The sequence below is a fragment of the Mytilus trossulus genome, chromosome 9 (genome assembly GCF_036588685.1).
Source record: "Mytilus trossulus isolate FHL-02 chromosome 9, PNRI_Mtr1.1.1.hap1, whole genome shotgun sequence".
NCBI classification, from domain to species: Eukaryota; Metazoa; Mollusca; class Bivalvia; order Mytilida; family Mytilidae; genus Mytilus; species Mytilus trossulus.
The window spans coordinates 477,358-621,536 of NC_086381.1; the positions used below are offsets into that span (position 1 = coordinate 477,358).

Here is a 144,179-nt window from a genome sequence, read left to right on the forward strand (position 1 = left end):
ATACCAATATAGGACCGCAAACGCAAATTTTTTTGCGGTCGTATAAAAGAGGGACAAAAGATACCAAAGGACAGTCAAACTCATAAATCTAAAATAAACTAAAATAAACTAACAACGCCAAGGCTTAAAATGAAAAGACGTACAAACCAACAATAGTACACATGACACAACGTAGAAAACTAAAGAATTAACAACACGAACCCCACCAAAACAAGGGATATCTCAGGTACTCCGGAAGGGTAAGCAGATCCTGCTCCAGGAGTTGTTTTGAAGACCTCCTCCAGGTGCATGGTTTTATGACGACCCATTGGTGGTGTTTGGCTCTTTTCTGCATTTTGTTGGGTTGTTGTCTCTTTGACACATTCCCCATTTCCATTGTCAATTACATTTGTGAAGTTTTGTCAAATAACTAAAATGATTATACGCAGCTTTGTATCTCACCCAAAGTAGAGAATTAAGAAAGTTCAGGCTCCAAATATGCATGCTTTTAACTCGATTGGTATGCTTGGTTCAGAGAGTGTACAGAATTGTTGTGAGAAGAACATACGTTTTGTTTGTCCTTAATGTCCGCGTCACACTGTCCCGATTTTTACGCCGATTGCAACACGATTATGGAAATTTTCAAAATCGGGACTGATCGTATCCATATCGGGCTATTCGTAGTGCTATCTTTAATCATCGGCCACTTTTTCAACCCTTGGGGACAACTTCGGGAAGGGTTCTAAAATTTTTAACATGTTAAAAAATCCCCGAAGGTGCGTCCGATGTTGAGGGTTCGTATTGAGTTCGTATCACCATCCTCACGATCGTAATGTCACCGGGAATGCATCTTTCAACATCGTATTGCATTCGTGTTTCCATCGTTTCCATCGGGCTTATTTTGACATTACGATGTCTACACGAATGAATCACGACGCTACCCGAAGGTCTTACGATGGCAACACGACTACGTGAAGACCTCGTAATCCCGTCGTGTTGCCATCGAATAAAAGTACGAAGGCGACAAGATGGAATTACGACGGCAATAAATCCAGCTATATGTAAGTTAATTTTCGCGCTAAAATACAATCTAATACGTCAGTTAAGAAAGACGTTCACAAAACATGGACCTCATATCATATAATTCTATGAGATCAAGAAAGGCGACAGCGTTGTTTCTATTAATTCAAATGGAACAAGAAGAGCAGCTATTACAGGCTCAGGATTTCTTTAACAAGTCAAATATTATTTTTTGTCAATTTTTCATATCAAGTAACATAATGAAAATCATAAACGCGCCTCGTACACCAACAATGCAGGTATAGGGAAATCAACTTTTTCTTCATTATTCTGAATTTTGTATGTATCGTCTGAGTTGTCACACCATAACCATTTTGTTTTCCATACGTCATATTTTGCCGCATTTATTGCTTTCTCCACATCCTTTCTTTTGTCTATATTATTATGATATTCTCCTGGAAAGAGCTCTTTTTTAATAAAAGGGATCAACGAACCCATTAACTTATCTTTAAGATAGATCAGTAAACATGGGCATAATTATGGGTGATTATTCAGACTAGTCCACACATTTTACAGTTCAAACAAGGCAATGCTGAGCATGGCATCTCCTCGTATGTAACATAGATTGGGGACAAATATGGACACTATATGTGTATATGAGACATGCAGAAAATGGTAAATTGAATATGCATATTTAATACATAAATTATTTTTTTTAGAAATCAACCAAAACATTCAGTAACTGGAAAAACATTTAATATTGTCTTTCGAACCAGCAGGTAAAAAATTGAGCAACTTATTTCCTGTGTATTATGCTATTACAAGGAGAAAAACAAGTCCATCTGCATGACCTTGACCTTTGGTCTTGAACGTAAAAAATGTCAGATCATTACAAGGAGGAACAATATACCAAATGTGGTTAAATTTTTTTGAAGCATATTGGTTTTAGAGTGTCCACAAGGGTGATATTGCCTTGTATTGCAACTGCCACTGTGACTTTGACCTTTGAACTTTAAAATCAATAGCGCGTAAGATATTCTTAACGAGTAACACCATACAAAGTTTTGAGCATTGTGGTTCTAGAGTGTCCATAACAAATTACACACAACTTACATGTAGTAGGAGAGGGGATAATAAACTAAGTTTTATAAGAATTAGACAAAAAGATCGATTTCCCGCCATACATGGCAGACTTATACAGAAACGATATGTTGTCGAAATTCTGTTCGTATCATAAAAAAGTTCAAAACAGGAAGAACGCATTTTAGACATCGTATTGCCATCGCGCTATCATCGTAATCCATCGTGTAGCCTTCGTGATCCAACTTGTAGGCTTCGGCTGATATATGAAGCTTAAATACCCGTCTTCGGTTAACCTTCGTATGTCCATCTTTTGCTATCGTATATAATTTCGGCACCATCGTATAAACTTCGTTATTCATCGTACTTGCTTCGGTCACTTTTTTGTATTTTAACGAGATCGGGACCAACTTCGTACAAACTTACAATTTTCGCATTCGGGTGTCCATCGTATATAAAAATCGGGACAGTGTGACGCGGGCATTAGCAACTGTGTTTGTACTTAATTGAATAGTGAATTATTTCAAGTTAACACATTCAACTCTTAAGATAGTGGGAAAACTGGTAAACCAAATAGAACTTTGTAAAGTTTGGCGCGTTCTCCGTAAGGAATCTGTTTGAGTGTACGAGTTCACAACAACAGCAAATGTGCTTGTAAATAGAAACAATGAATACAGGTACATTCTTGTGACAGTGTCAATGTCAAGAGAAGTCGGACTGGTTGCTAGAGTTATTTTCATGGCGCCTGATTGCTTGAATCCTACCCAAAAGTTGTGTTAAAGAGATGAAAAACACAAATGAAAATACTTTAATACAGAAACAAAGATTGTTGTATCATGAATGTGAAATTACAAATATAATCGCTGATTTAAATAGAACAAATACATGGCTATTTTTAAATGATTGGTAGTTATTTGTTTGTATTATGTCCAGTGGCAAATGTTTCATGACTTTATTAAGGCGGAAACTTCGATGAAAATGGATGTACCACCAGAATGATATCGAACTTAGAATTTTCGAATTCATTCTAACATCACAATTTGTCCATCATTATCGAAGTTTTAAACTTACAAAAGTCTTTTTTACATAGAAAAATTATCACCGATTGAACAATTTTACTTTATATATCGATAATATAAACTTAACTCGACAATTTTCGAGTTTATTTTAAGAATTGAATGCTTCTTTTTTGTAACTTCATTGTGTGTACAGTTTTGATTGTATCCGAAACCTCAATACTTGAACATTATTCTTTATGATGAGAGACTGCCCTGCTGTTGACATTTTCTCTTTAGTATAAAATGATTCTGTAAATATACTCAACAGAAAGAGTAGTTCAAGTAACTCGTCAACGATACTACAAATGAGTGTCTGAATTAGGGCAGGAGGGAAGGAGGTATATTTGCATCCATTTTCCCTACTCTTAGTACTTTTTGTCCATTACTCCCTCCATAATATTTCTATTTTAGCACCTCATTTTTTGGCCCTTTTTTCTATTCTTTATATTTTTGCCAGTATTCTCTTGTTCTGTAAACCTCCATTCACACCCTGCTGAAGTCGGACTACTGGATTGTCAGACCAAAGGGTAATGGGGTGTCGGACCAATCGGGGTGACCCCTTTCTGTTAAGCAACTGGATAAAAAGTTGCTCTCTGGCCTCTCAAAGCCCTCAGTGTCACTTAAGGTTACCTACGGTAAACTGAACCTGCCTACAATACTAGTTAGGTCAGATTACTACTAGCGGAACTGTATAATTTTCCACTAAAACGAATTTGTTGTTTCCTTTCCTGTCAGCCAATAGTTCGAAGACTTTAATACATCCATTGCATACAATTTTTAAGGTTTAAAATGTCCTTCAAAAATGAAGATTATTTGGCCCTATCCCCTTAATCATGTCTACTGACTTTGAAACTTTTGCTTATTTTACATGTTTAAGCTTGTGATTAGTTCAGTTAAGGGGGAACCATTCGGCAGAGGACATTTTAGCGAGAGAAAAAATTGACATTTTAGCGCCAAAGTAAAACACAATTTGGGCCAGATTTTAAATCCATTCAAGAGGAAATTAAAATTGTCAATGCCCATTTTAAAGAAACATTTGGAACCCATTCTTACAAATAATATTTAAACAAGAATGTGTCCCCAGTACATGGATGCCACATCCGCACTCTCATTTTCTATGTTCAGTAGACTTCAGTGGACCGTGAAAATGGGATAAAATCTCAAATTTGGCATTAAAAGTAGAAGGATAATATCATAGGGAACATGTTTCCTAAGTTTCAAGTGGATTGGACTTCAACTTAATCAAAAACTACCTCGACCAAAAACTTTAACCTGAAGCGGGACTAACGGACACACAGACCAGAAAATATAATGCCCATAAATGGGGCATAAAATAAAAAAAAGGTTTAATAAACTCAAGACAGCACAATATAAAACATATCATGTTTATTAAAAAATACAGCACTAAAAGATTAAATCAAATGTTAAAAGTCCGTTCTAGTCGAATTTATATCCCAGATAAAATACAGCACAAAAAGTCTAATATTAGAAAATGATTTTTTAATAATAAAAAATGATTTTCGAATATTAGAAAATAGCTCTTTTTGTCAACTTTGGCTTGCCATATAAATATAAGTAACCGTAGACTTATAAACCTTAAATTATGCATTCTTATAGTTGTCGACAAAGGTTTAAGTAAATAAACTCGTCATAGATACCAGGACTAAATTTAATATATACGCCAGACGCGCGTTTCGTCTACAAATGACTCATCAGTACCGTAGACTTCAAACCGTGGTCTGTTCTTTTAATAGTTGAACCTTAATTGAACCATGCAGGGTTTTTCAATATCATTTCATTACATAAATCAAGAATCTATTTAGTTTGAGAGGTGTATGGTGATAAAAGGTTATTTAAAAATCATGAAAAGAATATAACTTGTTAAATTTTTTTTTTTACATCTTTGTAATAATTGGCCTTTAGGATTTGGCACCAGTTGAAAGCATCATGAGGGTCCTGCGAAATTCAGCCTCTTAATGAAAAAACAAACAGTTGCAGTCAGAATTTATTTAAATTATTACATCAATTTTATAATCTGAAATCGTGTCTGTTCTTTTCCCAAACAAATACTCTGCACTTGATAAATCACCTTCCAACTGCTGTCACATTTCCACACTCTACTGACTCGTCGCTGATTTTGACAACTCTCTCATAACATCCTTCTTTTATAATTTTGCAATCAGCTGGGTGACTTGTGATATACCCTCCAATTCTAAAATAGGACATACCTTTCTATCACTTATTCGTCAACAAGAAATCAGTAGACCTTGAAAACATTTGATGTACAGGTTATTGTACAAAAGGTAAAAAGCCATGTTTGAATGATCAGGTACCATATAATGCATACAGTCAAATGACAATTCAAAAACAATTAACAGAACACGCAAACTGGAAAAATAAAACATAATGACTATCATTAACTGTTTATATAATGCATACTAGATTCAATTTACTTTAGACTCGCAAATATCAAAGCCCAACCTCTTCATACCAGTGATTGACTAATGCAATACTGGTATTTGTACGTACATGACTTAGATGCACATTATGTTTTTAAAGAGTGAACAACTAGATGCAGCGAATAATGATTTCCTCGTTAAATTGTACTAATTAACAACATCAGCTTCATCGTCTTATTTTAAAATGTCCTCTTTCATGGCAGCACAATGATAGATATAAGAAAACTATTATCCACTTTTCTGCTTATTGAAAAAAACGTCGAGAGGTTGAATGCATATATTCTCCTTTTACTAAAAATGCGTTTGAATTACTTAGAACATTTCTTGTCATAAAAGATGTGGCACAATTTAACATGTTTTTTTTTGATTGCATACAAAAGGTCAATAAAATTCGAAATGCCGATTAATTGCAAATACATTTTAGGGAGGGGTATTTGTTGTGTTTAAGTGCGCATTTATGCTATCGGATCTTACACTTAATGTTCTGTCCATAAGGATTGTCATGCATGGAATATATCAGGCGAATTTGAAGTTCATTTGTGTCTGAATATTTTTATGAGAATCCAAAACACTTACGAACAACAACTTCCATTGAGTCTTCCACATTGACAAATGTGACATCCAAATGTCCCTGTTTGTCCAGCAAAAAGGTAACGTCCACCAATATAGCAGCCAAACATTCTCCGGTCGGCTAAACAAATAGAAATATATTTGCATATTTACCAAAAGTTAATATTCCAGCTGAATATGGGAAGACGCTACTTAGTTAAATTTGAATGCACGATTGCTCTGCAGAAAAGTACATGTACGCTACTAAAAGGTATGCAATTTACGTATCTATTTTGTGTAGAAGGATTTTAGCCTAACTGTCAAGTATGTAAAATTCATTGTTAAATTGTACTTGATTATAACTATACTAGAACACACCCGCGAAATCGCGGGCATATACAGCTTGTAAACTGTTGTAGGATGAATTTTTGTAGAAGATATTATGTCTGGAGAATTTCATATAAGCGTATCAAAAGCCCTCTCCCTTTTTTCTAAAGTCCGTTATTTGTTTCCTTTCTGTTAAATTCAATTATTTTCGTGTTTCTGGCCACAATTATTCTTCCCCATTGCAACAATGCATTTTTTGGTAATTTTAAGTCAAATTAAATTAAAATCACACCGCTTCAAACATGAAATAGATGAAACTGCTTATTGAAATTTTAATTTTATCTTCATTATATGTTTATGTGTTAAGAATCAGAATGTATTGTTGTCATTATGTCCCGACAGGGGCCCTTAATTGGAAAATAAAGAAATTGAACTTTATAGACCATAATTATGCTAATAAAATATGCTTTTAGGACAATCCACCAGTGCCAATGGTAGGATTTTATCTTGTATAAGGCTAATTTGAGGGATGGTCGGAGGGGGCCCTGATCCCGAAATCCCGGGCTTAAAAACATGTAATCTTTAGGTGCGTATTTTAACGAAATTCATATCCCGACATCCAGAAATTCGAAAACAAATATTCCCACATCCCGTAAAGATCAATTCCGAAATACCCAGCTAAAAAACACCCGATCCCAAAGTCCCGAAAAAGTCCTACCTCCCTCTAATCTCTACCCTACTTCATTTTGGCCAAATCACTGCTTTAACTTTTTTAACATTAATGGGCATTATGTTTTCTATTCTGTGCGTCCGTTCGTTCGCTCGTTCATCCGTCTGTCCCGCTTTAGGATAAAGGTTTTGTCGAGGTAGTTTTTGATGAAGTAGAAGTCCAATCAACTCGAAACTTAGTAAATATGTTTCCTATGATATGATTTTTCTAATTTTAATGCCAAATTAGAGATTTACCCCCATTTCACGGTCCACTGAACATAGAAAATGATAGTGCCGATGTGGCATCCGTAAACTATGGACACATTCTTGTGTCCACATGTTTTACTTAATTATTTCAATATATATGCAACTGGTATGACCCCTTAGATGGTAAATATTTCAAAGAAAAAAGTAGACAGAATACAGAGTCTCTATATATTATAGTAGTATGATAGTAGTTTACATGTGGATAAACGCGAAAAATAATTGTCTCTAAGGAGGTATAATAGTTGTGGTTCTTGCGATCTAAACTCCATGATATGGAGAACGCTCTGATTGTCTTATTTCTTTTTCATTTTTGTAATCTATCATACGATTGGTTTTTCTTGTGCATATTTAAAACCGGAAGTCTTTTCAATGACTAAAAGTCAGTCGGATGACGGAAACATTATCCGGACACCTATTTTTTCGTTTTTCTCCCAAAATAACTCAATCTGAATAATCATAAGAATGGATGACAAATGCGTCTATGCATGTTACCTATAGAACACAGAGGCATGATGATTAATTTATTGTAGAAGGAAGAGAGGCGACACACAAAATGAGGTCTTCTCGTTTAATAGTATAGATATTTTTTGTATGGTCATATATGATGAGAGACTACTATCAATCAAATATTATACATCAATTGTTTTTTTATCTTATTAAACCCACTCTGTTAAGTCCCAAAATGATTATTATAATCCTGAAGAAAAAAATATGGACTCTTCATAGATACAAAAAGTGTTAACTTAACTTTTAACAAGAAGTACAGAATAAATTTTACTTAAATATAAATTTCGAATTCACTCTCCACTCTTATGCAAATTTGCAAATGAAAACCTATATAAAATGTGATTATAATTCAAAGGAGTTAGTCGAATACTACTGTTTAAAAATACATACGTTGAATAAGATAAACACATACTTACAAGTTGTGGAAAAAAAACAATACGCCACACAGTAATATATGGTTACAAAATACACCAAACAGGATAGCTTTATAAAATTTCCCATAATAATATTTGTGTTTATTAGAAGTCGTTATAACTATACTTTTAACTTCAATCTATGGTGTCTTATAACTTTATCAAGTACTCTACTTTATGACTTAATTACATTTCGTAACATGGAAAACTTTTCAAATTAGTTTACCGGATGCAATTACAAAAATGAATTAATGCATAAGCACCATTTGTTTATCAACTATGAATATATTGATATTTTTTAGTAAATGTGACGAGCATCGAAGACCAAAAATTATCAACTGTAATAGTTCAGCATGATATACAATGATATACAAACTTCAAACATCAGTATAAAAGAACCTACACTCATCATCATTTGCGAACAAAAACACAAACTTACTACATTTTTATAAGAGAACGAATCAATTTGTAAATTAATAAACTTGACATTATAAAACAATATTCAATATTATGTTTTGATAGTATAAAATGTTACAAAGACCAGCAAACACTTCGCCAATCCGGGCAAAAGGGATTAATTGCGATAATGAATTATATGCTATATCATATCCCATCTTATTTTTTTAATTCTTTAAAAATATCACTGTGAAAAATCTATATAGCAGCATCCATTGCAGTACCATTTGCAGTGTTCTATTTACATGCAAGTGTCTGAAAGAGTTTTAGACCAATCGACATGACGTCCAATATGGGGATACCTCACAAATATGTTGATGATTTTGTTGTTGACAAAGATAAGTATTTACTGGAAGTTTTCCAAGCAGGTTCTGTGTTATCGTATGTGTCAATGCTATTTAACATTGTCGTATTTCTTATACTTTTCCGCAAACGTTTGTTATCGCCTGCCACAATACTTATGCAGAGTTTAGCTGCAGCTGACTTTTTAACGGCGTTTTCATGCTATGGGCTTGAACCAATTTTTCAGTCGCAATATCATTGCGAGTTAGCGTTTAACAATACTTTTTTGGAACTGTGCTACCTACCATACCCATATTGCTCAATGGCCCATCATCTAATGATATTAGCATTTACGTACCACAGCGTGTCATGCATAATCACAGCGTGTCTCGGATTACAGAAAGTCATAGCCTTTGTCTTTCCTATTTGGACAAAATATCAACTTACGAAGAAGAAAGTCGTAGTTTGTTGCATAATTATCTTCCTTTTCTCCATTGCGATCAGCATTCCACGACACTTTTCCATTTGGTCAGAGCATGACGATTACCCTGGACTGTGTTATTTCTATGCCAAAGGTGGGGCGTTATCCGAATACTCATCTGTATATTACCTGATGATTCAAACTGTTCTCGTAACATTTAGTTGTCTAATAATGTTGATTTCCACCGTTTTCATCATCTACAAATTGATCAATAACAATTTAAGATATCGGATGACTAAGCAAAGGCTCAAGGAAAGAAGATCGGTTATTATGGTAGTGTTAGTTCTTGTGTTATTCCTCATCACAGAAATTCCTAAAGTCATTCTGTATCAGTACTGGTGTTACAGTACCATCGGTAATAAAATGATATATATTGGTTTGCGAAAAAATGAGTTTTCGTCGTGGCTGTTACAAAGGTATGGAGATGCAATGGCATGGCTACTGACATTTCCTTCAAATAGGATTGTTGATCATTTTGACAACAGATACATCTTCTTTATTTTCCTGCTGGAAGGTATTCAACTATTTGCAATTGTAGGATGTATGTCAAACTTCATCATATATATCGTAATGTCAACCAGATTGAGGAATGAAGCCATTTTGATCGTCAAGAAAATGTGTAACTGCTGTGTACATAAAGGGGAAACGAACAAGAATGACATTACCGAATACGTTCATATAACAGAAAAAGAAAGATGCCAGACAAAAACTACGGAATCCCAAAGGAAATATGAGAAAGATACGAATCACACACAAAAATACGGATACAGCAATAACAAAAAGATGGACATACATCCGGTCACAGGAACCGTAAATAACTTAACATATAAAAAAGAAGGAAATAAGATACAAGGAACCAGAAAACGTCATAAACATGAGATTGCAATGATGCAACAACTAGAAAAATACCGCCATTGCAAAGATAGAGAAATAAATCCGATAGAAGTAACAGGAGAAATCCATATAACTCAAGTAGAAATGAATCCAATAGAAATAACAGGACGCAACAATAAAAATAAGATGCAAATTATTCAGAAAGAAGGAATAGGAGACGATGGTAAAAGGGATATAGAATTTGATCCAATCGAGGAAACAGAAAACCCCTTTGCAAATGAGATAAAAATAAGTTCGATTAATGAAATGGGCCATCATTATGAAGTTGAGATAGAAATGAATCCGATAAATGAAACAGTATGCCACCGTAGAAATGAAATAGAAATGACTGCGAGTGAAGGAGCTGGAGATCACTGTACGAACGAAATCGAAAGGAATGTGATACATGGAAATAGCCGAATAGAGGAAGTTAATGATTAACAATATACACAAAATAATACGGAGCAAACAAAGAATATCTCAAACTATATCGCATGACTGAAACAGGAACTGTTATCACTTTCATTGTAAATTTAATCTTAAACATGCGTTAACCGATTGGAAATCGTTATGTTCAAATCTGGGTCTTCAAAGACTTTTTTTATGCATGGACATTTTCTAACAAGAACTTTGGAAAAAATATAGCGCAATTGACAAACAGTCAAATACAGTTATATTTATTTAAGAATTGAATGCTTCTTTTTGTAAATTTATTGGGGTGTAAAAGCGTTGACCGAAGTACATTTTGTATGAAGCGCGGAAGCGCTTCATACTCAAAATGTGCGCACGGTCAACGCTTTTACAACCCTTTAAAGTTACAAAAAGAAGCATTCAATACTTATAATTACATTTTTTTAGCTATGATCATGAAAACACGAATTTTATAAATTTTGTATGTTATTCACCTGTGCACTTTATTGTGGGACCACGTGCTATCATGAAAGAAAAGTTTTATTGAGTGATGCAATTGCTTACGGAATAACACGTGATGTGCAGTTAGCCAATCAAAATAAAGTATTATGATGAAATATACATCTAATGTAATTATTTCGTTATGTAAATATTGTGAATTTTCAGTAAAATAATATAGGTCTTTTTTTTAACTGTTAAACATATAAATTACATTTGAAACATCTATGAATCTTTTATGAAGGAAAGCAAACCAATAAGACAAATAGTATAAATATGTGTATTCCAATATATGAATATAAATATTGTCATAACTAACTGATGTATTATGATTTTTGTATATTAACAGATTAAATGAAACATTTTAAAAATTTGAAAGTTACAACACTATGCCATTCCTTAGCTAATGCGCCTCATTACATCAAATACTGCTTCATTATATGAAGTAATTTACAAAAAAAAATGAATGCTCAGATTAAATACCGTTTAAATAAAATTCAAAAATTAATTTAAACTCCTGTTTTTATGGCATAACACTTTTTAGTAATATTTATTCTTGCCAATGGTGGTAACTGATTTGTGGTAGCGTATTAGCTACCTAATGAATTTAAATCTAGTTAATTCGACCTGTTGATACTGTTTATAATGCTTTTTTGTCATTTTTTATTTATACGGATCTTGGCTGTATACCAGCTTTGATTATTTGTAATATCTTCAATTTTTCACTTATTCTTACAACATTTGTATAAACTTCAAGATTATAAAAAACCGGTTTTTTTCTAAAGTGAACATTGATTGGTTAAATATTTCTCAGTGTGTTTGAATTTATTTGATAGCCTTTTGGTCATGACTGTTTGTCTCTAATATTTAATTAACTGTGCATTTGTATTCAGATATCGCAGATCAAATTTATTCGTTCTTTGTGTAATCATACGTTTTTTGATTGAGTTAAGTCTGCTAATTGATATTTTATCGTATGTTTTTATATGTTGTGATGTTATGCTATTGTTTCAGAAAAAGGGAGAAGGTTTGGGCCCATTAAAACGTTTAATCCCGCTGCAAATGTTTGCACCTGTCCTAAGTCAGGAATCTGATGTACAGTAGTTGTCGTTTGTTTATGTAATATATACGTGTTTCTCGTTTCTCGTTTTGTTTATATAGATTAGACCGTTGGTTTTCCCGTTTGAATGGTTTTACACTAGTAATTTTGGGGCCCTTTATAGCTTGTTGTTCGGTGTGAGCCAAGGCTCCGTGTTGAAGGCCGTACTTTAACCTATAATGGTTTAATTTTTAAATTGTTATTTGGATGGAGAGTTGTCTCATTGGCACTCACACCACATCTTCCTATATCTAATGACATTATTTAGTCGTTCTGTTTTTTGAATAACGTTTAATTTTTGTAGTGGTTCAGATGTTATCAATATTCACATATTCCATCAATGATATCAATTCTACTGCAAAAGTTAACTTGAACTCATTTTGATTTGTTTGCTTGCTTGAAGATTCAATTTTAAGCAGTGCCAATAATAAATCATGTCAAGCTGAATTATGGGCTTCTAGGCGGTTGTTACTTAGTTATAGAAATACATTGTTTTAAACAGTTAGTAAGCAATACGAGAATAAGTTTAGGTTATAATTTCGATATATAAATTGAGACCTTCTGTTTTACATATTTACGGAAAGTGTAATCATTTGAAAGATTCCTCAAAGTTATTTGAATTGATGTGTGTCATTTTTAGCAAGTTCAATGAATGCAAGAACAATTCAAAGGACACATATTATGTATTGGTTGAATATCCGTTAACTTTGCTGCATAGGAAAGAGTAAATAATTTAATTATACGACGGGCTTTAACTGAAAAATACAATCATCTTGCATAAAATGTACACATAACAGAGAAATGTTTTGCTTTCAGTATTGAACTGTTCGCAGACTAATAATGTCTTAATTAGATAAAAATATGCAATTTTCAAAGGTAAACCAGAGACAATTGAACATTTATTTCGGAGTTGTCATGTGAAATAGTTTTTAAGTGAAAACGTATTTAACTTCCTACAAATATTTAAATTTGTTCATTTGGTTTTGTTGGAAGTATTATTATGAACGTAACAAAGCAAGTTTGTTTTTCTTTTTTCAGTAATAGTATTTTATTTGAATTTTACATTTGTTACAGATACAAAAAGTACCGGTACCTTATCCCGGCCTCGTTAACATTAGTATTTATCATATCAGTGGTGAGGTTAGTACTTGCAAGTGAACAGTATATATAATAATATTTGGGTTTATGATATATATGCAATTGAATAAAAATAATATAACATAATATATTATAAATTCTAGTTCAAGAAGATAATTTAATTTTTGCTGCAACCAGATTATTGAAGTTTCTATAATTGCCTTCTATATTTTTCAATATTTCATGATATTTAGGAAATTCCTGTTTTGTCAAATTTTGAACACATTAATTATGGCACCCTCAACGGAGTTGGGTGACATATTGTTATTCTACGTTTCTTTTTTTTCTTATTATGGCACCCTCAACGGAGTTGGGGTGACATATTGTTATTCTACGTTTCTTTTTTTTATGGCACCCTCAACGGAGTTGGGGTGACATATTGTTATTCTACGTTTCTTTTTTTTCTTTTTTTTCTTTTTCTTCTTCCACACATTTTGTCCGTCGTGTTTCTCGGAATCCAATGGACCAATGTTGATGGAACTTTACTATAAGGAGGACCCCCATGTAAAGTTGTGCACCTTGGTATGGAATGGTAAAAGATGGCCGCCGTTTCCATGGAAACATCATAAATGCAAAAAAAATCAAAGTGTTCCAAACTGGAAGAAACTCCACAGGAATGTTGACTGGCATGTGCTGATTTCCAGTTTGACTTTGGAATTTTCAAAATGGCTGCCGTTACCATGGAAACAGCTTAAATATCAAAAATTCTAACTCTTTCGTTACAAGATCCAACTGGATGAAACTTTATGAAAATGTTCTCCAGTATGCCAAGATGTCAAGACAATATTTGGATAGTTCAAAATGGCCGCCGTTGTCATGGAAACTGGGGCCAAGTTTTGCATTGACCCTACGGAAAAAGGCATAAAATCAGCATTTTCTCAGAGAGTATTGCACCAAAGTAAATGAAACTGTATTGATATATAACATGACATGTGGCAATGAGATGTACGCTTTTAGAATTTTGGAATTATCTACTGTAACCATGGTTGCAGCACAAATGTTCAAAATTTCCAAAAAAAATGAAAATGCTGCAAACTGGATGAAACTTTACAGGAATGGTAATCGACATGTGCAGAGTTGTATTTTGAAGTTGGAATTTCCAAAATGGCCGCTGTTACCATGGAAACACCAAAAATCTCAAAAATCTCAAAATACTCCAAAGTTAATAAAACTTTACAAAAATGACAATTTACATGTGTAGATATATTCTTTGACTTTGGAATTTTCAAAATGGCTGCCGGTCGCCTGGCAATTGGAAGCCGAGGGTGCCATCCGTTATTGCTAGCAATTACAAATCTAGTTCTTATTATTTTTCTTCTTGCAACAAATTTTGTCCAGGTGATTTCTCGGAATCCAATGGACCAATGTTGATGGAACTCTACTATAGTAAGGACCTCCATGTGCAGAGTTGCAGTAAGCATGGAATGGTTCAAGATGGCTACCGTTTCCATGGAAACAGAACAAATGTGAAAAAATCCTGTGTTTTGTTTTGGTGAACTCGCTCGCCTGGCAATGGGGGAAGGGTGCCATCCGTTATTGCTAGCAATTACAAATCTAGTTATGTCACCCGATCGACAATGTCGGGTGACATATTGCTTTTCTTATGTTTCTTTGTTATTATGTCACCCGATCGACAATGTCGGGTGACATATTGCTTTTCTTATGTTTCTTTGTTATTATTATTATTCTTCCACCTTTTTTTGTCCGTCAGCTTTTTTGGAGTAAAATGGAACCAATCTTAATGATAGTTCACCATAGGGAGGAACTAAAAATTTCGGGTTGCAGGTGGGTCTAAGACCGTAAAAAATGGCTGCCGTTTCCATGGAAACAGAACAATTGTGAAAAATTCCAGTTTTTGGTTTTTGTGAATAATTTGAAGATGCTTGAACTCAGAATCATCATATTTTAATACAATGTAGGTGCCAGCCATACACTGGTTTTGGATGATTTTGGCAATCATTGGAACTACTATGTTGCCATGGAAACTACACCAAAAATTTCAAAAATATGAAAATGCTCCAATTTTTTGGAAACTTTAACATAACGATGAGCAACTTTGGTAGATGTGGAATTTGGCGTTGGAATTTCCAAAATGTCTGCTGTTTCCATGGAAACAATGCAAAAACGTCAAAATGCTCCAAAAACACTCCGGTTTGGTAAATAACTTTCGTATGCTTGAACTTAAAATCATCAAATTTCCATGCAATATAGTTGTCCACTATATACAGGTTTTGTATGATTTGGACAATCATTGGAACTACTATGTTACCATGGATACAGGATCAAATATTTCAAAAATTTCAAAATGCTTCAAAATTGATGAAACTTGATATGATTGGTGACTGGCAAGTCTGAATGATACTTTTGAAGTTGAAATTTCCAAAATGGCCACGGTTGCCATGGAAACTGCAAAAATGTTAAAAATTCTCAAAATGCATTGAACTTGATGAAACTTGATATTATTGTTGACTGGCAAGTAAAGATGAGACTTTTGACTTTGGAATTTTCAAAATGGCTGCCGTTGCCATGGAAACAGCAGAAAAATGATTTTTTTTAAAATTTCAAAATGGCTGCTGTTGCCATGGAAACAGAAGAAATGTGAAACTTTTGACATTGCTCAAAATGAACTGAACAGTTACAGAAAGATATATTGTAATGCGTTGATCTGCATTCACTGTTTTATTATTTTGAAATGGCTACCGCTTAGTGGCAATAGGGGAAGGGTGACATCCGCTATTGCTTGCAATGGCAATTCTAGTTTTTCTTATTTTTCTTCCACACATTTTTGTCCAGGCGATTTCTCGAAATCCAATGGACCAATGTTGATGGAACTCTACTATAGTGAGGACCCCCAGATCAAGTTGTGCACGAAGCATGGAATGGTTCAAGATGGCTACCGTTTCCATGGAAACAGAACAAATGTAAAAAAATCCAGTTTTTTGTTTTGGTGAACTGTTTGGATATGCTTGAACTCGGAATCATTATATTTTAATACAATGTAGGTGCCCACTATACACAGGTGTTGGATGATTTTGGCACTCATTGGAACTACTATGTTGCCATGGGAACAACACCAAAAATTTCAAAATTCTCAAAATGCTCCAAACTTCAGGAAACTTCACAGTAATGATGAGCAACATTGGAAGATGTGGAATTTGGCGTTGGAATTTCCAAAATATCTCTTGTTACCATGGAAACAATGCAAAAAGGTCAAAACTTTGAATTTTCACAGAACATTCCAGAACATCAATGTTAAATTTATTCTAGAGACATAAAATGGTATATGATTGTGGAGGGAAACAATTGCAGCGGGGGTTTGACTTTGGAATATTCAAAATGGCCGCCGTTACCATGGAAACAGCAAAAATATGAAAAACTTCAAAATGCTTTAAATTTAATAAAACTTATAACAAATGTTGCCTAGCTTATGTAGAATTGACTTTTGAGTTTGGAATTTTCAAAATGGCCGCCGTTACCATGGAAACAGCAAAAATATCACAAATTTCAAAATGCTTCAAACTTAATGAAACTTTGCAAAAATGTCACTAGACATCTGTAGATGCAGTATTTGACTTTGGAATTTTCAAACTGGCTGCCGCTCACCTGGCAATCGGGGAAGGGTGCCATCCGTTATTGCTAGCAATTACAAATCTAGTTATTTTTCTTCTTGCAACAAATTTTGTCCAGGTGATTTCTCGGAATCCAATGGACCAATGTTGATGGAACTCTACTATAGTAAGGACCCCCATGTTCAGAGTTGCAGTAAGCATGGAATGGTTCAAGATGGCTACCGTTTCCATGGAAACAGAACAAATGTGAAAAAATCCTGTGTTTTGTTTTGGTGAACTGTTTGGATACTATTTATCTCAGAATCATAATATTTTAATACAATGTAGGTGCCCACTATATACAGGTGTTGGATGATTTTCGCACTCATTGGAACTACTATGTTGCCATGGGAACTACACCAAAAATTTTAAAATTCTCAAAATGCTCCAAACTTCAGGAAACTTCACAGTAATGATGAGCAACATTGGAAGATGTGGAATTTGGCGTTGGAATTTCCAAAATCGCTGTTGTTACCATGGAAACAATGCAAAAAGGTCAAAACTTTGAATTTTTCACAGAACATTCCAGAACATCAATGTTAAATTTATTCTAGAGACATTAAATGGTATATGATTATGGAGGGAACAAATGCAGCGGGGGTTTGACTTTGGATTTGACTTTGGAATATTCAAAATGGCCGCCGTTACCATGGAAACAGCAAAAATATGAAAAACTTCAAAATGCTTTAAATTTAATGAAACTTATAACAAATGTTGCTCAGCTTATGTAGACTTGACTTTAGAGTTTGGAATTTTCAAAATGGCCGCCGTTACCATGGAAACAGCAAAATTATCAAAAATTTCAAAATGCTTCAAACTTAATGAAACTTTGCAAAAATGTCACTAGACATCTGTAGATGCAGTATTTGACTTTGGAATTTTCAAACTGGCTGCCGCTCACCTGGCAATCGGGGAAGGGTGCCATCCGTTATTGCTAGCAATTACAAATCTAGTTATTTTTCTTCTTGCAACAAATTTTGTCCAGGTGATTTCTCGGAATCCAATGGACCAATGTTGATGGAACTCTACTATAGTAAGGACCCCCATGTTCAGAGTTGCAGTAAGCATGGAATGGTTCAAGATGGCTACCGTTTCCATGGAAACAGAACAAATGTGAAAAAATCCTGTGTTTTGTTTTGGTGAACTGTTTGGATACTATTTATCTCAGAATCATAATATTTTAATACAATGTAGGTGCCCACTATATACAGGTGTTGGATGATTTTCGCACTCATTGGAACTACTATGTTGCCATGGGAACTACACCAAAAATTTTAAAATTCTCAAAATGCTCCAAACTTCAGGAAACTTCACAGTAATGATGAGCAACATTGGAAGATGTGGAATTTGGCGTTGGAATTTCCAAAATCGCTGTTGTTACCATGGAAACAATGCAAAAAGGTCAAAACTTTGAATTTTTCACAGAACATTCCAGAACATCAATGTTAAATTTATTCTAGAGACATTAAATGGTATATGATTATGGAGGGAACAAATGCAGCGGGGGTTTGACTTTGGATTTGACTTTGGAATATTCAAAATGGCCGCCGTTACCATGGAAACAGCAAAAATATGAAAAACTTCAAAATGCTTTAAATTTAATGAAACTTATAACAAATGTTGCTCAGCTTATGTAGACTTGACTTTAGAGTTTGGAATTTTCAAAATGGCCGCCGTTACCATGGAAACAGCAAAATTATCAAAAATTTCAAAATGCTTCAAACTTAATGAAACTTTGCAAAAATGTTATTACACATCTGTAGATGCACTATTTGACTTTGGAATTTTCAAAATGGCTGCCGCTCGCCTGGCAATGGGGGAAGGGTGCCATCCGTTATTGCTAGCAATTACAAATCTAGTTTGTTTTGTTTTTTGCTCGGATACATAATATCCTTTCTATACAGTAAAAAGTATAATTGTTAATAAATCATTAATACTGTAATAACTTGTATCGTATATTTTGTATCCATACAAAAGTGATCTAATAGATATTACGTGATGTCCTAATTTTTGTTTATCAAGTAATAACTTTATTTGATCCCAAAATGATTTCAGAAATTTGTATTTCAAACAATAATGTTCATAATCTTCAATGACATTACAAACTTTATAGCGGAGTTTTAGTTATTTTCTAAGAGAAAATTAATTGTTTGGTTGGTAAAATGTAATGCAGAAATTTCCATCTTAACATTTTGAATTTATTATCTTGCATATAAAGTAAAATATATAGTTAAGCATTTGTTGTCTTTTAGTTGTGTTGTTTCTAAAATATTTGTGTATGTGTTACATATTTGATTTTCGTTTATTTTTTTATATAAATAAGGCCGTTAGTTTTCTCGTTTGAATTGTTTTACATTGTCATTTCGGAGCCTTTTATAGCTGACTATGCGGTATGGGCTTTGCTCATTGTTGAAGGCCGTATGGTGACCTATAGTTGTAAATTTCTGTTTAATTTTGGTCTCACGTGGACGGTTGTCTCATTGGAAATCATACCACATCTTCTTTTTTTATATTTGGTCAAGTGTGCTAGGTATTCTTTATCAATTTCGGTGAAATAAGTGATATTCGGTAAGATTAATGATTTAACAAGAGTTATCTGACCTAACATAGTTATATTTCTTTTATTCCAGTCTTTAATTATTTTTTCAGATTTTTCATATTTTCGTTGGAAGTTTAATGTTTTACAATCATTTTTATTAAGTCCAAAGTATATTCCCAAAACTTTTATCGGTTCTTGTGTAAATAGTTATCAAAGGTACAAGGATTATAAACTTAATGTTTTCAACTTTATTTTTTGCAGGACTTTAAATTGCCGAGCCAAATTCCCTCTGTTTTATTTCGGTTAAGCTTTAGGCCTGAAAGTGATCCAAAAAATTTCTATAATATTCAAAGTTAATGAAACGCCCTGTTTTGAATTAAAAAATAAAGTGATGCCATCTGCAAGCTGGCTTAATTTTAAAGTATGGGTTTTTTTGTCTAGTTTAGTTTGAAAACCTTAATTTTTTTTTATTTTGTCTTAATCTACTTTAAAATTTCAACAGCAATATCGAAAATTATAGAACTCGCGGGATACCCTTGACGGATCCCGCGCTCAATGCTGAAGGGTGTTGAAATCCAGCCATTATTTAATATGCAACCCTTTATATTTGTACATAAAGTATTTATCCACCTCAAAAGAGATTTCTGAAAGCCAAATTTCTTTAAAGAACAATACATAAGTTCCCATTCTAGCGAGTCAAATGCTTTTGTGAAGTCTGAAAAAGGATTGCTCCATCTACATTGATTTTTTCCGAATAATATATAATATCTTGGATTTGTCTTATGTTAAATCCAATATATCTGTTTTTTACATAACCGTTTGGATCACTATGAATAATTAAATTATGAGAGTCTTTCTAATATTTTGCATTGATCTTCGGTTTATTTTTGAATTAAAATTACTTTATTAACAGAACAATGTTACGTATTGTCTATTGCACATACGTTAAACAACTACTACGGAATTCGGTATTTTTTTTACTTTTTTTTATCAGTTCCATGACCTTGTTGATAAATATTCCGTATCAACTTCACAACTAATACAAGATGGTCTTAAAGTATAGACTTTAGGTACTTGTCCTGTGTATCGTCTTAATAACGTGTTATAGTATTCTTTTATATTGCCTGTGTGAATATTACTTTACTATTTAGTCTTCTTTTGTTTTTGGTACTATCCATTGGACGTGGGTCGTTAATTATACATCCCGTCATTGTATTATTGTGCTACGGCAAATTTTTGTATTCTTGTTTTTCATTTTTGCTGATGTACTTTGTCTATATGCCTTTTTGTGACATATTTGTTTGTTTTTATAATGATTTAGATTATAACACGATGTTGACTGCTGAACCCCTTTTTTGACATTTTTACCTATCATGTCTGTATGTTTTGTTCATACATCGTTGTCAATATAATAGAGTTTTATAAGACTGTCATACAAGTAAAAGGTTCAGCTAGCTATAAATCCAGGTTTAATCCACCATTTTCAATATATGAAAATGCCTGTTTCAAATTGAAGTCAGTTATATGACAGTTTTTATCATTTCGTTTGATGCGTTTAAGCTTTTGATTTTGCCATTTGATTGGGGACTTTCCGTTTTGACACTTCCTCGGAGTTCGGTATTTTTGTTAATTTACTTTTCAATACAAAAGAAAATTTGTACATTTACTTAGTTAATTTCATATTAAATTAAAGAGTACTATATAGCTTCTTTTAAATAGCTAAGTTCAAATAAATGAATTAACAAAGCTGTATTTGTAAAACAAAAGCTGTCGTAAAAATTAATGATTTCGTACAAATACATCAATGAAAAACAATTTATCCTGGGAAGATGCATAAAAACAATCTACCTCAAAACTGAAGTATGATTTTTTTAGGAAGAAAGAGCGTTATATTGTAGATGATATTAAGAATAATGAATCAATTCTGTAAAAGCAAAAAATGTATATTTATTTCAAAGTTTTTAACAAATATCGTAAACTCAGCTGCTTTTCATTTATACAGAGTTTATAAAAGACCTTTGTTAGTCACTATCAGGTACCACTGCTTGTTTGACGTCTATATTAGTTCAAAGATTGTCATATAACCTTAGTAAGTATTCATACTTTTAAGTCAGAAAAATGAGACTTTCGCTTGGTTTTGGCCAAACTTTTGAAACTTACAGATAACAAGTAAACAATATGGGTATGCATATTATTTTAATTGAATAATTGCGCATCTGGTGCATATCATATGACACAACCCAAAATTAAAACAAATGTTCGAGGTTTATAATGAGGTATTCACTTCGTCTCGGTCTCATTTTTTCATTACAGTGTTTGGATTGAAGCTTTGAGTTTTGATCTGAATTTTAAAAATATATACGACAAATTGAAATACTGTTTGAACATGAAAATACAATACAAACATTGTCAAACAGTCTTTATGTGACCTTGACCTGAGTATTATTTTTCTTCCAAGAAAGGTGACTTACAAATTGAGCATGCCACTTATTGAAGCGCTACAACTCTTATCAACTAATACTTTGATCAAACTCATTGTAATTTTTTTCATTAACTTATTTATTAGTGATTTGGTTCTTTCATCTGCACATTAATAGCTTTATGAGTGAAAATCTGTAGAGCAAATGAACGATTTGTATGAGTAGTAAATACATTTTTGTTTTTGTGCATTTTGAAATTCGGTTTACAGTTATTCATGTAATCAAGCAATGTTGTCATTTTAAATTTGCTTTTCTATGTATGATTTTAATAAAAAAGATAAGCACAATGCAAGTGTTGTATTATATACTAAATGTGATCTCATAACAATGTATAACACTTGAACAAGCCTATGAATTGCTTTGAAATAAACGCGTTGAAGTTCAAGCTAGTAAATACAATCGTAGTCATCATACCTTAAACATTGTTAAACCAGGAGTATCAAGATAAACTGAATACTGAAATTACTTAATTTGATTATTTTATGTTGTGATTTCTCAGTAGATGAAAATGCAACACCCATAGAAAATGTTAACCGTAGTGATTTTTGCTGTTTAGATCTTAATGCAGAAACTGTATTAATGCGTTACCCGGATTTGTTATCACTTTTGATTTCTTGTCTAGCTGATGAATTTAATTAAAGAAACACATAGCCGCGAATAGAAATCAATAAATTGTGAATTGTTCGCTTTTAAGAATAACCAGACAGATGTACTAAATACAACGTTCAGTTTCTCTTGGAATATATATTGCATAGCGTCAATTGTTGGGAAAAGAAAGAATTAGAAACAGACGTAGAAACACAACATTTAGAAGAAAGACTAGAAAGAAATTGAATAAAAGAGTTTTATACATTTAAAAACTAAAACAATGCAACAACACAACACAGGTAACTATAAAAATATATCTTATTTTGGGCGACATGCAGTCACCAACGATAGACAATAAACAATTCGCGAAACACTTAAGATTAGCACAGACTATCAGCGAATTTTCAAAAAAACAAACTTCACTTTTAATACCTCATTCCACTCACTTTTTCGATGCAATTACAACTAAAAATAGCCATTACATTTATCGCTTGACGACAAAATGGTTATTTTTTCAAAACTAAAATAATACATGAGACTGAAAAAGTTGGTTGTCTATGCTTATCGGTACGATCTTATTTGTCGTTTAAGTTGGTTGTCTATGCTTATCAGTACGATCTTATTTGTCGTTTAAGTTGGTTTTCTATGCTTATCAGTACGATCTTATTTGTCGTTTAAGTTGGTTGTCTATGCTTATCAGTACGATCTTATTTGTCGTTTAAGTTGGTTGTCTATGCTTATCAGTACGATCTTATTTGTCGTTTAAGTTGGTTGTCTATGCTTATCAGTACGATCTTATTTGTCGTTTAAGTTGGTTGTCTATGCTTATCAGTACGATCTTATTTGTCGTTTACGTTGGTTGTCTATGCTTATCAGTACGATCTTATTTGTCGTTTAAGTTGGTTGTCTATGCTTATCAGTACGATCTTATTTGTCGTTTAAGTTGGTTGTCTATGCTTATCAGTACGATCTTATTTGTCGTTTAAGTTGGTTGTCTATGCTTATCAGTACGATCTTATTTGTCGTTTAAGTTGGTTGTCTATGCTTATCAGTACGATCTTATTTGTCGTTTAAGTTGGTTGTCTATGCTTATCAGTACGATCTTATTTGTCGTTTAAGTTGGTTGTCTATGCTTATCAGTACGATCTTATTTGTCGTTTAAGTTGGTTGTCTATGCTTATCAGTACGATCTTATTTGTCGTTTAAGTTGGTTGTCTATGCTTATCAGTACGATCTTATTTGTCGTTTTTTGGTGTAATTTACAGAAGATAACCTGATGGTTTCAAAGTGCCAGTAAAGTTAACCTGACATTTTTGTATTTTTGTAATACACTGATACTATTAAACAATAACTTTCCATATATATTGACGCAAAATGGGAACAAATAGACATTAGAGAGCAAAAAAAAATAATAAGAGGTCAACAGGCGATAAAGGTGATTTCAATTTATTTAGATAAGTTCTCACTTCCTTCTTATGATTTTGTTACAAAAGGAATAAGTCACAAACAATGGTATCGTAATTATTTAAAGCTATGTTAACTTATTTGTAGATCATGCACTGCTGTATATTTGCGTTGTAATCGTTTTGTGTTTTTTTTTGTCTACGAGAACACGGTTTGTTTACTGATTTTGGACTTCAAATAATTTTCAGTAAACCGGGCGATTACTCTTTAATCAGTAATTGTGGCTCGTGTCTGTTTGTTATATTTAAGTGCATTTTCATGAGTTCAGTCTTTCCATTTAATTTGAACAGTATGTTATTTAATAGAGTTGTTACACAACTGTCTTATTCAGGGATGGGATTAGTGCTGCAAGTCATAATAATGGGGTTCTGCGCCTACCGTAATATTTAACGCCGTCACATTCGTGTCTGCACCAGGAACAAACTTATGATCTAGCAGCTGTTGTTGTTTAGTATCAATCATATGTGTGTTTCGTTCATTATTCTAAAAGAAACCAAACCGTTTTGATCCGTGTCTACCTTGTCTCATATTGCCATACATCATTATATTCGTCCAATATTCTGACGGCATAACAGTGATCTATAATTATGCACAAGTAATTTTGAAATTTTGCAAAGTTGCTTCACGGGACAATCATGCTATATCTCCTTATTGTTTATAGAAACAAATGTGTCATATGGCTAAATGATCACATAAAGCCAATACGTTGTTGTTCTGAAATGTGTAAGAATGACATCCGATAATTAGTTATAAAATTTTTCCTACAATTTAAATGGAAAACTATGCATGGTAGTTAGTTTTCTAGTTTGAATTGTTTTACATTGTCTTATCAGGGCCTTTAATAACTGACTATGCGGTGTGGGCTTTGCTCATTGTTAAAGGCCGTACGGTGACCTATAGTTGTTAATGTCTGTATATTTGGTCTTTTGTGGACAGTGGTCTCATTGGCAATCATACCACATCTTCTTTTTTATATTATGGATACATAAGCTTAACTTAGGATATTAATTAAAGTCATGTATTTTCAGATTTCTTCAAATTTGTCACCTTCTAAGCAAGAACCGAAGCTCGTCAGCTCGGCAATAGATCGTTAAATGCAGGACTTTGTGAAAAATTGGAGAGCCGAAGATCTTGTTTGGGCACTAGCAAAATTTATCTTAACTTATGGAAGTAGAAATTTACTTATCTTACATCAAATTAAAGGGCATCAATGAAGTGAAAATGTTGTACTTCATGGTGGCAAATCCAGAATGGAGATAAATATTGATTTCTCATTTACATATACATAATCAGTATTCCGTTTTATTAGAAATCTAACAGTTGAATTTATGCCATTGAGACATTATTGAATTATTAGCATATGCAATCTCAACATATGTCTTGACAAATTTAGGGGGTAAATGTATAAAAAGTATATAACAAAAATGTATATGTAATCTTAAAGAGGGCTTACTAGAGGCGCAAGTAAGCCACAACAGTTCACCTGGCATTTTTGCACAACACTGATACAACTAAACAAGAATTTTGCAAATCCATTTGGACACAAACGCAAACATGGGTAAAATATAATCTTTGAGAGGCAATAGCTTTTATAGGAGGTCAACTTGGGATAAAGGTTGCATCGACTTTCTAAGATATCTTACTTTTAAGATCATATTTGTTACATACATTTTTTTCTTACGTTAAAATAATCAAGCAATGGTAGACATTTATTCTAAAAAGCAAAAACCCCAATCATTAGACGACAAATAATTATTTATTCTATAAACACAAGTAGATTTAGCATGATTGCCCGTGAGACATCTTTTCATTAAGATCAAATGACAAAGACTTGCACAATTGTAGGTCAGTGTTAGGCGTCAGCATTGAGTAAATCTAATTCCGTATGGCAAGATGAGTCAATGAAGGAAAAGAAACCTCAACGGATTGGTTTCTTTTAAAACAATGAACGACAAACAAAACATGACAGATACTAACCAACAACAGCTGCTGGATTACAGGTTAGTTGCTGGCGCGCACAAGAACATGACTGCGTTAAATATTACTGTTAGTGATCACTCCCTTGACATGTTTGCGAATCATAAACCCATTCCTACAAAAACAGTGACGGAGGTAACAACTCTACAAAAAAACTAACTGTTCAAACACATATGAAAGCCTGGATGCATGAAGTTGAAACTTTGCACTTAACACATAGCGCAACAATATTAGCCACAATGTACTGACAAAAGAGTAACCGCCTTTGCTGTAAGCTAAATGTAAGTCCAATATCAATAAACAAACCAAGTTCTCTTAGACAAAACACAAAACAAAAATGTACAGCAGGGCATCGTCTACAAAAACGTTAACATAGAAAACGCTAAATTCTATATTTTTATATATACATAATAACCCTAACCCTATGCATACTAAACTCCAAATTGTACACAAGAAACTAAAATTAAAAATAATACAAGACTAACAAAGGCCAGACAGGCGCAAAAATGCCGCGGCGTTAAACATATTTATGAAATCTCAACCCTCCCCTTATTTAAACTTATTTTAGCGGCAATTTACTTCGTTTAAATTTGAATTGAAGCGTATGAATAAAGTGGAAAAGGTGTGTTTTGTTGTGGCTAACAATGCGAAGAGATAATTTAAAAAAATATTGATTTATAACAAACATTTCCTTTATCTATTTTTGAGAACTTATCTGATAAATAATTAATTCTCTTTGTATAAATCTTCCAACGAGGGAATATCTGCCAAAATGCTATTTATTTGTTGTTTGCATAAGTTCAACACGTCTCTTACAAATGTTTAGGGAAATTAAATTAAGGATAAACATCATTTATGGGACATTTAGCATAAATTGATATGCATGTAATTACTCTTGAAAATTGTGCATAAAACATCGTACATATGTTAAAACAGTTTTATCGTCAAGTGTCTTCATACTCAGCTTGACTTCCTTTTTTTGCGATTATCTTTAATCAACACAACAAATGTAAAGTTGTAGTAGATTTTGATAATGCTACAAGTTTTATTCAAAGATTTTTCGTGTAAACTAGATTTACTTTATTTAAAATTTATTAAGATATAAAAGGTAATGACAATGATTTTAATCATATTACTTTTCTGTAGAAAATTGTATAATATTATGCAATAAGTTTCGAGATGTGATATCATGTACGTTTTTTGAAATATTTAATCATTTACATGTTTCTTTACTTCTATTTTTGTATACCGGTAACGAGAACGATTAAAGCGTATAAATTGCATACCTCAAATTGAAAACGTTGCAAACTTTATATTTTAACGACCCTTAAAGACTTAATAATCTCCTCTAACACATTATTAAAAATACCATGTGGTTAAACATTTTTAACAGTGGAAGACTGCTCTGCAGTAACAACTTTCCGAATTTTGTACCATTCGGATAACGTTTGACAAAAATTGTCGATCTCTTCTGTTAAATTCGAAAGTATAAAGACATGTATTTAAGCGACCCCTAAAACAATGTTAAGCTTTGTGGGACGCTAGCTGACCACATTATCAACAAATTAATAACACAAAAGTTGTGCTTTGTTGTAAAAATGTTCGACATTTAGCAAAGTCTAAGAATTTGTGTCAAACTCTCTGACGTAAGCGGGACGTGTTGTTGTGTTAACTTGACTCAAGCTAGCGAACAACTATTCAGCGAACAATTAGGACGTATAACTAAAAACAAAAATTCCAGTTTAGACAATCACGTTTTTTTTAATCTAGCGAACAGTTACAGAGGCCTAACGAACAATAAACAGTTTTACCTATTACCGACTTTTGACCCCGGGTTCTTCAATTAAAAAACTGAAATTGACAAAATGAGATTAAGGGGTAGGCCAATTTCAGTTAATTTTGGACCAATTTATAGAGATTTTGACGGGCACCGACTACAGATGTTGTTGAGGAGATATTGGCGCATCGTTTAAGAAAATCTCCAGAGTGGTTTATGTTAGAAAATCTAAAGTTACGGTTAAAAAATGAAATTGTGAAAATGACAAAAAGAAATTAGGGGGGTTAACCAATTTAAGATTATTTTAGACCAATTGAAAGAGATTGTGACGGGCAACGACTATATAAATGTTTTCGAATAATTGGCATACATAACAGTTATCAAAAGTACCAGGATTCTAATTTAGTACGCCAGACGCGCGTTTCGTCACTGCCGCTCATATCAAAAACGTTATAAAGCCAAACAAGTACAAAGTTGAAGAGCATTGAGGATAAAAAATTCCAAAAAGTTGTGCCAAATACGGCTAAGGTAATCTATTCCTGGGACAAGAAAATCCTTAGTTTTTCGAAAACTTCATAAGATTGACTGACGCTGCGACTAAAATATTGTTTGAATTTTAGAATTATATCACGTGTTAAGTTACATTTAGAAATATGAATTCATTTACATTTCTTTAACGTCTATTTGATTTGCGCAAACAGTAATATTTAAAGCAATCACGTTCTTGTCCACTCCAGCAAGTCACCTGTAATCCAGTAGCTGTTGTTGGTTAGTATCTACAATTATTTTACAAAATAATTCAAACCGTTGGTGTTTTTCCTTCTTGGACTCATTTTGCTATACGGAATTAGATTGCTCAATGCTGATGGCCCAACTGTGACCTATATACAATTGTGTAAATCTTCGTCATGTTGAATTAATGAAAAGATGTTTGTTCGGGCAGTCATGCTACATCTCCTTATTTTTATAGAACACAATGGGATATGGCTTAATGCCAACAGAAGACTAATGCGTTGGATTTTTTTTTTTTCATTTATAAGAAGGACATCCGACATTCAGTTATTTGACTTTTACTGGAAAAACTACACGAACGTAATCAATGCATCACTGGTAAATTGTTGTGTCAGGGATTTCGATACCATAAATTACTTAAAACTTTTACTAAATTCTTTCATAGATACAAAGATTTGATTAGTAAATTTGGCTATACCTGTAGAAAGCTTATTAAAAATGGTATTTCTCATCCTAAATTTTATGGTAATATTGTACTTAAAGCGAGGAAATCACTATGTGATCCTTGTAAACTCATCGAACCTTTAAACAAACTTATAAGTAAGGGTTATCGTACCAATATTGTAATTAGATCTCTGAATATAGTTCACATTGGCACTAATATTGATTTTGTCATTAGCAAATTAAAACATAACTAAATTTCATTATCTTTTGAGGCGAGATGTATAGGGGACACAGCCACGTTAACTTTTATTTCTATAGAAGTCGCTCTTCACTATACTACTACCTGTCGATACATTTATTTTTGGCATTGCACAAGTCATGTCTTCTCTGACTATTAATGACGTTAAAATACTAAATCCCTGTGATGTGTTTTAGTCGATTTTAGTCTCTGATGCATGATTTTTTACTATTAATTGGTTTTGGCTTTTAACTAGCTGTCAGTAACTGCGAGTACTCTCAAATCGTATTTTCTTGTTAATTCGACCAGTTGATACTGTTTATAATGCTTTTTTGTCATTTTTTATTTATATGGATCTTGGCTGTATACCAGCTTTGATTATTTGTAATATCTTCAATTTTTCACTTATTCTTACAACATTTGTATAAACTTCAAGATTATAAAAAACCGGTTTTTTTCTAAAGTGAACATTGATTGGTTAAATATTTCTCAGTGTGTTTGAATTTGTTTGATAGCCTTTTGGTCATGACTGTTTGTCTCTAATATTTAATTAACTGTGCATTTGTATTCAGATATCGCAGATCAAATTTATTCGTTCTTTGTGTAATAATACGTTTTTTGATTGAGTTAAGTCTGCTAATTGATATTTTATCGTATGTTTTTATATGTTGTGATGTTATGCTATTGTTTCGGAAAAAGGGAGAAGGTTTGGGCCCATTAAAACGTTTAATCCCGCTGCAAATGTTTGCACCTGTCCTAAGTCAGGAATCTGATGTACAGTAGTTGTCGTTTGTTTATGTAATATTTACGTGTTTCTCGTTTCTCGTTTTGTTTATATAGATTAGACCGTTGGTTTTCCCGTTTGAATGGTTTTACACTAGTAATTTTGGGGCCCTTTATAGCTTGTTGTTCGGTGTGAGCCAAGGCTCCGTGTTGAAGGCCGTACTTTAACCTATAATGGTTTAATTTTTAAATTGTTATTTGGATGGAGAGTTGTATCATTTCAAAATGTCATTTTTTAAATATTTTGGGAAACTTAGGGATAAATAGATATAGGAAGATGTGGTATGAGTGCCAATGAGACAACTTTCCATCCAAATAACAATTTATAATAGTAAAACATTATATGTCAGGGTACGGCATTCGACACATAATTTATGTGACATCAAACAGAATATAAATCATCTAGAAAAATGTGCATAGATTGTAATCGTATTTGTCAAATCAGTTTTTATTGTCCATATTCGGCTTATCATCTTCCTTCTGTGATCATCATTATGTTGTGTCATGTGTACTATAGTTTTTCTGTCTGTCTTTTTCATTTTTAGCCATGGCGTTGTCGGTTTATTTTCGATTTATGAGTTTGACTGTCCCTTTGGTATCTTTTGTCCCTCTTTTTAAATCCATACTTTAAATGGATGGGGAGTTGTCTCATTGGCACTCACACCACATCTAGATATAGGAAGATGTGGTGTGAGTGCCAATGAGACAACTCTCCATCCAAACAACAATTCAAAAATTAAACCATTATAGGTTAAAGTACGGCCTTCAACACGGAGCCTTGGCTCACACCGAACAACAAGCAATAAAGGGCCCCAAAATAACTAGTGTAAAACCATTCAAACGGGAAAACCAACGGTCTAATCTATATAAACAAAACGAGAAACGAGAAACACGTATATATTACATAAACAAACGACAACTACTGTACATCAGATTCCTGTCTTAGGACAGGTGCAAACATTTGCAGCGGGATTAAACGTTTTAATGGGCCCAAACCTTCCCCCTTTTTCTGAAACAATAGCATAACATCACAACATATAAAAACATACGATAAAATATCAATTGGCAGACTTAACTCAATCAAAAAACGTATGATTACACAATGAACGAATAAATTTGATCTGCGATATCTGAATACAAATGCACAGTTAATTAAATATTAGAGACAAACATTCATGACCAAAAGGCTAACAAACAAATTCAAACACACTGAGAAATATTTAACCAATCAATGTTCACTTTAGAAAAAAAACGTTTTTTTATAATCTTGAAGTTTATACAAATGTTGTAAGAATAAGTGAAAAATTGAAGATATTACAAATAATAAAAGCTGGTATACAGCAAAGATCCATATAAATTAAAAATGACAAAAAAGCATTATAAACAGTATCAACAGGTCGAATTAACAAGAAAATACGATTTGAGAGTACTCGCAGTTACTGACAGCTAGTTAAAAGCCAAAACCAATTAATAGTAAAAAATCATGCATCAGAGACTAAAATCGACTAAAACACATCACAGGGATTTAGTATTTTAACGTCATTAATAGTCAAAGAAGACATGACTTGTGCAATGCCAAAAATAAATGTATCGACAGGTAGTAGTATAGTGAAGAGCGACTTCTATAGAAATAAAAGTAAACGTGGCTGTGTCCCCTATACATCTCGCCTCAAAAGATAATGAAATTTAGTTATGTTTTAATTTGCTAATGACAAAATCAATATTAGTGCCAATGTGAACTATATTCAGAGATCTAATTACAATATTGGTTCGATAACCCTTACTTATAAGTTTGTTTAAAGGTTCGATGAGTTAACAAGGATCACATAGTGATTTCCTCGCTTTAAGTACAATATTACCATAAAATTTAGGATGAGAAATACCATTTTTAATAAGCTTTCTACAGGTATAGCCAAATTTACTAATCAAATCTTTGTATCTATGAAAGAATTTAGTAAAAGTTTTAAGTAATTTATGGTATCGAAATCCCTGACACAACAATTTACCAGTGATGCATTGATTACGTTCGTTAAAATCTATGACATTAGAACACACACGAGCAAACCGAACGAGTTTCGATATATAAACACCTTATGATGGAGCCAAAGGCACATCGACGTCTAAAAAAGGAAAATTAACAATAGGAAATGAAAAATCGTCTCTTTTGTCGTAAATTTTAGTGTGAAGTTTCCCGTTTGAAATTGAAATGTCTAAATCTAGAAAAGGACAACTGCTGCTGTTTATGTTAGATTTAGTTAAAGTAAGTTCGTTTGGGTAAATTTCTGAAGTATATTTAGAGAACTCTGGATTATTCAACGAAAAAATATCATCCAGATAACGGTAGGTATTTTTGAATGTATCAACCAAATGTAACAATGATGGGTCTTTACTGAGTTTGGTCATAAACTGAGATTCATAGCAATATAGAAATAAATCTGCTATTAAAGGGGCACAGTTGGTGCCCATAGGAATACCTACTACCTGACGATACACTTTATCGCCGAAACGTACATAAATGTTATCAAGCAGAAAGTTTAAAGCTTCAATCATATCCTCACATTTCCAGTAAGTGTATCTAGCATACTTTCCTTTTTCGTTACAGAAAAAGGCCTTAAACGAGTTACAGCAAATGAAATTACAATGAGATTTTTCGAAAGACTATTTTATCAAATACAAAAACTTTTTCTTTATAAGATTGTGTGGAAGTGTAGTGTACAGAGTAGAAAAAACATAACTGTCAACAGAATTGTAAGGACCATTGAGAGCATGCATTTTATCTAAAACCTCTAAAGAATTTTTAACACTCCAAAAATAATTAATACCATTATTTTCATAAGCTTTATTACAAAAGTTAATAACCAGTTCTTTGATAGTAGTAAGGGAGGTGGTTAGAAGCACTGATAGATTAGTAGTAGAACACTTACTCGAAGCGGAGATGAAACGGAATTTAAATGTTTTTTTGTGTAATTTCGGTAACCAGTACATGGTAGGGACTTTCAAATGTTCGGAAGATGCTTTAAGCTGGGCAGTGGCAGTGGTATGCTTGTTAACGATTTGACTCTCTGTGGTGCGCACTGACCTGAATGTAGAGGAATTGATAATTTCGTTTTGAAGAACTTTCGTGTAGTATATGCGTCACACCACCACTACATTATTTGCTGCCTTGTCTGCCGGTACGAACACAAACCGCTCTGCGAGTACCTTGAGTTTGTTTTTTATTCTAGAAATGGGTATATCATGGTTCCTATTATTAATTTCAGAATTGTTTTCTAAATGAGATATTCGAATATCAACAGTATTCATAATTTTATTCAAATAACTGTCTAAAGATTTTTTATCGGATTTTTCACGTTTGCACCAATTTTTACAATAGGCAGACAGAGCGTCTTTAATGACCTGACGACACTGTTTCCAATCAATTGTAGATGGAGGACGGTATTTCGGTCCTTTCTTTAGCATATCTATTTAAAGATACAAAACAGAAAAAGTCCAAAAAATGTACCAAGGTGTGAGTATGAAGATAATTCAAGCTGAGTTCAACAGTTCAATGACTTGAAGAAGCAAAGATGCCTTCACTGCAGTTTTAAAGACAATAATCAAAGGCAACTTGAGTGATATCGCGGGTCCCGTGTCGAACTGGAACTTATCAATTATTGGTAATTTTAATAATTTGGAAAACAAAAGGTCCTGGAATGGAGTATTTTTGAATCAACAGCATTGTCCTATATTAGTTATAAATAAAGTTGAATTCTTTGATTCGCTGTTTTACGTCATGCCCGCTAACAAATTGAAAACTGTACCTATGCGCCTTATTTTTAGTCCAGATTTTTAGTATTCGTATTGTTATCTTAGAAAGTCTTACTTATTAAAATGCTACAATAGGTAACAATTTGACAATTTAGTAGTGTCAACCCTGTTATAATCATGATTATGACCCGTGTATATTGCATATTAATCCTGAATACACCGTTTGTTGGTGCGCCTGTCAGATGCGGAACGTACAGATAAGGTAATAGGTAACAGGTGAATATACTATTGGTATCGGTATCGGACTCGACCCGGAACTTTTTAATTATTGGCAATATTAATTACGTGGAAAACAAAAGGGCCTGAAGTGGTGTAATTTTTAATCTACACCTTTGTACTATATTAGTTATATATAAAGTTGAATTCTTTGATTCGTCGTTTTTACGTGATGACGGCTGACAAATTGGACCTCGTAATTTTAGTATTATAGATTAGATACAGTGACCCAGTTCTATAATACTGACAATCTTGACGTTTCTAACTACATATTTTTCGTTTGGGCTTGTATTATATTTTCCTTCGGGTTTATATGATCCGTTCATCCTATTTCGACACTTTAAAATTCAAAGAGTCCGCACTAAATTGAGGTAAATGATATGGTCTTCCAAATACCGTTTCGATCCCTAGCTAACATCACTGAAAAGTACTGCAAGTACCACGGAAGGTATATATTTACAAAAAGGGCAACATGAACGGAATAAATAAACAGCTATATAAAGAGCTGAATATTTTATACAAAAAAGCAAATACAAGTACCATACAAGAATGCTGGAATGATTTTAAAGATATATTGTCACTCACTGGCTATAATATCAAATATCCCAACTAAAATACTGTCAACCAGATGCAGTGTACCTTGGATCAATCGAGAGATCAAAACAATGATCAGAAAAAAACAAAGGTTTTACATCAAGGCAAAACGTAACAATAATGAAAAACACTGGGAAAAATTTAATTTCCTGAGAAAAACAGTAAAAAGTAAATTAGAAGAAGCACATCAAAACTACATATCACAACTATTGAAAGTAGACGAAGAGGGTGAGAGAAAAAACCTTATGTTGGAAAAAAGTTTTGGCAATAAAATGATGTTAAATCAAATAAAAGTTACCTCTGAGGAGTAACATCACTTATTTCAAATGGAAAAATAATGGAAGACAGCAAAGGGAAAGCAGAAGCACTTAACCTTCAATTTGTATCTGTTTTTACTGATGAAATACATCAAGTCAACCAAAATTAAATGGCAACCCAACGCCTGATATAGACCCATCGATAGAAGGAGTAAGAAAGCTACTTAGTAATGACAATCAGAAAAAAGTCCTAAAGGTAGGTGCTACAAGTATCTCACCATATACACAACAATATTATTCAAGAAAACATATAATGAAGGGGCTGTCCCAAACTATTGGCCATGGATTACAGCTATCATCACAGCACTTTTTAAAAAGGGAGACAAAGCTTGCCAGTAAATTATAGACCTGTTTCATTGACGTCAGTAACATGCAAACTCATGGAACACATCATTTTCAAACACATTATGCGACATCTTGAAAAATATGAAATATTAGTCGATTACTAACATGGCTTCACACAGAAAAGATCATGCGAATCTCAATTAGTAACAACAATTGAAGATATCGCAAAACATCTAGATAAAAAAGAGCAAGTGGATATGCTTATATTAGATTTCAGCAAAGCATTTGATGTAGTGCCTCACATACGGCTTCTGCGGAAACTAGAGCACTAAGGAATAAATGGCAAAATAATAGATTGGATAAAGGCCTGGCTCACACAACGACAGCAGTGTGTAGCAGTTGAAGGCGAAACATCTACAAATGCCTTTGTAAAATCAGGAGTACAGTACCCCAAGATACAGTTTTAGGTCTATTTATGTTTCTTTTGTACATCAATGATATTGGGGATGACATCAAGTCAAAGTTGCGTCTCTTTGCAGATAATAGCCTAGTATACCTAGCAATAGACTGCAAAGATGGCTGTAACCAACTAAAGAAATATCTGGAAAAATTGATTGACAGGGTATCTAATTATTCTAAATGGCAGATGAAATTTAATGCCTCAAAATGTTATGTTCTAAGAATAACCAACAGGAAAAAACCTATACGGCATCTTTATCTTATCTTCACGGAGCGAATAATCCTTGCACGGATAAGTCAGTTTTATTTTAGGTCTGTCGTCCTAGACGAGATTCGCCACGTTATTTTGTAATTCAATATGTCAGCGCCCATCAGTTTGACACTTGACAAATGAAGAATATTTGTTTTTTTCTAGTGCCAGTGAAGTATATTTAAAACGTCAACATGAAGACCGTTCTGATGGTTGCTGAGAAACCGTCTCTAGCCCAGTCGATTGCTAAGCTTTTATCCAATGGGCAGATGAACAGTAGAAAAGGCTCAAATGGAGCGTGTTCTGTCCACGAATACAGAGGGGTTTTTCCTCCAACGGGAGAAAATGTGTTCTTCAAAATGACGTCTGTTTGTGGTCATGTATATGGTCTTGATTTTGTTGGAAAGTACAATAGCTGGGATAAGGTTGACCCGGTAAATTATTCAGGTTTCAGATGCATTATAAATAAGCTTTATTTAGAGTCGGCAAGGTATAAACATAGACACTCTAATGAGCGGTCTCACTAATTAGGGACAAGAAGCGACAACAAGAATTATTTTAGCGACATGAAGTGACAAGAAACTATTTAGAGACAAGAAAACTTATTTTTTTTAATTAAAATTGATTATTGCAATAAATATTAAAAGAATATGCAAAAGAAAAGAAAATTAGCGACAAGAAAGTTAAAATTGATAGAAAAAAATGAAACATTATTTACATAATATTTTATCATCTATTATGTATAACAGCCAGTATTACGTTTAATTATTGTATTATGAGATTACTTTTCCTTGTGTTTTAGAACATATTATTCATCTTATAATTTGTTTTTTAAAACCCTTTTCGTGCAATATATATTAAGCTCACAAAATGAATTATTTGTGCATCATTGATTATCATTGTCCTGAAAATATTGACACAAATTGTGAAATACAAAGAACTGAAATCAAACAAGAGGAAAAGAAAATTGAAATGTGAATGTTTTCATCTTTTTATTTGTTTATTGCCTCATTCATTGTCATTAAACGATATTTATCATGTTTATGCATACTGATTGAAGATGAAAGGAAATTGATGACAATCTTGAGTTTTCAACAGGTGTTCACTATTTACCATTCGTTTATTCATACTTTGACTTTGATGAAAACAGATACATACATTATCTTATACATATTCTTCATATTTAAAAATAAAAAAAAAGAAGCTCAATCTCTTTCTTCTTCACAAATGTTTAATTTCTTCATCTACCAATAGTATATACTAATATAAACATCACAATCTCTTTTTTCCTCACAAATGTTTCATTTCTTCTATCTATATAATAAAACATTTTAATTAGACATATATATCTGCTCGTATATTTAAAAAAAAACATTAAATACAAATTTCTTTATATCTAATAAAAAAAAATGTTTTCTTGTCGCTAAATAGTCTTCTTGTCGCTTATTGTCGCTAAAATAATTCTTGTTGTCGCTTCTTGGCGCTTGTTGTCACTTATTAGTGAGACCCTTAATGAGCTTTAAACCAACTTTCATGATTTAGCCTTAGGCTTAGCTAACAGGGTTGTAGAAATCCTATGCCCTACTCGCCCAACTCATACATTTTAGCACTCAGACAAATATTATTTTTTTCTGGGTTGCTTCAAATTATGTGGACAAGTAAAAAATTACACCTGTCATTGTGTACATATCCATTGATTATTGGGACGATAAATGGCTGACCCGTGTTAAGAGAGAGCCATATCTCTTGCACGTTAAAGACACCCTTGTAGATTTCGAAAAAGAGTAGGCTAATGCCGCTACAAGGCAGTACTCGCACCCGCAAAGTGGAAAGGGATTAATATAAGTTGTAAAAACTTGTTTCCCAATCCACTATAAACAAATATGTTTAAAATTTTAAAAATTATTGTTCTATGTGCATTGATTGTTATATGAGTTATTCATTTAAATGTGTGAAGGCCTTGTGTGAGATTAACAATTGCATGAATTGTATGTTAAATGAGTTACCTTCGTAAAAAAAAGAATTTATTATTAATATTATTATTATGCTTGACAAAGTTACAAATCAAACAATAATAAAGAGTTATTGCCAAAACTTGTACATGTTATAACAAAGTTTAATTTTATATCGCAGTGATCATGGTGATATGCAGGTAAAAGACCATAGCCCCACCGGATGCAATTAAGACGGGACACAATATTAAACAATTTCAAATGTTTGCCTTCTGAAATCATATTTATTTATGATTATCAGATAATAAAAACTCTATTAAAATTCTCTTATTTTCATGATTAAATAATTCATGTGCTCTTTGTAATGTTGATAAATGTTGATGACAATGTTAAAAAGAGAAATGGAAATACCATAATGTTTCCAATTTTGGTTCTGTTGTTAGGGATTTTAGTTGTGACGTTATTCAAGTTTGTCGTCATATTCAATGTAAACAAAGAAACGCTGAGTGTCATCAGGTAATGGTTTTTTTTTATAACAAACAATTTTTAAAAATGAATTAGTATTAAGTTCCTTTCTTAGACTGATAAATTTACAATTTATTCAAAGTCTCAGGCAAACAAGACCAGAAATTAAACAGAAGTAGATTTCTGCACAGATCCCGAAATTCAAAAATGCGACCAAAAAATATTTTGAATGATTTTAAGTTCATTATAGTACGCTGAAAAATTCAGGAAATTTTCATGTTTTTTTTTTGTCAAGTCTGCAACTTTTGTTGCAGAAAGCTCGACATAGGGATAGTAATCTGGCGGCAGCTACAGCAGCAGCGGCGTTAGCTAACTTCTTAAAAGCTTTATATTTTAGAAGGTGGAAGACCTGGATGCTTCATACTTTGTATATAGATGCCTCATGTTACAAAGTTTCCGTCAGTCACAGGTCCAATGTCCTTGACCTCATTTTCATGGTTCAGTGACCACTTGAAAAAAAAGTTCAGATTTTTTGTAATGTTGTATATTCTCTTATAAGTAATAGGATAATTATATTTGGTGTGTGCATACTTTGCAAGGTCCTCATGCCCGTCAGACAGTTTTCACTTGACCTCGACCTCATTTCATGGATCAGTGAACAAGGTTAAGTTTTGATGGTCAAGTCCATATCTCAGATACTATAAGCAATAGGGCTAGTATATTCGGTGTATGGAAGGACTGTAAGGTGTACATGTCCAACTGGCAGGTGTCATCTGACCGTGACCTCATTTTCATGATTCAGTGATTATAGTTCAGTTTTTGTGTTTTGGTCTGTTTTTCTCATACTTTATGCAATAGGTCTACTATATTTGTTGTATGGAATGGTTGTAAGGTGTACATGTCTAGCGGGCAGATGTCATCTGACCTTGACCTCATTTTCATTGTTCAATGGTTAAAGTTAAGTTTTTGAGTTTTGGTCTCTTTATCTAATACTATAAGCCATAGATCAACTATATTTGGTGTAAAGAAATCTTTTATGATCTCTATGTCAGTGGTGCAGGTTTTATTTGACCTTGACCTCATTTTTACGGCTCATTGATCAGTGTTAAGTTTTTGTGTTTTGGTCTATTTTTCTTAAACTATAAGTAATAGGTCAACTATAATTGTTGTATGGAAGCATTGTTAGCTGTACATGTCTGCCTGGCATATTTCATCTGACCTTGACCTCATTTTCATGGTTCATTGGTCTTTGTTTAGCTATCTTGATTAATGTTAAGTTTATGTGGCAGTTGTAATAAAGCTTGATACTTAGGACTATCAACATGATATCAATGCTTAGTAAAGAAGGCGAGACTTTTCAGTGTGTGCACTCTTGATTTTATATTATTGAATTTTTTACTGTAATAGGGGACTTCATCCCTATAATATATAGAAAGAAAAAACATCTACTGATTCTGTTCACATGCATGATCACAGGAGTTTGAAATCAATAACAGGGTAAAAATATACCAAACTTGACTATCACAGTATAGCTTCTCTCAAACTTTATTGAAAAGTCCAGAGAACTCCTAAAATAATGTTGACCTATATAAAAATTCATAGATGAATGATAGGTCCACCACCGAAATGGAGAAACTTGAATTTAGTGCTCCTTTAAAGGAGAAACTTGCATAAAAACAAAAACAATTCCAAAATCTTTCCTTTTCACATGACAGACATTTCATCTGCAACCATTGCTGAAGTAATTGAAGTAAAATATAAAATTATGCGAATATAAATATTTGTGATATGTTGCAACACATAAAAGATCTTAAATCATATTATCATATTGTGACGGTTGTTTCTAGTTAACTTAATGACTTACTGTAAACGTGAATATGAATCTTATTCCCATAATTTTTCAACGCGAAATTCGGCAAAATAATCATTCCCAAACATTAGATGGTTTTACATTATCAGGAAATGAACTTTTAAATATGTTAAATGTTTAATGTATATTTCAGAGTGAGTTGTTTACTGGACCAACACACAAAAAAGAAGCAACAGAAAAGTTAAGAATGCCGACTTTTCTATCAAAAGAGGTAAGGATATCAGTGTAGAAATGTAACTTGTAACCAGTAAGGCAATCAGTGTAGAAATGTAACTTGTAACCAGTAAGGCAATCAAATTGAATGTAGAAATAAATTACATTCAATCTTTTATCCTCCTTCCCTTTGACTATATAACCAAGTTCAACCACTCTGATATTTTACTATTGTGTATTGATTATTTTACATTGGATACCAATTTTCATGGCTACGTGGTTACCTGGAAATTTTTTCTATTGTAATTTATGAAGAATTTGGCGATACAACAAAATCAAATATCAATCCAAAAAAATTGGTACCCACAAAAATAAATGAATTAAGAAATAATTCATGGAAGCCATAGATTGTTGGAAATTTACACATGGCCCGGGCTGTGATATTCAAATTTTATCCTGAGCGCAAGTGATTGTATCATTTCTATCTAAAAGAAGTAAAGCAATCATTGTATAAATAAATTACATTGTATCATTTTATCTAAAGATGTAGGTAAAGATGACACCATAAGGATTAAAATTCTTTACATGGCAGAGGCGTAGATTTTCTAGTGTTACGGTTAGATTGTGACAAGGAAGAACTTTATTTCTTTACAGGGCAGAGGTGTAGATTTCCTAGTGTTACGGTTAGATTGTGACAAGGAAGAACTTTATTTCTTTACAGGGCAGAGGTGTAGATTTCCTAGTGTTATGGTTAGATTGTGACAAGGAAGAACTTTATTTCTTTACAGGGCAGAGGTGTAGATTTCCTAGTGTTAGGGTTAGATTGTGACAAGGAAGAACTTTATTTCTTTACAGGGCAGAGGTGTAGATTTCCTAGTGTTATGGTTAGATTGTGACAAGGAAGAACTTTATTTCTTTACAGGGCAGAGGCGTAGATTTCCTAGTGTTATGGTTAGATTGTGACAAGGAAGGAGAAAACATTTGTTTTGAAGTTATGGAATGTGTAGAGCAAAGTATGAACCGGGGAATTGGACAGGTCAGTATCTAATTCTACAAAATATGAACCAGGGAATTGGACAGGTCAGTATCTAATTCTACAAAATATGAACCAGGGAATTGGACAGGTAAGTATCTTATTCTACAAAATATGAACCAGGGAATTGGACTGGTCAGTATCTAATTCTACAAAGTATGAACCGAGGAATTGGACAGGTCAGTATCTAATTCTACAAAGTATGAACCAGGGAATTGGACTAGTCAGTATCTAATTCTACAAAGTATGAATCGGGGAATTGGACAGATCAGTATCTAATTCTACAAAGTATGAACTGGGGAATGGGACTGGTCAGTATCTTATTCTACAAAGTATGAACCGGGGAATTGGACTGGTCAGTATCTAATTCTACAAAGTATGAACTGAGGTTGGACTGGTCAGTATCTAATTCTACAAAGTATGAACCGGGGAATTGGACAGATCAGTATCTAATTCTACTAAGTATGAACAGGGGAATTGGACTGGTCAGTATCTAATTCTACAAAATATGAACCAGGGAATTGGACTGGTCAGTATCTAATTCTACAAAGTATGAACTGGGGAATGGGACTGGTCAGTATCTAATTCTACAAAGTATGAACTGGGGAATTGGACTGGTCAGTATCTAATTCTACAAAGTATGAACCGGGGAATTGGACAGATCAGTATCTAATTCTACTAAGTATGAACAGGGGAATTGGACTGGTCAGTATCTAATTCTACAAAATATGAACCAGGGAATTGGACTGGTCAGTATCTAATTCTACAAAGTATGAACCGGGGAATTGGACAGGTCAGTATCTAATTCTACAAAATATGAACCAGGGAATTGGACTGGTCAGTATCTAATTCTACAAAGTATGAACCAGGGAATTGGACAGGTCAGTTTCTAATTCTACAAAGTATGAACCAGGGAATTGGACTGGTCAGTATCTAATTCTACAAAGTATGAACCGGGGAATTGGACAGATCAGTATCTAATTCTACAAAATATGAACCGGGGAATGGGACTGGTCAGTATCTAATTCTACAAAGTATGAACCGGGGAATTGGACAGATCAGTATCTAATTCTACTAAGTATGAACCGGGGAATTGGACTGGTCAGTATCTAATTCTACAAAGTATGAACCGGGGAATTGGACAGATCAGTATCCAATTCTACTAAGTATGAACTGGGAAATTGGACTGGTCAGTATCTAATTCTACAAAGTTTGAACCGGGGAATTGGACAGGTCAGTATCTTATTCTACAAAATATGAACTTGGGAATTGGACAGATCAGTATCTAATTCTACTAAGTATGAACTGGGAAATTGGACTGGTCAGTATCTAATTCTACAAAGTTTGAACCGGGGAATTGGACAGGTCAGTATCTTATTCTACAAAATATGAACTTGGGAATTGGACTGGTCAGTATCTAATTCTACTAAGTATGAACCGGGGAATTGGACAGATCAGTATCTAATTCTACAAAGTATGAACCAGGGAATTGGACTGGTCAGTATCTAATTCTACTAAGTATGAACCGGGGAATTGGACAGGTCAGTATCTAATTCTACAAAGTATGAACCGGGGAATTGGACAGATCAGTATCTAATTCTACTAAGTATGAACCGGGGAATTGGACTGGTCAGTATCTAATTCTACAAAGTATGAACCGGGGAATTGGACAGGTCAGTATCTAATTCTACAAAGTATGAACTGGGAAATTGGACTGGTCAGTATCTAATTCTACAAAGTATGAACTGGGAAATTGGACAGATCAGTATCTAATTCTACAAAGTATGAACCGGGGAATTGGACTGGTCAGTATCTAATTCTACTAAGTATGAACTGGGGAATTGGACTGGTCAGTATCTAATTCTACAAAGTATGAACCGGGGAATTGGACAGGTCAGTATCTAATTCTACAAAGTATGAACTGGGAAATTGGACTGGTCAGTATCTAATTCTACAAAGTTTGAACCGGGGAATTGGACAGATCAGTATCTAATTCTACAAAGTATGAACCAGGGAATTGGACTGGTCAGTATCTAATTCTACTAAGTATGAACCGGGGAATTGGACAGGTCAGTATCTAATTCTACAAAGTATGAACCGGGGAATTGGACAGATCAGTATCTAATTCTACTAAGTATGAACCGGGGAATTGGACTGGTCAGTATCTAATTCTACAAAGTATGAACCGGGGAATTGAACAGGTCAGTATCTAATTCTACAAAGTATGAACTGGGAAATTGGACTGGTCAGTATCTAATTCTACAAAGTATGAACTGGGAAATTGGACAGATCAGTATCTAATTCTACAAAGTATGAACCGGGGAATTGGACTGGTCAGTATCTAATTCTACAAAGTATGAACCGGGGAATTGGACAGGTCAGTATCTAATTCTACAAAGTATGAACTGGGAAATTGGACTGGTCAGTATCTAATTCTACAAAGTATGAACTGGGAAATTGGACAGGTCAGTATCTAATTCTACAAAGTATGAACTGGGAAATTGGACTGGTCAGTATCTAATTCTACAAAGTATGAACTGGGAAATTGGACAGGTCAGTATCTAATTCTACAAAGTATGAACTGGGAAATTGGACTGGTCAGTATCTAATTCTACCAAGTATGAACCGGGGAATCGGACAGGTCAGTATCTAATTCTTCAAAGTATGAACCTGGGTATTGGACTGGTCAGTATCTAATTCTACAAAGTATGAACCTGGGAATTGGACAGGTCAGTATCTAATTTTACAAAGTATGAACCAGGGAATTGGACTGGTCAGTATCTAATTCTACAAAGTATGAATTGGGGAATTGGACTGGTCAGTATCTAATTCTACAAAGTATGAACCAGGGAATTGGACAGGTCAGTATCTAATTCTACAAAGTATGAACCGGGGAATTGGACAGATCAGTATCTAATTCTACTAAGTATGAACCGGGGAATTGGACTGGTCAGTATCTAATTCTACAAAGTATGAACCGGGGAATTGAACAGGTCAGTATCTAATTCTACAAAGTATGAACTGGGAAATTGGACTGGTCAGTATCTAATTCTACAAAGTATGAACTGGGAAATTGGACAGATCAGTATCTAATTCTACAAAGTATGAACCGGGGAATTGGACTGGTCAGTATCTAATTCTACAAAGTATGAACCGGGGAATTGGACAGGTCAGTATCTAATTCTACAAAGTATGAACTGGGAAATTGGACTGGTCAGTATCTAATTCTACAAAGTATGAACTGGGAAATTGGACAGGTCAGTATCTAATTCTACAAAGTATGAACTGGGAAATTGGACTGGTCAGTATCTAATTCTACAAAGTATGAACTGGGAAATTGGACAGGTCAGTATCTAATTCTACAAAGTATGAACTGGGAAATTGGACTGGTCAGTATCTAATTCTACCAAGTATGAACCGGGGAATCGGACAGGTCAGTATCTAATTCTTCAAAGTATGAACCTGGGTATTGGACTGGTCAGTATCTAATTCTACAAAGTATGAACCGGGGAATTGGACAGGTCAGTATCTAATTTTACAAAGTATGAACCAGGGAATTGGACTGGTCAGTATCTAATTCTACAAAGTATGAATTGGGGAATTGGACTGGTCAGTATCTAATTCTACAAAGTATGAACCAGGGAATTGGACAGGTCAGTATCTAATTCTACAAAGTATGAACTGGGGAATGGGACTAATTCTACAAAGTATGAACTTGGGAATTGGACAGGTCAGTATCTAATTCTAGGAAGTATGAACCAGGGAATTGGAAAGGTCAGTATCTAATTCTAAGACATGCAGTTCTAACTTTGTATCTTTTCTTATGAATTTCTAGGTTATTGTTTTGCCTTCAAGTAGTACTTACATAAAACAATGACCATGATGAAATAAATTGAGACTTTGTAATGCAGTATAGATATCTGGGTGATTGTTTATTTAATGTACTTATTGTATATATATGTTAATAGTTTAGTTACTTTTGCAGTTGTAACTATCAAACAGCAGTGTATTGTAGGAAACTTAATTATTGGCAACTTTCCAATAATATATTGATGTTTGCAATATTGACATTGGAAAGAACAAGGCATCAACTATTTATGAATCAGCTGAAAATGCATATAGCACGAAATGAAAAACTTTTTTCCCTTGTTGAATAGTATTCTCATGATTCTGCAGTTAGTTGTTTTAAATTTACATAGTGGAATTGTATCCTTAGTTTAAAATATCAAGATATCTCCAATGTCTGTTTTCTTTTAAGAAGTATAGTATACTAGAACTTTTAATGAATTATTTTAAAATTTTTAAACCAATCTGTTTATTTTCAGACAGTTTACAGGGCAAAGTTCAGTGCTATTACAGACAAAGATATAAAAGGTGCCATGAATCGACTTGGTGAACCAAATAAAAATGAAGCTTTATCAGTTGATGCCAGACAGGAACTAGATTTGAGAATTGGTTGTGCCTTTACCAGATATCAAACTAAATTCTTTCAGGTAAAGTACAAACAATGTTCCAATATGATGTGCATGATGTAGTCAATAGTTATATTTTGTGTGAGGATATTGTATTGTTCTCCCATCTGTTTAATCCATAATGAGATTTAAAGAGTAGACATCTCATGAAAGTATCCGTAATAACACATGCAGGTTATTTTCTGTAATAACCCTATAGAGTTATATCCCTGACTGTCTGTTTAATCCATAATGAGATTTAAAGAGTAGACATCTCATGAAAGTATCTGTAATAACACATGCAGGTTATTTTCTGTAATAACCCTATAGAGTTATATCGCTGACTGTACTGTCCATAATCCATAATGAGATTTAAAGAGTAGACAACTCATGAAAGTATCTGTAATAACACATGCAGGTTATTTTCTGTAATAACCCTATAGAGTTATATCCCTGACTGTCTGTTTAATCCATAATGAGATTTAAAGAGTAGACATCTCATGAAAGTATCTGTAATAACACATTCAGGTTATTTTCTGTAATAACCCTATAGAGTTATATCCCTGACTGTCTGTTTAATCCATAATGAGATTTAAAGAGTAGACATCTCATGAAAGTATCCGTAATAACACATGCAGGTTATTTTCTGTAATAACCCTATAGAGTTATATCGCTGACTGTACTGTCCATAATCCATAATGAGATTTAAAGAGTAGACAACTCATGAAAGTATCTGTAATAACACATGCAGGTTATTTTCTGTAATAACCCTATAGAGTTATATCCCTGACTGTCTGTTTAATCCATAATGAGATTTAAGGCCACTTTTTTTTTATTAGTTGGTTTACGGATCCGCCGACCCTGTTTTTCACGATATTGAAATAAAAATAAAAACGATTTTGGAGATTTTTTTTAATTCCGCCGACCTTTTTCTGTTTGAAGGAGTACAAATAAAAATAAAAACATGATTAAAAAAGATCGGTCTTTCTTCTTCCAGTCGGAATACCCTCGGAAATCCCGTGCGGTTCCCTGTTCAGTGAACGTTTCATGATGGTCTAATGTGGTGAAAAGGAACCAGTTGAAAGGCGATTCCCTGTTCAGTGAACGTTTCATCATGATTTAATGCGGTGAAAAGGAACCAGTTGAAAATGGAGGCAACAACTCGGCAATCAATGTTACACGCAGGACTTCGGGAAAGTTCGGAGAGCCGACAACCTTGCTTCAGAAGTTGAAATGGTGGACCAGATACGATTTTAATATTGTTGCCTTGGAGATTTTCGGTGTAAATCTTAACGGTTGAACAAAATAAACATCGCAGTCATGAATAATAAAAATGAAAATTATTTTTGAGATGGTTTGGGAAGTTTGGTTTAAAAGGTCGAACAACCGCTAATTTGAAACCCTGTTTTAGACTGTCAGTAAGGTTGACGGCGGGTCAACTTTGGTTTAAGTGTTGATCAGAAAGTCTGAAACCCGTCGAAAGGGGTTGTTTTAGTTTCTTGAGGATTGAGCTGCATTTGTCATTACATATATGAGGTACAAATAATTATGACGTCTGGCAAGGCTTTCTGGCATCCAAGATTTGTTTTAAATAGCCTTGCCAGACGTCACTTAAGGCAGGAACATATATATTAACTGTTAGATATACTGTTCCCAGCTTAAGGGAAGAATCTTTTAACTTGCTGCCAGGGATGGGTGTCTGATTAATTGGCCTTATTATATAAATACCTAAATACCATCCCACCGTACCCATTAAGATTTAATGGAACAGAGATGGGAAATGGTGGACAAGATCCCAACACAATGTCAAAATCAGAACATGTATTACTGTAATAGAAAGCCTGACAATTAAAATCACTTCAACATTTATAAAAAGGGACAATCCCAGAACACTTCGAGATATAAGCTTATACTTTATTAATAGCAGTGTAAAATAGCATAAAAAGCCTAAGAAGGACATGTTTTCATGTACCACATATGAAGGTATATGACATGCAGAGCGCATATGGTATTTCCTCAATAAGATTGTATTTTGTTATGAGGAATTTTGTCACTCCCTGATCTAAATTTGATAAATAAATACACAGAACAAAGAGAAATGCAATTGGTAAAGACACTTCCCTTTTATCAGGGACATGGTTTCATCAATCTACATTGACATTGGACTCCTTGTAACACATTAAATTTAAATTGAAACAGCAAGAATCAATACCAAATTATGAAACGATCTGCATACATGTTAAGTACAAAATGCATAATACTATCATATCTATCTATCTATCTTCCCGTCAAGGAGTGGACTCATTTTTGAGTGTATATACTCCAGCGATTATATTACTGTTATATAGAGTAATGTCATTGTTTGTTTCTCTCCATTTTTGGTTAAAAAAAAACAGTATTAATTCCAATTTTTATTTTTCGACCTCCTACCCAACATTTTTTCATTATTTTTATTTTTATTTCGACCTCCTACCCTTCCTTTTTTAAGAAGAATCCCGTAAACCAACTAATAAAAAAAAAGTGGCCTAAAGAGTAGACATCTCATGAAAGTATCTGTAATAACACATTCAGGTTATTTTCTGTAATAACCCTATAGAGTTATATCCCTGACTGTCTGTTTAATCCATAATGAGATTTAAAGAGTAGACAACTCATGAAAGTATCTGTAATAATACATGCAGGTTATTTTCTGTAATAACCCTATAGAGTTATATCGCTGACTGTACTGTCCATAATCCATAATGAGAGTACCATTGCAGATTTTATGAAGTTATTAGTTATTATCAATATGTGTCAAATATATCTTAAACAAACAGGATTGCCAACTATAAAGACCAAAAAACAACCACTCTTTACACTAGAAAACGACAGGCAGTCAACATATTATAAAATTGAGAATGGAAATGGGGAATGTGCCAGAGACAACAACCTGACCATAGAGCAAACAACAGCCGAAGGCCACCAATGGTAACCATATATTAGTCAACAAACATGTAAATGAATGTAGACTATTACCCATTGTTACACTGCACCTCTTCATTTTAACTTATATATCTATAGTATTCTATTTGTAGGGTAAATATGGAGATTAAAACAGTACCCTGATATCTATAGTATTCTATTTGTAGGGTAAATATGGAGATTTAGACAGTACCCTGATATCTATAGTATTCTATTTGAAGGGTAAATATGGAGATTAAAACAGTACCCTGATATCTATAGTATTCTATTTGTAGGGTAAATATGGAGATTTAGACAGTACCCTGATATCTATAGTATTCTATTTGTAGGGTAAATATGGAGATTTAGACAGTACCCTGATATCTATAGTATTCTATTTGTAGGGTAAATATGGAGATTTAAACAGTACCCTGATATCTATAGTATTCTATTTGTAGGGTAAATATGGAGATTTAGACAGTACCCTGATATCTATAGTATTCTATTTGTAGGGAAAATATCGAGATTTAGACAGTACCCTGATATCTATAGTATTCTATTTGTAGGGTAAATATGGAGATTAAAACAGTACCCTGATATCTATAGTATTCTATTTGTAGGGTAAAAATGGAGATTTAGACAGTTTCCTGATATCTATAGTATTCTATTTGTAGGGTAAATATGGAGATTTAGACTGTATCCTGATATCTATAGTATTCTATTTGTAGGGTAAATAAGGAGATTTAGACAGTACCCTGATATCTATAGTATTCTATTTGTAGGGTAAATATGGAGATTTAGACAGTACCCTGATATCTATAGTATTCTATTTGTAGGGTAAATATGGAGATTTAAACAGTACCCTGATATCTATAGTATTCTATTTGTAGGGTAAATTTTGAGATTTAGACAGTACCCTGATATCTATAGTATTCTATTTGTAGGGTAAATATGGAGATTTAGTCAGTACCCTGATATCTATAGTATTCTATTTGTAGGGTAAATATGGAGATTTAGACAGTACCCTGATATCTATAGTATTCTATTTGTAGGGTAAATATGGAGATTTAAACAGTACCCTGATATTTATAGTATTCTTTTTGTAGGGTAAATATGGAGATTTAGACAGTACCCTGATATTTTTAGTATTCTTTTTGTAGGGTAAATATGGAGATTTAAACAGTACCCTGATATTTATAGTATTCTTTTTGTAGGGTAAATATGGAGATTTAGACAGTACCCTGATATCTTATGGACCCTGCCAAACACCTACCTTAGGACTCTGTGTGGATAGACATGATAAGATACAATCTTTTAAACCAGAGGCCTACTGGGTCATTAACTTACAGGTTAGTCTCATTGATGAAAGTAAGAAGATGTTGGATGATTACCAATTACTCAAATATGAACATCAGAGTTCAAATGATTTGAAAACAAACATATATTATGGAATACAAATGTGTCGAGTTTTGTGATTGGATAACAATACAGAGGTGTCAGTATTTATTAGGAAACTGTCGAGGTATATATGACATTTTTATCCCCAACTGGAACCTAAAAAACATCATCATAACACCTGATACCGTATAGCGGGTTATTTTCGCAGGGTGTAAATTTTCGCTTATTTTCGCGGATAGAACAAAATCACCAAAATAAATTCCGCCAATCTAAAAGTGTACATGCAAAGGTAATGTTAAAAATGTTGAATCCGCTAAAATAATAACTGCCAAAATATTTCGTATACCTTATTCAATGAAAATCGCCAAATTTTACACCCGCGAAAATAACCCGCTATACGGTATTATGTGACATAGTCAAAAGCTATACAAAACACTTAAGAATGTCAGAGGCTCACACAGGGAAAATACTGACATACATCCGTCAATAATACATTTTTAATACAAATTCATACATTTTGCACTTCAAATACTTAATCTTTTTAATGTGTTATGATAAATTATTACATACACGAAAACATCATTTTCACAGCAAATTATAAAATCCTTCACATATGGGGAACATATCAGGTTTGGTTTTTCAATATGTGTTCGTTTTAAAAAAAAAAAAAAAGCCACACACACATACAAACACAACATGAAATGTAAAAACTTTATTATCTCTTTACAGAAAAAAAATTGTCAAGATAAAAAAGGTGCAATTAAATGGAGTACTCAAAATATTTAGAAACATAAAACATGACTGTAATGAATATATATGCTGCATCATGAATGTGAATACCTGCACTGGAAAAAAAACATTAAGACATGGGGTAATCCGTAATACATGTGTTATTCAGGTTTCAGACAGGGTATATATACTGTGACATTCCAGGCTTAGGGCTTATATCCCCTTAGCCTCCAGCTCAGGGGATAAAAACTCAAATCTGGGAATGTTACAGTATACCTGAATAACATATGATTTATTGGCTGATGTTCTACATAAGATATACTGTGTATACTTTTATTTTTGTGTGCACCAATTTTAAGGGATTAAGAAAAACTTGCATTTTTGTTGATATTTGATTTTGATTTTGTGGTATTGCCAAAGTCTTCAGAAATTCCTACCAAAAATTGTTAGTACATTTGGACATAAGATTCATGTTTTCTGACTAACTTCAAAATCCATGAAAATTGGAATCCAATGAAAAATATTGATTCCACAGAAGAAAACTATCAGAGTGACTTCACAGGGTTCTTTAGGCAAAGGGAAGGAGGATAAAAGCAGTTATAGTTCATTGTTAGGCCTTCAACATACAGAAAACCCCATACCTTATAGTAAGGTTTGAAAGGTCCTGACATGAAAAATGTAATGACAATTCTAATGAAAAAACTGATGGCCTTATTAAAACAATATTAAACAGATTTGTCACCTAAGAGACCATTTGTATGTTAAATCTACTGTAAAACATGGTCCATATTACAGATAGCTCACCCTGGTGGACGGAGTATTTATCTGGACTGGGACAGAGTGAGAATCTTTGATAAAGAAGTAGCACAGATGTTCCTTAATATGATCAAATCTGCTGACTCAGCAAAGTAAGAATGTAACAGAATGTGAACTTTTGCTATCACTTTACGTCTGTCTGTCATTTGTAAAATATACTCCTCTAAAACTGCATAATATATTGTATTATTCCTATAGAAGCTTGTTTAACAGTGTAAAATGCCAAAATTATCACCATGACAAATTGCATACAACTGGAGAAATAATACTTACCAGTACATGTTTTGAAGTTATTGCCCCTGAAATATCCAAACTTTTTTCGGTTATTGGCTGTAATGGTGAAAACTTAATGAGCTAGGTGTAAAATTATAAAAAAGGATCAGCGTGACAACATGGACAAGTTGTATCTACCCTCAGAATCTGTCAACATATGTTAAAATTATTGCCATGAAATATCATTCTGTAATTTAGAATAGTATAGGATCTAGGTTAAATGTAAACAGCAAAAAGCGCAAAGACTGACCGGCTGAAACTATCAATTTCTGAGCTAGCTTGTTAACAACATGACAATAATTTTTTTCTGAATGAAAGTTGAAGTTCATATTTATACTTTTGATTGTCCTATCTTTTCTTTCTAAAATACATATTTTTTTTCATGACTTTATTACAGAGTTACAAAGGTTGTACAAGAGGAAAAGTTCAAAGGTCGACCACAAGCTCTAAATACTATAGAAATGTTACGATCAGCTAGTTCTGGACTAGGTAAAATGCACAAATATAAAATATTTAGTACAGTTTGTTTTTAAAACTTAAAAGGAAGTTTAAATTTTGTTTTAATCACTATTTGTTATTAAAGACAAGTCGCAGTAAGTTTTTTATTTAAACAAATAAGGAGCATTTATTAAAAAAGATATAAACGGATTGTTTCAGTATATACCCTGGTAAAGATTCTTGATTAGCCCAGACCTGCCAACTTTTGAAAATATCCATGGGGGATTTAGAGCGCGACAAGATTTTTAAGGGTTACAATTTTAGCTACTTTTCTGTGAGCATTGTTTTTTACTCCTAAAATAGTCTTTTTTTGTTTGGTCAGGTTGTTGTCTCTTTGACACATTCCCCATTTCCATTCTCAATTTTATTATTAAGTTCTCTTCTTTTTTCTTTTGGTATGCTAATGATGAGCTTATAGGCCTTGATTTCTTTTATTTGCATGATTCTTGTACTATTATATTATAAAATTGACAATATAACTGAAGAATAGAGAAAATGGCATTAAAATTAAGGATTCAAAGTAGAGACTAACCCCCCCTTTTCCCCCCTCCAAAGACCTTCTCATCTATGAACCTTGACTCAAAACACCTAAAACTAAAGTAAGAAGGATGAAGACATATTTTGATTTAGTCTTACTCTCATGGTCTTATCAGTATCAATGAGAAAATTGATACAATTTTGAGTTATCTTTCTTTATATTCAGAGGTGCTCTTACCGGCGGAGGCTTAAACAGTAACACAGTAGAAGTGTATACAAAATGGCGTCGATTTTAAATCAACAGACACACGATGTCTGGTTTCAAAAAAAATTAAACAGATTTCAAGATAAACGATGTTTTCTTGAGTGTTCATTACAGTTCTCATCTTTAAAATTAATTATGATTTCGCTGTTGAACTACGGCAAATGTTGCAAATTGTGCTTGTATGATGAATTGATTAAAATTGAAAGGCTGTTTGACCAAATTTGTTTATACAAATTAATTTTGAGGACTGTTACGACCCATTAGGTAATCTGATTACATACAACCACTAATTATGACACCTGTTGTGACTGTTGATTAGCGTAGGGTCATTAACTTGTCATAATATATCCCCAGGTAAAATGATTGATTTTTTAAAATTGATCAGAAAAACTTCAAAATCGGTAAACAATACTTTTTTTGGGCATATTTGTTGAAAATCGGGATTTTGACTAATTTTACGATCGGGATTCAGGTTGAGGGGTAAAATCGGGATAATACCGCGAAAATCGGGATAGTTGGCAGGTCTGTTAGCCTTGTTTATTTTCTGTTTTCCACTCTTCAAGTCTTGATGCAAATGAAATCTAAATTTAAAACTATAACAGAAAATCACCAATTGCTCATGTTGTTTGTTGTAAGAACGTTCTCTTTAGATATTGCCAATTATAATGGAAATTAATTAACTTCTGTGAATATGTTTTAAAGTAACACAATTGTGATGTCATAGTAATTAAAAAAGATGTGCTTTCAATATAAGAGTCCAACAAGTACAGAAACTAGAGGGCCTTCTGTCTTAATGATAAAATACCTATACCCCTGCTTTAAAAAAGTGGGGGTTTACCTCTGTCTATCCATCAGCCATCCATCCGTTAGTCCCAATGAATATGTATCTCAGGAACTAATTTACCAGGCTTTCTAAATTTGGTTTCAGGGTTTATATAAGTCAGCTATATCATTTGATGTGCTTTCAGAACCATCACTCAACACTTTCTGTTAACCAAACACTTACATCATTTTACACATGACATCCACATTAAAAAAAATATGTCACATTTTTCTCAGGAACTACATTACAAGGATTTGGAAAATTTAGTTTCAAGATTTATGTAAGCTAGTTTAACAATGTGTTGTGTTTTCAAATTCATCTCGAAACAACTTCCTGATATGGAAAACACTTTGAATGCTTTCGTCACATTTTTCTCAGGAACTACATTACAAGGATTTTTAAAACTTGGTTACAGTATTTATATAAGTAAGCTTTACTGTTCTCATGAGATTTCAGATTCATCGCTCAGCAACTTCCTGTTTAACGCGAAGTAATTAGTCATGTAAGTTGGGGGTTTCCTCCGTCAGCAGAAGCTCACTTGATGAAATTTATACTGTTCTGATGAGATTTCAGATTCATCGCTCAGCAACTTCCTGTTTAACGCCAAGTAATTAGTCGGGGGTTTCCTCAGTGAGCTACTGATGAAATTTTTCCCCAAATTTAATGGTGCTTGATAAAAAATTTGATTTCATTTAAAATTAAGGTTGTTACAGGATACAAATATAGTAGAATTTTTATTTTCTTCATCAAAATTATATGAATGGTTTTACAGGTATAAGTCCACAGCATACAATGCAGGTAGCTGAAAGATTGTATACACAAGGTTACATAAGTTATCCTAGAACGGAAACAACACAATATCCTGAGAACTTTGATTTAGTGTAAGTAATAATATAAGTTATCCTAGGACTGAAACAACACAATATCCTGAGAACTTTGATTAAGTGTAAGTTATTACATAAGTTATCCTAGGACTGAAACAACACAATGTCCTGAGAACTTTGATTTAGTGTAAGTTATTATATATAAGTTATCCTAGAATGGAAACAACACACTATCCTGAGAACTTTGATTTAGTGTAAGTTATTATATAAGTTATCCTAGGACTGAAGCAATACACTATCCTGAGAACTTTGATTAAGTGTAAGTTATTACATAAGTTATCCTAGGACAGAAACAACACAATATCCTGAGAACTTTGATTAAGTGTAAGTTATTTTATAAGTTATCCTAGCACTGAAGCAACACAATATCCTGAGAACTTTGATTTAATGTAAGTTATTATATGAGTTATCCTAGAACTGAAACAACACACTATCCTGAGAACTTTGATTTAGTGTAAGTTATAATAAAAGTTATCCTAGCACTGAAGCAACACAATATCCTGAGAACTTTGATTTAGTGTAAGTTATTATATGAGTTATCCTAGGACTGAAACAACACACTATCCTGAGAACTTTGATTTAGTGTAAGTTATTATATGAGTTATCCTAGGACTGAAGCAACACAATATCCTGAGAACTTTGATTTAGTGTAAGTTATTATATGAGTTATCCTAGGACTGAAACAACACACTATCCTGAGAACTTTGATTTAGTGTAAGTTATTATACGAGTTATCCTAGAACTGAAACAACACACTATCCTGAGAACTTTGATTTAGTGTAAGTTATTATATAAGTTATCCTAGGATGGAAACAACACATTATCCTGAGAACTTTGATTAAGTTAATTCTCATATTGATTTGTAACAAACTAAACTGTATATTATAATTACAATAAGTCTTAAATGAGTTATTAACAATGCATGGAGTCAATAGTATATCAGTAGTTTATATTTACTTATGTCTACACGTCCCAAAATTGGTTTCTGTTCTCTTACTTAATTTGCCTCAACCAAATGTTATGAAACTGATACAAAATGTTTATTACCTCAAAACACAGATCAAGTTTGAATTTTGGTGGCGTCACCTTTACAGTTAAGGAGTTATGCCCTTTTACAAAAGGAAAAATTGCTGTTCTAGAAATATAGATGTCATCAGTCAGGGGTGCTACTTAAACAAGTCATTTCAGAATCACTTCTTCAAGTGATTTTGGCTGTGAAATATTTTAAAAAAATCTATAAATAGACACAGACTTTTTAAAATCACTGTTAGAAGTAATTTGAGAAGATCACTTAAATAAGTGTGTATAACTTATTCTTGATATTTTTCTTACAAGCTTGATTTTTTTATAGGTAAAAAGACCAGAATTCCATTGAAAAAACAACTATGTACATCTAGAAATTGTCTTTTGCTTGATAAGCCTGTCAGTTTTAACAATTTATTTAAAATATGCATTTTCTGGAATGATTTGTAGATCTGGACATAACCTTGAGGTATATCATTCTAACTCTAAAGAAAAACAATCAGGTTACCTAATATTGTTGACCTTTGTTTGATAGTCAGAGTAGTTAATGAATATTTGATTACAGAACAATTCCCAAGGGTACTTTTAAAAGCTTTAGCGCACTAACTTACTGCTCAAGCGCACTGGTGAAGTTTAATATCCATAGAAAAAGGGATAAGTGATCTATGTAGGAAAATTAAAGAAATGTCTGTGAAAATATGGAAAATCAATGAAATTAGCATTTGAAGATCAAAGAAAACACCAAAATTACTTAAATAGGTGATAACTGAATTTATCAAATCACTGAAATAGGTGATAATGAAATCACTTGTTTAAGTAGCACCCCTAACTGGTCATTTTTAAAATCTTCTTTGAAAATTGGAGTTATCTTTCTTTGTCCAGAATGTTAGTTGAATCAACTACAACCAATGCTTTATACAATGCAATATTCAATTTACTTCCCACTGATAAATTAAAGCAATCTTTACCATTCAGTGCTTACAAGCAATTTGATTACCATTCTAGAGTTATGCCCCTTTACAAATGGAATAATTTCTGAATTTTTTCGTCTCCCTTCTCTTACTTAAGTTTGTCTCAACCAAATTTAATGTAATGTATATATAATGCTTATTATAAACTCAGTTTAAGTTCAAATTTTGGCAGTATCACTTGTACAGTTCTTGAGTTATGTCCCTTAATAACGTTATATGATACTAGGCGCATCATCTGTGTCCTTTTGGACACTTTTCCCATTTATACATTCAGAGGTATGTATAACTAAATATTTGTAACTGATAAATAATGTTTGTTTTGTTTAACAATGATAATAATTATTACAGGGGGACATTGAGACAACAGCAGTCATCACCTGATTGGGGAACTATTGTCAGGGAACTATTGAGTACTGGTATACAGAAACCAAGGTAACTATGGTGTAATTAAAAGTCAACTATCTGTGATGAAGAGGTCCTTAACATCACTTTTACTTATTTGGCTTCATGAAATATTTGGTAATTTTTAATACTCCAGTGGTTACTTTAATAGTTTGAACACTTCATAATACAACACTTATGTTATTCTGAGCATGTGATGAAGGTCAACTGCAGGTCAAAATTAGCAAATTTAAGAAGGAATTAGTCAAAATTGTAAAAAAAACAATTTATAATCAATGTACAATTAAATGATATTTTAAAACTAACATCAGCCTTCTATTTTGTTTTACTTTTCATTGATAATGATATGGATATTAAACTCAAGTTACCTCATCAGAGTACTGGGTAATTAATGTGCTGTGTATTTTTAGAAAAGGTACAGATGCTGGGGACCACCCTCCGATCACACCAATGAGAAGTGCAACAGAATCTGAGTTAGGGGCAGATAACTGGAGACTTTACGATTTTATTACCAGATATTTTATTGCTACAGTAAGTTCTATTAGGGTTAGGGGCAGATAACTGGAGACTTTACGATTTTATTACCAGATATTTTATTGCTACAGTAAGTTCTATTAGGGTTAGGGGCAGATAACTGGAGACTTTACGATTTTATTACCAGATATTTTATTGCTACAGTAAGTTCTATTAGGGTTAGGGGCAGATAACTGGAGACTTTACGATTTTATTACCAGATATTTTATAGCTACAGTAAGTTCTGTTAGGGTTAGGGGCAGATAATTGGAGACTTTACGATTTTATTACCAGATATTTTATAGCTACAGTAAGTTCTGTTAGGGTTAGGGGCAGATAACTGGAGACTTTACGATTTTATTACCAGATATTTTATAGCTACAGTAAGTTCTGTTATAGAGTTAGGGGCAGATAACTGGAGACTTTACGATTTTATTACCAGATATTTTATTGCTACAGTAAGTTCTGATAGAGTTAGGGGCAGATAACTGGAGGCTTTATGATTTTATTATCAGATATTTTATTGCTTCAGTAAGTTCTGTTATAGAGTTAGGGGCAGATAACTGGAGACTTTATTACCAGTTATTTTATAAGTAAAAAATGTAGTATATCTAATTTTATGTTATTAATACCAAAGTAAAGTACATCGTGTTGAATTGAAATTTAGAATTTAGGTTTTAGAAAGGTTATGATGTGTTTTTACAATTGTTTATAATTTTCATTTTCAGATTATGCCAGATTGTAAATATCTTCAGACAAAAGTGTATTTTGAGATAGGCCCTGAGAAATTTTCTTGTACAGGTCATGTGATTGTTGATCCAGGATTTACATCTGTCATGACATGGAAAGCTATGGACGATGAAACACTGCCAGAGTTTAAAAAGGATCAAACATTTAGCCTTGAAGAAGTAAGTTCTAAAAATTATAAGTTTAAAAGAAAGGAAGTATTATGAAAAAAGTAAGACAACAGTAGTTCAAATCTGGAAAAAAGTAAGAAGACAAATCAAGGTTATAACAAACATTGAGTGAATTGTTGAACTGCAAACTGAATGAAACCAGGTGATTTGACAAGATGATAATTGTCTCGTACTGTTTGATCATAATTGATGCTATTAAATAAAAATTGTATATTGGGGATGTAGTATATATATGAAATGAACGTTTTTTCATTTACAAATTGTGACTAAAATTATTGGCTTGCAAGTTGGTTATTTATACTTGTAATTACATTGAATTAACATCAATTGAGAAATTTTTATGTAATTACATTGAATCAACTTCAATTGAGACATTTTTATGTAATTACATTGAATCAACATCAATTGAGACATTTTAAGTTTAATACACTGTTGTGTCATTGTTTGCAGGCCAAGCTTGCTGAGAGACAGACCAGCCCTCCAGATTATTTAACTGAAAGTGAATTGATCACACTGATGGAGAAACATGGCATAGGAACTGATGCCAGTATATCTGTACATATAAATAACATTTGTGAGAGAAACTATGTCAATGTTATAGCTGGACGGAAGCTCAAACCCACACCACTTGGAATAGTGTTAGTCCATGGTTATCAGAAGGTAAAAGTGTGGATTTATTATTTGTGGGTCCATAGTTATCCAAAAGTCATAGTGTGGATTAATTTATTATTTGTGGGTCCATGGTTATCCAAAAGTCAAAGTGTGGATTAATTTATTATTAGTGGGTCCATGGTTATCCAAAAGTCATAGTGTGGATTTATTTATCATTTGTGGGTCCATGGTTATCCAAAAGTCACAGTGTGGATTTATTTATCATTTGTGGGTCCATGGTTATCCAAAAGTCACAGTGTGGATCTATTTATTATTTGTGGGTCCAAGGTTATCAAAAAGTCATAGTGTGGATTTATTTATCAATTGTGGGTCCATGGTTATCCAAAAGTCAGTGTGGATTTATTTATCAATTGTGGGTCCATGGTTATCCAAAAGTCATAGTGTGGATTTATAATTTGTGGGTCCATGGTTATCAAAAAGTCATAGTGTGGATTTATTTATTATTTGTGGGTCCAAGGTTATCAAAAAGTCATAGTGTGGATTTATTTATCAATTGTGGGTCCATGGTTATCCAAAAGTCATAGTGTGGATTTATTTATCATTTGTGGGTTCATGGTTTTCCAAAAGTCACAGTGTGGATTTATTTATCATTAGTGGGTCCATGGTTATCCAAAAGACATAGTGTGGATTTACTTATTATTTGTGGGTCCATGGTTATCCAAAAGTCACAGTGTGGATCTATTTATTATTTGTGGGTCCAAGGTATTCAAAAAGTCATAGTGTGGATTTATTTATCAATTGTGGGTCCAAGGTTATCCAAAAGTCATAGTGTGGATTTATTTATTATTTGTGGGTCCATGGTTATCCAAAAGTCAAAGTGTGGATTTATAATTTGTGGGTCCATGGTTATCCAAAGGTCATAGTGTGGATTTATTATTTGTGGTTCCATGGTTATCAACAGGTAATAGTGTGGATTTATAATTTGTGGGTCCATGGTTATCAAAAGTCATAGTGTGGATTAATTTATCATTTGTGGGTCCATGGTTATCCAAAAGTCATAGTGTGGATTAATTTATCATTTGTGGGTCCATGGTTATCCAAAAGTCATAGTGTGGATTTATTTATCATTTGTGGGTCCATGGTTATCAAAAAGTCATGGTGTGGATTTATTTATTATTTGTGGGTCCATGGTTATCAAAAGTCACAGTGTGGATTAATTTATCATTTGTGGGTCCATGGTTATCCAAAAGTCATAGTGTGGATTTATTTATCATTTGTGGGTCCATGGTTATCCAAAAGTCATAGTGTGGATTTATTTATTATTTGTGTGTCCAAGGTTATCCAAAAGTCATAGTGTGGATTTATTATTCGTGGGTCCATGGTTATCCAAAAGTCATAGTGTGGATTTATTTATCATTTGTGGGTCCATGGTTATCAAAAGTCATAGTGTGGATTTAATAATCATTTGTGGGGCCATGGTTGTCCAAAAGGTCATAGTGTGGATTTATTCTTTGTGGTTATGTGGTTATCAACAGGTAATAGTGTGGATTTATAATTTGTGGGTCCATGGTTATCAAAAGTCATAGTGTGGATTTATTTATTATTTTTGGGTCCATAGTTATCCAAAAGTCATAGTGTGGATTAATTTATCATTTGTGGATCCATGGTTATCCAAAAGTCATAGTGTGGATTAATTTATCATTTGTGGATCCATGGTTATCCAAAGGTCATAGTGTGGATTTATTATTTGTGGTTATGTTGTTATCAACAGGTAGTAGTGTGGATTTATAATTTGTGGGTCCATGGTTATCAAAAGTCATAGTGTGGATTAATTTATCATTTGTGGGTCCATGGTTATCCAAAAGTCATAGTGTGGATTAATTTATCATTTGTGGGTCCATGGTTATCCAAAAGTCATAGTGTGGATTTATTTATCATTTGTGGGTCCATGGTTATCAAAAAGTCATGGTGTGGATTTATTTATCAATTGTGGGTCCATGGTTATCAAAAGTCATAGTGTGGATTAATTTATCATTTGTGGGTCCATGGTTATCCAAAAGTCATAGTGTGGATTTATTTATCATTTGTGGGTCCATGGTTATCCAAAAGTCATAGTGTGGATTTATTTATTATTTGTGTGTCCAAGGTTATCCAAAAGTCACAGTGTGGATTTATTTATCATTTGTGGGTCCAAGGTTATCCAAAAGTCATAGTGTGGATTTATTTATCATTTGTGGGTCCAAGGTTATCCAAAAGTCATAGTGTGGATTCCAAAAGGTCATAGTGTGGATTTATTCTTTGTGGTTATGTGGTTATCAACAGGTAATAGTGTGGATTTATTATTTGTGGGTCCATGGTTATCCAAAAGTCACAGTGTGGATTTATTTATCATTTGTGGGTCCAAGGTTATCCAAAAGTCATAGTGTGGATTTATTTATCATTTGTGGGTCCAAGGTTATCCAACAGTCATAGTGTTGATTTATTTATTATTTTTGGGTCCATAGTTATCCAAAAGTCATAGTGTGGATTAATTTATCATTTGTGGGTCCATGGTTATCCAAAAGTCATAGTGTGGATTAATTTATCATTTGTGGGTCCAAGGTTATCCAAAGTCATAGTGTGGATTTATTTGTTATTTGTGGGTCCATGGTTATCCAACAGTCATAGTGTGGATTAATTTATTATTTGTGGGTCCAAGGTTATCCAACAGTCATAGTGTGGATTTATTTATTATTTTTGGGTCCATAGTTATCCAAAAGTCATATTGTGGATTAATTTATCATTTGTGGGTCCAAGGTTATCCAACAGTCATAGTGTGGATTTATTTATTTTTTTTGGGTCCATAGTTATCCAAAAGTCATAGTGTGGATTAATTTATCATTTGTGGGTCCATGGTTATCCAACAGTCATAGTGTGGATTAATTTATCATTTGTGGGTCCAAGGTTATCCAAAAGTCATAGTGTGGATTTATTTATTATTTGTGGGTCCATAGTTATCCAAAAGTCATAGTGTGGATTAATTTATCATTTGTGGGTCCATGGTTATCCAACAGTCATAGTGTGGATTTATTTATTATTTGTGGGTCCATGGTTATCCAAAAGTCATAGTGTGGATTTATTTATCATTAGTGGGATACCAATTTTCTTGGTATAAGTGGCAAGAAATTTAAATTTTCAATGAAGTAAAATAATACTATAAGCATGTATGCAGACTTCGAAAAGACCATGAAATTAAATATCCAAATAAATACAAGTGTATAAAACTTGTGATCAGATAAAATAAATCATTCTTTAGTAATGAAGGATAGAGGTTATGATTGATGAAAATAAAAAAGTCATAATGGATTTAAATTCTGAAATTAAATGACCTAATTTGAATGTTTGTAACTCAAAGATACATACTAATTTTTGTCGAGCCTTCGACTTAAGTCGAAAAGCGAGACTAATAGTCCGGCGGCTTTGTGAAAAATTGTGCACATCCTGTTACAAGCATGAAATTTGGCATAGACCTTCCTCAACTATTACTCTTTTATTTCAGATAGGGAGGCATTTGAAAAAAATGTCTCACTTCCGGTAAAATCCAAAATGGCGGACGTCATACTTAAATCAGCCAAATATCGAAGGCCAGCGTGTAAAAATGTGTTATTATCATTCTACTATCATAATATTTGGTACAGACCTTTGTTTTTTACTACTTTTGGATAAATTAAATAGATAAGATGTCTTCAGAAACCCCACTTCCGGTTAAAATCCAACATGGCGGACATTGTACTTAAATAAGCTCATTTTTTAGAGAGGGTAATTGAAATGTGTTTTAACGTATTGCTACTATCATAACATTGTGTAGGAACCTTTCTTTGGTGCTTCTGATGGCTAGAATGTATAAGACATATGTCTTAAAAACCCTTACTTCCGGTAATAACCGAAATGGGGGACATAGAAATATCATTTTTTTATTCAAATTTCAACTTTTTTCAAAATGTAAAGAAAATGGTTTTATTTTGTGTTGTTCATTAAACTTTTGGCTTTAAGTTATCCCCAAAACCACTTATTCTAGCATGTTGTAAATGATTAGATATAAAGTTGACACTTCCGGTAAAAATATGACGTAAATTTCAAAGATGAGTCCTCAATCTATTTCTTCGATGTAGAGTTTTGGATAGATTGATTAAAACAATACAAAATCACTATAGTATTAAAAAATATTTAAAATTACTACTATTTGGCCAAGAATACATTTTATTCACAGTCACCACCACATGCACACATCGCAGTGCACGGAATACCCGGTTTTCCACATTAAAAATAACCGCGGCATCCTTTCTTACATCCATAATGTACAAGCTTCTGAAAAAAATGATGAGGTCTTAGAAAGAGTTTTTAAAAGGAACCCTCTTTGTCCTTTCGCGATCCATTAATGACTAGACTAGGTAGCATAAGAGTCAATCCCAAGCTCGTCTCACTAAACACCTGCATTAGTATATTGCACGTTTTACATGCTTGAAAAGACTAGGCCAAGTCGTGGGAATAGCCTCACTTATAATGAGCTTTCTATTTTGTGCAGAAATTGACTTTATTGCTTCGTTAATCATGTAAGCTCCATCTGATAAAATTGTGGGATCTTACAGTAAAACCCCGGTGATTAAGGCTGATCAATCATCATACTTTATGTTAAAGTCACATCTACTAATACCATCAATGTCTCCCGCACGGTCTTTTTTTTCCTTTTAAAGCAAAGAGAGAACCGTATCACAACGGGTAAAGGTATGGGTCAGAAATAAGTGTGTGTGATCACTCATTGCCTAATGCATTTGAAAGGCCATTGATCGATATTAATCCAAAGATTTTTGCCTCCCCAAACACAATCCATAGTTTGTCTGCTCCTATGTCACGGAATAGCGAAATAGTATTGACAGCATCATCAGTGACTGTTAATCATGACTCGTTTAAGTTCGTGTTTCACTGCATCAGACACATGCACCATGATTTAAGTGTCAGTCTCTTTATGTGAACATGGTGCTACACTTAAAATACATCACGTGGTGGATAAGATAGAATATCCTGAGCATGTGTTACTACAACTACCATACTCATCAAAGACTTCATCCACTCTTGTTACAGTTTCAAGGTATTTTATTAAGGTAAGGACATAATACCCAATTATCATACTCGTTCGGAAACACTTTTAACTGTAACAACAGTGGGTGTAGTGTCGGATGTGAACAAAGGCAATACTGGTAGTTTGAAAGCTGCTAAAAGAAGCAAGAGCAACATTTAGGGGAAAGGGAATACACAGACGAATCCAGGATTAAAAACATCCTCAAAATTTGCAAAGTTTTCTGAGAGATGACGACAGTAAGAAAGAACTTTTAATTTTTCATTCACAGCAGCTTGCTCAATACAATTTTGAGTACAGAGTAGTTGAAGCAACAAATGCTCAGGATGTTCAGTGTTATCTAACACTTGATGACGTTTCAAGTTTAGCACCATGTTTACACGAAGAGGCTGACACTAGAATCAAGATCGATATGTCTGATGCGGTGAAACACAGACTTAAATGAGTCATGACTCAAACAGATACTGATGTCATTGCTGTTTAACTATTCCGTGACATAGGGGCAGACAAACTTTGGTTTACATTTGGAAGGGAAAATATCAATCAATGACCTTTCAAATGCACTAGGCATTAAAAGATAACACGTTTGCTGGAAAAGGAACTGCGTTGGTGACATTAATGAAGTTTGAAGATGTGACTATAGCATTTAGAATGATGATTGGCCAACCAACATCACAATATGGATTTGATAAGTTTAATGTCATTGAAAACGATACGTGGTTTTGTTGTAAGATCGAAAAATAAGAAACAGATTTGGTTGACAAGGCAAGAAAATATGTGTTTTCGGAATTTAACGATGTGAGAAACAATACCGCAGTCTTTGTAAATGTTGGAAATCAGCTCTCCGATTGTGAATTGCAGCCTAACGAGTATGCTGATTGGGTATCATGTCCTTACCTTAATGAAATACCTTGAAACTGAAATACGAGTGGATGAAGTCTTGGATGAGTATGGTAGTTATAGCAACAAATGGTCAGGATATTCTATCTTAACCACCACGTGATGTATTTCAAGTTCAGCACCAAGTTCACATTTAGAGGCAGACACTAAAATCATGGTGCATGTGTCTGATGCAGTCAAACACGAACTTAAACGAGTCATGATTCGAACAGTCATTAATGATGATGCTGTCACTACTGTTTCGCTATTCTGTCACATAGGGGTAGTCGAACTATGGATTGTGTTTAGGAGGGCAAAATACTTTGGATGAATATTTATCAACGGCCTTTCAAATGCACTAGGCAATGAGTGATTTAATCAGACTAAATCACCGGGGTTTTACTATTTGCGCAAAATGGAAGGCTTTTTGATGCTGTCCCTCAACTTGGTCATGTCTTTTCCAGCATGTAAATCATGCAATATACTTAGGTTGGTGTTTAGGGAGACGAGCTTGGGATTGGCTCTTATGCTACCCACTCAAGGAGAGGACAAAGAGGATAGCTTTTTAAAAACTCTTTTTGAGACCTCATCATTTTGTCATAAGCTTGTACATTGTGGATGTAAGAAAAGATACCGCGCTTATTTTTAATGTTGAAAATCGGGTATCCCGTGCACTGCGATGTGTGCATGTCATGGTGACTGTGAATACAAATGTATTCTTGGCCAAATAGTAGTAACTTTAAATATTTTTTAGTATTATGGTGATTTTATTTTGTTTTAATTAATCTTTCCAAAACTCTACATCGAAGAAATAGATTGAGGACTCATCTTTGATATTTACGTCATATTTTTACCCGAAGTGTCAACTTTATATCTAAACATTTACAACATGCTAGAATAAGTGGTTTTAGGGATAACTTTAAGCCAAAAGTTTAATGACCAGCACAAAATAAAATCATTTTCTTTACATTTTGAAAAAAGTTGAAAATTTGAATAAAAAAATGATATTTCTATGTCCGCCATTTTGGATATTTAAAGAAGTAAGAATTTTAAAGACATATGTCTTATACATTGTATCCATCATTAGCACCAAAGAAAGAATCCTTCACAATGTAATGATAGTAGCAATACGTTAAAACACATTTCAATTACCCTCCCTAAAAAATAAGCTTATTTAAGTACAATGTCCGCCATGTTGGATTTTAACCGGAAGTGGGGTTTCTGAAGACATCTTATCTATTTGATTTATCCAAAGTAGTAAAAAACAAAGGTCTGTACCAAATATTATGATAGTAGCATGATAATAACACATTTTTACACCCTAGCCTTCGATATTTGGCTGATTTAAGTATGACGTCCGCCATTTTGGATTTTACCGGAAGTGAGACTTTTTTTTCAAATGCCTCCCTATCTGAAATAAAAGAGTAATAGTTGAGGAAGGTCAATGCCAAATTTCATGCTTGTAACAGGATGTGCACAATTTGTCTGAAATATGCTTGTAGCCGCCGGACTATAAGCGATCCTACTTTCCGTCGTCGTCGGCGGTGTCCACAAATATTCACTCTGTGGTTAAAGTTTTTGAAATTTTAATAACTTTCTTAAACTACACTGGATTTCTACCAAACTTGGACAGAAGCTTGTGTATGATCATAAGATAGTATCCAGAAGAAAAGTTATAAAAATAAAATTCCATTTTTTCCGTATTTTACTTATAAATGGACTTAGTTTTTTTCTGCGGGGAAACATTACATTCACTCTGTGGTTAAAGTTTTTAGAATTTTAATAACTTTCTTAAACTATCCTTTGTTTGAACTAAACTTGGAGAAAAGCTTGTTTATGATCATAAGATAGTATCCAGAAGTAAATTTTGTAAAAAAATAAATCCATTATTTCCGTATTTTACTTTTAAATGGACTTAGTCTTTCTACAGAGAAACATCACATTTACTCTGTGGTTAAAGTTTTTAAAAATTTAATAACTTTCTTAAACTAGCTGGGTTTGTACCAAACTTGGACAGAAGCTTATTTATGATCATAAGATAGTATCCAGAAGTAAATTATGTTAAAAGATATTTCCATTTTTTCTGTATTTTACTTTTAAAGGGCCTTACATTTTCTTCCAGTTAACATAACATACAGTCTGCAGTTTAAGTTTTCAAAACATTAATTAGATTCATTAACTATCCTACATTTTTACCAAACTTGGACAGATGCTTCTTACAATCAAAAGGAATATTTTTAATGATTTTTTTTCCCTCCTTTATGTTGAGCCCTGCGATTTACAGCAAAAGTAGGCGAGACACTGGGTTCCGCGGAACCCTTACAAATTTTATTGTTTATTGAGTTCTTCTGTGAATTCAACCTTCAGACGATAATAGACAGCCTGTTAAGGGCTAAAACATAGCACAAAATTTGTTGAAGGTTTAGGGAGTTCAATTTTTAATATCAACAATCCAAGTGATAAAATTTCAAATACTACAAGTCAGGAATATGACAGTTGTTTTCCATTTGTTTGATGTGTTTGAGCTTTTTACAATAACTTTCTGTTTTGAATTCACCTTAGAGTTCTGTATTTTTATTATTTTACTTTTCATCTATTTATACAGATTCCCCATTCCATCTAGTTCCTATTAGTAACTTTTACACGATGTCAAATAACCTCTAATACGGTTTTTAGTTTTCTTGTTTGAATTGTTTTATATTGTCATTTTGGGGCCTAATATTATAAGTTATATGGTTTGCTACTGACCCCCTAAAGATCCATAGAGGGTTTGTAAAATCCATAGGGGGTGAGGCCAGAGGCCGAGTCCCCTATGGATAGTATTCACCCTCTATGGATCAGTAGGGGTCAGTAGTTAACCATATATCGAATTTATCGCACCCTGGACTTTTCTGCTGCGTTTTATTGAAAAATACAAATAAATTGAAAAGAAATACAACAACATCAATAGAGGACGTCACCATTAATGCGTCAGGAACCCCCTATGGTCTCAAAGGGGGTCGGGTCACCACATGATGGTGCTCAACCAATCACAATATGATATATTACCAACGGTGCGATAAAGCTGACTATGGGGTATGGTCTTTGCTCATTGTTGAAGGCTGTACAGTGACCTATAGTTGTTAATTTCATATATTGATACCATAAAAATGATCTGTTTTAAAAGTTATAAGATTAATTATTTTATTTATTTTTCAGATTGATCAAGAACTGGTATTGTCTACCATGAGGTCTGCCGTAGAAAAACAATTGAATCTCATCGCCCACGGTAAAGCTGACTTCCAGGATGTTCTACATCATGCACTTAACATTTTCAGACTGAAATTTAAATATTTTGTAGAGAATATAAATGGGATGGATGAGTTGTTTGAAGTAACATTTTCATCACTGGCTGCTAGTGGTAAACCTTTGTCCAGGTATGTACTAGTGGTAAACCTTTGTCCAGGTATGTACTAGTGATAAAACTTTGTCCAGGTATATATCCTACATATCTTATCTGAAAAATAAACTTTGTTTTGTTGTCATAAATACAAGGAGAATTTGTGTATTCATCAGTGAGAAAGTAACAACACAAATACCTAAACACTTTTGTATGTATATAAGCTGTAGAATATAAATTTTTAGTTTGTTTAGTAATCACCTTTCTGTCTTTTCATATTCAAATCATATCACCAATTCTAAGTTCTTTGGCAACAGTTATTCTGTGTCAGAAACCTATTATGTGTCAAATTATAATAACAATCCAAATTCAGACCTGTATCAAGCATTAGTATTGTGTCCATTTTTGCCCTGGTTCAGGGTTGGACCTCTAAGGTCATATCCAGCTGCGCTCGGCAATACAATTTATTTTACAAGGAAAGATGATACTATACATAGATTTATTATTATTTGTGGGTTACCATTTCGTAGATTTGGTTGGCTCAGGTTAACCATGAAGTTCAACGTATGACAAATTTGTTTAAGGTGGTATGGGAGTCTAAAAAATAAAAATGATAGAATTTGTTCATACTTTGCCAAAACGTAGTATCTATTGATACATGTTGAAAAATATAATAACAATGATAGGTCACCGCCCATTTTCTAAAGCTACAGGATGGGACAAAATTCACATTTTGTATGGATTATACAGGAAAAAGCACCATTTTGTGATTAGAAAATAAACAAAATGATAGAATTGTTAAATACTTAGGGAAAAGATAGCTTTCAGACACTGCTTTGAGAATATCAAAAGATAAGATAGGGTCAACGTACGTTTTTTCTGGCTAAAATACAAAATAGGAAAATTCCATGTAGAATCCTTCAGAAAATGTACTGTTTTAGAGTTACCTCCCCTTAAAATGTCATTTTAAAAAAGAAATAAAAACAACCAAGAATAGTTACTATTTGCAAAAAATATTTATATTTATAAGTTATATTCTTATAAATTGTTCCTTATAAATGAAAATTCACATTAAATAACTGCATTCCTGCATCAAATTTTGCTAACTTGATGGAAAATTGGACCTTTGGTTCTCTGTTTTTCTACGACCCCAAAAATTAAAAAAAATTTCGTCGTATATTGGTATAACGTTGGCGTCGTCGTCTGCGTCGTCGTCGTTCGAATACTTTTAGTTTTCCCACTCTAACTTTAGTAAAAATGAATAGAAATCTATGAAATTTTTACACAAGGTTTATGACCTCAAAAGGAAGGTTGGGATTGATTTTGGGAGTTTTGATCCCAAAATTTTAGGAATTAGGGGCCAAAAAGGGCCCAAATAAGCATTTTCTTGTTTTTCGCACGGTAACTTTAGTTTAAGTAAATAGAAATCTATGAAATTTTGACACAAGGTTTATGACCACAAAAGGAAGGTTGGGATTGATTTTGGGAGTTTTGGTTCTAACAGTTTAGGAATTAGGGGCCAAAAAGGGGTCCAAATAAGCATTTTTCTTGGTTTTCGCACCATAACTTTAGTATAAGTTAATAGAAATCTATGAAATTTAAACACAAGGTTTATGACCATAAAAGGAAGGTTGGTATTGATTTTGGGAGTTTTGGTCCTAACAGTTTAGGAATAGGGGCCAAAGGGTCCAAAATTAAACTTGGTTTGATTTCATCAAGAATTGAATAATTGGGGTTCTTTGATATGCCGAATCTAACTGTGTATGTAGATTCTTAATTTTTGGTCCCATTTTCAAATTGGTCTACATTAAGGTCCAAAGGATCCAAAATTAAACTTAGTTTGATTTTGACAAAAATTGAATTCTTGGGGTTCTTTGATATGCTGAATCCAAACATGTACTTAGATTTTTTATTATGGGCCCAGTTTTCAAGTTGGTCCAAATCAGGATCTAAAATTATTATATTAAGTATTGTGCAATAGCAAGAAATTTTCAATTGCACAGTACTCAGCAATAACAATAAATCTTCAATTGCACAGTATTGTGCAATAGCAAGAAATTTTCAATTGCACCGTATTGCACAATAGCAAGAAATTTTCAATTGCACAGTATTGTGAAATAGCAAGTATTTTCAATTGCACAGTATTGCGCAATAGCAAGTTTTATCTAATTGCACAATAATGTGCAATAGCAAAAATTTCAATTGGAGTCATCTTTCTTTGTCCAGAATAGGTAGTTGAATCAACTTAAATCATTGTTTTATACAATATACAATGTATAATCACTTTTACTACCAACTGATAAATTAAAACAATCTTTACCATTCAATGATAACAAGCACTTTTTTACATTTTAATATTTTATGATGTATTTAAATGAGTAATTATTGTTGCAAACTCCATTAGAAATTTGAATTGAGATCAGTTTTGGAATAAAGGATAGGGGGATGTGAAAAAAATTGGGGGGGGGGGGTCAATTTTTCTCATTTGAAATTTTATAAATAAAAAGAAAATTTCTTCAAACATATTTTTGAGAGGATTAATATTCAACAGCATAGTGAATTGCTCAAAGGCAAAACAAAAATTTTAAGTTCATTAGACCACAAAAGGAAGGTTGGTATTAATTTTGGGAGTTTCGGTCCCAACAGTTTAGGAATTAGGGGCCAAAAAGGGACCCAAATAAGCATTTTTCTTGGTTTTCGCACCATAACGTTAGTATAAGTAAATAGAAATCTATGAAATTTAAACATAAGGTTTATGACTATAAAAGGAAGGTTGGTATTGATTTTGGGAGTTTTGGTCCCAACAGTTAAGGAAAAAGGGGCCCAAAGGGTCCAAAATTAAACTTTGTATGATTTCATCAAAATTGAATAATTGGGGTTCTTTAATATGCCGAATCTAACTGTGTATGTAGATTCTTAATTTTTGGTCCCGTTTTCAAATTGGTCTACATTAAGGTCCAAAGGGTCCAAAATTAAACTTAGTTTGATTTTAACAAAAATTGAAACCTTGGGGTTCTTTGATATGCTGAATCTAAAAATGTACTTAGATTTTTGATTATTGACCCAGTTTTCAAGTTGGCCCAAACCGAGGTCCAAAATTAAACATTGTTTGATTTCATCAAAAATTGAATAATTGGGATTCTTTGATATGCCAAATCTAACTGTGTATGTAGATTCTTAATTTTTGGCCCAGTTTTAAAATTGGTCTAAATTAAGAGTGCAAAGGGTCCAAAATTAAACTAAGTTTGATTTTAACAAAAATTAAATTCTTGGGCCTCTTTGATATGCTGAATCTAAACATGTACTTAGATTTTTGATTATGGGCCCAGTTTTCAAGTTGGTCCAAATCAGGATCTAAAATTATTATATTAAGTATTGTGCAATAGCAAGTCTTTTCAATTGCACAGTATTGTGCAATGGCAAGAAATATCTAATTTCACAATATTGTGAAATAGCAAATTTTTTTTTAATTAAGAGTTATCTTTCTTTGTCCAGTATAGTAAGCAAGAAATATCTGCAAGAATTTTTTTTAATTGGAGTTATCTTTCTTTGTCCAGAATCAACTTAAATCTTTGTTATATACAATATACAATGTATATTCACTTTTTACTACCAACTGGTAAATTTAAATAATCTTTACCATTCAGTGATAACAAGCAGTTTTTTTACATCTTAATATTTTATGATGTATTTAAATGAGTAGTAATTGTTGCAAACTCCATTAGAATATTTTAATTGAAATTAGTTTTGGAATAAGGGAAAGGGGGATGTGAATAAAAAATTGGGTTCAATTTTTCTCATTTGAAATTTCATAAATAAAAAGAAAATTTCTTCAAACATTTTTTTGAGAGGATTAATATTCAACAGCATAGTGAATTGCTCTAAGAGAAAACAAAAATTTTAAGTTCATTTGAATACATTCATTCTGTGTCAGAAACCTATGCTGTGTCAACTATTTAATCACAATCCAAATTTAGAGTGGAATCCAGCTTGAATGTTGTGTCCATACTTGCCCCAACCGTTCAGGGTTCAACCTCTGCGGTCGTATAAAGCTACGCCCTGCGGAGCATCTGGTTCTATATTAAATCACACAAGCAAAGTTATCTCCCTTTTCTATATTAAATCACTTTTTCTGTATTTTTCAGATGTGGTAAATGTCGTCGTTTTATGAAATTCATCCAAGCGAAACCTAGTCGTCTCCATTGTTCTAACTGTGATGATACATTCACACTGCCACAGAATGGGAATATCAAACTTTATAAAGAATTGAAATGTCCACTGGATGATTATGAGTTAGTTCTATGGACAACTGGGGTAAAGGGAAAGGTAAGTCTGTACTGCAACAATGTTATAAGGCCAGAATGTATAAACATTACTGAACTGTCATGTTGTTATATAAAGTCCTTGATTGTAAATAACATGACTGTCATGTTGTGATATAAAGTCCCTTACTGTTAAATACCTGGACTGTCATGTTATGATATACAGTCCAAAACTTAAATAACTAGACTGTCATGTTGTGATATAAAGTCATTAACAGTAAAGTTACTGGACTGTCATATTGTGACAATCTATTAACCAATTTATTTCTTGTTTTTCTGTTTATTATTTAGAAATGGACTTAGTTTTTCTTCCAGTTAACATCACATACAGTATGCAGTTCAAGTTTTTAAAACATTTATTAGATTCATAAACCATCCTGGACTTTTAGGAAACTTAGACAGACATTCTTACAATCAAAAGATAGTATCTAGAGGAATTTTTTTTTTCACCATTTAAAGATTTTTGTTTCCCCTATCACACTGAAAATATAGACAACAGCAAAAGTAGGCAAGACACTGGGTTTGAAAATATAGACAACAGCAAAAGTACTGGCAAGACACTGGGTTTGAAAATATAGACAACAGCAAAATGAGGCAAGACACTGGGTTTGAAAATATAGACAACAGCAAAAGTAGGCAAGACACTGGGTTTGAAAACATAGACAACAGCAAAAGTAGGCAAGACACTTATGGAAAGCCAACGGGGTCATAATTCTTACTTCGTAACTTGTCAATTTGTAACTTGTAATTGTGTGATTTGTCAATTTGTATATTGCTGTTTTCTAACTTGGTAATTCGTTAAATGTCGATTTGTAAATTGTCAACTTGTATACATACTCAAAATTGCCGATTTGTAAATTGTCAATTTGTGTATTGATGTTTTGAAACCTGTCGATCCGTAAATTGTCAATTTGTATATTGATGTTTTGTAACTTGTCTATTCGTTAAATGTCAATGCGTGATTTGTCAATGTGTGAAATGTCATCGTTGTATTATGCTAACGATCATTATGACGACAGATGGCGCTCGGTTTCTTCTTCGGTGTATAAGCCTCCTGAAAGTAGGAGCACCTCCATATGGAATATATATACCTAAGTAATTTTAATCAATCAATTACAGCAAATTTACAGGCCCCCAGTTTTATTTTATTTACTAACGTGGAGAACGGAAACTATAAAAATACATCCCGACTTGTCAAGTCCCTTGACGTAATCGATCTCTCCTAATTGCGAGGTAATTGAAATAGTCGTTGGTCCGTGGAATATAACGACTGGATTATTCAGGTAAATACAATAAGGAGATGTGGTAATAAACCGTATGATTGACAATGAGACAACTATCCACCAATGCGAATTTCAAATAAAGTCGATGTAAGCAAGTATAGGCAACATACGGCCTTCAACAATGAGAAAACATAATACCAAATAGTCGGCTATAAAAGTCTAAATCATTGCTGGAAAACCCAGGTTCTAGTAATAAACGTATCTACATGTATTAATCCTAAAATGCTATTATCGGTTCATTTTATTCTGACAGGAGGGGAAAGGGCTGACATATATATATTGATACACATGCCTACTGATTTTTTTCTGGTCAAGAAGCTTAAAAATTGCCGCTACCAGATTCCCGTTCTATAAAAATTTACAACCAAAAAGATCAAAATATTCACAAGTCCCTTGATCGCAACAGCTGCTTATTGACGCCTAGTATTCCCGATATGATCCCCACCCGGTGACACACCTCCTTATACCCGGCAACCTTACCAAATCTTATATTTTGTTGATCGGATCGTTAATTAACCGAAATGATTCACGATGTTAATCAATAAAGCTAAAAGATTTTAAATGTGCATGTCATGTAAAATAAAAAATAATTTGCAATGAATTCGTAACAATATAATCCTAACTCAATTGACAAACCATGCTGTATTCCGCCTGGCTCTTCTGTTCAGCAGTCAACCATGATCCCAGGTCGGGTTGTTGTCCCTTTGACACATTTCCCATTTCCATTGTCAATTTTAAGTAGGTGACGCATGTAGTAAAAAATAAACAGTTTCATAGTTTTACGATCATGGTCATTAACAAACTATCCAGAGGGAAAACCTCCAAATATATTTCGATCTACTGAGTACCATGATCATTCTAGATTTGAATCTGTTTCTGTAGGAAAACGTTGTGGATAAAAAAAAAACGGCTTTAATAAAACGATAGACAGACGATAGATTGACGATGCACGAGAGCAGTTTCTGAACGACTGTCAATGCTCGCAGTTTGCGCACTACAGTTTCGTCAATGTGGTTCCACTCGAATACTGTTTTTACGAAAAATAAGGTGGAATATTGTGGTATTTTGCTCGTTGAGATCTCAAAACACTTTTTGAAGTTCTTGATATGCAATTTTTTTCAATACGTTTCTTGACTGATAATTGTTCAATCGGGCACTTGGCAGCAATTGATTGTCCTTTTTTGGACGAGCTTTTTTTTAATTGTCTGGCTCTATAGCACTGAAAAACTTTCTTATCAGGAATCCTAGTGTTAATTTTGACTTCTTGACTACGTTGCATTTTTGGAAATATTGGTAGTCCAATTTAGGTCCTCGTTTAGTTGTCTGGTTCCTTTAGATTTTATTACAAAATAGTGCATATTCAATACAGTTTTAATATATAGTATACATTAATTAAGTAACTCATTTAAAAAAAAAAAAATCAGTTTTTCTTTCAAAGTTCAAATATGATATAATAAACTGTGACATCTTTTATCTTCATTACTCAGGAGCCAAATAAAGAGTGTTCGTCTATTTGCAACTTGTATTAAAACACATTTAGAGAATTGCATTCTTTTATGAAATTTTTATATTGAGATTATAATATTAAGGAATAATGAGTGTCAAACCATTTCTCCCATTCATGATACATTTAGTTCAAAATTTGCGGCCCAGGACACTATCAGTATAAATTTTCCAGCACCGTCTTATATTTCATGTATTTAGTCTTATTTTGACCCGGTTAAATATCAAGTTTATATTTCCTGCCAAGTGACAGTAATAAATTTTCGAAGTTGATAAGGAAGCCCGTTCCAGCGACACATCTATGATATCAAAATACAGGATCCCATCCCAGGTTTGGTGACCAGTACAGTAAACTCTAAATAAATGCGAGACCCTGATAAACATGCTATATAAAACAAACAATGTATTTATCTATTTGTTTTCTTCTATATAAATGTGGTTTACATAATTGATTTAAATTACATTGGTATGTATTCCATATGCCGGTGCTCCTACTTACAGGAGGCTTATACACCGTAGAAGAAACCGAGCGCCATCTGTCGTCATAATGATTGTTAGCATAATACAACATTTCACACATTGACATTTCACACATTGACATTTAACGAATCGACAAGTCACAAAACATCAATAAACGAATTGACAATTTACGAATCGACAAGTTACAAAACATTAATATACAAATAGAAAATATACAAATCGACATTTAACAAATCTGAGACTACTATAATGTGTTATAGTAGTCTCAGAACAAATCAACAAGTTACAAAACAGCAATATACAAATTGACAATTTACGAATCGACAAGCCAAGTTACAAAACATTAATATACAAATAGACAATATACAAATTGACATTTAACAAATCAACAAGTTACAAAACAGCAATATACAAATAGACAATATACAAATTGACATTTAACGAATCGACAAGTTACAAAACATCAATATACAAATAGACAATATACAAATCGACATTTAACGAATTGACAAGTTACAAAACATCAATATACAAATAGACAATATACAAATCGACATTTAACAAATCGACAAGTTACAAAACAGCAATATACAAATTGACAAATCACACAGTTACAAGTTACAAATTGACAAGTTACGAAGTAAGAATTTTGACCCCGTTGGCTTTCCATAGACACTGGGTTTGAAAATATAAACAACAGCAAAAGTAGGCAAGACACTGGGTTTCATGAACCCTTACAATTTGTTATTAATGATTAGAAATAATTATTATTTTACAGTGTTACCCTCTTTGTCCTTATTGTTACAATAATCCACCATTCAAAGACATGAAGAAAGGATTTGGTTGTAACGAGTGTACCCATCCAACATGCCAGCATGGATTATCACAGACAGGGGTATCAGAATGTGTAGAATGTGAGAATGGTATCTTGGTGCTAGATCAGACTTCAGCTCCAAAATGGAGAATGGCCTGCAATATGTAAGAGGACTTTATACTGCTTGTAGTTCAATTTTGCAGACTTCTTCAAATTATTTTGTTATGAGTCATATTTAGGTTATTGTTGCTACTCTAGATCTTGTCACACAGTTTAGTAAGATGAAATATTCTGAAAAATAAGCTTTTTTTGGCTAGACCATTGAAACAGATTATCATGAAATTAACTGAATATAAAATATGAAATAATATTTTTCACTTTGTATATAGATTGTTTGATAGATTTTATTTCTGTATGTTCTTGCTTTATACTTCAGGTAAAAGGCAAATATAGTTGTCTTATAAGCCATGATAGATAGAATCTGGCAGGTGTCTCAGCTTTTCAAATATCATTTTCACAAAATTATCAGATGACTCTTCAGTAGAAGATTTTAGAAGTTTTTTAGATGCTATATAAATATATGAACAGCTCAATCGATTTGTGTTGTTTCTGAAAATATATATTGTATAGGGGATCAGAAGGCACATTTTAGTTTACTCCACCATGCATAAAAGTACAAAATTATTTCCATTTCCTATGCCATCTTTCAAAAATAACCACCATCCAGCAAATTTTTATTGAAATCCTTCGGATTCCCCCTCAAATAATCAGTTCTAGAACATCCATCAGTTAGACAAGATCTGCCAAGCACACTAGATTGCAATAAAGTGAAAATATTCTAAAAAGAGGCTGTCAGAATGACAGTAAACCAGATTTTTTTTACATTTATGTGTGGAGCATAACTCCTGACCAGTAAAAGTTACAATCATCAATATCAAACTTGACTTCCATTTTGTCATGCAATATTAGAATTTGTAAAGCTTTGGTTGAATAGTTCATGAGTTAAAGCATGAAGATGACTGGAAACACCATATTTCAATCTTTCAAGAACCATAACTCCTGAATGGTGAAAGTGATAATCATTAATATCAAACCTTACCTCTATTTTGTCATTAGTAACAACATATAAAAAATTGAAAAGCTTTGGTTGAACAGTGCATGAGTATATATGCACAGACACTGCAGCCAGATGCCTAACAGTCTGCCCACCATACATTTTCAAATCAATAGCCGATTTTTAAGTTTTAATTCTGGTTAAAATGGCATATTTTTTCCGTAGTAAAAATTCCTGCACTTGTTTATTAATAAAAAGATTGAGAATGGAAATGGTGAATATGTCAAAGAGACTACAACCCGTCCATAGAGCAGACAACAAAGTATATTTCTTAAAAAAAACTCCATAAACTGTGTGTGTGTACATGTACATGTGATGTTGATTTAATTTTAGGTGTAATGTTGTGATCAACTTTTTTGACAATGCCCATAAAGTATCAGTATCAGAAGATATATGTGAAGACTGTGGATCACACATTGTTAATGTAGATTTCAGCAAGGTATGTATGTTTTATAAGTATATACATGGTCCAGGGACACAGTTATCATCCTTTGATATTTGTTGTCTACAAATAGAATCCCTAGTATGGACAGTGTATAACTTGCAAACTTTTTACATACACCTAATTAATTTTCTTTATATTAATTTATGCAAAATATAGTAAGTAGTTTGAAAAGGTCACAAATATGTATGTATAGACCCCTTAGCATAATATCCTCCCTATTTAGTATGTATAGACCCCTTAGCATAATATTGTCCCTATTAAGTATGATTAGACCCCTTAGCATAATATTGTCCCTATTAAGTATGTATAGACCCCTTAGCATAATATTGTCCCTATTTAGTATGTATAGACCCCTTAGCATAATATCGTCCCTATTTATTATGTATAGACCCCTTAGCATAATATTGTCCCTATTTAGTATGATTAGACCCCTTAGCATAATATTGTCCCTATTTAGTATGTATAGACCCCTTAGCATAATATTGTCCCTATTTAGTATGTATAGACCCCTTAGCATAATATTGTCCCTATTTAGTATGTATAGTCCCCTTAGCATAATATTGTCCCTATTTCGTATGTATAGACCCCTTAGCATAATATTGTCCCAATTTAGTATGATTAGACCCCTTAGCATAATATTGTCCCTATTTAGTATGTATAGAACCCTTAGCATAATATTGTCCCTATTTAGTATGTATAGACCCCTTAGCATAATATTGTCCCTATTTAGTATGTATAGACCCCTAAGAATAATATTGTCCCTATTTAGTATGTATAGACCCCTTTGCATAATATCGTCCCTATTTAGTATGTATAGACCCCTTAGCATAATATTGTCCCTATTTAGTATGTATAGACCCCTAAGAATAATATTGTCCCTATTTAGTATGTATAGACCCCTTTGCATAATATCGTCCCTATTTAGAGTTAGAGTCAAAAGACTTTTTATAATAATAGGATAATCACAGCCTGTGTTAAAAAGTACAATTTGTTTGTTACAATCATACTATTAGAATTAGATGAAACATTGTATTTTGTATGTTTTTTTATAGGGCAAAACTCCACTAGAAGGAGATGAAACTGAACACTCAGGCTGTGTATTTTGTGACCCGGTATTTAAACCATTGGTAGAAAAACATCATGCAAGAATGAAAAGAAGGGGAGGTGCTAGTCGAACAGCTGGCAGAGGTGGGCGTGGTAGAGGAGGAAGGTCAAGAGGTCGAGGGAGAGGAAAACCAAAAGACAAAATGTCACAGTTAGCTGCTTATTTTGTATAGTTATGTCATTATGTTCTGATTTAATGTGCCTTTTCACTCATAGTCTGTCACAGTTTAAAATTCTTTAAAATGTATTGTTTTTGGTAATATATATACTCTACAGCTTATGGTACATGTCACTCATTGTTATCTACCAAGTTTAGTACCAATGTTATTTTGACTTTTTTTTACCTTTTGTAATATCTAGTTCTAATAATAAGGACTACAATTCAAAGACCTAGTGTTGTCTTGGTAATTATGTATTATGATCCGTTGATGTGTGATTCTGAAATCATGATAGCACTTTTTTTTTATTGTAAAGGTGGTACCTAACACTACAGGGAGATAACTCTGTGAAATCAGCTAAACGTTTGAATCAAGGACAAATTAAGCTTCTCAATTATCAAAACTAGTGTTTGTCAAACTGCTATATATCCAACCATTTTTTTCCAAGAAAGTGATTGGTTCAAGTTTTTTAAAATTTTTATATTTTTTTCAAAGGGTCAATGTAAACATTTTCTCAAAATTTTATGAAAATTAAACGTGCCAAATTAATTTAAGTCTACGTGTTGGGTACCACCTGAAATTCTTGTATTAGTAGGCACATGAGATAATAATTTATCTGCCAGTTAAGTGATACTGTCTCTTTTTAGAATCTGGAATTAATTGCACACAAAAAAGGTAAAATATCAGCAACAGATAATTGTTGAAAAGAACCCTATCCTTTGAAATTCTTTTCAAGAATCAGTTAATGTTGCATCAGATCCTTTGTCAGACTATGTAAGAGACACCCATGTTCATTGTTCAAGCCTTTGTCAGACTATGTACCTATGTAAGAGATATCCATGTTCATTGTTCAAGATCAACGCTACCATGCATCTGTTCACACATATTATAAAGACTATCATATTAAAAGTGTATTGTGTAAGTAAAACTAGTAAGAAACCATTTGCTTTTATATTTTTTTTATATTAAGAATTTACTGCAGCACTGTTAAAGAATTAACTACAAGTTCTTACCGCATTGTTAAAGTTACATTTAAATTAGTTTTTTTTATATAAATGCTTTGATAGATGACAGAGAATTATTACATAGATAATATATCATGCTAATAGCTGGTATTCTGAGGACAATACTCAATCAGACAGGTAGTTTTATAAATGTGTATTGTTTGTTATATCATGCAGTCTATAATAAATTCTAAATAGATTATTGTACTTTGTCCATTTTATTTAAGTTGTGTTTTAGTTCATTTCATTCCTGTTTTTCATATTTAGAACTAAAGACAACAAGTACCAGGTCAGAGCAAACAAACATCTGGAATGGAGTATTTATAATGCCTTTATTGTTTAATTTCATGTTTTCTAAGTAAGATTGTAGGCCATTGTTTGACTTATGGCTATGCAGTTATTTCTCCTTCTTGGAATTGAAATTCTGATTGTCTCCCTTGACACAATGTTAGGGCAGCAAGTACCTCAGAACTGAATTATTTAAGATGTGCATATAATTAAGAATTCTATGTTGGTCAGAATTACCCAATGTACATTACAGTTGTATTCTATTATTTATTGATATATCCAATATGTAAAACTGACGAAGCATCCCTACTTGTATAATAAAGAGGACAAAAGTGTGTTGGACTTGTATCAGTCAAAATTTCATATAACAATTGATCCTTTGTTGTCTCATCAACTCTGCATATTGTTAATATAAAGTACTCTTGTTTTTTTGAAAATTTTATTTTATAGCAACCCGTCTACCAGATCTACCCTTGAATTGTAATTCAAATATATCATGTTCATGCACAAGTAAATTAAGGCTCAAAACACATATAGCCTACTCTATTATTTTTATTCATGTAAATTTATTTGTGAGTTCAAAGTAAGTAAAAACACCAAAAGCAATATCTTTTGTCAGAGCAGGAACAAGTTCTAAATGTGATCAGTATATTGTTGGTGAGACACTAAAATTTAGAAACAATCTGTGCAACCTTGACTTTGGAGTGTCAGCAGGAACAAGTTCTAAATGTGATCAGTATATTGTTGGTGAGACACTAAAATTTAGAAACAATCTGTGCAACCTTGACTTTGGAGTGTCAGAGCAGGAACAAGTTCTAAATGTGATCAGTATATTGTTGGTGAGACACTAAAATTTAGAAACAATCTGTGCAACCTTGACTTTGGAGTGTCAGAGCAGGAACAAGTTCTAAATGTGATCAGTATATTGTTGGTGAGACACTAAAATTTAGAAACAATCTGTGCAACCTTGACTTTGGAGTGTCAGAGCAGGAACAAGTTCTAAATGTGATCAGTATATTGTTGGTGAGACACTAAAATTTAGAAACAATCTGTGCAACCTTGACTTTGGAGTGTCAGAGCAGGAACAAGTTCTAAATGTGATCAGTATATTGTTGGTGAGACACTAAAATTTAGAAACAATCTGTGCAACCTTGACTTTGGAGTGTCAGAGCAGGAACAAGTTCTAAATGTGATCAGTATATTGTTGGTGAGACACTAGAATTTAGAAACAATCTGTGCAACCTTGACTTTGGAGTGTCAGCAGGAACAAGTTCTAAATGTGATCAGTATATTGTTGGTGAGACACTAAGATTTAGAAACAATCTGTGCAACCTTGACTTTGGAGTGTCAGAGCGGGAACAGTTCTAAATGTGATCAGTATATTGTTGGTGAGACACTAAAATTTAGAAACAATCTGTGCAACCTTGACTTTGGAGTGTCAGAGCAGGAACAAGTTCTAAATGTGATCAGTATATTGTTGGTGAGACACTAAAATTTAGAAACAATCTGTGCAACCTTGACTTTGGAGTGTCAGAGCAGGAACAAGTTCTAAATGTGATCAGTATATTGTTGGTGAGACACTAAAATTTAGAAACAATCTGTGCAACCTTGACTTTGGAGTCTTGTATTTTTTTTTTTACAAGTTTACTCTAGTAATCGTTGGATTGGATTAGTTCATACAAAGATACAGGATACTGATCATGATTGATGGATTAGTTCATACAAAGATACAGGATACTGATCATGATTGATGGATTAGTTCATTCAAAGATACAGGAAACTGATCATGATTGAAGGATTAGTTCATACAAAGATACAGGATACTGATCATGATTGAATTTACGTTGAAAATAGTACAAACTTATCATAAAAACAAGGCCAAGGTCAGATGAACCATAACAGACAGACAATCTTCTTTGTTAAATATTTGTTTTTGTATTGAATGAGATTGTGAGACGGTGATGACTGCTGTACCCCTATTTTGACAATTTTACCTATAATGTCTGTTTTGTTCATGAATCGTTGTAAATATAATGGAATTTGATGTGACTGTCATACAAGTGAGAGGTTTAGCACTATTAAACCAGGTTCAATCCACCATTTTCTACACTTGAAAATGCCTGTACTAAGTCAGGAATATGAGTTGTCCATTCGTTTGGTGTGTTTTATCATTTGGTTTTGCCATTTGATTAGGAACTTTCTGTTCTTCGTTTTTCTCAGTTCAGTAATTTTGTAGTTTTACTTTTATCCATTCACCAAATATAGGTTGGCGTTTCTTATTGTATATATCATACCAGTTTTCATTCCTTGTTTTGTACATAATCACAGTTGTTTTGGTTGTTCATTTTTTCTTTAATTGTTTAAACAAGGTAGAGTCAGAGCCTGGCATGGGTTTTGCTCTTTGTTGGAACCTAGTTACCAACATCTTCTCTACTTAATTTGGTCTCAGATGGATAGTTGTCATATCAAACCACATCTCCTCAACCTATTGCTTGTTTATTGGAGATGCTGAACCAACCATCAAAATCTAAACATTTTTGAAGGCCTTACATTGACCTATAATGGTTTACTTTTATAAATTGTTATTTGGATGGAGAGTTGTCTCATTGGCACTCACACCACACATATTCCTTCAAGCCAATATATTCAAGCATGCCTAAAAAGTGTTGAAAACTTATTATTTAAATTAATTTCCTAATTCCAAGGACCATAACTGCACAAAATCTTGATCTAAAACTAAGTCATGATAAAACTATTTACCAATTAACCGATCAATATCTTCTAGCACAACAAAAGATGAAAAGAAATGCATTAACCTGATTATTTGAGTGAATTTTCCAAGTTCAATGTCCATAACTCCACACAAAAATTACCAGTTCAGAACAAAACTCAAACTTGAACTGTAGCTTTTTATAGTTAAAATATATACCAATTATCAAATCCAATATCTTCAAGACTGACCAAAAAGTGTGGAAAACATTATTCTAGTGAATTTTCAGGTCAAAGGATCATAGCTCTGCTCATATCATTAAACTGGAACAAAATCTCAACTTGATCTGTAACTTGTCATGATAGAACAATAAACCAAATATCAAATCAATATCTTTGAGCATGATAAAAAGTATTCAAGGACCACAACTCTGCACAAATTACAGAGACTGGAACAAAATTAGAACTTGATCTGTAACCAGTCATGATAGAACAATATAGATAGTGCAAACCTAAAGTCCCCTTTAACTTCTATAGGGGACTAAAAATAACGGGTTTATATTTTAAAGCTATATCAAAACCATCAAAATGAGATCGGGGAAACTGTGTAACACAAGACCTGGTATGATTGCCTGTGAAACAACTCTTCATTAGATAAAACTAGCAAAATATTTAATTAAACTTTGACAAATTACTTGACTAATGACTTGGTATTCATCAATGGCTTCCATTCTGTTCAGACCTTTATCACTTTAACTAGATGTACTCACTGACAAAGATGTCTCCTCCAGGACTTGTAAAATCCAACCAACACAATGAATGTTTAAAACAATATAAACTCTCAAACTTTGGGGAAAATCAAATATGTCACTTAAACCTTCTTTCCTTGTAAATATGTATGAAATATTTCAAAGCAAGCTATGTAATATTTGAACAGCAAGCTATTAGGGCCCAAAATAATTAGTATGGAAGATTTCAAACAGGAAAACCAAAAGTGTAATCTATATAAAAATTGGTAAACTAGATAATGAACCATATCAACAAACAACATTGAATTGCTTGTTTTGTTACAGATTAAACTTTGGGACTTGTATCAATTTGTATGGTCAATAAAATGGGCAATTTAAAGAGACAATAAAGAATATTTTAAATTGATGAGATGTAATATTTCTGTATCAAGAAAATCACAAAGCAAATCACTTTAGTCTTTTTTCTTTTTATTCTTCTGAACTTTATTCCTGAAAAGAAAAAGAAAAATTATTTACAAAATCAAATTTGTTATTGTTTTAAAGTAAACAGATTATTCAGACATCCAAACTTATTGGCTATTCAGGTTTCCCCAACATTTCCAAATACTCTCAATAGCAATACACACAGAGCACCAGATAAGAATTCACAAATTGGGGTTTTTACCCACCATTTTCTTATATAATTGGGTGATAAAGTTTTTTAATTGCATTATCAATTTCAATTCACCCGTCAGGTTAATATCAAATTGGGTTTTTCACCACCAAGCTCCTTAATGTATTGTTTTTTTTTCATCGACACAATATTGAAATATTTAGGCAATATCAACCCCTTTTTTTCCCATCTATATGTTTCTTTCTTTTTTTTTAGCTGTTTTATTTGGTTTAGGGTTATGGTGAGGGTTATTTGCTAGCTGTCTTATTTGGTTTATTCACTGAGGTGCAATTGTAGGTTTAAATTGTGTCCCGTTTCAAACCTTTTTGCCAGTTTTGTATTTTCTCACAAAAACGGATATGTGTATTCACAGGCACTCGTCTTATACCTTAAAGTTTATATAATAAATTCTGAGACCAGTGCCTGTGTGCATGGTTTGTATATTCATCAATTCTAACCGTAAAATGAATAAAAAAATAGTATATAAACTCTTAGTTAAACTTGAAAGATTTTGTTTTATTCAATTTACATAAATCTGGGTTTAGTTGACTTTTATTTAGAACTTTTGGTTTCTGATGCTTTATCATTTCGTAATTGATTTGGCCTTTCACTTTTTCCAACTGATTTTGTTTTTGATGTTTATTAGCGATGTTCTCGTTATGGTATGCACACACGCCCGTGCGTTTGATGGACGTTTCCTTAAAACACTGGCTGAGTCTTGTTATCATCATAACTTTCCCTCAGCTTTTCAAAAGAAGCGGAAAACATGCTTCTATTCAATATTTTTACCGGACATTCACTTTCGTTTTATTTCAATGTATGTTATATGATAAATCCTGAGCAATGCGAAAAAAGTATGACACACGCTAATTGGATAAACGCAGAGAAGATCGAAATGTTTACAAAAAACACGTGTACCTATTGAGCAACGGAAAACTCAAACAGGGACCCATTTCAGTTACTTGATTCAGGGATCTATTTTTAGAACGACAGGAAATTTCCAACTATAAATATTATAAAAATAGTTTACGCGACGACTGTAAACAGATAAGGGTAAATAACGCAAATGGTAGCCAATAAAAGGGTTGAGAACTCATGGTTATGGCATATTATTGGGTTTTCCGTTGAATTAATTGGGTTGTTGGACCCTTCAATGGACAATTGCATTGGGTTTTCTATTATTTGTATTGCGTGATCACGCAAATACGCAGCTTATCTGGAGCTCTGTACACACCATTCAAGATTTCAAGTTTATCATTGTGAATTTGTTGATACATAGGACTATAATGTAATTGATGTGTCAATAAAGGACTATAATGTAATTGATGTGTCAATAAAGGACTATAATGTAATTGATGTGTCAATAAAGGACTATAATGTAATTGATGTGTCAATAAAGGACTATAATGTAATTGATGTGTCAATAACTAAAGAATTTCATGTTAAAGCTGTTTCTGTTAGTTTTTACCTTGATACAGTTGTGTTGAGTACAATTCATAATTAATTTTATACCAATATTGTGGCCCTTGCTATATGTATGTAATTGTCTTCCTTATTTTGATTTGAATTACTTATTTGAAAACAAGAGGCTCCCAAAGGCCTGAATCCCTCACCTATTAAAATATGCCATTTTCATATTTATTTTCCCCATTTGCAATCAAGAATGTTTGCACATTTGTGATTTAATAGCAATTTTGTATGTCTTGTGATGATCTATTTCACAGTATACAGTTTATGATCATATATATCTATCCATTTATCTATTAAAACATCATTTAATGACAATTAATCCCATTACTGGGGTAATAATCAATAAATATGGAAGCCATGGATTTGTTTGAAATTTACACATGGCCTGGGATGTGATATTTGATGTGATTAATTTTATCCTCAGTGTTTCTAACTGGATACAACTTTAGGGTAATTTGGTCAAAGTTTCGTTACATTTTCCACTAATTTAGAATATATATGTGAAGATTGTTGATCTTTGAATGTTTTGTCTTAATTTATTCTTTCTGTTAAAGACTTTGGATGATAATATTTATAGCTCAACATAATGTGAAGCCACTGTCTACTGTTGACATCAAGATGATTTTATAGTTTAATTTGTTGTTGGATTGCTGTCCTTGACCTATAAACTACATCTGCTGTTATTAATTATAATCAGTGCATGATTCTGTATACAATAAACTGACTTACTTCTGGAACTTCCAGTTCTCCGTCATTAATTTTGTCAATCAGGTCATGTGGTGCTGATTTGTCGATGGTACAACCAACAGACTGTGCAGTCCCTGTAATATATCAAACCAATCTTAACAAGCATTCTGAGAGTATTGCATGGCAATACATAATTCCCTACCCGTTAAGAATTCATTGTAATTAAACAAACATCTGCAGCAGTAGTACAGAAATTCCACTTGAAAATATTCCAGATCTTCCACTTTATTAGTTTCCTCAAAACAGACCAAAATGTCTATTTCCTAATCTCATTTAAGATTTTATTTAAGTGTTTTTTTTGTTCCTGACTTTTACCTTTCTCAAAAGGCAAATTAATGTGAGTTTTTTTTGAGATTTTATCATTGGCACAGTATTAGGGTAAAAGAACCCTTTGACTTATGTATGTTATACAAATAACATTGCCTTTCATGAAATTTTCCCTGAAAGTATACTAATTTTGTGCCATTTCAAAAATTTGACAAGACACAAAAGAAGTCACTGAAAGTCTTGCTTTCTATAAATGTTTAACTGTAAGTGTGCATGACTTGATATGCAGGTTTTGTTTGTTGTACTTTTGTTATGTTGGTTTGAAAAGCTCTTCTGACATGTCTGAGCTTGTATGTCTGTTAATGTATTGGTTATACCGACTCTAAATAAAGATTTATGTGTAATTATGAAAGGTAATTTGCATCCTGGTCTAATTAGGTCATAAATATTGTTGAAGAATCTTTAAACGTATACAAACCTAAAACCTCTTTGACTGTTCCAGCGAGTGTTCTGCTCATACTCCTGGGTCTCATCTGTCGGGCAATCTTGATGACTTCTTCAAATGTGATGTTACCATTGTGTTTCACTGTTTAAGAAAAAATAAGTATAAGTTATTTTGTGTAGCCTATTGGCAAAGTTGTAAAAAAAATGCAAGGGTTTAAATAGATAGAACCTAGGCACTTAAAATTCGATGGAAAGTTCTTTTAAAATTAATAAACTGTTGACAGTTTTTTTTATGCAAGTCCAAGTAAAAATCTGATAGCGTCAATATTTCCAAATCCGAACCCCCCTTGAAACCAAATAAGCATTGTTAAAGTCAACATTCTGTTCAAATTGTGACTGTCCAAATACCCTCCCCCCTCCTCCCTTGAAAATTCCTGGCTACGGGCCTGCAGCATGGTTACATTTGTTAGTTTTTAAGAAATACTGACTACAGTTCATGCAAGTCTTTCAACAGGCCCTTCTAATGGCAATAATTTATGTATAAATTTGACAAATATTAAATAAAGTTTGATATATATACCGAGGCACCTGATAAGAGAGGTCCTGATAATGGAGTAAAGAGACAGTGCCAAAGGAAAGGAGAGGAGTCAAAAGGCTACATTATGAAGGTAATAGTGCCAAAGGAAAGGAGAGGAGTCAAAAGGCTACATTATGAAGGTAATAGTGCCAAAGGAAAGGAGAGGAGTCAAAAGGCTACATTATGAAGGTAATAGTGCCAAAGGAAAGGAGAGGAGTCAAAAGGCTACATTATGAAGGTAACAGTGCCAAAGGAAAGGAGAGGAGTCAAAAGGCTACATTATGAAGGTAATAGTGCCAAAGGAAAGGAGAGGAGTCAAAAGGCTACATTATGAAGGTAATAGTGCCAAAGGAAAGGAGAGGAGTCAAAAGGCTACATTATGAAGGTAATAGTGCCAAAGGAAAGGAGAGGAGTCAAAAGGCTATATTATGGAGGTAATTAGGATGTAAATTGTATCAAATATCATTATGAAGGAAAGGGGAGTTGTCATTATGGGGGAAAGGGGAAGCATCATTATGGAGGTCCAGAAAGGGTTAATGACTGCTAAATATAAATGACATATATTTGACTGACCATGTTTGACCTTCTTTCTGTCCCTTGGTGGTTCTTTAAGAGCTTTGATGAGAAGTGATGCAGCACTAGGAACCACTTCACATTTAGCCTGTCTGTTCTGTACTGTCAGTTTAACAGTGATCTTCAAACCCTTCCAATCAGCTGTGGATTTAGCAATGTCATCACCCACTTTTTTAGGAGACTGAAAATAATAAACATACATTTTGTTAATTTTCAAATATCCAGGATGTACATTAAGCTTTTTAAATATGAAAACAATAAATAGCAAAAACTGATGACAGCATCAAAGATATCTTGTTTTCTATGTAAAATTGGTGGAAATTGCAATTTGGTGTTATGTTTGTTTCCACTTGGCACAGAATTTACATTTACAGAGCTGTGAGCAATGTTTGTGTACTTGCCATTCTTATTATTACTCTTTATCTATTTCCAGGAGCCACTACTGGTGCATATGCACCAGACACTAAATATTCAGACTCTAACCCAATCATTCATTTATCTTCTTCCTCAAGATGTAAGGCCACAAATAAAAAGAATGTCTGTTTCCCCTCCCCCGGGTCTACCCTTTGTAAACAGACCAGGAAGGCAGGTTCTTTTTTTTTAATTTTTTTTTTGACTGGATGTAATTGTCATAGCATGGTCACATGAATGGTTTGACTTGTCCAGTCCAGGCCACTTATTAGTGGGCCCCCCTTTTTGGGAAAAAAATTGATTGCTTAGGTAGCACTCCACAGTTAGAAAAGAAAATTAAAAATGAGCAACAAAATGTTTTATCATCTCCTATTTTTGGATTACTAATACATTAACCTTACTGTTTGTGTTGTACATGTGCATATGTATGTAATCAGTATCTTCCATAGATTTGATTTTTCAAAGTTAAAAGGGTGAAAAATAATTCCTTTTATGTGTATCCATGGCAACATTCTGCATTTATTTACAATAAAATATTGCAAAAAGGGGGGTAAACATGTCACCTTACCCCCCAAAATTTGGATCAAACTAGAATTTCAATGCCTTTAAGTGATACCTTTTTAGAAACTGTTTGCATAGATCTTCCTAATGATCAAATAAAAAATGGGTGTCTTTCGCCTCATTTTTTCGTAAAATCCAATCACAAAGTTCGTGCCATAAAAAATTGGAAAAAAAACATTACAATAATTGCCGGACCAATGTATGGTATGGGCATGCAAATACGGACTGTCATACAGAAAACAGCCTATATTACATGCATTACATAATCTTGATGTTCATATAAACCCAATACGAAGGCTATTTTAGTACTCAGCTATCCAAAAATGAATTTTATTTCACACTAGCTCTCATATTTTAAAAATCCACAGGGGCCAAAATGCGAAACTACACACCTAACTGTGGAGTGCTACCTTAAGGTGAAATTTTCCCCCTCCTGCCTCAATTTGTAGTATATTTTCTATGTTCTACTAGCTGTTACGACTAAAATGGTACCTTAGTTTTTAAAATTGGTTCAGTAATAAAGATTTTATGAAGGTTAGCAGTTGATGTTGAAACGCTACAAAAAGTGATTTAAAAATTAATGCTGGATCATAGTGAAAAACTTCAAGTCTGTCTCATTTTTGGGGTAAAATTCTAAAACTTTTCCCTTTTTTCTGTTTAAAATCATAAAACTACATTAAAAGAGAAAAAAATATACAATTTTTAGGTATTTGAATGCACCTGTATGTCAATTTTGCTGTAAATAGCCTACCTAACCTTGTTTTAGTAGCTCTCAAGCAGGGTATAAATTTCTAACAGTACTGGCATCAATAAATTTAATTAATGTCAAATTATAATATAAAATCTTGCTAAAAATGTTTATTTGACTTATTCGCATTAAAAAATTTCAAGCGATACATTCTGGGGATATCAGATAAAGCGCAATATTTGATAACAAGAGCGAAGCTAATGGAGTACAAATTTAAGACCGCAACATGTCTAAGTGTCAAAATGTGTATATTTGGTTGCTAAGGACAGTAAACAATAAAATAATCATGAATTGCAATCCTAGCAGAGTTTTTAACTTCAGAACTAAAACAAGAACATAAAAGACTTCAGACTTGTGGTGAAATTTATCTTAAAAAGTGCATTTCTGTGCTTTCTGATGTGCCATAAGGTAGCACTCCACAGTTAGAAAAGAAAATTAAAAATGAGCAACAAAATGTTTTATCATCTCCTATTTTTGGATTACTAATACATTAACCTTACTGTTTGTGTTGTACATGTGCATATGTATGTAATCAGTATCTTCCATAGATTTGATTTTTCAAAGTTAAAAGGGTGAAAAATAATTCCTTTTATGTGTATCCATGGCAACATTCTGCATTTATTTACAATAAAATATTGCAAAAAGGGGGGTAAACATGTCACCTTACCCCCCAAAATTTGGATCAAACTAGAATTTCAATGCCTTTAAGTGATACCTTTTTAGAAACTGTTTGCATAGATCTTCCTAATGATCAAATAAAAAATGGGTGTCTTTCGCCTCATTTTTTCGTAAAATCCAATCACAAAGTTCGTGCCATAAAAAATTGGAAAAAAAACATTACAATAATTGCCGGACCAATGTATGGTATGGGCATGCAAATACGGACTGTCATACAGAAAACAGCCTATATTACATGCATTACATAATCTTGATGTTCATATAAACCCAATACGAAGGCTATTTTAGTACTCAGCTATCCAAAAATGAATTTTATTTCACACTAGCTCTCATATTTTAAAAATCCACAGGGGCCAAAATGCGAAACTACACACCTAACTGTGGAGTGCTACCTTATGTAGGGAATCACTGAAGCGTGATTGAAGCGGGCCCCCTCTTAGGTCAGTCAGTGGGCCCCCACTTATGAAAATTCCTGGATCCGTCACTGAGCATGACATTGAAACTTACCAATCTTTGGGGCCAATGGAATGCTGATGCAACATGACATTGAAACTTACATATGCGGATCCAGGCCCCTCCTTTCGTTGGAAAAATTTGGTTGATTATATAGGGAATTACTGAAGCACGACTGGAGAAGCCCCCCCCCCCCCCTTTAGGAAAAGTTCTGGATCCGCCACTGACTTACCAATCCGAGTGGAATGCTGATGTAGCACGACATTGAAACTTACCAATCCGAGTGGACCAATCTTTGGGGCCAATGCTGATGTAGCAGGGCAATCTCCACCTACAGCTCTTACACATACTGAAAATACAAAATATACGATAATAAGTATATGTAGTGTTCACTTTAAGAACTGTTTCACCCCTCATTGCCTACAGAAATATGTATTTACATGGTCAGATGGTAAATGAATGTCCCTAATTTAGGAGCTTCTGGCATTTGTTCATCTTGTATGTTTTTGAATTTTTGTTCATTTATGTTTTGGAGTTTTGTATGTTTTTGAATTTTTGTTCATTTATGTTTTGGAGTTTTGTATGTTATTGAATTTTTGTTCATTTATATGTTTTGGAGTTTAGTATGACTATCATATTCACTTTTTATTAAGAGTTGAGGTCCACCCAGGGTGTGGGATTTTCTCGCTTCATTGAAGGCATTCAGTCATTATTTACTCTTTGGGTCGGGATGTCTCAGACATTTTCTCCATTTCCATTCTCAAGATTGTTAGATTAATCATTGATATATTAGGAAATTTATGCTGCATACAAATAAATTAATTTAAAAATTCAATACAGAGGATTCAATTATTTTTCATATGCACAAATCTTTGCCTAATGAATTTTTTTTTTTTGGGGGGGGGGGGGGATATTTGATTTTACCAGTTTTGCAAAAAATTGAATGCATTGATATAATAACTTTGTTTTTTTATCAACATCTAAATTCTTGGTTCCCTGATGTACCAAGGAAATCCACAAAATTTGTATCCAGCAAATAATAACAAATCTACAGTACATATATATTCGCCTGAACCTGTCACAATATCACATGGTAACTCAATTTTCTTATTCCAAAACTTGAACCTGTTTGCTCTTATGGACTGCATTTTTCTTAGTTATGTAGTAAAATCTTCCATTTTAAAGAGCAGTTTATTTTTAACTTTTCAGTAATCTTGTAATAAATATATTTACATTTATTGGGGAGAATTATTCCAATGCTTTTTTTTGTTCAGATTATTTATTTTATTCAATATTTTTCCACCTGATTTTTTTCTTGCGCTGTAATTGTGTTTCAGTAGGTTTCCTGTAGTTTTTTTTGTGTATATAACATCCTAGTTTTATTCGCTCTTGAAACAGTTAACTGTCCCTGTTTAACCAAACTCTCTCTTGATCTGTCCCTATTTAACCAAACACTTTTCTTGTGAGAGAGTTATCTCCCCAATAGTCCAGTCAAACTAAGATTTAACCTCGAACTAATTGCAACAGAGAATGTTTTAGTTCTAATCCATACCCATAGCCAGGGGGGTTTGGACGAGACCCCCCCCACCCCCCTTCTTTGAAAACAAATAAGCACTGTTAAAGTCAATGTTCTGTTCGAATTGTGACTGTTAAAGTCAAGTTTGTGAGTCCAACGAACTCCCCCTTGGAAATTCCTGGCTACGGGCCTGTAATCTATAGCATTATGCCCTTTACACAGAAAAGATCCCATAAAATCTGTTTGTTTTCTTGAAATTAATCTAAAGTAGATACTTTGATGGGGTTATAAGTTTGTATTTGACTAAATTATATAATCTTCAGCTCATGAAATGTACGAATTAAAGTGGTATGGGTAGTTTTATTTATTTGGTGCATTTTTCATTCAAGAAATTGCAAATTTGAACTTTTGTGACCATTTTGAAAAAAATATGTGAAAATTTGGTATTTTTATATATAGATTCTTACATTGATACCAGTGGATTATCGGATTTATCCAATCGTGATAGTTAAATTATTAATTTAAAAGTCCTCGCCGCCTTCAAAATTTATAATTTAACTATCGAGATTGGATAAATCCGATAATCCACGAGTAACTTTGTAAGAATCTGTTTCTCTAATGATTAAAAAGACATGTTTTTTGTTTACCGAAAATCCCCTTCGAATGCCTTTCACATTGCACGAAATTGTCAATTTCATTAACACCTGTTATCATATTTTGATCCATCCACTTAGCTAAAAAGTTCATGACCCTTAAAATCATCCAATGATCTTTCGAGATCACCAGCAACCACACATTGATTAAATTTTTTTATACAATGGGTTCGGAAAGGGATAAATTTCCATAGAATTAGAGAAATCTGTATATCACATTTTTGTAGCAACTTACTTATGTAAGGAAACTGTAAACCACAAAGAGAAGAATACATGCTTAATTATTTTGATTAAATTTGAGATTCTTTACCTTGACATGTTGAAAAATTCAATAAATGGTAAACTAATGAATTAAGAAATCTAGATAATAGCTTGATGAAAAGATATGAAAACACCTTTAGAGTTGTTTGCTATACTCTAAGGCAGCAACCATTTGATTTTCTGGGGGAGGGGGGGCTATGGATTTTTTTTCTCAGCAATTGTTTTTTTCGCCTTTGGCGAAGAACAATATGTTTTGCTGAGGGTGAAACAAACCATTTTTTTTCTCAGGGTCAAAAACAAATTATTTACTTCTCCAAAAACTGGAAACAAACTTTTTTTTCTCCAAAAAAATCCATAGCCCCCCCGAAAACCAAATGGTTGCTGCCTAAAAATTGCTAAAAAATCAAGGATACATTCAGATAAATACAAGTGGTAAAGTTATAATTTTGTATCAATTTTATTGATATTTCTGCCATTTTGAAAGAGTTATCTCCCATTTCAATGCAAATCTCCATAGGGATTTTGAATGGTGATTTTTTTTTAGTCTTCTTTCAAGTTAGATTTTATGGGACTATTTTTTGGTGTATATTTGTCAACGTATATTTGTTCCACCTTACAGAAGTTCCAGTGGAAACTTTATTATAAACAATGTCATAATACCTGTACCTGTCGGAACAAATATTCTATACTATTTATTCCGTTAGGAACATCTACTGTAATATTTATTCCTGTGGAAATAATATTCCAGAATAAGTTTTTCCCATTGGAACTTATATTATGAAGGAACTTCTATTCCGTGACATATTTAGGGTGTAATGCGAAGGATTAAAACTTAAAAAATATTCGGTTGCAATTACTTTTGGGTTAGGGTAAAATTTATGCTAGACTGACTGGACTTATACAGTCTCTGGTTAGTACTTCAGAGTTCTCCTTCCCAATCATAAGATTTATTTCTCCAAATTGCTTGTTTATAACCTGGCCCTTATAGAGTATTTGAATTAAGTGGTATGAATTTTCAACTGTAAACCACAAGTGAAAGAGACTTGAGGTGTTTTGATTTAGTGTTCTTGATCCACTTAGAAAAATTAGGTCAAGGTCACATTCTAAATTTTGATTTGTGTTTGTTATTACTAATCATGATCAGAAGATGTACAAGAAATTGACAAAACATTTTTACTAAATTGTTATATATGTAACATGGTATATCACATACATTTCAGTTTAATGGGTATAAGTTGACAAGTTTTACCAACATACAAGAGTAGACAAGAATTTAGTAATCTGATGATGCAGTCCTTGAAATTAGGACCAACAGGACATGACATATAAAAATATTTTCAGAACTGTCAATTTTGTAATACATTCAGTTCTGAAGAAAATTTTGAAGAATCGTCAATTCTGTCCACCTTTAAAATAACAAACCCGGATTTTTTTTTCAACTGAGAAATACAGATCTGGTTCAAGGACGTTACTCAAGATGGGAAATTGCCATTTTTTGTCCCCCAGCCCCCTATCCCTGTATCGTGTTGTGGTGGGATATCAGAGGCAGATTTTTTTGGTTGCTCATATAGGGAATCACTGAAGCGTACCCCCTTTTAGAGCAGTCAGTGGGCCCCCACTTATGAAAATTTCTAGATCCACCACTGGATATGGAAATACAGGGCTTCTCTCCAATCTTGTGATGACTCTCACTGGTATAATTCTTGCCAGATTATATGCAAATTCTATTATATTACAGCCTTAAGTTTTGCATGCATGGTTTAACATGGTAAAATGAAATTTTTGTATATTAGTTTGTACACATTGTAAATAGAGAAAACTCAACATAAGCAAAAAAGGTAAGAAAAGAAGTCCAACAAATTGTCCATTTACTTCAAAGTTGCACTGGACTTTATCTGACATGAATAAATGAAGTGATCATTTCACTTAAGGAGGCTCGAGGGTATAAAATTTTCAGAAAAAAATTAAACATTTGTTTTTCATTACAAATTTTATTTGTTACCTTTTGTAGTTGTTACTTAATCATATGGTATAAAAATCATTCAAAACAATCAATTCGTGTTGGCCCCAGATGACTTTTAAAATGTATACATCATTGAAAAAGTTCCAAATTATCTCCCTTTGGTGGAAAAATGTCATTTTTTGGCTTTTAAATTGAAATATCTTTTTCAACTCATCGGTGACCTATATTTTTTAATATAATTTCCATATAAGCTGTACTGAAGGACGCCTCCGGGTGCGGTAATTTCTCGCTACATTGAAGACCTGTTGGTGACCTTCTGCTGTTGTGTTTTTTTATTTTGGTCGGGTTGTTGTCTCTTTGACACATTCCCCATTTCCATTCTCAATTTTATTAAACTAAATTATTGTAAAATTTGAGCGATTTCTGTAATAAATTTCTATTTTTATTTCGATATTAACTTTATTTCTCTTATTACTTCAACAGAAAAAAAACACTTTTACAAAAATGTATGCTTCTTTTGAAGGCAGATTGTGAGCGCAAATGAACGGTGACCCACTTTTATATTTTATTTTTCTATTAACTGTAAGATAAAGTTCATTTATAGAAAAATATAGAGAAATCCTATATAAATGATTTAGACCCGCGAACCCCATTAAATGACAAATTTTACCATTTTTAATCCGGTTTTGATCAGGGAAGAACCATTTAACTTCAAGGAAGGGTTGTGGTTTTTTTTATAGCAAGAGTATTATTTCATACACTATTTATTTTTAATGTTTGAACAGAATCAATCAAATTAATATTTTTCAAAATTTAACAAGGTATGAGGGAAATCTGGATACAAAATAAAAAGAAATTACGACCCCTTCCTGGAGAAGGCATTAAGTTTTATCCTTGTCCATCTATACATTCATACCTCCCTAATAGATAACTTTTGAGTTCAATGCATTTCCGTCAAAACTTTGGTTTTAGTTAACTTAACATCACTCGTGCTTTTGGGTGCGTCTTGACTTCCGTTTCAATGTTGAGGGAATGGTTGAAAAACTATAAAGCTATATTGCACGACTTATTTGGTAAATTAAATTCTCATAATTGACAATCTGCACTGCTGTCATTAGGGCATTGTGATTAAGTACCTACTGAAAAAGCTTCATATCTAGTTTATCCTGTACAATGACGATCACTAATACGCTTGATGAATGTTTATAGTGCAGGGATGCAGGGAGCCCCTCTTATCTGGTAAATGACGTCACAAAGGCCCGTATAATTGACGATTTTTTTCCTGTGACGAATGAACTCGAAAGTGGTCTTTTGCTTTCTGTTCTCCAACTTTAGTTTGCCTCAACCAAACTTGTACAAATTATGTCCATTCGTTAATGTAAATTTGAATGAATACCAAACTATATAGGTTTTCAGAAATAATTGCTTTACATAGGTTTTTATTTGATGAAGCCTTTTAATTGTCAGAGTTCACAAAAAGTGTCAGTCCTCAAGATTTCACCACCAAAATGTTGCATAGGACTGACACAATTTTAGTATTTTTCAATAGATTAATAGTGAGGACCAGCAGATTTTCTTCAAGGACCACCAGGGGGAAAAAGATTTCGCAAACTCTGAATTGTACATTTATATATATTGTTGTTTCCCTTCTTTCCATAGGTTGACATTTGATTTTGTACAGTTTTGATTGACCTCCAACTCTTTTTCAGTTTACCTAAGAATTCTGCATTTCAGTTATACTTTTATTCAGTCTTTTTGAGTTTCTTTAACCTATATACACATATAGAACTATATCATGTATATTGTAGATTGGCAATTGTTTCAAATAAACTTAGAATTCATCTATAAAGAGGTCACTTATACATATTAACTATGTGGACTTTGATGCAAGAATAGACTAAGAGATTTTTACTGCAGATCTGTAGTGCAGGACATAGACAATTGGGATATACATATGTACATTTGTAAATACATTGAGAGGTGTACTATAGATGTATTATTCTCAGAGTATATGAGTGTTCATCAGATTAGTTCCGTAACAAATTTTATAGTGCTGGAACATATTTTATGTGACATAAGTTCTGGTGGAGCATATTACCTATGAAATTTGTTCCGGCGGAACAAATGTCATGCCGGAATTTGTTACACATGCATTTCATATTGATAGTTTAGGAGGGGGCAATACCTTTAAAACTCAACTGTTTTGGCCTTTTTCACGTTTTTCAAGGTGTTGTTTTACTGTTATCAGAGATAAATTCAAACTGAAAACTGTTTTCAACCAAATGCGTTTACTATTATCAGCACTTAAGTAATTTTGTTAACTGTTTTTGCCAAAATCGAGGTGTTAACATGTTAATGGATTCCATACTGTCATGACTGTCCCCTCTCATTTAGTGTTCCTGGTGAAAGTAAATCCAGTAAAGTGCTTCAATATCAACCAAAATATTTTTTTTTTTTTGCATTCATGTTTAATCTTCCAATTTAAGACTACATGTATAATATAACAAATTCACATTAATTTAAAATCACTGCATATTACCCATGGCAATTTATAGTAGTCTGATACCATATTGTTTAAAATTAATTGTACTGGATCAAAATACTAACTTGATTTTTAACTTGTCATTGTGTAAATTATATTTTAAACAAATATCAAAATAATATCTTCAAGCATGACAAAAAAGTGAGGAAACTGATTATTTTTGTGAATTTTCAAAGTCCAAGGGCCATAACTCTGCACAAAATTTTCAGACAGACCCACAATACAAACTTGGATCTTTATCTCGTCATGATAAAACAATATAAACTAAAATACCAAATTGTAATAAATTGGTATTATACACATGTAGGATATATGTTAGTTTATTGCTATAATTTTAATCTTAAACATTTTTTCAGAAGATATTATAATTAAAATTGTTGTATTATATTACTGCACGGTCAAACTATAAGTGTGTAAAATTTCAGGTTCCCTCGGAGGCTAAATTGCAACTTTATCAGGTGTTTCAATTGTTTACATTTCTATATGGTCACTTTGTGTGGTGGACACCATTTTCGATTAGTAAATTGTTCCATTATATCCTGTTTTGGAGTTTGTTTTCCACATTTTTAAGGTATTCACCATATTGATGATACACCATGTTGACCTAAATTGTCGTCCTGACTATTTTTTTTGCAAGTGTATCATCCTGCCTTTTTTTTTTACTCCAAACTCCTGTCCTGCCTATTTTTTTCAAATTTCATCCTAGCCCCCCCCCCCCCCCCCCCCCCCCCATAAAAATCAAATGGTAGCTCCCTTATAATGGTTTGGGGGTGAACACTTGAGGCCTGTGAGATGACTTGATGCGTTTAAAATTGGTATGAACTAATACTGTTACATGTACTGTAATGCATTCAAGTCTTCACCCCCCAAAATCGGTTTTACATGACAGTTTTCTAGTAAATTATATATATATGGAGGTAGTCTCCATGAAGAGAAGCTAAAAAATTTCTTGTTAATTATGGTGATTGTAGATTGACTGGGATGGATTGAGGCAGTTTTCACTTGAAACTTTTATGTGGGTCTCATTGGGGTCTAAGCGTGACGCGGGATTGCCAATTTTTCGTAAGCGTTAAAGTCAAATTACTGCGTCGTGAAAACGAGAAATGAGGTCTTGCGGGACCCGGGAAATGACAAAAAAATGAGAATTGCTTACGGACATAGTGTAAGCGGGATACGGGAATCTGACAAAACACTTAGCGGGATCCAGGATCAGCACCCCCCAATGAGACCTCCTTTTATTTCTTGGTAATTTTACAAAATATTTCCCGTCACGCTTCACCCACTCAACTCTAGAAGATTTCAATAATTTCGATAATATTACCCCCCAAAAAAATTTCGCCTCCATCCGCTTAACAATATTTCAGTTTGCACCCCCCTAACCAAAACTTCTATATCCACCCCTGCAGAATCGACTCATCATTACCTCTTATGTCAATGTCATAATGACTTTGTGTAAACTCCAGAAATTATTTGAATAGATATTAAACAGTCACCAAAGTTTCATGATAACTGCACTTACACTGTGCAGGTAAAAGCAGTCAGAAATCTGTACAACTTTTTTTTCTAATAACATCACACAACTCCAAAACGTAAAATTTATAAAAACAAAAGGAAACTTGCCTCAATACATATACACAATTCTTGATAAATTTTCATGGAAACTGCTGAAATCATTTTCGAGTTATTATCTGAGCACTGCCACTGGAAAATCTCACCCACCCTCCCTTTAAATTTTATAATGAATAAAACTCGCACAACTTGAACATGTTGAAATCGAAGGGGAGCTCACGTCAGTAAATATATACCATTCAGTGATTTCACCAAAGTGTCGAGCGAATTGGTTCAAGCGTTTGAAGTTCAGTTATAATTTGTAAATGTTGACGACGTACAGACAGACGGACAATGGTATACAATATGAAATACGTCCCGTAAACCAGAGCATAAAACCCGTTCAGTCAAATTCAATTCTGGATTCAATTCTAGACCTGTAGTGTACACTAAAAATTACCACTGCATTTTTTCTTATATTTTTTTTGGTGTACACGTCGTCACTATGAAAGCAAATGTATTTGGAATAAGAAGCTTACCAGTTGTAATTGCGGTTGGATCGAATTTAGGAGGCATGTTTGTTTATTATTCTATCAACTTAAAATTAATTTACGACGGTAATGATGTTGGATGAGTCTTGATATAGACACGACCAAAAAGGTTGCACCACACCGTCTTCAAAATGAAAGTAAAAGAGGAAGTTGAAAGTTTATTTCCGGTGACGAAATAAATGATATGTCCAAATACCGTAATGAGTAAACTTACGTTATAAACAACGACATTCTTTAACATGTGATTTTTGTCGAGCCTTCGACTTTTGTCGAAAAAGCGAGACTAAGCGATCCTACATTCCGTCGTCGTCGGCGTCGTCGTCGGCGGCGTCCACAAATATTCACTCTGTGGTTAAAGTTTTTGAAATTTTAATAACTTTCTTAAACTATACTGGATTACTTCAAAACGTGGACAGAAGCTTGTTTATGATCATAAGATAGTATCCAAATGTTAATTTCGTAAAAATAAAATTCCATTTTTTCCGTATTTTACTTATAAATGGACTTAGTTTTTCTGCGGGGAAACATTACATTCACTCTGTGGTTCAAGTTTTTAAAATTTTAATAAATTTCTTAATCTATCCTGGGTTTGTACCAAACTTAGACAGATGCTAGTTTATGATCAAAAGATAATATGCATAAGGAAATTTTGTAAAAAAATAAATCCATTTTTTCCGTATTTTACTTTTAAATGGACTGCCAGAAAATAACATGTTCACTCTGTGGTTAAATTTAAAAAAATATAAATACTTTCTTTTGCTACTTTTAATTTGTACCAAACTTAGACAGAAGCTTGTTTAAGATCATAAGCTAGTATTTAGCAGGAAATTTTGATAATATTTTGTACCTGTGTATCTGTATTTTACTTATAAATGGACTAAGTTTTCTTCCAGTTAACATTACATAGTCTGCAGTTAAAGTTTTTAAACATTTATTAGATTCATAAACTATCCTGGATTTTTACTAAACTTGGACAGAAGCTTCTTAAAATCAAAAGATAGTATCAAGAGGAATATTTTTATTGATTGTTTTCCTCATTTTGTTGAGCCTGTGAATTTCAGCAAAAGTAGGCGAGACACTGGGTTCCGCGGAACCCTTACACATTTTTTTTTTAGGTAATATTCTATTTGTTTTCTATCTAAATTTAACGTAACAATTTTGAGAAGGAATTTTTTTGGGGGGATTCTTTTGCCCCTTTTTTCAAATCATTGTATTATTTAATAAATACCGCCATTCTCTTTTTATATTTTAAAAAGGCTTTTGATACGGTAAATCACAATATTCTTTTATCAAAACTCAAATTATACAGATGTGATGACCACTCTGTAAAATGGTTTTCATCGTACCTTTCTCAGAGAATGCAAAAAGTTAAGTTAGGAACCACTGAATCAGAATATCAAACTGTGACTTTTGGAGTTCCTCAAGGTTCTATACTTATATAAATGACTTACCATTAACCTTAGAATATACAGAATCTGATCAATATGCTGATGATACAACTTTACATTTGTCATCTAAATCTATTGTAAATTTTAATATGTGTTTGAATAAAGATTTAGACAATGTTATTAAATGGTGTAGAGAAAATGATATGACGATAAATAGCAAGAAATCAAAATGTATGCTTGTTGGATCAGACAGAAAACTGGTAAACTGTAATGAATGTTTATGTGTTTTATCACAAGATAATAACGCTTTAGATAATGTTGAAGTTGAAAAACTTCTCGGAATTCATATTGATAAAAACCTATCATGGTCACTGAATTCAAATTGATAACTTGAATATGCGAAACTATTTCAACCAGAATATATTTGTTAAAAAGGTTGAAACGTGTTTTACCATTAAAGGGTCTTAATCTTTTTTTACAATAGCTATATATTACCCATTATTGACTACTGTTGTACAGAATGGGGTCTTACCACACACATTAATCTGGAGAGGATACATAAGCTCCAAAAACGTGCTGCAAGATTAGTTCTATCTGTTTCTTTTGATTTTCCATTAACAGTAATGTTTATAAAGCTTGCATGGATGACGATAGTTATAAGGATACACTATTTTCAAGCTGTGTTAATGTTTAAGTGTATGAATGGTCTAGCACCTGACTATCTATCTATTAAATTTACTGCTTGTGCTGATCTTAAACTTTATAAATATTGTCTGAGGTCGACAACAACAGGACTTCTTCATGTACCAATACCTAATTCTGATTTTTTAAAAAGAACATTTAAATATTCTGGTCTTATTGCCTGGAATAATTTACCAAATAATATTAAAGAAATAGATAATTTAGATACATTTGAGACCAACTGTTCAAACTATTTTCTAACTGAACAAAATAAAGATGCACGGAACTAATGTATATTTTTTCTTCTACTGAATTCATATATGTGCTTATTCAGTATTTAAGTTGATATATTAAACTGTATTATGTATTTTATTTTGTATGTATTTTTTTCCGATTTCTATTTGTATTACTAGTTTTTGAAGGCCTCATGGAAGATTAACATGTAATTGTTAAATAAAGGCAACAGTAGTATACCGCTGTTCAAAACTCATAAATCCATGGACCAAAAACATAATCGGGGTAACAAACTAAAACCGAGGGAAACGTGTTACCTTCGTTAAATATTTTTTTTTACTATTATTATTATTATTTAAATCCTGAGAATAAATCAAATGACTTTAGAGCCAGGTCCCTAATATAATGCATGGACTTCGATTTCTGATACAAATGAAAAACATATTCAACTAGTTGTTATCAAAGTTTTGATAATAAAAAAAATCATTATTACATCTAGAAGCAGTAGTGGAAAACAATGAAAAGAATTTGTTCGATTTCTGTCCTGGGCCCTATTGTCTACCTCTACCTTATATCAGTGGTAACCGTGTCCTGGGCCCTATTGTCTACCTCTACCTTATATCAGTGGTTATCAATTGCAAATGTATAAAGTTTTGTCTTAATGTTATTTTGTTTTCTTCTTTGGATTTTGTTATCAAATGGATTACTTAGTTGGCTCCTCTAGAAATGTCATCGTCGAATATTTCAATAAATACAGTTCTAATCGAAATCTGAACAAAAGAACAAACAGCCCAATCGGCCAATTTCACCCAATCTGTAGATGTAATCTGAGACTACTATACTACTGTTATAGTAGTCTCAGATGTAATCAACTGCGTGTATATTACATTGCATTTATTGCTGTTCGAATCATTTAACATTCTCATGTGTTCTGGTACTTCAAATTAGTTTATCCGAATTAACATCCTGTTGGATCGAGTCACCACTTATCATAAAAGAATCTTGAATCTTGCCAAAGTCCCATACCAACAAATTAAACCAGAGTGCCGCCCCTTTTTGTTAAATATATATACGGTATTCAGAAATGACAGAAACAAATCAGGAAAAGACGTCAATAAAACGGTAAAAACAACAAATATCATAAATATATCTGTCAAGCTGCATATAGCATGTATAGTACAAACTAGATATAAAACATAAGCAGAATGTGTTTTGATTGCCAATGATGCACAACTATCAATACACCAAAGTTCAATTGAAGTCAGTGGCGGATCTAGACATTTTCATAAGTGGGGGCCCATTGACTGACCTAAGAAGGGACCCGCTCCAGTAACGCTGCAGTGATTCCCTATATCGGTAAGCAACCATTTTTTTCCCAAAAAGGGGGGCCGGCCCCCCTGGCCCCCTCCCTAAATCCGCCTCTGGAAGTGCAGTAAATCAATTGACAACTAATAGTGTTTGGCGAAAGGTGCTTTATTATAATAATGAAATAATATACAGTTATACCAAACATGTTATCAATAAGCAACAATAAACAAGTGTCAATATGAAGCACCTTAACCCAAACGAAGTCGCCAAACAGAAAGGAAAAAAAAGGAAAAAAAACATGTGTGTAATCATGATCCTGTTAAGTCTGACAATTGAATAAAAGAAGGATACCCTTCATACAGCTTGACGTTGTACATGATACATGTAAAACTAAAATTTCATCAACAACATTGTAATTCATGTGTAATTCATGTAATTATTATCTATGACAACAGTGTCAAAATCAGTGCTACATCATACATAATAAAGGCATTTAATAAATATGATCAAATATGGATCATTTCAGTCATAAATAGACACCCTTGTAAATACAGGGGGAGGGGGACTTTTGGACTACACAATCATTGGCACTAGTGATCACACTATTAAACACTACTTAGTCTAGGTGAACTTTATAACTCGCTAATAATGCAAGGAACAAAAAAAATAATATTACTAAACATATCTGCCTCATTGCAAAAGATATTCATAACGAACTTGGGAATGATCAGACACAGTAACACGCCCGCATCTGCAGGGGAATAGAATAGTATTTCTCTTATATCATATAGTACACACCTGAAAAACAGGGGAAGCAATCACACCTGACACTGCAGGGGAATATGATTTCTCTTATATCATATAGTACACACCTGAAAAACAGGGGAAGCAATCACACCTTACACTGCAGGGGAATATGATTTATCTTATATCGTATAGTACACACCTGAAAAACAGGGGAAGCAATCACACCTGACACTGCAGGGGAATATGATTTCTCTTATATCGTATAGTACACACCTGAAAAACAGGGGAAGCAATCACACCTGACACTGCAGGGGAATATGATTTCTCTTATATCATATAGTACACACCTGAAAAACAGGGGAAGCAATCACACCTGACACTGCAGGGGAATATGATTTCTCTTATATCATACAGTACACACCTGAAAAACAGGGGAAGCAATCACACCTGACACTGCAGGGGAATATTATTTCTCTTATATCATATAGTACACACCTGAAAAACAGGGGAAGCAATCACACCTGACACTGCAGGGGAATATTATTTCTCTTATATCATATAGTACACACCTGAAAAACAGGGGAAGCAATCACACCTGACACTGCAGGGGAATATTATTTCTCTTATATCATATACATGTAGTACACACCTGAAAAACAGGGGAAGCAATCACACTATTAAACACTACTTAGTCTAGGTGAACTTTATAACTCGCTTATAATGCAAGGAACAAAAAAAATAATATTACTAAACATATCTGCCTCATTGCAAAAGATATTCATAACGAACTTGGGAATGATCAGACACAGTAACACGCCCGCATCTGCAGGGGAATAGAATAGTATTTCTCTTATATCATATAGTACACACCTGAAAAACAGGGGAAGCAATCACACCTGACACTGCAGGGGAATATTATTTCTCTTATATCATATAGTACACACCTGAAAAACAGGGGAAGCAATCACACCTGACACTGCAGGATCCGAGTTTTAACATTATTATCATTATATTCGGAGTAATCACACAAAAACACGACCGCATTAGCATGCAGTGAAATATGATATCTCTTTAAATTAAACAGTACACACCTGAATATTCAGGGGAAGCAATCACACCTGACACTGCAGGGGTTTCAAAATAATTTCATAATATTTTGAGTAATGTTACTCATAAATATTGTACACACCTGAAAAAAAAACCAGGGGAAGCAATCAGGGGAATATCATCATTATGTATTATAAAAAAAACAAAAAAACAAAAAAAAACCAACATAATAATTGATTATGATATTAGCGATATGCAATAAATTGTTATCTCAATATTCTCCAAATTGATTCACAAAATGGCTACATTTTCCTGCTTGGAAGGAGCTGCAAATTAGATTGCAATTATTATCCTTCAGTTCTTCCTCTAAGGTCCATTTTAAGGGCGGAGACGAGAGTGCGGCCTTGTTCTTCTGAAAACGTATGAGACCAATGTTTGTGACTCCTTTCCACCGAACGCAAAACTTCGGCATGAAAATCCTTAATCTCAGAAAAGGGATATTTTTCGGCAAGATATAACAGATTAATTAAATGCTTTTGTCTTAGCATTGAAATGGCTTGTTCTTCTATGTTGTGCATAATAAATAGTTCACCTCTAACTAGATGTACGAGTCCGAAGTCTTCATCAGAATAACTCAATGATTTGGTTTGGGCATGTTCATGTGGCCATGACACATCGTATTTTACGCGATGATCCTTAGCGGCCCTTAATTGCTTCACCCGACACTGGAAAAAAAATAATGAATTTTCCGTTGCCGTTCTCTGACTGAAGTTTTCCTCAACCAAATGTCAGATATTAAAAGTACATTTTATTATGTACTAATATTTGATTAATTTTTTGTATTTGATGACAATGCCATGGAAAATAAGAGAATTAGGAAACCTCCAGCTTATTTAAAGGATTTCACTTTATCTTCTTATGCAGAATGAGTTTGCATCAGTTTACGAAGTTGGAGATTTAACCTCTGAACACGTGGTTCAACATGAGACTTTTGCACCAAAATCAGATAAAGCAAGTGTTACCGTTCATCCAAAAAATTCCTACGTCTACAAACACAGTGAATGAACTGGATAAAACAATTGAAGAATTAACAATTCAGAACAAAATATTGGAACGGGATCTGTTGTTGGCTGAACAAAACGCGCACCTTGTGGCTAAGAAAACTTTCGGAGTCAATAAAGGACTTCATGTGATAAATCAGATAATGATAGGAATAAGGGCCAAGCCAAAATTAAAGGTAAAGATTTTCCATATCTATTGTTCAAAGACAAACACAAACGTATTAAAGCAGTGTAGAAAGAAAATCTTCCATAGATTTGATTTCTAATGGTCATAAGGGTGAAATATAATCCATTTTGGGTGTAACCATGGCAACAATCTGCATTTCTTAGATACAAAATATAGCAAAAAAGGGGGGTGAACATGTCACAAATGTCTCCAAAATTTGGTCTAAAGGAAAATTTCAAAGAATTACAGTGATACCTTTCCTGAATCCATAGGTTTATATCTATCAAGTGGTCCACAAAAAATCATATGCTTTCCTGCTCCTTTTTCCATAAAATTGAATTGAAAAGATCGAGCGCAAAATCTTTGTTCCTGCATGTAGGTTGTATTATTCTGTTGCGTCTACTATAAAATGAGGGAAAAGATCCCGTCCTGAAGATTGGACTACATGTTTCACTTGCAGAGATGAGATCAACCTAATCAAGAATCTGACATTTTTAGTTGTTACAGAAAAAAAAAACAACAATGTAAAATCCTAAAATGGTTTTATTTCTATATAATGAAATGTACAGTGACATATGTACAGTTTTTATAATAAATACGTTTACTGGAAAGCTGACGATTGTGATTTTGTGATTTTATTAACCAGTAATAACTATCCTCTTATGATAAAATGTTATATTGCATGTATAAACTGTATTCAGCTTAAAAACAAAATACTGACAGCCATTCCTACACAACACAAGGCAACATATGGACTTAATCTTTCACCTGAAAAAAACAACAAATATCATAAATTACAAAAATAATATCCTCTCCTAAACAGTATCATCTTCAATCTCCTCACCTAACCTTTTTATAGATATAAGAAGATGTGGTATGAGTTCCAATGAGGCAACTCTCCAGCCATGTCAAAATTTACACTCATACAACATCTTATTTATAAAGATAGTTTAACAACTTAAATTCACTTTGAATTTGCATTTTGATTATCATGGTTGAGGAATTGAATGTGGTAACTGTTACATCTTTACTTTTTGTTTTGTTGATTATCATGGTTGAGGAATTGAATGTGGTAACTGTTACATCTTTACTTTTTGTTTTGTTGATTATCATGGTTGAGGAATTGAATGTGGTAACTGTTACATCTTTACTTTTTGTTTTGTTGATTATCATGGTTGAGGAATTGGATGTGGTAACTGTTACATCTTTACTTTTTGTTTTGTTGATTATCATGGTTGAGGAATTGAATGTGGTAACTGTTACATCTTTACTTTTTGTTTTGTTTTATATTTCAATTTCTTTTGATACATGTTTTTTAATTTGCATTTGCAAATTGTACTAACAATGAGCTCATCAACACAACTGGCTTCACGGTCATAAAACTTTCGAGCATGATTTTTGTACTCGGTCTCAAAAATCAACCAATCAAGTGCTGGATTTCATGTTTGAGCATGATTGTTGTGCTCCGAGCACTGAGCAACGTTTTGTGCCTTCAGGGCCAGGTCCACAATATGCCACTCTTTTGGAGCAATGATACTAAATTGTGGTTGGATTAGTGTTGTTCAGTTTTTTATTTCTTTTATCAGTACACTTTTTATTGATTATTCCTTATATTTCATTTTTCTGTGATTTTGTAGGTCTATCAAAGTCTTGCACTTTTGAGATGCTCCATTGGTATCTTTTTTAAACTTCTACACCAAAATTCATTTTCAATACTAAATGTTAGCAATGTTCTGAGCAATGTGCCATTTACAAGATAATTACAAATGTATTGAAATTTAAACCTTTTAGGTGGTACCTAACATTACAGGGGGTAACTCTGTAAAATCAGCTAAACGATTTAATTACGTTGTGTTATTAAGGGAATATTAAGCTTCTCAATGATCAAAATTGGTGTTTGTCAAATTGCTATAACCAGTGTAATATTTCTGACAACACGATTGGTTCAAAAATTTTTTAATTTTTATATTTTTGTCAAAGGGTCAAAGTAAATACTTTGTCAAAATTTTATGAAAATTAAACGAGCCAAATTAATTTTAGTGAAAGTGTTGGGTACCACCTTCCTTTTTTATGAAAAAAAGAGGTTTCATTTGACTTGTAAATATATAGAATTCAAAGTTCTTACCTATTCTTGCACATTTCCAAAAGATACCTAAAACACTGAAATAAAAAAAAAATTAAAAATAAAGATTGTGATAAATGTTTGTTTAAATTTATCCAATATAATCCAATAACATGTATGGTCAGGACCATACATTTACGTGTAACATCATACGTTCTGACCATACTTGTCTGGTCGGAACTTACATATATACGTTTACAGTGGGGACTTAATGCGTACGGTCTAATTACTCATATGGTCTGAAACATATCCACAAATAACATGAATAATATGATCTTTTTAAAATAAAATTGCATTAAGTTAAGCATTAGGATATTTTTTCATTTAAAATAGAAAGAATTTGGTGTATATTAATTTGATCACAATTTTAAGACATTTCTGGTTGTAAGTATCAATAAAGGTATTCTGTCTATTTTATTTTGAATTATGAAAAGAAATAAAAAATTGAGGACTCATTGGTGGCCTTTGGCTGTAATCTGTTCTTTGGTCTGGTTTTTGTCTCTTTGGCATAGTCCCCATTTCCATTCTCAATTTTATTGTTGTTGACCTACCCAGTTTTATTTTTGTCCAGTAATCTTGATGCTATTGATCTTATGTATGCACAGGTACAGATAAGAAGTAATACTACTGTCAGAAGACTTTGAAAGTTGAACAGGGCTGACTACAAAATAAAACAAATTAAAGTTAATAAATAAATCAGAATCTATATATTCTAACATGAAAACTTTGGATACATCATGATAAATTCATAAACTTATTTATCATGTTAATACATTTATTGTAAGGCAAAAGCCAAGTCAACCCTGGCTGTCTATTCTAATACAATATTCTCTATAATACAATATAAACGTATATTTTGCGTTAATATTGATTCACTTATAGGGTCTTTGCAAAAGTAGGGAACTAAACACATTAATTTAAAAAACAGTTGTTGGCATGACACAGGTAATGTTCTTCTCATACAAATGTACATTATGTTATGATGGTATGATACTAAACCCCTAACGGGAGGGATTATTCCTGGTATTCATATGATGTAGACATAATCTTTCAATCAGTTTAATTGAGGTCTGGAGCTGGCATGTCAGTTAACTGCTAGAAGTCTGTTGTTATTTATGTATTATTGTCATTTTGTTTATTTTCTTTGGTTACATCTTCTGACATAATACTTGGACTTCTCTTGAACTGAGTTAAAATGTGCATATTGTTATACGCTTACTTTCTACATTGGGCCTAGAGGTACAGAGGGAGGATTGAGATCTCATAAACAAGTTTAACCCTGGCACATTTTTTCGTCTATCCCAAGTCAGAACCCTCTGGTCTTTGTTATAGTCTTGTATAATTTTTAACTTCAGTTTCTTGTGTACAATTTGGAGTTTAGTATGGCATTCATTATCACTGAACTAGTATATATTTGTTTAGGGGCCAGCTGAATGACACCTCCGGGTGCAGGAATTTCTTGATGCATTGAACAGGTTGGGAACAACCCCACTTTCCCGGGGTACCCCCAAATGTAGGGACAAACCCGTAAAACAGGTTCATAAAAACCCGCGAATTATGTTATGATGGTATGATACTAAACCCCTAACGGGAGGGATTATTCCTGGTATTCATATGATGAAGACATAATCTTTCAATCAGTTTAATTGAGGTCTGGAGCTGGCATGTCAGTTAACTGCTAGAAGTCTGTTGTTATTTATGTATTATTGTCATTTTGTTTATTTTCTTTGGTTACATCTTCTGACATAATACTTGGACTTCTCTTGAACTGAGTTAAAATTTGCATATTGTTATACGCTTACTTTCTACATTGGGCCTAGAGGTACAGAGGGAGGATTGAGATCTCATAAACAAGTTTAACCCTGGCACATTTTTTCGTCTATCCCAAGTCAGAAGCCTCTGGTCTTTGTTATAGTCTTGTATAATTTTTAACTTCAGTTTCTTGTGTACAATTTGGAGTTTAGTATGGCATTCATTATCACTGAACTAGTATATATTTGTTTAGGGGCCAGCTGAATGACACCTCCGGGTGCAGGAATTTCTTGATGCATTGAACAGGTTGGGAACAACCCCACTTTCCCGGGGTACCCCCAAATGTAGGGACAAACCCGTAAAACAGGTTCATAAAAACCCGCGAATCTTGGGACCGATGTGAATCGTGTCATTTCATTGAGAAAATCAGAGGAAACACATCATGTCGAGACAAATAGTGAGTACCTTAGAACTTTCCTGTTACATCATAAATATGTCTTAATTGGTTGTCTGGTTAACACTTGACCAGGCTGCTTACATTGCTAACTCTTACCGGAAGTTCGCGTTCATGAAACCTTATCATTAAAATAATGAAAATGTCTTATTTTTTCAAAACATCACTTCGTGGACTGACTATGCACTTCCATATCCACCATGTTGTTGAGTTGCAAGGTCAGGAGATTAAATTAACCAATCAAAATTAAGCTACTTCACCAAAATATTTTCTATAAATATGGAATGCACATTTACTTAAAAGATATGAGTTTTGGCTTTAAATACAACAAGACTGTTGACAATTCCAAATATACGCTTCTTTAATAAATTTCAATGTAATAAAAAACAATAAAGATTGGTTTCATAATTGATGAATTAAAAAACCAACAAAACAACTACTTTAATCATGGTAGAAACTTAGGCAGCAACCATTTGATTTTAGGGGAGGGGCTATGGTTTAGTTTGTTTCCAGTTTTTGGAGAAAAAAATAATTTGTTTTTGATTCTGAGAAAAGACACGGTTTCTAATAAAGTATGTTTAGATAAAGTCATAATGCATTGCAAATGGTTTTATTATACTGTTGTCCTAAGTGTTGAAGACCTTCTGCTGTTGTCTGTTTTATGGTCGGGTTGTTGTCTCTTTTACACATTCCCATTTTCATTCTCAATTCTTTATTTTCATTCCTTGACAAAAAGGTTAATATAATGTAAGTCCATATTGAACATGGGTACCGAAATGACTACATTGAATTTGAGCCGATTTGACTAGAATTCTACTATTATTGCAATAATTTACAGCTATGTCTATGATCAATGCATGTTGCTAACTTAAGTTTGATGATGTCTTTCTTTTCATAAAGTTTTTTGTACCATGTTTTATGTGTCTTGTTTTTTTCCTTAGCACCTTCTCTTAAGATGTAAGGTGCAAACTGTATTTAAAGTTCCCAGTGAACATCAGCTGTCAACCATGTTGACGTGGTAGTGTTTTTGTCAATAAAAGCTCCTTTATGATTTGATGTAGAGATTCTTTTCCTCCAATCGTTAAGGGTCTTACAATTGTTCTTATTCCGGAATAAAAATCCGAGCTTGCTCCGGTTATTACACATCGTCGGATTGACCCTTGACCTCGAGCAAAATGGAGGCGTATGATAAAAAAAATTCAGTCTCTAATTTATTGTAAATATACTGTTATTTATCAAATTTAATGTGAGCATAAGTTACAAACTGAAATAATATTTAAAAATCTTGAGAAACGAGGATCAGATTGATCTCAAAGGTCGTGATACATGTCTTCTAATAGAAAAATGTTGTCAAATCCAACCAAAGCAAAGTGAATTTAGCAAATTTTAGGATAAGCATACAATTTTTGTGACATTATCTTAACTGTTCTTAAGCGGTCATTTATATGTGATAGATATATTTATATGTTATTAATTTTTGTTCTCGTCTAGGTACCTGGTTGTTATTAACTATTAGTATACACCTTATTGCTATTTGTCTGCAATTACTGGATATCACAAATGTTCCCAGAAAATTTTAACGTCAAAAACATACATGTGATTCTTCCGGCGGGAGTCAAAATCTCCCGTTTTTAGGACCCTCTTCCGTCCCTCCCGTTAAAATTCGAAATCTTCCGCTTTTTGAAAATGTCAACCTCGAAAAATTTCAGTACAATTTTTTGTTTACTAAATTGATACTGACAGGGAAAAAGTCCGAGAAACTCGAAATTGATATAGGAAAAGTCCGAGAAAAACGGAAGTTTCCTTCAACTGTTTTGATGTCAAAAGGTAAATAGCCTCGAGTTATCTATGAAGGTGTTAAGGATTAGACTGTATATACAGCAATAAAAGAGTATTGGCAATTACCTGGTGATCAACTAGCAAGTTTAAGACACATGCCTGGATGATTAAAAGTGAAATTCTGACAATGGATTAATTAAAGTTGTATAAACAACGACTTTTTTGTGATGCTGTTAAAACATTAAACAGTTATATTACTTAACATCAAGACAAATATCTTAATGAACTCAAACATAATATGTATGCCTACTGCACTTGTTGCAAAGCTGACTATGGTGACCCTAATGACTTGACCAAACATATGGATACAGCAAACCAACCAGAAAGCTCACAACTCTATCTAGTCAACACCACTGTTCAGTTAGAAGTACCAAAATTGACAAATGACAGAGATACCTTTTACCAACTATATATTATGACTGATCACTTTATCTTCAACTTTATATATAATAAATAAATATTTAAAAACCCCTGATCTTCTATTTCTATCAAGTAAAAATGGCTATGGAGTTATAGAATCATTAACAAAAAAGGAAAATATGCAGTTTAAACACCAAAAAAACCATATCACTATATTATGTATATTGTTCTACTTAAAGAAAAATTTGATTTATTTGCACTTGAATCGGATTAAATGTCAAGCTTTAGCACTTTATCATGTATATTGTTCAAATAGAAATATTTTTTTCAGATTAAAACCAGATATGATACTTAACTAGAGATATGGGGAGCATGAAAACTTCAGCATTTTGTACTTTAAAGTACATATTTATAATCTTCAATGTTATTATATGGGTAGGTTTTGATTGTTGTACATATTTATTATCTTCAATGTTATTACATGTGTATACATGTACATAGGTTGTAAAAAAAGTAAATGTTCATATTTATCATCTTTAATGTTATTACATGTGTATACATGTACATAGGTTGTAAAAAAAGGAAATGTTCATATTTATCATCTTTAATGTTATTACATGTGTATACATGTACATAGGTTGTAAAAAAAGTAAATGTACATATTTATCATCTTCAATGTTATTACATGTGTATACATGTACATAGGTTGTAAAAAAAGTAAATGTTCATATTTATCATCTTTAATGTTATTACATGTGTATACATGTACATAGGTTGTAAAAAAAGGAAATGTTCATATTTATCATCTTTAATGTTATTACATGTGTATACATGTACATAGGTTGTAAAAAAAGTAAATGTACATATTTATCATCTTCAATGTTATTACATGTGTATACATGTACATAGGTTGTAAAAAAAGTAAATGTTCATATTTATCATCTTCAATGTTATTACATGTGTATACATGTACATAGGTTGTAAAAAAAGTAAATGTTCATATTTATCATCTTTAATGTTACTACATGTGTATACATGTACATGATGTACATAGGTTGTAAAAAAAGTAAATGTTCATATTTATCATCTTTAATGTTACTACATGTGTATACATGTACATGATGTACATAGGTTGTAAAAAAGTAAATGTTCATATTTATCATCTTTAATGTTTTAATATGGGTACGTCTAGGTTTTAATTAAAGTTTCAATGATAGGGTTTTAATAGCCTTAATTATCATGACAACTAAAACCTAGAAATTGTAAGATAATACAGGATTTGGATAAAGTACATGTGATACCAATAATTTGACGAGATAAAAAGCAGTGTTGTTCAATTTTGATTCTAACCAAATACATTAAAATATCAAAATGGAAATTTTATATTCTTTCAATTAATTTTTAAGATGAATATATTTTATCCATATTAGCTGATGATTTTTAACTATTTACAGTTGATTGGTTGTGGACTATTTTCTGTTGGTATTTGGATGCAGGTTAACACAGGACCCTACATAAATCTGCTACCCAGCCACTATGTGTTTGGTGCCACAGCAATAATATGTATAACAGGTGTTGTGGCACTTATTATAGGATTTTGTGGCCTAGTTGGTGGTATCATGGAGAGTCGTCTTTGTATGGTTGTAGTAAGTATCTCGACTTGATAATATACAATTAATTTGTGAAGGTATTCAAGGAAAATCATGGCAAGTTATACTGTGAAGGTTTTGTCTGATAGAGAATGAGACTGCACAGTACAATAATGTTTTTTCAATGTGTTCAATAGGAAAAGTACATACCAAAACTTACTTATTCAAATGGAATCGTAACTTGTCCAAAAAAAATCGCATATATTAACTTTTTTTGGATTTTAAGTTGATTCAAAGAGCAAAATGAATAAAAACAATAGAACAGAATTTAAAGTGTTTTTAAAAATATGATTTGAGAACAATGAATCCAGTCATGTCACAGGACTTATGCTCTAGTTTTGATCAATTCCAAAGTCTCATCAGACTGCATGTGAGACGAAGTCTGGTAGACCTGTCAGTCTACACTCATTTGGTTTGTATCCTGGACTTTTATGTTGAAAAATAGTGATTACTATGATTAATGCATTACTAAAATAAGTTTTGTTTTTAATATATATTAAAATGTTTATTCAAAAGCAATAAAAAAAAAGTGCTTTGTCTACTTAAAATCAAATATGATTATTTTTATGAATTTTATGGTCAATGATTTTTTTTTTAAATGTTTGGTTAAATATTTGTCATATTTATTTATTAAGCAACATAATAAGATACGGATACGAGGTACTGGTTTGTCTTGGTCCAGAAATGTCCCCTACAGTGCAGAACTGTACAACTGTCAAGAACATTTTGGATATCATATTCCAGCAAAACTATACCACCCATGAAATTTCCATGAGAATAAATACAATACTAAAAGAAGGACTTATACTTATACAGTATTTAAATTGTGATCATTTTAGAAAATAGATCCACATTTTTGGTCACTCTTCCTGTAATTCAATATTTACTTTTAACTGTTTCATCATGGTTGCAGCATACATTTTGTTCTGTAATTCAATATTTACTTTTAACTGTTTCATCATGGTTGCATCATACATTTTGTACATTAAAACAGTAGGACACATAAGTTAACTAGTAGATAAAACTGCAACAAAAGTGTCTGAACAGAACTGCATATCACTTATTTGTTAAAAAAAATTAACCACTAAACAAATTGATTTCTTGATAAGTCTTTCAGACCTGTCACCTCTAAATCTTGTAAAAATGGTACAAAAATCCCTTCTTTCATGCTATGAATGAGATACAATATCTGAGAAACATATAAGCCTGTAGGCAACTCAATAGAATTTAAATGGAAATGAGCAGCTAGAATTCACTGAACAGCATTAATCAAACAACTGAAACTCACACTAATTTTTGATTCAGCACTCTTGGAATTAGTAGTAGCTAAGTAATGTAAATAAATGCATTAACAAACAAAAAAGAATACATCAAGAATGTGTCTGACATATATACTCCATATCTACATGTTGATGATTTAAGAGTTAAAGCTACTGACATATACTCCATATCTACATGTCTATAATTTAAGACATTTGTAAGAGAGGCCTTTTCTAATTGGTTATTATTATTTACTTTTCTAGTAGATGTTAATATGTCTAAAAAAAAATGTGTTTTCATTCAACATGTTCAAACATATCTTAAAATGTATTCCTATTTTATTTTCAGTATTTTGTGTTTAATATTGTGGTATTTGCTGCAGAAATAACTATTATTGCTATAGGATTCTCAAAGAAATCTCAGGTAATGTACAACACTTACAACAGAAATAACTATTATTGCTATAGGATTCTCAAAGAAATCTCAGGTAATGTACAACACTTACAACAGAAAAGCTAGCCCAAATTTCATCAGAAAAGTAACTTTAACTATGGTAATATCAGAACTTACACCTGTTAATGTAAAACTAAATGTTAAATGAAGCTTATAGGCAATGTTTATACAGTTAATTACCACAAAACTCATTTAAGTATGAATTAAGTGGCATCACTTTTACCTTCCTTGAGTTATGTCCCTTTATAATGTTGTATGTAAGCCGGGGCATCATCTGTGTCCCATGGACACATTCCCCATTTATATTCTTTTGGTTGTTCTCATGAAATATTGTATGGTGTCAAAACTTTATTCTGAAGAAATTGAAATTTTCCATTTGGTTTGATTGTGTTTCAACTACATAAATGGGGTATGATATATCTTTCTAGATAACATTCATGTGACCTCTGACATAAGGGTCAAACTATTTGATTTGATGGGATAGATTTGTGTCCAAAAAATAACTTATTACTCCACATTTTTGGGGTTTAGATATAAGGTACACAGGTGCTCTAACCCAAGACGGTGTGTAACTTGTGAGTCATTATACCCCCGCTTTAAAAAAGGGGGATATACTGTTTTATCTCTGTCTGTCCTTCTGTCAGTCAGTCAGTCCGTCCGTCCCATGAATATTTTTCGTCGCATTTTTCTCAGGAACTGCAATACAAGGGTTTCAGGGTTTATCTAAGTCAGCTATACCGTGTGATGGTTTTCAGATTGATCACTTGACAACTTCCTGTTTACCGAACACTTGTATGATTTTACACATGATAGCCAAGTTGAAAATTTTCGTCACATTTTTCTCAGGAACTACAATACAAGGATTTTTGAAATTTGGTTTCAGGATTTATATAAGTCAGCTATACGTGTGATGCGTTTTCAGATTCATCCTTTTTTACACTATAAATATTATCCACTTGCGGCGGGGGTATCATCAGTGAGCAGTAGCTCGCAGTTTCACTTGTTGAATCTGATTTAAGGAATATGGGTCAAATCTTTTATAAAATAGGCTGTTTTCCCACACCTAAACCATATGCATTGTGAATTGGCAAGACAAGACCTTTATGTCTGGAGGTTGTGGCTGGGGTATACCTGTTCACACACTCTAATCAGTAATTGTTAAATATCTTGAATTCATTCATTAGGAATACATTTTGATATCATAGTTTTAGTCTAAATAGCTGTTTCTTCTTATGTATATGATTTTTTATAATCAAACCCGGTTGTAAAATTTGAAAAGAATCAGCTTCATATGTATAGGAGGAAGAATTTGAGGTCATTTTTCTTTAGGAAAACCTCCACCAATTCTAATTTTTTTAAGTCATAGATATAAGCTTTGAATGAATTGTTAAGAGCATGAAGAGTTTTTATATGATGGAGATATTCTTGTATTACAGCTACAGTCTTTTGTGAAGGAAGAGTTAATGTATAGTTTAGAGTTTAGTCATAATCCTGACATCCAATCAAACAAAAGGGAAGGTGTAGATAATGTTATAGATTACATACAACAAGATGTAAGTAATTAAAATGTCTGTTTATCCAGTGTAAAGTATACATGTCTGTCTTGCAAGATTCATTTATGTATATGTATTTATCATATATTTGTTTAGTATAAAATACAGCTATTTTGTATATCTAATAAAGGTTCTTTTTTCCAGTCTGTATCACCTACCCTGTATCGCATACCCCGTATCGCATACCCCGTATCGCATGGTAAAATCCGTATCGCATCCCTTTTTTTTTTTTTTTTTTTTTTTATACATCAAGTCAGTTTTTTAGTTATTTTTGCTTAGAAAAAATTTCCAAAAAATAGGTCAATTTTTTGAATGACGTCATTGTTTGGTATGTAACGTCACGAACGTTAAGTTTTCATATTCTATGTGACGTCATGAACATTACGTTTTTAAAACATATTTTTTGGTACACTAAATGCAACTATAAACATACAAAACACTCAAATAAATACAATAATAAACAAAATATTTAAAACAACAGATTGTAAGGTAACCCAGGTGCTTCGTATAAATAATTGAGCAGTTTTTTTAAGGCTTTGAAACAAGAAAAAAGCAGAACTGAAGGTAACCCAGTGCTATGGATCAGAAAACAGTTCATATAATATAATACTCTTCTGTTGAAATATATGATAAAGCGTATAATACATGGCAAAATCCGTATCACATGCCGTATCACCCTCGATCAATATCATCCCTCGGGCCTAAAGGCCCTCGGGCTGATATTGATATCTCGGGATGATACGACATATGATACGGATTTTGCCATGTATTATTCTCTATATATTATGTATTGCCATAGCATGTTCTATATGCTTTTGCAAATAAAATTGATTCATTCATTCATTTGACATTAATCTCATTAAATGGATCATTGATCATGATTATGAAATACTAGCAGTAAAACCTGAGTATAAGACCTTCAATATAATTCCATCATGACAAGTTATTTATTTTGTTTTATATCAGGCTAGACATTTTACAGTGTGTCCTCTTGTATAATCTTTTCTCTTTTTTTTGTCTCCAACTCCGCCATAGTGGAGGAGGCATTAAGTTTTACCCTTGTCCTTCCGTACTTATGTGCATACTCACAAACATACATTCTTTTTCCCAAAGTTGGTTTCCGTACTCTTACAGTACTTAAGTTTGCCTCAACCAAATGTTATAAAACATATACACAATGCTTATTTAAGTTATTTCCACAATACATAGATCAAGTTTGAAATTTGGTGGTGTCGCTTAAACTGTGCTCGAGTTAATATTACAAAAGGGAAAAATATTGAATTTGTTGTTTCCTTTATCTAATTTAGTTTGGCTCAACCAAATTTTTGAATCATATACACAATGCTAATACCACTAAATACAGATCAAGTTTGAATTGGGATAGTGTCCCATTTACCATTCTTCAATCATGTCCCTTTATAAATTGATATGCAAGCAGGGGCATCAACTATCTGTCTCTATTACCACTTAATTATTAGTGAGTTGTCAATAGTTTACCTCTGCACCACATGATTCAATTCAATTCAAAGCTTTATTTATAGTCGGCATGTCACATAACAAATAAACATATGCTCTCTGAGCTTTTATAACCGACATGATGGTCATATATATTTCTAATTCCTCTGCACCACATGATGGTCATACATAATTCTGATTCCAGCTGAAATGTTGTGGTATAAACAATTACACAGACTGGTTTAACCATCCTGCATGGCCAGGGAAGAGTTACGTTACCGATTCCTGCTGTTTACATGAAGGGGAGGAGTGTGGCAAATCTTCTACTGCTGTGTGGTTCCGTAGGGTAAGTATGTACTGATAGATTTCTCCGTTATTCATAGTACCCTTCGAAAGCTGCGAGGGAACAGTGAAATCTGTGTACACTCCCTTTCAGGATTAGATGTGTCACTAATGTATATATACAACAATATTTACAAGGACAATCCCCACCCCAACACAAAGGGAGTACTAAGACACCCGGAAGTCTGTTATTATGGCGGAGGAAGATGAATTTTGATTGTCCTCAATGTTGATGAGGTTATTGGGTTATTGCATGAAAATGGGGAATATTGTTTCGAGTAGAATTTTATATTGCACGAGCTTGGGAGTGCAATATATCTTCTACAAGGGACAATATTCATGCAATAACCCTTTTATTGTATAGTAATATAATATTTGAAAGTAAAACATTGGTTTAAACTAAAATTTTGTCGTTGATAACGTCATGAATTTTGAAGATTTATTGCACTAGTTTTGAAGATTTATTGCACTAGTTGCACGCTAACTTTTGTTTACTTTCTGTGGGAAATATTATATTGCTATACAATAATATATTTTACAGGGCTGTAAGGAAGAAATAATTTATATTGTTTTTTATAGACTGTAAGGGAGAAATAATTAATATTGTATTTTATAGGACTGTAAGGGAGAAATAATTAATATTGTATTTTATAGGACTGTAAGGAAGAAATAATTTATATTGTTTTTTTATAGGACTGTAAGGGAGAAATAATTAATATTGTATTTTATAGGACTGTAAGGGAGAAATAATTAATATTGTATTTTAAAGGACTGTAAGGGAGAAATAATTAATATTGTATTTTATAGGACTGTAAGGGAGAAATAACTGATATTGTATTTTAAAGGGCTGTATAGGAGACATAATTAATATTGTATTTTACAGAGCTGTTAGGGAGAAATAATTAATATATTGTATTTTACAGGGGTGTAAGGAAGCAATAATTAATATTAATGTATGTGAGAAATAATTAATATTGTATTTAACAGGGCTGTAAAGGAGAAATAGATTATTGGTTTATACAGAATATGACTGCTTTAGGGATATCTGCTTTAATGATTATTGTGTTACAGGTAGGTTTGTCTTGAATTCAGATATTTTCATAATTTGCTGATAAGTGAATCAACATTACACTTTAACTAATTGCAAGCAAGCCTGTACAAGTTTTGAATTTCACCATTACAATCCACCATACATCTTTGAATAGGTGGCTCCAACATGGTCAAATATGACATGACCCTTTCAGGGGAGAGGTGTGTTGTTAAAAGTAGTCCTGTCAAATTTGCATAGAAGTGACCTGGCTAAGATAGTTTTTATCTCAGAGATAAATTAGTGGTAATTTTCTATATGTTTTTTATTTTGAAATCATTTTTCCCCGATTGTTACAAATACCTCACTTTTTTATTCATAATTCTTATCAATCAGAATATCTTTCTTATAGAAGTATTCTCTGAATTTGTGTAACAATTCTTTGGAAATGACTCATATGCATTAAATGATCATGATTTAACAATAAATTTAGCATTTCTTTTCTATATTTATGTCATTTTTTTTCACAAAATTAGCCCATATAATCTTGCTACATAATGAAGCCATATGTCATTTTCAAGCTTATATTAAAATTTAGGGGAGAAATTATCTTTTCCATAAATATGTCACATTGCAACATTGAGAAATAAACCATTACATTATTATCTCCCCTTTAACTGTTGTAGTTATCTCCCCTATAACTGTTGTAGTTATCTCCCCTTTAACTGTTGTAGTTATCTCCCCTTTAACTGTTGTAGTTATCTCCCCTTTAACTGTTGTAGTTATATCCCCTATTACTGTATCAACAGTTGACAATGATGAGGTTAAACTTGAAACTTAAAAAACAATTGTTCCTAATTTTACCTTAGTTTAAAGCCAGTACTAAATTAGATAAGTCTCACACTGATATATTATATAATTGAGAATGGAAATCGGGAATATGTCAAAGAGACAACAGCTAAAGGCCACAAATGGATCTTCAATGAAGAAAGAAAATCCCACCTCAGCCTCAGCCTCATACTTAACTCTAAAACATAAAAATGAACAAAAATTAAAAAAAACGTACTAAACTAACAACCCTCCCCTATATATCTAGCCAATGTAGAATAAATAAACACACAGTATACACACAGTAAGACTCATTTTAAAAGAAGTTTAAGTCCGATGTCAGAATAGGTAACAGAAGAAACTAAGCAAAATGACTATGCTTTCAAGGAAACTACCAATTTAAAATGCCATTGTGCTATTTGAAAACATTTAGGAGAAGGTGGTTAAGTCCATCTGTAGTGGAAAGTTTTCAAGATACTAAATATTTGACCTTATATGTCATTTAGCAGGGTGCTTTTTTGGATAGGGTATGGAATTTCATTCTTGAAATCTTATAAGTCAGTGATATTGCTTGCCTTAAATTAATTGAGAATACAGGCTTTTTCCCCTGGCGAAGAATCCAAATTGGAAAAAAAATGGCTTAAAATTATTCCCAAAATGACAACTTTTTCCCATAACAGTCTCAATAGTAGTTAATTCAAACTGAAAAACACTCATTTATACATTTTTCATTCCTAAAATTACTATATGTGCAGGTTTAAGGGTCTATTTATGTATCCTCACTGACAAAAAGGGGTCTTATTTCGAAGCAGGGTTTTACTCTTGAAAGGGTTTATGCTAAATTTCCCAATTTAATGAAAAATACACATATTTTCCCAATAAAAAGGGTAGAGGTAGTTTTGAAAAAAAACGACAGTATCACTGTAAGTCATTACTAACTGTTAACCAACTTATTTTTTCTATTATATATTTTGACAGGTTTGTACAATGGCAGCTTCACTATGTTTATGTTGGGGCTTCAGGGAAGATAAGTTCAGGAATTAAAGACTTGACAGTGTTAGAATGTACCAGGAAACACAATGTATAATAAGCTTTAGCACAGAAACAGAAGTCAAGAAATCCTATTTAGCTTTAAATATATCGGCCACACAAACACATTTTAGCCTAGACTTGATGGATTATTGCTCATGGAGTATTTTATTTGACACCAGTGTTGTCTATAAAAATCTGCTCACCGCTTTCTGTAGGTTATATAAAAACAGTTATTTTCTGCTGAATTCAAAGCTGCTGCTGTTTTTAACAAGCTACAGGGAGCTGTTTTTCACAAACTACAGGGAGATGTTTTTTTTTCTTAAAATCAATGGAACCATTATTTACTATGAAATATCAAACCAAATGCTGCAGGGACAGTATCAATTATAATTCAGATAGTGTGTATCAGCAGCTAACTTTTTTTTATGATTAAATCTTGTGAGAGGAAATATTTGGTTTACTTATGACACTGCTTTACTTTTGAAGTAGTTATATAGTCTATTCCAATTGTATGAATATCTCCACCAAAGTTGTTTTTTTATTCATTCCCAATTGTACCAATATCTCCACCAACATTGTACTTATAAAGATGTATATATGAACCACTTGCGGGTTGGTAATTTAAAGTATGACTTTTTTATTTAGATAAGATGATTTATGGCTAGATTTGATTTCTAAATGTATCCAAGAATCACTGGTTCATTACTTTGTCATTGTCTTTGTGACCATGGTGACAGAGAAATTTACTTTGTATTTAATTTTTTTTTAGCTTTTATTAGCTTTGTTAAATGATTGAGAACTCATTAATGAGACCTGAGTGAGGAAAGAATCAATTTTCGTTAATGAACAAAAATAGAGTCCATCAAATGTTTTATTTCAGGCTAGTCTTGCATTAAAATTTTTGGTTTACTTTCTTCACGTGTTAATGTCATTTATAGAAGCAAAAGCTATTATTATTATTATCCGACTTATTGTTTTGAAAAAATATATATTTCCTATATACTTTGTTCATATGTAAGTTTTAAAACATGTACTTAAAACAGAATCTCTAGTCCCATTTTAATCACTCATCAGTTTAGATGCTATTAATACAGGTAGATGAAACTTACTTAAATGAAGAGATAAATGAAAAATGAACAATTTGAGGCTAAATTTATAAGGATCCAATGCCGTCAGTCAGCACAAGAGGCAAAGAAGCAGAGCATCCACTTCCTTCTTAATTTAATTTCGGGATTTTCTAATTCACTTGATGTAGTTGGATGAGGAACGATCCAAATGGTTCATTTACCTGTTTCTGATGCATTTTTGGGGTATTTTTGTTTAATAAAATTTAAATATACTTGTATATATAAAGACAAGTAAACAAGGTCAAATTTTGTTCATACAGATGTTAAAACCTTTATTATCTGTTGTCATGTTGAGCCAAGCTATCATATTATTTTAGATTTAACCGCTTTATAGATTTGCAAGTTACATTCATTTTCTACCTGAGTTGATGTGATATCTTGAGAAAGGGGCAGGCATTTAATATGAGTTGGTACAATACAGGGACTTTCTATACTAATAATAGGACTGGTCACTTATAACGATGTCTATACAAATTATCAGACTTATCTCGGCCGTAGCTGATCATGATGTCATGTGACTTTTTAGCAAATCATTTCACATATACAAAGTGTTCTTCATTTTTTTATGTTCAAGTTTAACAAAAAACGTTTTTTATGAAATTTTATACATTTTGTCATTGCAAAATTTTGTTTTTAAAACTTTGAGGTATTTGTTCATTGAATTTTCAGTAGCCGCCATCTTGTTCAATATATATTTCCATTTTACACAACTGGGATGTTTTTTAAAAAGTTTAATAATTCATCATTCTTTCAAAATCTTATATTTTTTGTCACCGTAAATGGCTATTAATCAGATTTTATATAAACAACCAATAATAATTATATTATTACAATGAACTGTGAAATACGCAAATAACTACTCAGCCTTGTATATCAGAGATACGAAACTAAGTTTATTGATGGGTGGTAGCTTTAAACAGATGGCTTAGTAATCAGTTAAAATCAATAGACGAGTACTGTTTGTATAGAAAGTCCCTGTACAATGTACATGATGTAACTGTTTAAGCTTTAACTGAATCTCTCTTACATAATGCCATTGTGAACCTCTTGTTTTATTGATTGATCCAACTAATTTAGGGGTCTAAATGGCAAAGCATGAATCTCACTTTGTCTGTACAAAAGTGGAGTTGAGTATCATTTGATAAAGTCTGCTTTTTTTCAGGATAATCCATCAATTTGCCATAAATAACAGTTTCTGAGTATGTCATCATCCTGTAAACAATTAGCTATGTTGTGTAACTTTTGTATTGCTGATTAACCTTAGGGACGACATTAAAAGTTCAATGAAGGATAAAACACTTAATTCACATAGTTTTTTCACTGACCCCCCCCCTTCTTAACTTAATTTTGGGAAAATTGATTTACCTAAATCAATTTTGGATTAACAAAACTTGCAGCAATGTTAACCCCCTCCCACCCCAAACTATTTGATTTAGTGTTTTTTTTTAATCCTACATTGATCTTTTGATGTCGTTCTTAATGTACCTAAGAAATATTATATTATTAAGATGAGGGTAGTAGCCATATGTTTATCAATCTTTTAGCATGTAATACACTTTGTTTAAGTATTTCTTTTTATAATATTGACAAGTAAAATATATAAAGTTTGCCTAGAAGTTAGTGCCAATACATATAATGTAGTTTTATGATATTTTTAGTAGTTTTTGATACAAGGTTCTTTTATTGACACATTGTCATTAAATTATTTATTTCAACACAAATATAGATTAGGTGTTATATATTATTTTTTAAAACATCTTTGTTTTAGTATTTTAATTTTATTTTTAGCCTGCATATCAAAAAATAAATTACGAAAATCAAAAAAGGGATTAATTTTGCACTTCGTGTGACCACTGCAATTCTAGTCACAAATATTTCATTTAACTTTTCTACTTATTTGATTTGTACTGGTATTGTAATTGCAAGAGACACATTTAAATTAAATATCTGCAGAAATCTTTAACTATCAAAATAAGAGATAGGCCCCAAACATGATGTTTGAGTAGTATATGTAGTAAGCTAAGCCACACCAAACACCATGCTAATATGTAGGCAACATCTTCATAGATTTGATTTCCAATATTTGAAATGATGAAATATAAGCTTTTTCTTTGTGTAACCATGGTAACAATCTGCATTTTATTTATACAAAATATTTCAAAAAGGGATTTGAGAATGTTAAAATAAGTCCCAAAACTTGGTTCAAAGTATAATTTCTTTCCATAAGAATGATATTTTTCTAAAATCGTTAACATTTATTTTTCAAGAGGTACATGTAAAATAAAAATCTGATGCATTTCACCTCATTTTGCCCTAAAATTGAATTGAAAAGTTTGAATCTCAAATATATATTTGTTGGAAACACTATTAAAAATAGTTTTTGATTAAGAATTTTGAATATATCCATCATCTCCTTTCATTTACACACTTAAAGTGTATTTATTGTAATCAGAAAGTATAAAAGAATGTTTGGTTATATTGATGTGATCACTTATCTGCTTGTTTTATAGTCAATTGTGTTGCTTACTTTATCAAATTATTATTCAAGGCCAGTACTTAACGGATACAAAAAATAAAGACTGGAAAGAGAGAAGAAATCTCATTGTATAATTGCCAGTGAAATAATGATTAATGTATATCAGGAGTTGTGTCATATAGAAATCTACCTTATACCTTATATGAATATCAATACATCTGTTATAATAATATAAAAAATTCTTTTATTAAAGTGGGTAAACACAGTTAGTTACAACAAACTAAACTGCCCTGAGGCCCTCATGTCCTATTTCATGTTGAAAAAATCTCTATACCAAGCAAGTTGGTAACTGTTTGAATAATTAGTTGTTTCAGCCCAAATTTCAACTTTCATTTTATTCATTGTATTTGATTGTTCCAAAATGAATGGAAGTTCCATACATATTTATATATGTGTGTGCACTCACATACGGTTGATTTCTTTCTGATGCAGCTTAAATATTATGATGATTAAGAGATCTTGTAGAACATGTATAAAGAAGTTCTGGTAGTTGTTAAATATGTATATCTCTCAGTACTTATTAACAGTAAACATGGTTCATTAAGAGATCTTGTAGAACATGTATTAAGAAGTTCTGGTAGTTGTTAAATATGTATATCTCTCTCAGAACTTATTAACAGTAAATGTGGTTTATGGTTGTAGGTTTGTTTATAAGCTTTAAATTGCTGATTTCCTTATATGTTATCAAAGTATCAGTTTTATACAGATTTATACAAGAAATAAAGTCTTAACAAAGGTTTTGTTTTCTTTTTCTTTTTTGATAACTTAAAAATTCAGTTAATCACAGTGAGGAAATCTAGACAATGTTGTAAACACACATCCTAACTTATTGTTTTTTATTACCTTAGATAAGTTCATTAGATTTTCCCTTTGAATTGTTTCACATTATTTAATCTATGGAGATTATATTCTTTTTATGGTTTCTCTACCATGTGACGGTATGGACCTTGTCTGTAAACTTTAGTTTTGGGTTGGGACTAACTCAGAATAAAAACAAGTCTTCATTGACTTTGAAACTCTTACATACCGTAGTTTACAAAATAATGTGTGTGTTTAGGTTTGTTTAAAGGGAACAACTTATAATAATTGTGTTTGGTATTTGTAATGCAGTTGTATTAGCATTGGCACATCTTATATACCTGAATATGGTTTAGCCGTGCACCTCAGGCATGGTTCATTGACTTTGAATATTTGCATGACTATTGTAACATGTTAAATATATAGCAACATTCCAGCAGCGCCTGCATACAGAGTATATATCTCCCAATGATAATATACTCCCAAGTTATTCCTTATGTTGTTACTACAATCCATTTCCCTTTTCATGAATGTGACCTACCACATTATAGACTATATACAGAATTTGCAATAACATGAGCAAAACGATGAGTGCCACATGTGGAGCAGAATCTGCTTACTCTTCCGGAGCACCTAAAATCACCCCAGTTTTTGGTAAGGTTAGCGTTACTAAGACTTTTTGTTATTTATCTTGTGTCTTGTGTCTGTTTTTTTTCTTTTTTAGCCATGGCATTGTCAGTTTATTTTTGATCTGTGAGTTTGACTGTCCCTCTGGTATCTTTCTGGTATACAGACCAAGTTAATGTTTTGTTCTTCTCTGCTGATTTTTGGTATGTCAGTTAACCATGAGTTACAGATCAAGTTTATGTTTCGTTCTTCTCTGCTGATTTTTGGTATATCAGTTAACCGTGAGTTACAGATCAAGTTTATGTTTCGTTCTTCTCTGCTGATTTTTGGTATATCAGTTACCTAACCGTGAGTTACAGATCAAGTTAATGTTTTGTTCTTCTCTGCTGATTTTTGGAATGTCAGTTATCCATGAGTTACAGATCAAGTTTATGTTTCGTTCTTCTCTGCTGATTTTTGGTATATCAGTTAACCGTGAGTTACAGATCAAGTTTATGTTTCGTTCTTCTCTGCTGATTTTTGGTATGTCTGTTAACTGTGAGTTACAGATCAAGTTTATGTTTCGTTCTTCTCTGCTGATTTTTGGTATATCAGTTAACCGTGAGTTACAGATCAAGTTAATGTTTTGTTCTTCTCTGCTGATTTTTTGTAATGTCAGTTAACCGTGAGTTACAGATCAAGTTAATGTTTTGTTCTCCTCTGCTGATTTTTGGTATGTCAGTTAACCGTGAGTTACAGATCAAGTTAATGTTTTGTTCTCCTCTGCTGATTTTTGGTATATCAGTTAACCGTGAGTTACAGATCAAGTTAATGTTTTGTTCTTTTCTGCTGATTTTTGGTATGTCTGTTAACCGTGAGTTACAGATCAAGTTTATGTTTCGTTCTTCTCTGCTGATTTTTGGTATATCAGTTAACCATGAGTTTCAGATCAAGTTTATGTTTCGTTCTTCTCTGCTGATTTTTGGTATGTCAGTTAACCGTGAGTTACAGATCAAGTTTATGTTTTGTTCTTCTCTGCTGATTTTTGGTATATCAGTTAACCATGAGTTACAGATCAAGTTAATGTTTTGTTCTTCTCTGCTGATTTTTGGTATGTCAGTTAACCATGAGTTACAGATCAAGTTTATGTTTCGTTCTTCTCTGCTGATATTTGGTATGTCAGTTAACCATGAGTTACAGATCAAGTTAATGTTTTGTTCTTCTCTGCTGATTTTTGGTATATCAGTTAACCATGAGTTAAAGATCAAGTTAATGTTTCGTTCTTCTCTGCTGATTTTTGGTATATCAGTTTACCATGAGTTACAGATCAAGCTAATGTTTTGTTCTTCTCTGCTGATTTTTGGTATGTCAGTTAACCATGAGTTACAGATCAAGTTTATGTTTCGTTCTTCTCTGCTGATTTTTGGTATGTCAGTTAACCATGAGTTACAGATCAAGTTTATGTTTCGTTCTTCTCTGCTGATTTTTGTTATGTCAGTTAACCATGAGTTACAGATCAAGTTAATGTTTTGTTCTTCTCTGCTAATTTTATGTATATCAGTTAACCATGAGTTACAGATCAAGCTAATGTTTCGTTCTTCTCTGCTGATTTTTGGTATATCAGTTAACCATGAGTTACAGATCAAGTTTATGTTTTGTTCTTCTCTGCTGATTTTTGGTATATCAGTTAACCATGAGTTACAGATCAAGTTTATGTTTCGGTCTTCTCTGTTGATTTTTGGTATGTCAGTTAACCATGAGTTACAGATCAAGTTTATGTTTTGTTCTTCTCTGTTGATTTTTGGTATGTCAGTTAACCATGAGTTACAGATCAAGTTTATGTTTCGTTCTTCTCTGTTGATTTTTGGTTTGTCAGTTAACCTTGAGTTACAGATCAAGTTTATGTTTCGTTCTTCTCTTATGATTTTTGGTATATCAGTTAACCATGAGTTACAGATCAAGTTTATGTTTCGTTCTTCTCTGCTGATTTTTGGTATGTCAGTTTACCATGAGTTACAGATCAAGTTTATGTTTTGTTCTTCTCTGTTGATTTTTGGTATGTCAGTTAACCATGAGTTACAGATCAAGTTTATGTTTTGTTCTTCTCTGTTGATTTTTGGTATGTCAGTTAACCATGAGTTACAGATCAAGTTTATGTTTCGTTCTTCTCTGCTGATTTTTGGTATGTCAGTAAACCGTGAGTTACAGATCAAGTTTAAGTTTTGTTCTTCTCTGTTTATTTTTGGTGTATCAGTTAACCGTGAGTTACAGATCAAGTTAATGTTTTGTTCTTCTCTGCTGATTTTTGGTATGTCAATTAACCACGAGTTACAGATCAAGTTTAAGTTTTGTTCTTCTCTGTTGATTTTTGGTATATCAGTTAACCGTGAGTTACAGATCAAGTTTATGTTTTGTTCTTCTCTGTTGATTTTTGGTATGTCAGTTAACCATGAGTTACAGATCAAGTTTAAGTTTTGTTCTTCTCTGCTGATTTTTGGTATATCAGTTAACCATGAGTTACAGATCAAGTTTATGTTTCGTTCTTCTCTGCTGATTTTTGGTATATCAGTTAACCATGAGTTACAGATCAAGTTTATGTTTCGTTCTTCTCTGCTGATTTTTGGTATGTCAGTTAACCGTGAGTTACAGATCAAGTTTATGTTTTGTTCTTCTGTTGATTTTTAGTATGTCAGTTAACCATGAGTTACAGATCAAGTTTATGTTTTGTTCTTCTCTGCTGATTTTTGGTATATCAGTTAACCACGAGTTACAGATCAAGCTAATGTTTCGTTCTTCTCTGCTGATTTTTGGTATATCAGTAAACCATGAGTTACAGATCAAGTTTATGTTTTGTTCTTCTCTGCTGATTTTTGGTATATCAGTTAACCATGAGTTACAGATCAAGTTTATGTTTCGGTCTTCTCTGTTGATTTTTGGTATGTCAGTTAACCATGAGTTACAGATCAAGTTTATGTTTTGTTCTTCTCTGTTGAATTTTGGTATGTCAGTTAACCATGAGTTACAGCTCAAGTTTATGTTTCGTTCTTCTCTGTTGATTTTTGGTATGTCAGTTAACCATGAGTTACAGATCAAGTTTATGTTTTGTTCTTCTCTTCTGATTTTTGGTATATCAGTTAACCATGAGTTACAGATCAAGTTTATGTTTTGTTCTTCTCTGCTGTTTTTTGGTATGTCAGTTTACCATGAGTTACAGATCAAGTTTATGTTTTGTTCTTCTCTGTTGATTTTTGGTATGTCAGTTAACCATGAATTACAGATCAAGTTTATGTTTTGTTCCTCTCTGTTGATTTTTGGTATGTCAGTTAACCATGAGTTACAGATCAAGTTTATGTTTCGTTCTTCTCTGCTGATTTTTGGTATGTCAGTAAACCGTGAGTTACAGATCAAGTTTAAGTTTTGTTCTTCTCTGTTGATTTTTGGTATATCAGTTAACCGTGAGTTACAGATCAAGTTTATGTTTTGTTCTTCTCTGTTGATTTTTGGTATGTCAGTTAACCATGAGTTACAGATCAAGTTTAAGTTTTGTTCTTCTCTGCTGATTTTTGGTATATCAGTTAACCATGAGTTACAGATCAAGTTTATGTTTCGTTCTTCTCTGCTGATTTTTGGTATATCAGTTAACCATGAGTTACAGATCAAGTTTATGTTTCGTTCTTCTCTGCTGATTTTTGGTATATCAGTTAACCATGAGTTACAGATCAAGTTTATGTTTCGTTCTTCTCTGCTGATTTTTGGTATGTCAGTTAACCGTGAGTTACAGATCAAGTTTATGTTTTGTTCTTCTGTTGATTTTTAGTATGTCAGTTAACCATGAGTTACAGATCAAGTTTATGTTTTGTTCTTCTCTGTTGATTTTTGGTACGTCAGTTAACCATGAGTTACAGATCAAGTTTATGTTTCGTTCTTCTCTGCTGATTTTTGGTATGTCAGTTAACCACGAGTTACAGATCAAGTCTATGTTTTGTTCTTCTCTGCTGATTTTTGCCGAAATTAAGGGTTTATGACTTTGAAAATTGTTGAAAATCACAGTTATATGGACTTTTTTTTCTATTCACCAGCAGATTATGAGTTGATTTTTTATATGGGAGACTACCATCATGTTTGTGTCCACATGTGTTGTTGAAATTGCAGATTTTTCAACTTTTTGAGACGGGACCATTCGTGTCGTTATGTATTTTTTTCGAGCCTGCAACTTTTGTCGCAGAAAACTTGACATAGGGATAGTGATCCTGTGGCGGCAGTGGCGGTGTTAGCTCACTTCTTAAAAGCTTTATATTATAGAAGATGGGAGACCTGGATGCTTCATACTTTGTATATGGATGCCTCATGTTACAAAGTTTCCGTCAGTCACATGTCTAATGTCCTTGACCTCATTTTCATGGCTCAGTGACTTCTTGAAAAAAAAGTTAAGATTTTTTGTAATGTTAAATTCTCTCTTATTATAAGCAATAGTATAACTATATTTGGTATGTGCGTACCTTGCAAGGTCCTCTTGCCCGTCAGATAGTTTTCACTTGACCTCAACCTCATTTCATGGATCAGTGAACAAGGTTAAGTTTTGGTGGTCAAGTCCATATCTGAGATACTATAAGCAATAGGTCTAGTATATTCGGTGTATGGAAGCACTGTAAGGTGTACATGTCCAACTGGCAGGTGTCATCTGATCTTGACCTCATTTTCATGGTTCAGTGGTTAATAGTTAAGTTTTTGTGTTTTGGTCTGTTTTTCTTATACTGTATGCATTAGGTCTTCTATATTTTGTGTATGGAATGGTTGTAAGGTGTACAAGATTACCTGGCAGGTGTCATATGACCTTGACCTCATTTTTCATGGTTCAGTGGTCTAAGTTAAGTTTTTGAGTTTTGGCCTTTTTTTCTAATACTATATGCAATAGGTCAACTATATTTGTTGTATGGAAATATTTCATGATCTACATGTCAGTCACGCAGGTTTTACTTGACCTTGACCTCATTTTTTACAGCTCATTGCTCAGTGTTAAGCTTTTGTGTTTTGGTCCGTTTTTCTTAAACAATAACTTATAAGCAATAAGTCAATTTTATTTGTTGTATGGAAGAATTGTTAGCTGTACATGCCTACCTGGCATGGTTCATCTGACTTTGACCTCATTTTCATGGTTCAAAGGTCAATGTTTAGTTTTCTTGGTTTATGTTAATTTTATGTGACAGTTGTAATAAAGCTTTATTATTAGGACTATCAACATAATATCTATGATTAGTAAAGAAGGCGAGACATTTCAGTGTGTGCACTCTTGTTAAATTAAAGTGTTCCAGTGTTCAATTTTAAGAACCTACTTCAATTGATCTGCACAAAAAAAACCTGTCAACAATAACAATTTAATATCAACAACCCTGATATAAAAATATTAACCAGAAAGTTATATTTAAATAATCAAATAGTGCCCAATTTCTAACTCAACTACTATCCGTGTATTGATTTTGAAATAAGCCCTACCTCCTTTTTAACTTATATGCAATGTACGCTGTCTCCACACTGACCCTTTTAACCAATCATATTCCTAGAAATGTGTAGGAGGTTAGATATAATGCTATAGTAACTATATCAACAAATGTTTAATATAAAAAGATTTGTTACAATGATTGTTAACTTATTGGAATGTATACTATAGGGTTATTGCATGAATATTGGGGAATATTGTCCCGAGTAGAATTTTATATTGCACGAGCTTGCGAGTGCAATATATGTTCTACGAGGGACAATATTTCACAATATTCATGCAATAACCCTTTTATTGTATAGCAATATAATATTTGAAAATAAAAATTGGTTTAAACTAATATTTTGTCGTTGATAACGTCATGAATTTTGAAGATTTATTGCACTAGTGCAATATCGGAATTTATTGCACGCTAACTTTTGGTTACTTTCTGTGGGAAATATTATATTGCTATACAATAAAATAATTTCTACTGCATGAGACTAATGAGTTATGGATTTATCACAACATGTTTCACAGATAATATTATGCAAATAACAATTTAAGTACTGAAGATGTAACACATGCAATATTTTATTATAACTTTAATCAAAAGTTATAATCCAAAAAATATTGTAGTTTTGATTTTTAAGATTTTTAAAAAAGTAAATATTAGAAAAAAAAAATGTCCCTTTCCAAAATTTCCTCATTTATGAGTACACATAACAATTAAAGGTTTTACTTTATACACTATTGCACTTTTCAAACAATAACTTTAAAGCTAAATAGCTGGTGAAGATTTCTGATATTAGACATACATTTTTAATCAGTTGATATTTCTAATTATAAGAACAACATTTACAAAGTTTCTAAACTGGTATGTAGGTTTACAACTGAAAATTTATTTTTTAATTAAAACTAGAGGCTCTAAAGAGCCTGTGTCGCTCACCTTGGTCTATGTGCATATTAAACAAAGGACACAAATGGATTCAAGACAAAATTGTATTTTGGTGATGGTGATGTGTTTGAAGTTCTTACTTTACTGAACGATTTTGCTTCTTACAATTATATCTATCATGAACTTTGCCCATTAGTAACAGAGAACTATATTTGGTAAAAATTTACATAAATTTACCAAATTAATGAAAATTGTTAAAAATTGACTATAAAGGGCAATAACTCCTTAAGGGGTCAATTGACCATTTAGGTCATGTTGACTTATTTGTAGATCTTACTTTGCTGAACATTATTGCTGTTTACAGTTTATTGCTATCTATAATAGTATTCAAGATAACCAAAAACGGCAAAATTTCTTTAAAAATTACCAATTGGAGGGCAGCAACCCAACAACCAGTTGTCCAATTCATCTGAAAAATTCATGGCAGATAGATATTGACTTGATTAACAATTTAACTTCTTGTCAGATTAGCTCTAGATGCTTTGGTTTCATAGTTATAAGCAAAAAACTGCATTTTACCCCTATGTTCTATTTTTAGCCGTGGCGGCCATCTTGGTTGAATGGCCAGGTCATCGGACACATTTTTCAAATTAGATACCCCAAAGATGATTGTGGCCTAGTAGTTTCAGTGGAGATTTTGTAAAAGATTACTTAGATTTATGAAAAATGGTTAAAGATTGACTATAAAGGGCAATAACTCCTAAAGGGGTCAACTGACCATTTTGGTCATGTTGACTTATTTGTAGATCTTACTTTGCTGAACATTATTGCTGTTTACAATTTATCTCTATCTATTGTAGATCTTACTTTGCTGAACATTATTGCTGTTTACAATTTATCTCTATCTATAATAATATTCAAGATAATAACCAAAAACAGCAAAATTTCCTCAAAATTACCAATTCAGGGGCAGCAACCCAACAACCAATTGACCGATTCATCTGAAAATTTCAGGGCAGATAGTTCTTGACCTGATAAACAATTTTATCCCATGTCAGATTTCCTTAAAATGCTTTGGTTTTTGAGTTATAAGCCAAAAACTGCATTTTACCCCTATGTTCTATTTTTAGCGGTGGCGGCCATCTTGGTTGGTTGACCAGGTCACGCCACACATTTTTTAAACTAGATACCCCAAAGATGATTGTGGCCAAGTTTGGATTAATTTGGCCAAGTAGTTTCAGAGGAGAAGATTTTTGTAAAAGATTACTTTAATTAACGAAAAATGGTTAAAAATTGACTATAAAGGGCAATAACTCCTAAACAGGTCAACTGACCATTTTGGTCATGTTGACTTATTTGTAGATCTTACTTTGCTGAACATTATTGCTGTTTATAGTTTATCTCTAACTATAATAATTTTCAAGATAATAACCAAAAACAGCAAAATTTCTTCAAAATTACCAATTCAGGGGCAGCAACCCAACAACCGATTGACCGATTCATCTGAAAATTTCAGGGCAGATAGATCTTGACCTGATAAACATTTTTACCCCCGTGTCAGATTTGCTCTAAATGCTTTGGTTTTTGAGTTATAAGCCAAAAACTGCATTTTACCCCTATGTTCTATTTTTAGCCGTGGCGGCCATCTTGGTTGGTTGACCGGGTCACGCCACACATTTTTTAAACTAGATACCCCAATGATGATTGTGGCCAAGTTTGGTTTGATTTGGCCCAGTAGTTTCAGAGGAGAAGATTTTTGTAAAAGTTAACGACGACGGACGACGACGACGACGACGGACGACGCCGGACGCCGGACGCCAAGTGATGAGAAAAGCTCACTTGGCCCTTCGGGCCAGGTGAGCTAAAAAAGGGGGAATAACCATTATAATTATGTCTCAACAAATACAGTATGTAAAATAAAAAAAATATGTTTGAATAGTGGGCAAAAATTTGTATTAAATATTTGTTGTACCTTGTTTGAATTGGATGGGGAACATGGAGATTTTGGTCAGTTTAAATTACAATAAGAGGATTTCTTTCTAATACAGCAAATATTGCAAATTCTATCAAAAAAATACTGAAAAATTTACATATGAATATAAAGAATGATGTTCAAAGTATAATCATAACTGTAACTTAGAGTTGTGTAAACCATATGTAATATACTGTTGGAACTTATGTATACATATAACTTTTGTCTAATATGGTATACAAAGATATGATATACATGTAAGATAACACATAGTATATTAAGTATGAAGTTTGTTATACAAACTGAATAAAGAATAGCAAGGTCATATACATTTTGTATATCTATGTCTTTTTTGTTCAACAAAAATTAGATGTATAAATGATTTACATACAAATGTTTCAATGTTAAAAAATTACTATACTCATGGCACATTTTATTATTAACAAAAATACATACTGTAGCTCAAGAACAAAATTGTATCTCAAAAACAAAATGGCAGTACACAGATTACAATTAAATCAACAATAATAATTATAAAAGTAAATAAAATCCTCCACCATTTTAACTTGTTTCCATTGGGGCACTTTCTTCTGGTTTAGAATCCGACTGTTTGGTTGTCTTGGATTCATCTGAAACTTTCACCTGGAAGGAAAAATAAAAACATCCAGGATTCAGAAACTTTCAAACATTTAGAAACAGATCACCAGGTAAGGGGGAGGTTTTGGTGTCAGCAAACGCAAACATTTAACAGGTGACAGTGGTCATTTAGTGGTAGAAACCCCACCACTTTCTGCAAGAACCTGTCCCCAATTAGAAGTCCTGTAACTCAGTGGTAGAAACCCCACCACATTCTGCATGAACCCCAATTAGAAGTCCTGTAACTCAGTGGTAGAAACCCCACCACATTCTGTTAGAACCCCAATTAGAAGTCCTGTAACTCAGTGGTAGAAACCCCACCACATTCTGTTAGAACCCCAATTAGAAGTCCTGTAACTCAGTGGTAGAAACCCCACCACATTCTGTTAGAACCCCAATTAGAAGTCCTGTAACTCAGTGGTAGAAACCCCACCACATTCTGTTAGAACCCCAATTAGAAGTCCTGTAACTCAGTGGTAGAAACCCCACCACATTCTGTTAGAACCCCAATTAGAAGTCCTGTAACTCAGTGGTAGAAACCCCACCACATTCTGTTAGAACCCCAATTAGAAGTCCTGTAACTCAGTGGTAGAAACCCCACCACATTCTGTTAGAACCCCAATTAGAAGTCCTGTAACTCAGTGGTAGAAACCCCACCACATTCTGTTAGAACCCCAATTAGAAGTCCTGTAACTCAGTGGTAGAAACCCCACCACATTCTGTTAGAACCCCAATTAGAAGTCCTGTAACTCAGTGGTAGAAACCCCACCACATTCTGTTAGAACCCCAATTAGAAGTCCTGTAACTCAGTGGTAGAAACCCCACCACATTCTGTTAGAACCCCAATTAGAAGTCCTGTAACTCAGTGGTAGAAACCCCACCACATTCTGTTAGAACCCCAATTAAAAGTCCTGCAACTCAGTGGTTGGTTGCTGTCACATTTATAAATCAGAAAACCAACAACCATAACTCTAAACAACGAATTTATGAAAAACAAATCATACAAATCATACATGATGCAGACCTATATGAAATTATAACAAACAACTTTCTACCCTACTCTTTTATCTTAATTGATTAGGCTAGAAGCAAAACAAGAGGCTCTCAAGAGCCTGAATCGCTCACCTTAATTGTTTTGGTTAAATCTCTCATCAATGATTATTTTGGCTTTTCAATTTATTTAAATGTTCCTTGAATTGTCCTATTTTCTTCAAAAGCAAAAAAAAAATCATTTTCTCCTATGTTCTATTTTAGCCATAGGAGCTATGTTTCTTGACATACAAGGAAATAAAATATAAGATTTATACTAGATACTCTGAAACTCATTTAGCCTAAGTTTGTCTGAAATTGATACAGCAGTTTCAAAGGAGAAGATTGTTTAAAGTAAGTCAACATGATGAACAAATTGTGAAAAAAGTCTTTAAAGGGCAATAACTCCTTAAGGGGTCAATTGACAATTTTGGTCAAATTGACTTATTAGTAGATCTTACTTTGCTTAACATTTTTGCTATTAACAGTTTATCTGTATCAATAATAATATTCAAGATAATAACCAAAAACGGCAAAATTTCTTTAAAATCATCAATTAAGGCATTTTACCTGAAAAACCAGTTACCCAATTTAGCTGAAAATTTCAGGACAGGTAGACCTTGACCTAATAAATACTTTAACTTCTTGTCTTATTTGATCTAAATGCTGGAGTTTTTGAGATAGAAGCCAAAAACTGCATTTTACCCTGTGTTCTATTTTTAGCCATGACGGCCATGTTTTTTGACCAAATAGAAAATAAAACACAAACTTTATTTTATACACCCTACTGATCATTCAGTTGAAGTTTGGTTGAATTCCGTTGAGTAGTTTTAGAGAAGAAGAAGTCCAAATGAACATTTTTACCCCTTGTCAGATTTGCTCTAAATGCTTTCGTTTTTGAGATATAAGCCAAAAACTGCATTTTACCCTCATGTTCTATTTTAAGCCATGGAAGCCTTGTTTTTTCACAAAATGGAAAATAAAACACAATCTTAATTCTAGATACCCTAAGGATCATTCAGCTAGAGTTTGGTTGTAATTGGTTCAGTAGTTTCAGAGGAGAAGATCTTTGAAATAGTTTACGACGACGAAGACAACGACGACGGACGCCAAGTGATGGCAAAAGCTCACATTTCCTTTTAGTACAGGTGAGCTAAAAATAAGAGCAAACAGGGCTGCTGATACAGGTTAATTCTGAAAACTGATAGAATGTCACTCAAATCCTTAGTGAAAGTGAAGACAGACCATTTCTAATACCATTGTCATATCTTGTAGCCTGTCAACCAGACCATTTATAATACCAGTGTCATATCTTGTAGCCTGCCTGTCAATCATCTTCCTGATGTTTCCTGCCATGATTGTTGGTTTTAGGTTCAGGCATTGTTTCACCGAATGCCTCACACTCTTGCTGAAGAGTCATCATACCATCGGCCATTTCATTGTGCCATTCCCCAATGCTTTCCAGCCCGTCTTCATAGCCAGAGTATGGCTGGAAAACAAAAAGGACAAGTTATCAATATACATAGCATGCTAGATCCTTCACTGATTTTTATTTTTAAGTTTTTTAATATTCAAATTCATAAAAGTAGGGTAATCAAGCAAAACTGTATATGAAACTTGTCCTTTTTTAGGGTTCTCCCTTTCATGGTCAGAGGTGATTAATGAAAAATACAAACCTGGTCTATGAAGTTCTCCAACATTTCAACATATCATCAGTCAATTAAATACTAATCCCTTAAAAGCTTCCAATCAAAACTGTGGATATTGTTGTATTGGTGGCACCTTTATTTTCAATACACATTCAAGAAGTTTGACAAAGACAAACTATTTTATACCAAACTAGATTTTAGATACTAAACTAGACACGTCTTGAAGTAATCTTCTGACTTTGAAATACAGGTCCTGTGTCCAATCTTCAGTTACAAGGATCTCATTACACTCCCTTCTTCTTTCTGTTCTTCTAATTCTTACAACAGCCAATGAAATTACACCCTTCATTTTTACAACAGCCAATGAAATTACACCCTTCATTCTTACAACAGCCAATGAAATTACACCCTTCATTTTTACAACAGCCAATGAAATTACACTCTTCATTCTTACAACAGCCAATGAAATTACACCCTTCATTCTTACAACAGCCAATGAAATTACACTCTTCATTCTTACAACAGCCACTGAAATTACACCCTTCAAATTTGTGTACCATTACAACAAAACCAGAGGATTCTGAAAGGTCTTTAAAACAGAAAGAAGAAATGTGAGTTGTCAGATCTCTGTTACATGGCATTGAAACAAGATCTGTATTTGAATCAGATTGAGGAACATTGAACCATTTCTTTTTATTCATGGGAATCAATTTTCGTGGATTAAGGAAAACTTACATTTGAAATCGTGGATTTTTGATTTTGTTGTTTTGCCAGTCTGCATGCAAACCCTATATAAAATATGTAATTTCCTTGAACATTTGAATTCGTGGTTCAACAGCACCCAAAGAAATTGGTATCCAACTAATAATAATGAATCCACAGTATATAAGCCCAGTTCTTTTGATATTTTAGCTATCTCCTAATATTTTTTTTTCTTTCTAATTCTCTGATTCTATGAACTTACATGGCGTGAATCACGTTCAGCAAATTTATTAAACATTCCAGCATAAATATGTTTTTCTTTTTCCCTGAACTGCTTCAGTTTTTGTTCACAAATAACTATTTGATTTTTGGCTGCTTTGTTTTCTGGTTCAAGTTCCAAGACTTTCTCATAATCTGCTTTAGCTGATTCATGATCATGAACTTGAAAATAGGCCTAAAATTAAAAGATACATTTAAAATCTGCTTTAAAGTACAAGACAAGTATGCCACACATGTCAGATTGTACAATGAACACTCATCAATAATGCTTGAATTAAATAAATGGGGAATATGTCCATGGGACACAGATGTCCCCGCTTGCATTTAATGTTATAAAAGAACATAATAAAAGAACAGTAAAAGCGAAACCACTCAAATTTGTAAATGATCTGAGTTTTGGGGTAAATAGCATTGTGTAAACATATCATAGTAAAATGGCATAACGCTAGACAGTAAATGCGTTTATTGGTAATAAACATTGTGTACAATTTTCATTACATTTGGTTGAGAGAAGCTAAATTTTGAGAAATTTTTCCATATTTAAAGGGACATAACTCTAGAATGGCAAAAAGATGCCACCAAAACTCAAACATTGTCTATATTTTAAGGTTTTAAGCATTGTGTATCAGTTTCATAACATTTGGTTAAATAAAAGTAAGAGAACAGAAAGAACAAATTAAGCAACTTTTTTCATTTGTAAAGGGGCATAACCCTAACCCTAACCCTAACCCTAGAGTCTCTCTTCATAGACTGCACTCTATAAATAAGAATCTCTATATTGAATTATAAAAATTTAACCATATTCAAATTTTCTTAAAATAACATATTTACCGTAGCCCTCCTAAAGTATGCCTTGACACTTTTAGGGTCTATCTCTAAAGCTTTATTGCATTCTTCTCTAGCTTCAGAGAAATCTCCCACCTTGAGTTCACACATGGCAATGTTCAGATGAGTAGCTAACATTAAACTATTCCTTTTCTCTTTATTTTCTTCTTGTAAATCGGTTTCATATTCTAAATATTTCTTCACTTTTTTATAGAACTGCTTTGCCTTGCTGTAGTTCTCTTTCTGCAAATTAGAAAGTCCTTGATAAATATTTTTGACATGCACGCTCAATATCATTTTTTTTAAATTGTCTGTGTTTTGTGGCCTCATTTCAAGTTCATTTACACGTAAAATACTGATAAACAGGATTCTTTTTTTTACAAATTTTACTTCTGGATAATATCTTACATTGTCTTATGATCATAAACAAGCTTCTGTTCTGTCTAAGTTTGGTAGAAATCCAGGATAATTTGAGAAAGTTATTAAAGTTTAAAAAACTTAAACCACAAAGTGACTATTTGTGGTCACTGATGCTGTTGACAACAGAATGTAGGATTGCTATGTCTAGTTTTGTGACAAAAGTCACAGGCTCGACAATAAATGTATTGCTAAATACCAAGTAACAGGTATTCTGTTCAGATCTACTTTTAATCTAAAGTGGCAGCCATCTTGTTTATAAGATTTTGGGCAACTCTGGCTTTAATGTCAGGAACAGCATTAGAAAAGGTTTATTAACAGGGTAAACAATATTACACAGAAGAGAAATGAGGCAACAGTTAGTAATCAATCAAGTACAATATTTCTTCAACTCATAAAGTGAGAATTGAACTTGACGCTTATTTTCTCATGTGAATCAACACAAGAGTGCACACACTGAAATGTCTCGCCTTCTTTATTATACATTGATATTATGTTGATAGTCCTAAATATAAAGCCTCATTAAAACTGTCACATAAACTTAACATAAACCAAGATAACTAAACATATACCAATGAACCATGAAAATGAGGTCAAAGTCAGATGGACCATGGCAGGCAGACATGAACAGCTAACAGTTTTTCCATACAACAAATACAGTTGACCTATTGCTTATAGCTTAAGAAAAACAAACCAAAACACAAAAAGTCAACACTGAGCAATGAACCTTGAAAATGAGGTCAAGGTCTAATAAAACCTGCGCTACTGACATATAGATCATAAAATATTTCCATACACCAAATCTAGTTGATTTATGGCATATAGTATTAGAGAGAAACACCAAATCTGAAAAACTTTACTTTGACCACTGAACCATGA

At 32.8% G+C, this 144,179-nt stretch overlaps 5 protein-coding genes across 11 annotated transcripts in view; 2 read left to right on the top strand and 3 right to left on the bottom strand.

Moving 5' to 3' along the window:
• Positions 1-5,128: 5,128 nt before the first annotated feature.
• On the bottom strand, positions 5,129-8,550 carry LOC134683468 (uncharacterized). Its single transcript, XM_063542785.1, has 3 exons — positions 8,374-8,550; positions 6,173-6,287; positions 5,129-5,349 (listed from the first exon to the last, which is right to left on the bottom strand). The coding sequence occupies exons 1-3, from the start codon at positions 8,456-8,458 to the stop codon at positions 5,223-5,225; spliced, it is 327 nt and encodes a 108-aa protein (XP_063398855.1). The 5' UTR covers positions 8,459-8,550; the 3' UTR covers positions 5,129-5,222.
• Positions 8,551-36,232: 27,682 nt separating this feature from the next.
• Positions 36,233-81,438, top strand: LOC134684254 (DNA topoisomerase 3-beta-1-like). 2 transcript variants are annotated; one of them, XM_063543515.1, is made up of 17 exons: positions 36,233-36,599; positions 40,586-40,663; positions 41,528-41,641; positions 45,964-46,131; positions 50,244-50,378; positions 51,952-52,064; positions 52,643-52,734; positions 55,081-55,189; positions 57,535-57,618; positions 57,999-58,119; positions 58,830-59,009; positions 59,469-59,678; positions 68,824-69,041; positions 73,150-73,330; positions 77,371-77,570; positions 78,854-78,959; positions 80,018-81,438. In XM_063543515.1, exons 1-17 carry the CDS (start codon positions 36,360-36,362, stop codon positions 80,240-80,242), a joined length of 2,574 nt encoding a protein of 857 aa, XP_063399585.1. In that variant the 5' UTR covers positions 36,233-36,359; the 3' UTR covers positions 80,243-81,438. The 2 variants fall into 2 exon arrangements, with proteins under 2 accessions (XP_063399585.1, XP_063399586.1); XM_063543516.1 differs by lacking the exons at positions 36,233-36,599; positions 40,586-40,663; positions 41,528-41,641 and adding an exon at positions 45,139-45,159.
• A 3,934-nt stretch (positions 81,439-85,372) lies between these two features.
• LOC134684255 (large ribosomal subunit protein uL11-like) lies at positions 85,373-101,751 on the bottom strand. Of its 2 annotated transcripts, XM_063543518.1 has the most exons (6): positions 101,581-101,751; positions 92,834-92,907; positions 89,708-89,888; positions 88,592-88,699; positions 87,829-87,920; positions 85,373-85,466 (listed from the first exon to the last, which is right to left on the bottom strand). In XM_063543518.1, exons 1-6 carry the CDS (start codon positions 101,615-101,617, stop codon positions 85,461-85,463), a joined length of 498 nt encoding a protein of 165 aa, XP_063399588.1. In that variant the 5' UTR covers positions 101,618-101,751; the 3' UTR covers positions 85,373-85,460. The 2 variants fall into 2 exon arrangements, with proteins under 2 accessions (XP_063399588.1, XP_063399589.1); XM_063543519.1 differs by lacking the exon at positions 101,581-101,751 and having other exon boundaries at positions 92,791-92,889.
• An 11,901-nt stretch (positions 101,752-113,652) lies between these two features.
• On the top strand, positions 113,653-128,749 carry LOC134684256 (tetraspanin-9-like). Of its 2 annotated transcripts, none has more exons than XM_063543520.1 (8): positions 113,653-113,768; positions 115,083-115,186; positions 116,206-116,397; positions 118,009-118,083; positions 119,550-119,666; positions 121,327-121,467; positions 122,451-122,534; positions 124,297-128,749. In XM_063543520.1, the coding sequence occupies exons 2-8, from the start codon at positions 115,115-115,117 to the stop codon at positions 124,360-124,362; spliced, it is 747 nt and encodes a 248-aa protein (XP_063399590.1). In that variant the 5' UTR covers positions 113,653-113,768; positions 115,083-115,114; the 3' UTR covers positions 124,363-128,749. The 2 variants fall into 2 exon arrangements, with proteins under 2 accessions (XP_063399590.1, XP_063399591.1); XM_063543521.1 differs by having other exon boundaries at positions 113,691-113,798.
• Positions 128,750-137,637: 8,888 nt separating this feature from the next.
• The window catches only part of LOC134684257 (peptidyl-prolyl cis-trans isomerase FKBP4-like), a 15,737-nt gene continuing 9,195 nt past the window's right edge, over positions 137,638-144,179 (bottom strand). For 2 of the 4 annotated variants that reach the window (XR_010101224.1, XR_010101223.1), the window contains exons 6-9: positions 142,890-143,126; positions 142,042-142,233; positions 140,686-140,917; positions 137,638-138,405 (exon numbers count right to left, since the gene is read on the bottom strand). Coding sequence is in view for 2 of the 4 variants with exons in the window: in XM_063543522.1 (XP_063399592.1) it covers positions 140,756-140,917; positions 142,042-142,233; positions 142,890-143,126 (591 nt within the window). In the remaining 2 variants the exon portion in view is untranslated. The remainder of the gene's footprint in view (positions 138,406-140,685; positions 140,918-142,041; positions 142,234-142,889; positions 143,127-144,179) is intronic. The other 2 variants (XM_063543522.1, XM_063543523.1) reach the window with 2 other exon arrangements.

Bases quoted from the DNA above. Each gene is read 5' to 3' on its own strand.
- LOC134683468 (XM_063542785.1), bottom strand. From the start codon at position 8,458: ATGGGAAATTTTATAAAGCTATCCTGTTTGGTGTATTTTGTAACCATA. The intron at 6,288-8,373 runs GTAAGTATGTGT...CTATTTGTTTAG, and splicing joins TTGTTTTTTTTCCACAACTT to CCGACCGGAGAATGTTTGGC. The intron at 5,350-6,172 runs GTAAGTGTTTTG...GTCCTATTTTAG, and splicing joins CTCAATGGAAGTTGTTGTTC to AATTGGAGGGTATATCACAA.
- LOC134684254 (XM_063543515.1), top strand. From the start codon at position 36,360: ATGAAGACCGTTCTGATGGTTGCTGAGAAACCGTCTCTAGCCCAGTCG. The intron at 55,190-57,534 runs GTAAGTAATAAT...TAATTATTACAG, and splicing joins CCTGAGAACTTTGATTTAGT to GGGGACATTGAGACAACAGC. The intron at 78,960-80,017 runs GTATGTATGTTT...GTTTTTTTATAG, and splicing joins TTAATGTAGATTTCAGCAAG to GGCAAAACTCCACTAGAAGG.
- LOC134684255 (XM_063543518.1), bottom strand. From the start codon at position 101,617: ATGCCTCCTAAATTCGATCCAACCGCAATTACAACTG. The intron at 88,700-89,707 runs GTCAGTCAAATA...TTTCTTAAACAG, and splicing joins CAGAAAGAAGGTCAAACATG to TGAAACACAATGGTAACATC. The intron at 87,921-88,591 runs GTTTGTATACGT...GATATATTACAG, and splicing joins AACAGTCAAAGAGGTTTTAG to GGACTGCACAGTCTGTTGGT.
- LOC134684256 (XM_063543520.1), top strand. From the start codon at position 115,115: ATGGGGAGCATGAAAACTTCAGCATTTTGTACTTTAAAGTACATATTT. The intron at 116,398-118,008 runs GTAAGTATCTCG...TTTTATTTTCAG, and splicing joins GTCGTCTTTGTATGGTTGTA to TATTTTGTGTTTAATATTGT. The intron at 118,084-119,549 runs GTAATGTACAAC...CTTGTATTACAG, and splicing joins GATTCTCAAAGAAATCTCAG to CTACAGTCTTTTGTGAAGGA.